Below are 144,179 nucleotides of genomic sequence, written 5' to 3'. Positions count from 1 at the left end.
TCTCCAAACGTGACATGGTGTCCGCTAATGATTGGAGCTAATTTTCCATTTGAAAAGCCAAATGGCGTGCCTTCCCTTCCGAGCCCTGCCGTTCGCCCAAACAGTGGTTTACCTCCACATATGGGGTATCAGCGTACTCAGGACAAACTGGACAACAACATTTGTGGTCCAATTTCTCCTAATACCCTTGGCAAAATAAGAAATTCCATGCTAAAAATCATTTTTGAGGAAAGAAATGTTATTTTTTATTTTCATGGCTCTGCGTTATAAACTTCTGTTAAACACCTGGGGGTTTAAAGTGCTCAATTTGCATCTAGATAAGTTCCTTGGGAGGTCTAGTTTCCAAAATGGGGTCACTTGTGGGGGAGCTCCAATGTTTAGGCACACAGGGGCTCTCCAAACGCGACATGGTGTCCGCTAACGATGGAGATAATTTTTCATTCAAAAAGTCAAATGGCGCTCCTTCCCTTCCGAGCCTTACCATGTGCCCAAACAGTGGTTTACCCCCACATGTGAGGTATCAGTGTACTCAGGAGAAATTGCCCAACAAATTTTAGGATCCATTTTAACCTGTTGCCCATGTGAAAATGAAAAAAATGAGGCTAAAATAATTTTTTTGTGAAAAAAAGTACTTTTTCATTTTTACGGATCAATTTGTGAAGCACATGGGGGTTCAAAGTGCTCACTATGCATCTAGATAAGTTCCTTGGGGTGTCTAGTTTCCAAAATGGGGTCACTTGTGGGGGAGATCCAATTTTTAGGCACACGGGGGCTCTCCAAACGTGACATGGTGTCCGCTAAAGAGTGGAGCCAATTTTTCATTCAAAAAGTCAAATGGCGCTCCTTCCCTTCCAAGCCCTGCCGTGCGCCCAAACAGTGGTTTACCCCTACATATGAGGTATCAGCGTACTCAGGACAAATTGGAAAACAACTTTCGTGGTTCAGTTTCTCTTTTTACCATTGTGAAATCAAAAAAATTGTTGCTAAAAGATAATTTTTGTGACTAAAAAGTTAAATGTTCATTTTTTCCTTCCATGTTGCTTCTGCTGCTGTGAAGCACCTGAAGGGTTAATAAACTTCTTGAATGTGGTTTTGTGCACCATGAGGGGTGCAGTTTTTAGAATCATGTCACTTTTGGGTATTTTCAGCCATATAGACCCCGAAAACTGACTTCAAATGTGAGGTGGTCCCTAAAAAAATGGTTTTGTAAATTTCGTTGTAAAAATGAGAAATCGCTGGTCAAATTTTAACCCTTATAACTTCCTAGCAAAAAAAAATTTTGTTCCCAAAATTGTGCTGATGTAAAGTATACATGTGGGAAATGTTATTTATTAACTATTTTGTGTCACATAACTTTCTGGTTTAACAGAATAAAAATTCAAATTGTGAAAATTGCGAAATTTTCAAAATTTTCGCCAAATTTCCGCTTTTATCACAAATAAACGCATAATTTATTGACCTAAATTTACCACTAACATGAAGCCCAATATGTCACGAAAAAACAATCTCAGAACCGCTAGGATCCGTTGAAGCGTTCCTGAGTTATTACCTCATAAAGGGACACTGGTCAGAATTGCAAAAAACGGCCAGGTCATTAAGGTCAAAATAGGCTGGGTCATGAAGGGGTTAATATTTCTTCCAGCGCTAGACAGCTTTAAAGCCGGTAATTCAATTACCGGCTTTTGCTTTCTCCTTCCTAAACCCGACATGATATGAGACCTGGTTTACATACAGTAAACCATCTCATATCACCATTTTTTTGCATATTCCACACTACTAATGTTAGTAGTGTGTCTATGCAAAATTTGGCCGTTCTAGCTAGTAAATTAAGGGGTTAAATGGCGGAAAAAATTGGCGTGGGCTCCCGCACAATTTTCTCTGCCAGAGTAGTAAATCCAGTGACTGAGGGCAGATATTAATAGCCTGGAGAGGGTCCATGGTTATTGGCCCCCCCTGGCTAAAAACATCTGCCCCCAGCCACCCCAGAAAAGGCACATCTGGAAGATGCGCCTATTCTGGCACTTGGCCACTCTCTTCCCATTCCCGTGTAGTGGTGGGATATGGGGTAATGAAGGGTTAATGCCACCTTGCTATTGTAAGGTGACATTAAGCCAGATTAATAATGGAGAGGCGTCAATTATAACACCTATCCATTATTAATCCAATACTAGTAAAGGGTTTAAAAAATACACAAACACATTATTAAAAATTATTTTAATGAAATAAAAACAAAGGTTGTTTTAATATTTTATTGAACGCCCAATCCAATCACTGAAGACCCTCGTTCTGTAACAAAAAAAACATAATAAACCAACAATATCCTTACCTTCCGCAGATCTGTAAAGTCCAACGATGTAAATCCATCTGAAGGGGTTAAAATATTTTGCAGCCACGAGCTTTGCTAATGCAACGTTGCTCATGTCTGCAAAACCCCGGAGAATGTAGGTAAAGTAGGTCATTGACCTATATTTACCTGCATTTGCGGTGAGGCGCCCTCTGCTGGCTGTTCCTAGATCGTGGGAACTTTCCTAGAAAGCTCCCTGGCTCGAGTTCATATGAGGACAACCAGCAGAGGGCGCCCTCTTATGTTTTCGAGCCAGGTAACTTTCTAGGAAAGTTCCCACGATCTAGGAACAACCAGCAGAGGGCGCAGAGTTTTTGGTGCGGTTTTGATGAAGTTTTTGGTACGGTTTTGATGCAGTTCTTGGTGCAGTTTTGGTTAAGGGTGCAGAAACGCTGCAGTTCGGCACAAAAGAAGTTTTGTGGAAAAAAAGCTGTGTTTCGGTGCGCCTTTTTCCGCAGCATGTGCACAACAAGTCTGCAGCTCCCATAGACTTACATTGATTGTGCACTACACTGTGGATTTGATGCAATCAAATCCGCAACGTGTGCACACAGCCTTAGCATTTAGTGAACCTAGCAAAAAGCCAAGCAAAAAATAAGTGTTGGATTGCACTTGTTTTGCAATTTCATCGCACTTTTAATTTTTTTTCACATTTTCTGTTACACGACATGGTAAAACCAATGATGTCGTTCAAAAGTAGAACTTGTCCCGCAAAAGACAAGCCCTCACATGGCCATATTGATGGAAAAATTATGGCTCTGGAAAGAAGGGGAGCGATAAACAAAAAAAACCTCTGATGATATATCCATCTTTAGTTCTGATGATATATAGCGCATCTTTAGTTTACTATATACCAGTTTATTTAACCTCCATTGCTTACTCTCATACACATTCAGAAAAAAATTGAATTAATTTTAAATATGTGTGCAGCAATCAGCAATAGCTTGGATGATTTTATGAACTATTTTTATTTGGATCCACCTCTGGGATATGTACCCATTAATCATTCATTTCTTCTGTACACAGTCTATGAATGGATCTTTCTAACCAGAGGCAAAAATAGAATGCCAAATGTGCTGGGAAACTTTATTTTTCTCCATTCATAAATCTTTGCTGAAGGACACAAAGTAGATAAATTAAACTAAACAGCAAAGTCTAGAGGAGATTTATGACCCAAGAAAACTTTTCCTATATATAATTGGGAACATTTATATAAAAAAGTGTCATTTACCAACATGTTGTCAGCAAATAGTATTCTTATCAAATATGTGTCTAAAGGCCATACAAAACCTCAAGGTGTAGGATCTTTCAAAGGCTTGCTTTGGTTCATAAACCTACTATTTGGCCATCCCTAAACAGTGTTCACAAGCCAAAACAGTGGCAGTGGACCCAGACATACATGAAGACTAATTTTCAAACAGTCTTGTTTACTGATGAGTGTCGAGCAACCCTGGATGGTCCAGATGGATGGAGTAGTGGATGGTTGGTGGATGGCCGCCATGTCCCAACAAGGCTGCGACGTCAGCAAGGAGGTGGAGGAGTCATGTTTAGGGCCGGAATCATGGAGAAACAGCTGATAGGGCCCTTTAAGGTTCCTGAAGGTGTGAAAATGACCTCTGCAAAGTATATAGAGTTTCTGACTGACAACTTTCTTCCATGGTCTAAAAAGCAGAAATGTGCCTTCAGGAGCAAAATCATCTTCATGCATGACCATGCACCATCTCATGCTGCAAAGAATACCTCTGAGTCATTGGCTGCTATGGGCATAAAAGGAGATAAACCCATCTATGAGGGTGGGAAGCAGTTCACATCCAAACAGCAGCTCTGGGATGCTATTCTGACTTCACGCAAAGAAATACAAGCAGAAACTCTCCAAAAACTCACAAGTTCAATGGATGCAAGAATTGTGAAGGGGATATCAAAGAAGGGTTCCTATGTTAACATGTAACTTGGCCTGTTAGGATGTTTTGGAGTTAAATAGCTGTTTTGTTCAGTGAATGTGACCTCCTAATGCTGCAAATTCCACAAATGAGCATTTTCAGTTCTTTAAAACATATAAAATGTTTAGAAATTCTACTGTGCATAATAATTTGGAACAGTGCATTTTGAGCTTTTATTCTTTTGGAGATTATATTGTTATCACTGGGAGGTTTCTTCAATAAAATTCGATGTATACTCTAATGGGTGATGACTTTTATTAGACTGACTGTCATTTGCACCGACAATTTAGGAAAACCTGAGAAAAACATCATTTGCATAATAAATTGGAACATGGTGTATTTATTGCTCACTTAATTTAAAAAAAATCGTAAGAAAATTGTCCATCTAAAAATCCATAAAAAGTTTTAGCAAAACATTTATAGAAAGTGCCGCAGGAAAAACATTAACAAAGAGCAACAAAAAATGAAACTGTTATATTTTGGAGCTTACATATAGGTTGGAACATTCGCATGCTGCAAATTGCCACGTATGTTGGCCGCGTCTCGCCAATGCAAGTCTATGGGTGCGAGAAAAAAATCGCACACAATAGGGATCATCAATGTGACTTGCGAGAAATACGCAAGCAAGCATTGGCCAGGTGACAAGAAATTGCCTCAGACATTATTCAGGAAGCTTTGGCATACTAATTACCCTGACAAGCTCAAGGAAATGCCACCATCACGCCTCAACGGAGCCCAGCAAGATGGCAAGACACATTATTGTTGAGCTTTTGATCGTTCTGGTGCAGGAGAGACCAGAAATTTGGGATGCACGTGACACACTGTATTCAGACCATGCTCGCAAGGATGCAGCACGGAAGCCGATCTGCAGTCAAATGTTTCCAACTTATGAAGAAAGTACACCTGAGGTGCAGCAGGAAATGAGTACCGTCTTTTCAGATGTATAAGACGACTCCCAACTTTTCCATATAAAATATGGAGTTTGGGATATACTCGCCGTATAAGACGGGGGTCATCTTATATGCCGGGTGTCGTCTTATACGGCATGTGCGGTCCGGATGGTTCCCAGGGTCTGGAGGAGAGGAGACTCTTTCAGGCCCGTGGATTCATATTCATGTAAAAAAAAAGAATAAAAATAAAAAATATGGATATACTTACCTGAATATGGATCTCAGGGCCTGAAGGAGAGTCTCCTCTCCTCCAGACCCTGGGAACCATCCTGGACCGCTCCCTGCACACGCCGTACCCGGCGTATAAGACGACCCCTGACTTTTGAGAAGATTTTTAGAGGTTAAAAAGTCATCTTAGACTCCGGAAAATACAATAAGTACAATCATAACATTAATTTTTTTAAATGAAGGAACAAATGAACCTAACATCATCATATGTGTTGTTGTGGTTAATATCCTGCCTGTTTGACACTTTACACTTGTCAAGTAGCATGCCAAATTAGCTTGTAACCTACACTTGCCTATGCAAACACTGTGTTCCAAATGTAAAACATTTCTTATGTTACTTTGCAGTAGACGGAGGCACAGCTGCCATGACCAGTTCCGGCATGAGCGGCAGCATCGGGCCAGGAGTGGGGCAGAGGGCACAAAGAAGCAAAAATATCTTTATTATGATCGATGAAAGAAAACAAGTTATCCGCACAACTGCAACTTCCAGACCAATACACCTTACGCCATGCACAGCCGCATGCTTGTAACGCCCAAGAAACGGGTGCTTATTCCAGAAAACAGCATACAAAGTCCCAATACAGAAAAAACATGAAAAGCACTCACCGTTGTTAAAAAATCCAATCCTTTATTGAGACATACAAATTTTCAGCAGGGGAGAATGTGAGCAATGAACGGACGATGGACGTTTCGCGCTACTGCGCTTTCATCAACAAGCCACCAACCACCACAACCAGCATGGCCTTCTGCAGGACAGGAGGCAACTCAAGAAGAGGATGACCGTGGGCACAGTAGCAGCCCTATACTCCCACTTGAAACGTCACCACAGCCTTCTGTAATCCCACGCCGTGGTTGGCACAGGATGGAGCTTGCTACCACTAGTATAAAACGCCAAGAGGACACTGGGGTATTGGACTACCTGTCCTGCATTGCCAATGTTGATGGTGAGGAGGCCTATGCACACAGTCTTGCGCTATCTGCACACAATTCCCCGTGAAGTGAGGCTGCGGGCTAAAGGTGCACTCCAAATAGTTATTTATGCATGCACCTCACCCAATAATCCATCTCCGGTCTTGGCATACCATGAAAGATGACAACTGTCGAGACAAAACCAACTCCAAATGCCTGGAATACCCGAGGAGCCAGCAAGATTAGTAGTGAACCCCCTACCACACGGAGTCCTTCACCAAAACCACATGAAGGCCCAACACAACAATGGCCACAACATGGGCATTTTATGGCTATAGCTGCACCTCACCAGTATGGCCACTTGACCATACCAAGTGTAGGAGAGTGGACTGTTGTGAATTCTGTTGTCGGGCTCGCTCCTGTGGTCATGAATGGTACTTCGGCTGGTTCTGTCCATGGACTTCCTCTGGTGGGTGTTTCTGAGTTTCCTTCCACAGGTGACGAGGTTAATTCGTTAGCCGGCTGCTCTATTTAACTCCACTTAGATCTTTGCTCCATGCCACCTGTCAATGTTCCAGTATTGGTCTAGTTCACTCCTGGATCGTTCTTGTGACCTGTCTTCCCAGCAGAAGCTAAGTTCGAGCTTGTATTTCTTTGGTTTGCTATTTTTCTGTCCAGCTTGCTATTTTTATTGTTGTCTTGCTTGCTGGAAGCTCTGGGACGCAGAGGGAGCGCCTCCGCACCGTGAGTCGGTGTGGGGGGTCTTTTTTGCACCCTCTGTGTGGTCTTTTTGTAGGTTTTTGTGCTGACCGCAAAGTAACCTTTCCTATCCTCGGTCTGTTCAGTAAGTCGGGCCTCACTTTGCTAAATCTATTTCATCTCTGTGTTTGTATTTTCATCTTTACTCACAGTCATTATATGTGGGGGGCTGCCTTTTCCTTTGGGGAATTTCTCTGAGGCAAGGTAGGCTTTATTTTTCTATCTTCAGGGCTAGCTAGTTCCTTAGGCTGTGCCGAGTTGCATAGGGAGCGTTAGGCGCAATCCACGGCTATTTCTAGTGTGTTTGATAGGATTAGGGATTGCGGTCAGCAGAGTTCCCACGTCCCAGAGCTCGTCCTTTATTATCAGTAACTTTCAGGTCATTCCGTGTGCTCTTAACCACCAGGTCCATTATTGTCCTGACCACCAGGTCATAACAGTGGACACTACATGGGTATGGTCGACATGGCCAATCTGGGGGGTATACACAAATGGGCCCTGCCAATACCCAGGATTATGTCAATCCCTACCTAAGTACTCAGTACCATCATGTTACACAGCAGGTTTCTTCCTTGCTCAGTCATACAACCTCAGCCACCACTCAGGGTCACAGTCAATTAGCCACACAAAGTAGCCAAAGCACTCAGGCTGCCCTCCCGCCATCTCCTCCTCCTGAAAACCAGAATTTGTGAATGTAAGTGAAATCAGTTTAATTTTTGTCTAGTTTCAAACTTGTTGGAAGCCCTGTAATAGTGGTCCTATATTCCATATGATGCTAATATGGTTGTTCGTTTTTCAAAACATTTTCTAAGTAAACTAACTTAATTCAATATGTGTGTTTTGTTGTGTTTACACTATATAGATGATGTGTTTCATATCAGTATTTTTATGTTATTAGCCAAACACATCACACACTTCAAACATTAACATAATTTTACACACAAAACCAAAATATATCATAACATAGACACTGCATTGTCTTGCCATGGAGTATATCCCTCCAGTGAAACAAAATAATTAGTAAACACATCCCGCACTTAAGTCCAGAGGGCTGACGACGTGGATGATGTACATGTGTAGTAGCATGACATTATTACCATCCACAACAACATCACCATTATTTGCAGTACAGTCATGAATTCTGGTGAATTTGTGAAATATGACACAGGCTTTTACAACCTCATTCACATTCCCTTCACTCAGTTGAATGGCTGACTGCAGAACTCGGCATTTGGCACAGAGAATGCCAAACGCACACTCAACCAGGCGTCGTGCACGGGATAGGCAGAAAATAAAGATTCTGCGCCGGTGGTCGAGTTCTACGTGGATAGGGCCTCATGAAGTTCCGGGTTAATTGAAAGGCCTCATACGCAACCATCACCATAAGGCACCGATTCCAGAGTAGACCCTGGTAGCTGACTTGTGGGGGGGAGGTCCAACTCATTATTGCGCAGCCGCTGGTCCATTATAGAAGATTTGAAGACTCTGGAGTCTCCAGTTCTTCCATAGGTCCCAATATCTAGAATGATAAACCAGTAGGTGCTGTCAACGAGGGCCAATAGCACTACAGAAAAATATTCTTTGTAATTATAATTTTGGGAGCCTGAGTTTGGCAGCTTATGTACACGGATGTGCTTCCCATCTAGGGATAAAATGCAGTTTGGAAACTGGCACATCTCCTCAAAGCCATGGGCTATCCGTAGCCAGTTTTGTTTTTTGGGCTCAGGCATTACTGATTGATGCAGTCGGGACCAAATTTTGCCTATTAAGAACTCAAGATGCAGTGCTGCATAGTACAGCTCAGTGGATAGGAATCTAGAAGAAACAAAAAAAGATAAAAAATTAGAATCGGATATATCCATGCATCGTCGTACGAGTTTAGGACACAATAAAATTTAGGGAGAGTGCAAAGTACGCCCAGGCTCAACAAGTGACATCAGTATACAATGCCTAGGGAACATATTTCAAATACAAACAGCAGGGAATGTGAGAGGCCAAATGTTTGATAAAAAATATTATATCAAAAGGGACCAAACCATTTACACAAAAGGAAGGGAACAGTGCATATAGCAAATAACCACATAAAATACTTACGCAACATGGAGGTTTTTTACATGCCGTAAAGTAAGTAAAAGCCGCTCCTCAGCCGAAATAGACTTGCGCATCACGGTGTCCTTGTAGGTGATCCCAGGGCGCACAGTCTCCAGAAGAATGTCAAATGTGGGCATGCTCATCAAACAATACTGGTAGAACTTGTCAGGATGGCTGAGTAGTGAAGCATACAGACAATCACTGGGTAAGGCTCCCCAAAACGCTGGGACAAAACCCAGTGTAAAAGAATCCGCTCAGTAGTGTTGAAGTTAAGGCGATATGACATGTTGCATACAAAGCAGCAATAGCAAAACACCAGCAAGGACTGTAATGCAGAGCTAGGAGGAGAGGGGCACTGGCTGATTATTTTCTAATGAAGTTCAGGCCATGGATCCATAATTTGCTCATTTTGCACGTGTGCGACAAAATCCCACCATACGGATGCCATACAGATACTTAGATGCGAGGAAATCGCATCATCGCATTGAAAACGGATTACATACAAATCACCATATGAAGAACATTTGTGCTATTCTCAGCCATCAAAATTGGACCTTTTTTTGGGGTATTTTTTTTTTATATATGTTGAGTGTGACTCCGGCCTACTTGTCAGACTCTCTTGATGCATCTTAATGCCTCTTAGGCACACACTTTTCAATGAACCAGGAGCGATTGACAGCAACATGTATCCTCATGAAAAACGGTGTTAAAATCACCAGTCTTGATGAATCAGAGCCCTAGTCTTATGGAGTAAAATTTGAAGTAGAATGATAGCCTAGTAAAACTTAAATATTTTTGATCAAAAAAGGAAAATGCAGAAAATGATGGCTAGATCCTCCACTCCACACCTACTGCACTATGATGTACTTCATATATACCAATTTAAACATGGTTGCACCATTGTTTGTCTAATGTTTCTATAAGGGGATGAACATACAGCCCATGTTCCTCCTTGAAAAAATTGTAACATTGTATTGTGTAATGTGAATGGTGATATGCATTAATAATGTTGGCATTGTGTGTTGCCTGACAGTAGGAAGAGTTAGAGTTAATGATTAGGACTAGCCAAGGCTGGGAGGGCTAAGATGAAGGGACAGAGACAGTTTCCTGTCAGAACATCAGCTAGAGCACACTGCGGGTAGAAAGCCAACCTAACGCCTGATCAATGAGCACTGCTGCATGTCGTGGGTGTCCCTAATGTTAGAGAAGAACATGAAAGGGGATAGCAAGATCGTATTGGAAGGAAGGAGAGAAATGACAGAAGAACAGAATGCTTGATCGGAGATGGGTCCTGAGACATGACGCCTAGCAGTGCAGTACATCCCAGAGGTAACGGACCTAGGCAAGACAGAGTATGTGAGATGAACAGAGTTCCTTGCCATACTGGCAATATAGTTCTTTAGAGGGGAAAGAATTTGTAGAACCTCAGGTTGAGAATAGGACTCGTGCTAACTGGACTGTAGTACTGAGCTGGGTTGTGGTGAAGTAGAGAGGAATGGCGAAGATAAAGAACAAATAAGTAAAGAGGAATGGAATTGAAACTGCATGGAAAATACTCCAAATTGTGAAGGAAACATTCATGAAGTATTGTACCCTCTATCTACTGTATATAATCCCCACCAAGTTATCATTTAGTAAAAAGTTTATTTTTGACTGGTGGTCTTCATGGAGCGGTCAACCATCTGGTTCTGGCCAAACAAAGTCATTGGTAACATGTGGCCGGCAAGGGTGTAGCACCATAATTGCACAAGTCCACTCCACACACCCAGCCAGGACTCCCACCTTCATGTAATGTGCCGAGACATGTTCCTCACCCAGGGCTACTGACCCACGCCACTTTACATTTCCACCTTTTCTTTACAATGTTGAGTTCATAGAATTGATACAGTGGGGCAAAAAAGTATTTAGTCAGTCAGCAATAGTGCAAGTTCCACCACTTAAAAAGATGAGAGGCGTCAGTAATTTACATCATAGGTAGACCTCAACTATGGGAGACAAACTGAGAAAAAAAAAATCCAGAAAATCACATTGTCTGTTTTTTAACATTTTATTTGCATATTATGGTGGAAAATAAGTATTTGGTCAGAAACAAAATTTCATCTCAATACTTTTTAATATATCCTTTGTTGGCAATGACAGAGGTCAAACATTTTCTGTAAGTCTTCACAAGGTTGCCACACACTGTTGTTGGTATGTTGGCCCATTCCTCCATGCAGATCTCCTCTAGAGCAGTGATGTTTTTGGCTTTTCGCTTGGCAACACGGACTTTCAACTCACTCCAAAGGTTTTCTATAGGGTTGAGATCTGGAGACTGGCTAGGCCACTCCAGGACCTTGAAATGCTTCTTACGAAGCCACTCCTTCGTTGCCCTGGCGGTGTGCTTTGGATCATTGTCATGTTGAAAGACCCAGCCACTTTTAATCTTCAATGCCCTTGCTGATGGAAGGAGGTTTGCACTCAAAATCTCACGATACATGGCCCCATTCATTCTTTCATGTACCCGGATCAGTCGTCCTGGCCCCTTTGCAGAGCAACAGCCCCAAAGCATGATGTTTCCACCACCATGCTTTACAGTAGGTATGGTGTTTGATGGATGCAACTCAGTATTCTTTTTCCTCCAAAGACGACAAGTTGTGTTTCTACCGAACAGTTCCAGTTTGGTTTCATCAGACCATAGGACATTCTCCCAAAACTCCTCTGGATCATCCAAATGCTCTCTAGCAAACTTCAGACGGGCCCGGACATGTACTGGCTTAAGCAATGGGACACGTCTGGCACTGCAGGATCTGAGTCCATGGTGGTGTAGTGTGTTACTTATGGTAGGCCTTGTTACATTGGTCCCAGCTCTCTGCAGTTCATTGACTAGGTCCCCCCGCGTGGTTCTGGGATTTTTGCTCACCGTTCTTGTGATCATTCTGACCCCACGGGGTGGGATTTTGCGTGGAGCCCCAGATCGTGGGAGATTATCAGTGGTCTTGTATGTCTTCCATTTTCTAATTATTGCTCCCACTGTTGATTTCTTCACTCCAAGCTGGTTGGCTATTGCAGATTCAGTCTTCCCAGCCTGGTGCAGGGCTAAAATTTTGTTTCTGGTGTCCTTTGACAGCTCTTTGGTCTTCACCATAGTGGAGTTTGGAGTCAGACTGTTTGAGGGTGTGCACAGGTGTCTTTTTATACTGATAACAAGTTTAAACAGGTGCCATTACTACAGGTAATGAGTGGAGGAAAGAGGAGACTCTTAAAGAAGAAGTTACAGGTCTGTGAGAGCCAGAAATCTTGATTGTTTGTTTCTGACCAAATACTTATTTTCCACCATAATATGCAAATAAAATGTTAAAAAAACAGACAATGTGATTTTCTGGATTTTTTTTCTCAGTTTGTCTCCCATAGTTGAGGTCTACCTATGATGTAAATTACAGACACCTCTCATCTTTTTAAGTGGTGGAACTTGCACTATTGCTGACTGACTAAATACTTTTTTGCCCCACTGTATATTCAATATCTAATCCTAAAGGCAGATCTTCCGATGTTACAGGGCAGCTCATGTCTAACCTACAGAGATTGTTTGGTACAATAACTCACAAATTATTATTTTCCTCTACAAGAAATTGTCTTTCCACTGGTTCCTCTTGAGCAGCTGTTTTCGGATGATAAACTAACCTGTGCATTCCATGTGGGTGGTAGTGGGTGGAATGAATTATTAAAGCAAGTATATCATACATAAACAGTTTGTTCCCATACAGCTCACAGTTTGAATTAGTGAATAAATTACTGGGGTTTTCTTTTAAACAATATAAATTGTGGAGCATTTTACAGATTATTAGATTCATGAAAGGTGAATAAATGCACAAGATATACAGGCGGACATTATTTGTCTGATTGGTTAATAGGAAATGAGTTTGCTGCCTTTTGTTGCTGGAAAATATAATGTTTCTTAAAATCACGTGCACATGAAGATGGTCTGGAATTCACTGAAAAATCCAGATGTTAAATGCAGATATCGATGGAGATTTTGCAGCAGATTTAACTTTTTTTTTGTGAGATTCATAATCCTAAAATATACAAATGCATTACACTTTATATTTTTTTTGCAGATTTTCAATGCGAAATCTGCATGCCAAATCCATCACTTCTTCACAGCTGATCCACTGTATATGAAAATGGCCTAACAATCATGAGGCCTGAATCAGTGGGTAAAATGAAATTGTACTGAAATATTGAATATTTTGTAGAAAATGTTTCTTTATTATTTATTATTATAGCGCCATTTATATATTTCAATGTAGGTGAAGATTTGAAAGAGATTATAAGAATAACGAATATGCATATGAAAGAGTTGAATATTACTCTTCCAAATAATTGTACGGATTGGCTACAATGCATGATTTGTACTATAGAAAATAGTTTGGATTGCATACAATACTTGTAGATAAGCAGAATATTTAGAGGGAACCTGTCAGCCGGATTGTGCTGAGTAACCTACAGACAGTGTCAGGTTGGCGCCATTATACTGATTAAAATGGTACCTTGGTTGATAAAATCCGTCTTATGGTTGTTGTTCAATCTTTATTTTCAGTTTTGAGTTCATGATATGCTCGTACTCTGGGGCGGAGCGGTGGGGGTCTTCACGTGGTGCTCTGTTTAGCTATTTATAATAAAGGCTGCTGACAGATCACTGATCCCTCACTGACCTGCCCAGTAGTTTTTATAATGAATATCTGTACATACTGATTAAAAAAACAAAAACCTTCTGCAAACAGATGCCAGCTGTGGCACCTGCGCTGCAGCATAATCACATGGTTAGTGTCCTAATAATCACTGTTTTCATGTTATTGATCAAGTACAAAAAAATTTATTTGAAAATGGCGCCCTCCGCTCCTGCACAGTAGCAGCTACTAGTGTGTATAGAGATCCGATAGCTGCTATTGAGCAGGCGGCGGGACCATCTCGCTGGAGAAGAAAAAAAAATTATTTCCTCCTCCAAGATGGCGCCCCCCGCACCTTTGCAGTAGCAGCTATAGGATCTCTATACACACTGATAGCTGCTACGACGCATGCACCATTTTCAAATACATTTTTTTTCTATCTATCCAAATAACATCAACCACATTTATTGTTGGGACACTAAACATGCGATAATGCTGCAGCGCAGGTGCCACGGCCGACACCTGCCTGCAGAAGGTTTTTTTCCTTCAATATGTAAAGATATTCATTATGCAAACTAGGGGGCAGGTCACTGAGGGATCAGTGACCTGTCAGCAGTCTTCATTATGAATACCTAATCAGAGCACCACATAAAGAACCCCCGCAGCTCGGCCCCGGAGCACAAGCATATCATTAACTTAAAACTGAAAAAGAAGATTAAACAACAACCACAAGACGGATTTCATTAAAGTATCATTTTCATCAGTATAACTGTACCAACCTGACACTGTGTGAAGGCTACTGTTCACATTCTTGCTGACAGGTTCCCTTTAAAGACTATATTGCATAGACATTTGAAGTTAAAGTATACTAATAATGCTGGAACCTGACCCTAAAGCCAGAGTCACACTAGACTGTAATACAGATGAGTACTATGCGATAAAAAAATCGCATAGCACTCGGTCCAATGTTAATCTATGGGGCAGTTGCTTTCATCCTTTGTTTTCTCTGCCGTATTATACGTGCGAGGGAAATCGCAGCATGCTGTGATTTTCACTGTATATCGGCCGAGAAACGTCAATGAAAGTCTATTGGTGCGAGAATAACTCGCACACCACATGGACCATCAGTGTGACTTGCGAGAAATACGCTCCGGTGTCCTATAGAAAAGCCGGCAATTCAGTGCGGTGTACAGTAAAATCACACTGACAGGTTAAGAATAGAATAGATAAAATAAATGTGTACACATGGAATAGGTAGATATATATATGTCAGTGAGACACATATATGTATATATATATATATATCTATATATATCTATATATAAATATATAGATATATATAGATATATATATCTATATATATACTATATAATTGTCTGTCTGTCTGTCACGGAAATCCCAAGTCGCTGTTTGGTCATGGCCAGCTGGCCGCAACCAATCAGCGACAGGCACAGTCCGGCCGCTAAACTGCCGCTTCCTACTCCCCTGCACTCAGTGCCCCCTCCATACTCCCCCCCAGTAAGCGCCCGCCACCCACATAGTGTTATAGCAGTCCATTACACCGACTGCGTTACACCGCGGTGTAACGCAGTCTGTTATTGCTGCTATTAACACTGTGTGACGAACTTTCCTGCTCCTTTCGACGCTCAGGGCCATGCATTGCAGTCTTGCGAGATGATGACGTAGCGCTCTTGCGAGACCGCTACGTTTGTCATGATCTGGTAATTCAGTACCACAATGGACATAGGAGTCAGAGCACATACAGTGACCTGACAATAACCCAAAAACATAGAACGAGCTCTGAGACGTGGAAACTCTGCTGACCGCAATCCCTAATCCTCTCCAACACAACTAGAGGCAACCGTGGATTGCGCCTAACGCTCCCTATGCAACTCGGCACAGCCTGAGAAACTAGCTAGCCTGAAGATAGAAAATAAGCCTACCTTGCCTCAGAGAAATACCCCAAAGGGAAAGGCAGCCCCCACATATAATGACTGTGAGTTAAGATGAAAAGACAAACGTAGAGATGAAATAGATTTAGCAAAGTGAGGCCCGACTTTCTGAACAGAGCGAGGATAGGAAAGGTAACTTTGCGGTCAACACAAAACCCTACAAACAACCACGCAAAGGGGGCAAAAAGACCCTCCGTACCGAACTAACGGCACGGAGGTACACCCTCTGCGTCCCAGAGCTTCCAGCAAGCACGAGAAAACAAATAAGCAAGCTGGACAGAAAAAAACAGCAAACAAAAAGCAAAAGCGGAACTTAGCTATGCAGAGCAGCAGGCCACAGGAACGATCCAGGAGGAAACAGGTCCAATACTAGAACATTGACTGGAATCCAGGATCAAAGCACTAGGTGGAGTTAAATAGAGCAGCACCTAACGACTTCACCACATCACCTGAGGAAGGAAACTCAGAAGCCGCAGTACCACTTTCCTCCACCAACGGAAGCTCACAGAGAGAATCTGCCGAAGTACCACTTGTGACCACAGGAGGGAGCTCTGCCACAGAATTCACAACATACCTTATCATCTCGCGAGACCGCAATGCATTCTTGGGACCAGAGCGTCTCGAGGAGCATCGCTGAATGCCTCGCCTGGATCCGGGGGCCACCGGAGGGTGAGTATATAACTTTTTTATTTTAATTTTTTTTTTTTAATGGGGATGTGGTGCCCACGCTGCTATATAGTACTTGGGCTGTGTTGTATACTGCATGGCTGCTACATACTATGAGGGCAGTGTTATATACTACGTGGGCTGTGCTATATATTACGTGGGCTGTGTTATATACTACCTGGGCTGTGTTATATACTACGTGGGCAGTGTTATATACTGCAAGGGCTGTGTTATATACTGCGTGGGCTGTGTTATATACTGCGTGGGCTGTGTTATATAATGCGTGGACTGTGTTATATACTGTGTGGGCTGTGTTATATAGTGCGCGGGCTGTGTTATATAGTGCGTGGGCTGTGTTATATACTACAAGGACAGTGTTATATACTGCGCGGGCAGTGTTATATACTACGTGGGCATTGTTATATACTGCATGAGCTGTGTTATATACTACGTGCCTGTATTATATACTTTGTGGGCTGTGTTATATACTACGTGGCTGTGCTATATACTATGTGGTTGTGCTATATACTGCGTGGCTGTGCTATATACTACATGGACTGTGCTATATACTACGTGGCTGTGCTATATACTACGTGGGCTGTGTTATATACTACGTGGCTGTGTTATATACTACGTGGCTCCTATATACTACATGGCTGTGCTATATACTACGTGGCTGTCTGTGTTACGTGGGCTGTATTATATACTATGTTGCTGTTATATACATACATAAATACATATTATAGAATACCCGATGCGTTAGAATCGGGCCACCATCTAGTATACATATATATATTTAAAATACGATTAGGAGGGTGCTCACTGTTCAAAAAGAGGTGCTCAGGAGAAAAAATGTGTTCAATGCAAAATAAGTAAACTCCGGCACACTAAAGTTGCTGTGATAGTTAATATTGTTTTATTCCAAGAAAAATACGATGGTGGGTTTCCACAAAAGAAAATTCTGCAGATTCTATGATAGATATATATTATAATTTCTCAATGTTTCAGCGTATTAGCCTTTTTCAAGAGACATCTGTCTTTCTGCAATACACATAGGTAAATAATCATAGATAAATAAACATAAGAATACATAATAAATGTATTGTAGAGCTAGATAGCAGAAAAAATGGTAATTCAATTGTCGGCTTTTGCTAAATCATTACCGAACCCGACAGGATATGAGACATAGTTTAAACACAGTAAACCATTTCATATTTGTTAGATTTTTAGATGTACCTCACTAATAATGTTAGAAGTGTTTGTGTGTAAAATATGGGAGCTGTAGGGGTTAAATTAAAGGGTTAATTCACAGAAAAACTGGCGTGGGCTCCCGCACAATTTTATCCGCCAGAGAGGGAAAGCCAGTGACTGAGGGCAGATATTAATAGCCTAGAGAGGGACCATGGTTATTGCCCCCCCAGCTAAAAACATCTGCCCCCCAGCTATTTTGTAAAATGCGCCTACTCTGGCACTTAGCCTCTCTTTTCCCACTGCCCTGTGGCATTGGCATATGGGGTAATAAGGAATTAATGCCACTTTGCTATTGTAAGGTGACATTAAGCCTGGTTAATAATGTAGAGGTGTCAATAAGGCACCTATTCATTACACTGGTCTACAAAAAAAAAAACAATTTTCTGGCATGGACTTTAAGAGCAGCTTTAGACTAATTTGAGAGTGCTGAATCTTATAATTTCTCTATCACATCACATATTTGCGTGATAGATATATAGCCCATTTTCATGAATTCCTTGATAAATATAACTAGTGAATGAAAAGTGCCGGTTTATCCGGTTCACTAAGGTAAATTTAGTTTTCATTTAGTCTCCCAATAAGTGTGAGAATATCTTTGTTTTCTTTGAACATGCATAATTCCCATTTGTTATGATAACACCCTTGTTTTCTGTGCTACTGGGACAGTAGAGCTACAGCAGAGCATTGGGTGAAAACTGAATGGCTTCAGCAACAGAGTTTGGCATCTGGCGATAAGAATGTCATCCATGATCCTCTAGTGGATAGGAAGGACATTGTCTCTCCTCCCTTAAGGTACCTTCACACTCAGCGACGCTGCAGCGATACCGACAACGATGTCGATCGCTGCAGCGTCGCTGTTTGGTCGCTGGAGAGCTGTCACACAGACAGCTCTCCAGCGACCAACGATCCCGAGGTGCCCGGGTAACCAGGGTAAACATCCCCGGCGCTCAGCTTCTCTGCACTCCTCCTGTACTGGCTGTGAGCGTCGGTCAGCCGGAAAGCAGAGCGGTGACGTCACCGCTCTGCTTTCCGGCCGCTGTGCTCACAGCCAGTACAGGAGGAGTGCAGAGAAGCTGAGCGCCAGGGACAGACAGCGGTAGGTAAGTATGTAGTGTTTGTTTTTTTTACTTTTACGCTGGTAACCAGGGTAAACATCGGGTTACTAAGCGCGGCCCTGCGCTTAGTAACCCCATGTTTACCCTGGTTACCAGTGAAGACATCGCTGGATCGGTGTCACACACGCCAATTCAGCGATGTCTGCAGGGAGTCCAGCGACGAAATAAAGTTCTGGACTTTCCTCAGCGACCAACGATCTCCCAGCAGGGGCCTGATCGTTGGTCGCTGTCACACAGAACGATATCCTTAACGATATCGTTGCTACATCACAAAAAGCAACGATATCGTTTACGATATCGTTATGTGTGAAGGTACCTTTACACATAAACTTGGATTGATGAAGCAGTTCTTCAAAGTTCTCAATCACAGTGGAGAATTCTTTAACTGTATATGTTCAACTTTTCCTGGTCTTAGTGAAGAGAAGAAAAAGGCTGGAATATTTGATGGACTTCAAATAAGAAGACTTATGAGAGACCCAAATTTTATCACATCAATGATTGAGACAGAAGAAAGAGCTTGGAATGCATTCTGTAATGTAGTGCAGAACTTTCTAGGGAATAAGAAAGCAGACAACTATGAAGAGATTGTGGAAGAGCTACTAATGAGTCTGTGAAATCTTGGATGTAGAATGAGTATCAAGATTCACTATTTACACAGCCATTTGGACTTTTTTCCAGAGAACCTTGGGGATTTGAGCGAGGAACAAGGGGAGCGTTTTCATCAGGACATTAAAACAATGGAGAACGGTATCAAGGCCGGTGGGACTCACATATGATGGCTGACTACTGCTGGAGCTTGATGAGAGACAACCCAGAAGCTGTACATCACAGATCAGCCAAGAAAAGAAAGTTCAAATAACTGCCATTTGTCATTCATCTATGTGCAATATATATGTGTTTTTATACTTTGTAGTTTAATTCGGTAAGTATATTTGATTTGCTGTACATAGACTTTGTAATCTTTGTTACTCCTTCATTAAAAATATGCAAAATGTAGTACCGAAAATCAAGTGTTTTTATCATAAAACATTAGATAGGAGTAATTTATCAAAGATTGAAAATATCTCGAAATCCTGATGTGATAGCCAAAAAGGGAGTTCATATTCGTAATCAGCAGCCAAAATTGACTTGAAATATGTTTTAAAACCTTTTGCCAGATAAATTGTGTTGACCAGTGTTATTAACCCCTTTACCCCCAAGGGTGGTTTGCATGTTATGGACCGGGCCAATTTTTACAATTCGGACCACTGTCCCTTTATGAGGTTATAACTCTGGAACGCTTCAAGGGATCCCGGTGATTCTGACATTGTTTTCTCGTGACATATTGTACTTCATGATAGTGGTAAAATTTATTTTATATTACCTGCGTTTATTTGTGAAAAAAAATGGAAATTTGGCGAAAATTTCGCAATTTTCCAACTTTGAATTTTTATGCAATTAAATCACAGAGAGGTGTCAAACAAAATACTTAATAAGTAACATTTTGCACATGTCTACTTTACATTAGCACAATTTTGGAACCAACATTTTTTTTTGTTAGGGAGTTATAAGGGTTAAAAGTTGACCAGCAATTTCTCATTGTCCTGCCTGGTAATGGATCTTCGTACACAATGCAGAAATTTATCAAAGCTCTGTTCAGACATCTTCGTGTATTCAAAAAACTTTTTCACAAAGCTCGGTGTACAATGAGTGGTAGGCTCCACGGCTCTCTCAGACTTCAACAATGGGGTGTTGCCAATAGCGATGAAGTCTTCTCCGTCTTTCTCTTCTCCTTTCTTCCTCACAAGCCACAGCAACAGCCAATTTCAATGATAAATCCAGATTCAAATTGAAGGTCTCCACGCTAAGATCCATATTGCAGCAGGATACAGCATCAAAAGAAGATTTCATCTGTGCAGGGTCTATATTTAGAAATCCCATAAGCCATGCCCTTTGGGAAAGACCGTCTGCATGCTCATAAACAATGAAAATGCATGAAAAAACGCATACAAATGCATTCACACACAGCGTTTTTTTGATAAACGCTGCGTTAACATGCGTTTGCATGCGTTTTGGCATGCAGATTATACGATGCACACATAAACGCTAATGTGAACCTAGTCTTATCAGGAAAGAAGCTGCAGAAAAAAAAGCATGTTTTCCTTGCATTTTTGTGTTGCGGTTTTGGCGTGCTAGATTTGTCTATGTGCATGCTGATAAAGTTTAATGTTGGAAAAAAAAGTTGTATTCATTAGAATCAAGTTTTGGCACAAAAAACGCAGCAAAACCTGATACCTGCATTTTTGGTGCGTTTTTTTAGCATTTTTTTTCACCATCCATTCATTACAATAGGTGAAAACCGCTGAAAGATGTCACGTGCTCCACTGTGCAAAAAAAACATGCAAAGCACAAAATTTTGATGACAAAAGACAAGTTGTGTGCGTGAGATTTCTGAAATCTCATAGGCTTTGCTAGTACTGTAAAATGCAGCTGAAAATTTGCATAAAAAAACACTTCAAAAACGCCCAGTGTGAACTTGGCTTAAAATTTTCCTCCACAGTGGCATTTTGATCGCTACGACGGCACGATCCGTGACGTTCCAGCATCGCTCCATTATCGCTCCAGCGTCGTAGACTGCGGTCACACTTTGCAATGTACGACGCTGGAGCGATAATTTCATGACGTATGTGCGATGTAGAAGCCGTTGGTTACTATGCGCACATCGTATACAATATCGTGCACACCTTTGTTACACCATGCGATCATGCCGCCACAGCGGGACACTAGACGACGAAAGAAAGTTTCAAATGATCTGCTACGACGTACGATTCTCAGCGGGGTCCCTGATCGCAGGAGCATGTCAGACACTGCGAGATCGTAACTATATCGCTGGAACGTCACGAATCGTGCCGTCCTAGCGATCAAAATGCCACTGTGTGACGGTACCCTTAGATCTGCAGTCAGAGGCCTCTCACCAAGCCAAATCAGATCTCCTGCTTTGCACTGAGGAGGGGCATGTACTCCAAAACATATGTCTGCAAATAGACTTTCTGGTTTTGCTCATTAAAGGGTTGATATTGAATTTTAGGATTGCTGCATCAAATGGGTAGTACTAGAGTTCAAGTTCTCTTCATCTCAGAAGAGGCTATTTACATGATAGGAGATGAGGGTTGGTGCTGATAAGTTTCTCCGCACAGGGGAGAAGGAGTACCTGATGCAGTCACAGACATTCTGCTACATGTTCTCCTGAAATGATAATTGCACTTTAAGCCTATTTATTAGTAAGAGACGTTTCTGCTGCCTTCTCTGCTGAACAGAATTCTAAAGAGTCAAGTGCAAGTGCAGGTATAGCAGATGTGCAACATGTGCAGTTACACATGGGTGCAGTAGATTAGAGAACCCACTTTTATATACTTTGAGAAGTAACTCTTACTAATATTTATATGCACTGCACTTGATTTGATATAACTTTTTGACATTTTTGACTGCAAACTTTGCAATTTTGGCATAATTGCAATATATATTTTCTGATATACTCCTCAATCATGTTATGTATATAAAAAAGTGTGTATTGGCCTACCTCCCCTGTTTTTAATTGGACGTTTTGTTTTTTATCATGTCTTGTCTTTTTTTATTTTAGTATGTTATGTTTGGTGTCTCTAATAAAAGGTTGACAATATTTGATTGCCTCTGAATTGCTATGTTTTTAGCCCTTTGAGTTGAATAGGACGCGACCGAGCCGCCCTACTCCTATGCTAAAATGCATGGACGCATGTAAGTGGGGCTGGATTTAGCGGTCAGCGCGAATGACAGTTAGTGTGGCTATTTTTGGAGGATTGATGGATGGTGTCATATATGGGCGGCGTCGGGCTAACAATCAATGTCAGTGGCGCAGGAGCAATGTAGAGATCCCTAGACATGTGGTTCAGCGTTGCAAGTATGACGTCTGACTAGTGTCAGGGTCTTAGGTATATGGCGCCTGTGCAGTCTCCCCTTGATTTGAGGTGGTACACAGTAAAATGGCGGCCGGGCGCCTGCGCAGTCCCTCCCTTGTATGAGATGATACATAGGAAAATGGCGGCCGTGCACATGCGCAGTCGCATTCCGGGCACTTATACCTCCAGTGCCTGGGAACGGAGCACGCGTTGTGAGATAATGCTGAGGGGCCACGCAGCAATGGCGGCAGAGGGTGTACACAGTTAATGTGGGGCTCCAAACTCGAGGTGGTACACAGTAAAATGGCGGCCGAGCGCCTGCGTGGTCTCTCCTTTGTGTGAGACGATACATAGGAAAATGGCGGCCGTGCGCATGCGCAGTCGCATTCCGGGCACTTTTACCTCTAGTGCCTGTAACGGCGCACGCGCTGTGAGATAATACTGAGGGGCCACGCAGCAATGGCGGCAGAGAGTGCACACAGGTAACGTGGGGCTCCATATGCTATTACATTGATGGGACGATATGAACAGCGGTGTGTATGTATGGTTTATAGCCCCTATATTTTTTATCCTAAAGGAGGGGACTATTTAAGGGGGGTGTTTTTGGCCGGTGTACTCCCTGCACCTACAACCGGGCACAGGATTCATCTCTGATGTGACTTAAACACACGGAAGTCTAATTTGCCATATGCCTCCTGAGGAACCACATCATGGGGGGGAAACGCGTAGAGGCGAAACCTGACCGCAGATAAGTGGATCGGGTTTTTTAATTTTATTATTTGTAAATTCCACCAATCATAGACGTTTTATTGACATATATTGAACATGAGTGCTTTTTTGGGATACTAAGTTTCGGCTTCAACACTGAGGCTAGTGTATCTTTGCTTATCTGTATTTCCTCAGATGGTGGGGGTGTTATGTTCATCAGTCACCCTGTTTGAAGCATTTTAGAACTTTGAAGAAATACCCTGTATATTTCAGCTATTGGTGTTGGGTATATTATTTTTGTAAGATTATTAGAATAAAAATACCTTTACTCATGTACATATCGTCTTTGCAACAAGATACTTAATATAGTGTTGTTTATATCAGCTTGTGTGTTGTTGTGTGCATTTTTTAGTTAGAAGGGTTCAGAGTTACGGGTCACCGTTTTAGTCCCTCAGGCACCCCCTGTGTATAGGACCCACCTACTTTTGTAGGGACACAGTGAGGGTCAACAGGGGCAGCCGCTGAGGAGCGGGGGCGCCATTTGCGTTCAAGAGGGTGCCAACCTCCGCTGACAGGCAGGGTCTCTTGGTTAGGGACTCCTTAGGGCGTACTAGCCTTAGCTATCAGCGGAGTATTATAGGTTGTAGGGCTCTGTACGGTCAGACCAGCCCGGCTGGGCTTGTACGTTAGTGATTTACTACCTGGTATTTGGTGTGTGTGTAATGTCGGTATGTTTCATCAGACATCATCACATTAAGGGACTTGCAGGGCATTTAGGGCCAGTCAACGAGGAGCGGGGGCGCCATAGTGCGTCCAAGAGGGTGCCAACCTCCGCAGATAGGCAGGGAGCATATGCTAGGGATACATAGGATTTTTTATCCCATTTTTTGCTCCCTTCACCTTTGCCCTTCTCTCACCAAACCGGGCTTTTATAAACCCACTCCTATCATAAGGAGTTGGGGTGTCGTGCTTGTTTTAATCCAATGGTTTTGAAATAAAGTTATTGTTTAGATTAGTTGGTTTTGGTTTTTTCTATTGATACTAATTCTGGTTTATCAGAAACTGTACTTTTTTCAGATTTTCTTTGGTATTATGGCTGGTTTTCTATCAGGGCCTATCTGTTCTGAAACATGGGTGAGTGAGGCGGATCGGGTGTTTTCAGTTGACGCAGGCTACACAGGCACCGACTCTAACCCATCTATATATTCGACTTTTAAGGAGCTTACTGGTTGTTATAAAAAATATTTAAAATCCCTTTGGGAAACAAAGGCATTAGAGAATTACATTAAGAACAACATTGTACCAAAGGGTCTGCGAGTAAATATCTCCCCGTCTCCAAGAGTGAGTAACCCGTGCCTTCTGAAAGCCTGGCGGGACGAGTCTGTGGCCTCGTCGGTCAGGTTTATGAAATTATTGTTGGAGGAGGAAAAGAAGATCTTAGACACCACATCGAAACAACTAAATGAACTGATAGAGAAAACGTTACAGTTCAAATCCAATCCCGACTTTAACAAGAAAGAGAGCACCTTACAAATTTCGATAGAACGTTATCGGAATCAACTGAAAAATCGTAAACACACACAGTTTATGCGAGACTCGGAAGAGTTTAAGTCTGATAAAGCGTATAATTTTTTAGGTGGTGTGGATACTGTTTCTGAGATTTCTTCCTCCGAGGCAGAATATTCTGATACAGAAGGGTCAGGGGGTTACTGGAGACAAAGAGGGAGAGGTGGTTTTTCATCTTACAGGGGGAAGAAAAAATGGCAGAGACAAAGAGGTTTTGTGGGAGGTCATCTAGGTGGCAGAGGTCACAATCAGAACTTTATGGGTCAAACGAATGGAGCCAGTGGCTTCGGGGCACCCACAAGACCTACAGTCTCATTGCCACCATCCTCTATGTCATCTACCTCTGCACTCTCTTCCACCTCCTCTTTTTTAGAGCAGAGACCCTCGGGGGGATACGATCTGAGAAAACGAATGTAAGAACTCTATATGATGAAAACCAGATTATAAATCTCAGTACCCATGTTTTGTCACCTGGAGAGGTCAGTGTGCTAAAAAAGGGGCTTACGTTTGTCCCTACTACATGGTTTAGTACTTTTTCATGGGTCAAGGACTTGAATCTTTATTGTCGTAAATTAAAATGGAAGAAGTTTTTTTCTTTACATAATAAACAGCAATGTTTGGAACTTGGTATATCAGAGGAAGATTTGGAGGGACTCAATGCCTTGACGGACCTCCTAGAGGAAAATGAGAGGGGGAGAGGTTCGGGTCCACAGACTGACCTGAAATTAAAAAGTAATAGAATGCCCCCTCCGGGAGACTACACAAATATCGACGTTTTTCTGCAAGTGGTCGAGGATGACCTCAAAAGAATTGGTCGGAGAAACACGAATGCACCGCCCAACTTGAGTGATGAGGAATGGGAGGCATTGGATAGGTTGGAGAAGAATGACCAAATCATAGTTAAACCATCTGATAAAGGAGGCAATTTGGTCATCCTTGACCACCAGAGATATGTCGGTATGTGTAAACTAATCCTTAATGATAGAGAGACCTATGGTATACTTGAGAATGACCCCACTGAGAGGTTCATTGGGTTGCTGAAAACGATTCTGGATACCGGTTTAGATGAAAGACTGATTTCCTATAATGAGTACAGGTTCTTGATCCCGCGTACCCCGATGATTCCGACCTTCTATGCTCTCCCCAAAGTCCATAAAGGTCTTTCCCCTCTTAAAGGACGCCCCATAGTCTCGGGTGTTGGTTCACTAAGTCAGAATGCTGGTATATATATAGATAACATCTTACGTCTGTTTGTAATATCATTACCCTCATATGTGCGAGACACGTCGGACCTACTCCAGAAGATAGATGGTATTGTGGTGGAACAGGGAACTATTCTAGGCTCAATAGACGTGGAGGCGTTATACAGTAGCATTCCCCATATTATGGGTCTGAAGGCACTGGAATACTATTTGAGGACTAGGGCCACTTTCTTTGAGAAACATAACAAATTTGTAGTAAAGTTGATGGAGTTTGTGTTAACCCACAACTATTTCCTGTTTGACGGTAAGTACTTCCACCAGCTCAGGGGGACCGCGATGGGTTGCTCTTGTGCGCCCTCGTATGCAAATCTCCTCCTGGGCTGGTGGGAGGAAACCGTGGTGTTCTCTGGAGTGGAGGAGTGGTGGACCAACAAGATATCGGCTTGGTACCGTTATATAGACGACGTGTTCGACATATGGAGGGGTACGGAAACGGAATTCAGCAGTTTTGTACAAGGGCTAAATAACAACGGCTTTGGTCTCAGATTCACGTCGGAAAGTGACAGATGTGAACTAGCTTTTTTGGACGTGAAAATCACTGTTAATACCAATGGGATGCTAGATACGAGACTACTTCGAAAGCCAACAGCCACGAATGCCCTTCTCAGGTGGGAGAGTCATCATCCGGCTCCCCTTAAGAGGGGCGTTCCTCGTGGCCAATACCTGAGAACAAGGAGAAACTGCTGCAGCCCTGCTACTTTCAGGGCACAAGCGTATGATCTGAGGGAGAGGTTTCGGGATTGGGGCTATCCGGATGAGGTGTTGGATCCGGCTTTTAGAAATGCTCTGGGTAGGGAGAGAGGAGCTCTCCTACAGACCAATAAGAAACCAGAGCTCGATAACATCACGAGGATCATTGGAACCTATGATAATCAGTCCGACCGGGTTTTTAATATCCTCAAAAAACATTGGAGCATTCTACAGCTGGATGAAACTCTGGCAGGTTTCATCCCGGATAGACCCCAGATCACCTACCGTAGGGGAAGATCCCTAAAAGATCGACTTGTACATAGCCACTACAAAAGACCTAAACGTGAAGGTACTTGGTTGGATAGACGTATTAATGGCACGTTTAGGTGTGGCAATTGTTCCTTTTGTGACTTTGTAGCACCAGGCAAAAATTTTACCAGTGCATCGAGTGGAAGACTTTTCTTTTGCAGGGACTTTGCCAACTGTAAGACCATTGGTGTAGTCTATATGGCCACATGCACATGTCCTAAAAACTATATTGGAAAGACGAAAAGAGAACTTAGAAGGAGGATTGGGGAGCATTTAGGGGACATAAAGAATGCTAGAGACACCCCGATAGCACGACATGTATGGGAGACACATCAGGGTGACAGCAGGGTTCTCTCCTTCTGTGTCCTAGAAGTGGTAAAACAAAATGGAAAGAGAGGTGACTGGGATAGGGTCATTCTTCAAAAAGAAACCCAGTGGATTTTTAGGATGGGGTCAGTGGTCCCTGGAGGACTGAATGAGCGGTTAACCTATGGTTGCTTTGTGTGAATTGTTTACGTCGATTTTGTTTTTTGCTCCCGTTTCTTCCCTGGTATTAACTTCACAGCACTGCAGGCCTACTAGATGGTGTGCAGTAAATTTGTTTAAACATTAGGGGGTGTTTTGCTTATCCATCATTTATGTGCACCCCAATTTATCGATATATTAGTGATGTAGGATTAGTTTGTTGTGGGTGTAGATGTACGCTGTCTGAATCACGTACCATTACGTATGGACCGTGTTTTCCCGATTTTGGAGATTAAATTCTGCGATAACAAATCTGTGTAGAAGCATATTTATCCTGCATTATGTCTGCCCAATCTTAGAGAATATGCCCTGTGGCACCAATTCCATATAGGAGCCCATGTATAGTATATCATAGAGTACCATGTTTTGGAGATATTAATGGGACTTTGTCAGGCACTTACAGTTACGTCTATTTTTTCAAATATGGACGTAGGGGTCTGATATTATTAGAGGTTAACATCGCCCCGTGATGGAGTCCGACCTTATAGGTCTGGGCTAGTGGGGCTGGCGATTGCCTCTGAATTGCTATGTTTTTAGCCCTTTGAGTTGAATAGGACGCGACCTACTCCTATGCTAAAATGCATGGACGCATGTAAGTGGGGCTGGATTTAGCGGTCAGCGCGAATGACAGTTAGTGTGGCTATTTTTGGAGGATTGATGGATGGTGTCATATATGGGCGGCGTGGGGCTAACAATCAATGTCAGTGGAGCAGGAGCAATGTAGAGATCCCTAGACATGTGGTTCAGCATTGCAAGTATGACGTCTGACTAGTGTCAGGGTCTTAGGTATATGGCGCCTGTGCAGTCTCCCCTTGATTTGAGGTGGTACACAGTAAAATGGCGGCCGGGCGCCTGCGCAGTCCCTCCCTTGTATGAGATGATATATAGGAAAATGGCGGCCGTGCACATGCGCAGTCGCATTCCAGGCACTTATACCTCCAGTGCCTGGGAACGGAGCACGCGTTGTGAGATAATGCTGAGGGGCCACGCAGCAATGGCGGCAGAGGATGTACACAGTTAATGTGGGGCTCCAAACTCGAGGTGGTACACAGTAAAATGGCGGCCGAGCGCCTGCGTGGTCTCTCCTTTGTGTGAGACGATACATAGGAAAATGGCGGCCGTGCGCATGCGCAGTCGCATTCCGGGCACTTTTACCTCTAGTGCCTGGTAACGGCGCACGCGCTGTGAGATAATACTGAGGGGCCACGCAGCAATGGCGGCAGAGAGTGCACACAGGTAACGTGGGGCTCCATATGCTATTACATTGATGGGACGATATGAACAGCGGTGTGTATGTATGGTTTATAGCCCCTAAATTTTTTATCCTAAAGGAGGGGACTATTTAAGGGGGGTGTTTTTGGCCGGTGTACTCCCTGCACCTACAACCGGGCACAGGATTCATCTCTGATGTGACTTAAACACACGGAAGTCTAATTTGCCATATGCCTCCTGAGGAACCACATCATGGGGGGGAAACGCGTAGAGGCGAAACCTGACCGCAGATAAGTGGATCGGGTTTTTTAATTTTATTATTTGTAAATTCCACCAATCATAGACGTTTTATTGACATATATTGAACATGAGTGCTTTTTTGGGATACTAAGTTTCGGCTTCAACACTGAGGCTAGTGTATCTTTGCTTATCTGTATTTCCTCAGATGGTGGGGGTGTTATGTTCATCAGTCACCCTGTTTGAAGCATTTTAGAACTTTGAAGAAATACCCTGTATATTTCAGCTATTGGTGTTGGGTATATTATTTTTGTAAGATTATTAGAATAAAAATACCTTTACTCATGTACATATCGTCTTTGCAACAAGATACTTAATATAGTGTTGTTTATATCAGCTTGTGTGTTGTTGTGTGCATTTTTTAGTTAGAAGGGTTCAGAGTTACGGGTCACCGTTTTAGTCCCTCAGGCACCCCCTGTGTATAGGACCCACCTACTTTTGTAGGGACACAGTGAGGGTCAACAGGGGCAGCCGCCGAGGAGCGGGGGCGCCATTTGCGTTCAAGAGGGTGCCAACCTCCGCTGACAGGCAGGGTCTCTTGGTTAGGGACTCCTTAGGGCGTACTAGCCTTAGCTATCAGCGGAGTATTATAGGTTGTAGGGCTCTGTACGGTCAGACCAGCCCGGCTGGGCTTGTACGTTAGTGATTTACTACCTGGTATTTGGTGTGTGTGTAATGTCGGTATGTTTCATCAGACATCATCACATTAAGGGACTTGCAGGGCATTTAGGGCCAGTCAACGAGGAGCGGGGGCGCCATATTGCGTCCAAGAGGGTGCCAACCTCCGCAGATAGGCAGGGAGCATATGCTAGGGATACATAGGATTTTTTATCCCATTTTTTGCTCCCTTCACCTTTGCCCTTCTCTCACCAAACCGGGCTTTTATAAACCCACTCCTATCATAAGGAGTTGGGGTGTCGTGCTTGTTTTAATCCAATGGTTTTGAAATAAAGTTATTGTTTAGATTAGTTGGTTTTGGTTTTTTTGTATTGATACTAATTCTGGTTTATCAGAAACTGTACTTTTTTCAATATTTGATTTATACTATCCATATATTTATCTTTACTTACCCTATTTATTTTGTTGTTCATGTGTTTTTTTTATTTTATTTGATTTATAATTTTTGTCCACATAAACCCTATATAGTATGTTATAGATTTATATTAGGTTATCAAAACTTCTTATATTTTGGTTTAAAGATTGGATGGAGATGTCTCTGAACAGCAATTTTCATGTCTTGCCACAGATTCTCAAGGGGATTTAGATCTGGACTGTGAGTGGGCCATTCAAACACATAAATATGCTTTGATATGCTAAATCTCATTGAGAATCTGTGGCAAGACTTGATAATTGCTATAGATAGAAAAGTTGGCACTCAGATGGAATGAAATTTTGTCATTTTTTGAACAGCAATCCAAAACTATAGAAGTTTCGGTATATGCAATGAGTGGTAAAGATCTATGGGTATGACATAGATCTCACAGAGTGTTTGCTTTCAGAGTTTATTGTAACTGAAAGGTGGCAGTGTGAGACATGACTGACAACCCGCTCCCCTTTTATTTAAAATAAGCTCTGGAATCAGATTCTTAACAGCTCATTTACAGGTATCAAGGTCGCAGGTATCAAGTTATCATTTTCTTCAACTTTCCATGGCCTACATAGTCAAATAGATGGCTTAGGCTGGAGTCACACTCAGCGTAGGGAAATACGGTCCGTATTTTACATGCGTAATACGCAGAAATGTTCCCAAAATAGTGATCCGTATGTCATCCGTAGGCATGGTGTGGCAGCGTATTTTATGCATGTTTACCTCCGTATGTAATCCGTATGCCATCCGTAATGCGGTTTTTTTTTATGCAAACTCACAAATTGGACATGTTAACGGTTTTGAGGCCTGAAAATAATTTAAATAATCAGCCTAATCCTATTTAGGGCCTCAACAACAGATGAAACACTCCCATATGGCCATTTTGTTGCAGTGCTTGGGTAGGTGTTGTGGTGTTACTTGTGCAACATGTCTGACCTCCTGCAATTCACACCAACTCAGCGGGTGTTATTTAATTGGGTCTTGTCACGCCACTTTGGCCAGCGATACCCCGTGATAGTTGATCCGCGAAGGAGGAGAATAAGAATGTGGGTGCATCCACTTTTGCAGCAACGCTCCACTAAAGGGCATTTTCACAGGCTCTATTCAGCTCTGCAGACACATCCTGGAAAATTCTTCAACTACTGTCAGATGACAATATCCACCTTTGATATGTTGTTGGAGATCGTACGTCCAGGAATCACGTATCAGGATATCAGGATGCGGAAATGCATATCCGCAGAGGAGCGTCTTCTCCTTACCTTACGGTATGTAATCACCATCCTCACATACTGTATGTTGATGATATATATATTTTTTAATTTTTACAACCTAGCATATTCTTTTAATTAGATTACTAGGTATTTTGTCAATCCTATAAAAATATGTAGTAAATGTGAAATGTTGTTATCCAGTGTAAATTTATGAAGGTACACTGTTCTCCTTGCTTTTTTTTCTACTCTTATTACTTTGTTTTACTATGGTTTTGTCTAAGCATTTTAACGTATATATATTTTTTGGGTTTTGTGCTTTCAGATTCCTGTCAACTGGCTTATCTTATGCAGGATTATATCTTGAATTTCTCATAGGGCGGTCAACAATTTCAGGCATTGTACATAACATATGTGTTGAAATCTGTGACAGACTGCATGAACTTGTGATGCTGGAGCCCAAAATGGATGATTGGCTCACAATAGCCCGTGGTTTTTCACACTATTGTCAATTTCCACACTGTATTGGAGCCCTGGATGGGAAACATATCAGGGTGCGTAAGCCACCGAACTCGGGCACCCAATTCTATAATTATAAGCAGTTTTTTCTCTGTAGTTCTGTTAGCTGTAGTTGACAGTAACTACAGGTTTATAATTGTAGATATTGGGGCCTATGAGCAAACTGGAGACTCTAGAGTCTTCAATGCGTCCATTATGGGTCGGCAGCTACGTGAAAACCAGTTTGACCTCTCACCACCATAACAACTCCCAGGCTCCAATGCCGAACCAGTGCCATATGTACTTGTGGCAGATGAGACCTTCCAATTGACCAGGCATGTCATGAGGCCTTATCCCCGGCGCAACCTAGATCACAGACGGCATGTATTTAATGTCAGACTTTCACGGACAAGGCGACTGGTGGAGTGCGCCTTTGGCATTATGGCATCAAAATGGCATGTCCTCCAGTCTGCCATTCAGCTGAGTGAGGCAAATGTTAATGAAGTACAGTAATAAAAGCTTGTGTTGTTCTACACAACTTCACAAGAATTCATGAGTGCTCCTCAACTGACAGTGGTGAAGGCATATCGCCTAATGTGGGTAGGCCTACAACACAAGTCCTTCCTCTGCGGCGTCCCCTTTCTGGCATAAAAGTTAGGGATATATTTACAAATTATTTTGTGTCAACTCATGGAGCTACTCCCTGGCAAGATAATGCTGTTTTTATGTTGTAATGTTTTAATATATATCTATATATGTTTTGCAAAGTTAAAAACTTAAAAAAAAACATTACTTAACTATGTGTAGTAACTTTGAGTATGGCCCTCATGAGGTTGAAAAAAGGCCTTGGCTCATAACCCCACCCAATATGGCCATGTCGTCCAAAACCAGGTTGGGACCAGCCTCCAGCACTGGGTGTGGACAAGTGGCCATGTTGGGAAGGTTGATGGAATGTCTGATTATGGTAATGTGATGGCCTTGGTTGGTTTTAGGTGGGAAGGGGTAGAGGTGTAGGCACACGTGGAGGGGGTGCTTCAAATACTTGCTGATCATGCACCTGGTGAGATGATGGAATGCGCAGGAGGTTACGTGATGAGAGCTGCCACCTCTCAATGATCTCAAACAATTCATATGTATCATTTGGGGGGGTGCATGAATCAATAAGTATTTGAATACACCCTCTCACACGTAGCCTTGCCTCACGGGGTATGGGACGGAGGTACCGGGCCAGGCTCCTCGCAAAGACCTCCTCACCATCATCTTGTGCAGCCCTGGCCAAATAATTTAAGACCCCAGTGTCCACATTCCTGCGACTTTCTTGCAGCTCTCTCCTCTTGCGGCCATGGCGGGAAATGACAGCAGGCTGTGGGGATGTCTTCAGAGGAACAGTAGGGCTGCTACTGTTTCCTGCTTCCTCCTGGCTTCCTGGATGTGGTGCTGCTGTGGGTGGTGGTACACTTTCATGTCCAGTTGTTGTCGGATCTTGAGTTGCAGCTGATGATGCAGGAGGGATGTCACTGGAAGGATGTGAAGATGGGCCAACCACTTCTCCCCCTTCCCCAACTGGATCTATGATAGCCTCCGAGTACGAGCCGGTCTCCCTCTCAGTGAGGTTGGACTGTGTTCTGTTAGTAAAGTATGAGAATAAGTAATTTAAATTTTAACTTTGACCGTAAAAAAATATATGTGTAATGTGTTTTAATGTTTTTACTTACAGTCTCAGATCCATACTGGGATCCAAAGAGGAGAGTCAGTCGTAATAAATATATTTGCGCTTTTTGGCAGGCGCTGCGGACCCACTCCTGGCCCTCTGCTGTCTTTCTCTCCTATACTGGTCGCATATGCTGCGCCATCGACTCATAACATCTTCCACTGCAATGAATGGATAAGGTCATTGTGCACAGTGGTAACACAAGGCGACAGTGATTTTACAGATTTTAATGTCTGAGTGGGAGTGATGGCTTCTGTAGCAGTGTGTTAGCGTGCTGCTGGACTGGGCAGCTTGGTGGATGTTGCAGGTTGCAGGGGTGCTGTACTAGGCAGAGTGGTGAATGCTGCATGTTGCAGGGATGCTGCACTCAGCGGAGTGCTGCAGGGGTGCTGCACCAGGAGCATAATGTAGCTGTGAACTTGGGGAACAGCCGTAATGTCCAGCGTTGTTGGTGGAGGATAATTTGGTGCTGGTGCCTTTGCCCACTGATGTTGTACTTGGCTTTGTTGCTTTGTCGGAAAATAAATGTTCTCCTGCTGCTAATATCAGGTTTGCGGATGGTAGCTTCGGGACTGCTGCTGTGCCTGGCTGTAAGCAGCCTGGCAGGCCGGTATGACGTTCAGCTGGAGTTAAGGTGTAAGGTTTTCAGACACGCCCCGCTCTAATGTGGGAAAAAAATTTTTGCACCGGTCTCTGAAGGTCGGCTTCCAGGCGGTCAAGGCATCTGTGGACATCCTGGAAAAGTGTGTTCACCTGAGTGAACCCACTGTCCAGTCTATCTCCAATCACCTTCATCCCATCCTGGAAGATCGAGCTTAAGTGAATAAACTCGGGCATGACTGACCTCTCCAAGGCCCTCTGTCACTAGTGAGATGTCCCAACAAAAGCAGTGGCAGAGGACTGGGCCTGTTCCTCATCCTGAGAAGCCTGCTCAGTTGCTGCATCGCTGGTGGATGATTGAGTGTGTTCTGTGGCTGTTTGATGAGAGGCCGCTCCAACTGAGGACGATCCAGGCTCTGTAGTGCTGCTCCAGGTTCTGTGTGGAAAATAAATGAAAAACATTTTAGCAAGCCAACATATCCTATAGAACTAAATAATTCAGATGTTGTATAATTGAATACAACACTAAGATACTCACGTTCGATGAGCAATCTCAGGCCTCACGAAATCCAGCATGTGACGGTGTTTGTATTTTGATATCTTTGGAGCAGCACCACTTCGAACCTGAATCTCCTCTCTCATATCTTTATTTAAGCAATCCTTCATCGAACGCCAATGGACTTTTACTCTCTTCACTGTGAAGGGGGGGGAATAAAAATAAATTGTAAAACAATGCACCTACATTAACCGGTTCACCGCCACATCAGACCAAATTGCAATACTTACGAAAATCCTTTCTGACTTGTGTGGTGGTATGCTCCCAATTAGTCATGAGCGATCGGGCAACTTCTTCCCAGAGTCGTCGAATCACTACCGAGTCAGAATGTTGACTATCACGGGTTTCCCACAACGCTACTTGCTCTTCCACAAGATGAATTAGTTGATCATTGTCAATGATGGTATTGGCTTCCTCACGTTGTGGAACCTAGACATCAAAGAAACACCAAAAATTAAGTCATAGTTTTAAAGATGAAACACTTAAGCCAAAAACAATCAAGACTACTTACACACCGTCTTTCCAACTCAGGAACGCAGGCTCGACGACTCTGGGAAGAATCATCACTCAACTGCTCCGGCTGTTCAGCACTGGAAGTGTCCTGTATAGAAAATACATGATTTAGAAATGATTTATTGACAGTCCATACATACCAATCAGCATAGCAAATATAGTCACTTCATCTGTGTCTTGTCCACTCTTGGCAGTGTTCAGGTCTTCACATGTTGGAATAGAAGGCTGCAGGAGAGACAGAGTACACACTGCTTAACAATGCAAACACGAAGAGACAGAGTACAGACTGCAGTGAAAGAGACAGACAGACATTTTCATAGCTTCTACACTCACATCCAGAGTCTTCAGATAAAATCCAGAGTCTTGGTAGCACATCCAGAGTGTTGTGATGCCTTCAAGAGTCTTGAAAGTACTGGAATTAGTGTCCACACCCCCTTTTTATACAGCTTGGTTTTTGGAGTGGCTGAAACCAGTTCCTGGACATGTTCAGTCTGAAGTATGCATGCGCATTGAACGCATGCATTCGCATATCCATGCTTTCCCATAGACAGTAATGCGTTGTTTATACGCACTCACCCGCATTTGTATGCCTGCGCATATTTGACACCTCAAAAAATGCAACATGTTGCATTCGCCAGACACTGCGAAACGACGCACAGGGACACATCTGCATACAAACTGATGCTAGCGCATGTCCCTGCGTGCATAATGTTAAAGATAGGTACGCAAGACGCCTGCGGACAGTACGCAGGCCTACGCTGCGCAAAAAAACACTAATGTGAAACCGGCCTTAGGATGGGTGATCCTGCTGACAGATTCCCTTCAACCCTATACATCAAGCTTGCAGAAAGCAGATTATGAAACTGTAAACTGAATGAACTGTTTCAAATAACATCTTATCCAACAAAATGAAAAATCTCAGGCTTGAAAAATTGTAAGAATGACCTTTTCATGTAACAAAATCTAAAAAACAAAGACGCTAATTGATTCAAATACAGTTATATAACTTTAATCTTCCCTGATCTTCCATGAAATCCTCAGAATGAAGTAAAATCCTCAGAATGAAGTAAACTTTCTTGGACGCTGTGATCACCAGCACATGCAGAACTATTTGTCCCAAAGCCGATTTCTTAATCCGATCAAAGCTCCGCACTCCTCAGTGGTTTCCATGAGACGAGTACAGATAGAAGAGCTCTAGGGACAGCTGGAGTTTAGTCACTGGGCCTCCTTATCAGATTGCTTGATCATGGCCACTGCTGCCATCCTACTGTACCACTGCTCCGCTTTCATCTGGTACTTTTTCCTCACTTACTCTCTTTTAACAGTCAGCGCAACAGAACGGCCGGATGGAGTTTTCTTATATGGTGGGCAATGGAAATACTTAACAGTACTTAATGTGGTAAGTGTTATGTTTCATTAACAGTCTTTAACTGCAAGCATGCAAGCTAATAATGCTTCCGTTTAAGGCTAGATCATAAATACTTTTTTTGTCAAGTTTTATTGCAGTTTTTAAAATGTCATTATTAGGAAAAACTAAAAGAATATTTAGTGAATAGTCAGCATATGCGCTGCCAGACTGTCCTATACTATCTTTTTTGCCAAAACACAGGAGTCATACATGCCGCTTCTCTACCCTATAACCCTTAATACTTCTCTTGTAAGGCTGCGTTCACATACAGCCATCACGCTGTGGCTGAAAACTGCAACAGTCCTGTGTCGCTGCAGTCTTTCCACTGTTTTCCGACACAATAACTTTGTTCTGCAAGGTTAGAGTGCATAATTAATTCTTAAACACCTGCAATTTCATAGGACCATTTTGATCAGCTGGATGGTTTTGTTGGTGAAGAAGAGAAGAATTGTTTCCATGCAAGTTTAATGATTGTATACCGAAACAAATCAAAGTATGTAGCTGTACAGGGTTTGTTACATTTTTTAACATCATTGTGACTGATGCATATGAAAGCAGCCTGAATGGAGTGATTTCCATAAAAGTATATTCGGAAATGACTAATAAATACCATCTACTATATAATTGTCTAAGGGTCACTTCCGTCTTTCGGTCTGTCCTTCTATTTTTCCTTCTTTCTGTCACGGATATTCATTGGTTGCGGCCTCTGTCTATCATGGAAATCCAAGTCGCTGATTGGTCGTGGCAAAATGCCCACGACCATTGCCATGGCCAATCAGCAACGGGCGCAGTCCGGCGGCAACATGGCCGCTCTTTCCTACCCGCAGTCAGTGCCCGCTCCGTTCTCCCCTCCAGTCAGCGCTCACACAGGGTTAATGGCAGCGCTAATGTACCGCGTTATGCCGCGGTGTAACGCACTCCATTAACGCTGCTATTAACCCTGTGTGACCAACTTTTTTACTGTTGATGCTGCCTATGCAGCCTTAATAGTAAAAAGATCTAATGTTAAAAATAATAAAAAAAATAAAAAATCATCATATACTCACATTCCGGCACCTTTCCCGCTCCTCGCGATGCAGGTTCCGGTGGCAAGGATGGTATGCGACAAGGACCTGCCATGACGTCACAGTCATGTGACCGCGACGTCATCACAGGTCCTGCGAGAAAGACCTGCCATAACGTCACGGTCATGTGACCACGACGTCATCACAGGTCCTGCACCCATACCAACCCTGGGACCGGAAGCTGCCGCGTGCACCGCACACAGGGCCAGGACTTCAACAGAGGGTGAGTATATGTTTATTTTTTATTTTAAGTCTGTATATTACATGGCTCTGTGCTGTATACTCCGTCGCTGTGCAATATAATACGTGGCTGGGCAATATACTACGTGACTGGGCAATATACTACGTGGCTGGGCAATATACTACATGGCTGGGCAATATAGTACATGGCTGGGCAATATACTACGTGGCTGGGCAATATACAGTACTATGTAACTGGGCAATATACTACGTGGCTGGGCAATATACTATGTGACTGGGCAATATAATATGTGACTGGGCAATATACTACGTGGCTGGGCAATATACTACGTGGCTGGGCAATATACTACGTGGCTGGGCAATATACTATGTGGCTGGGTAATATACTACATGGACATTCATATTCTAGAATACCCAATGCGTTAGAATCGGGCCATCATCTAGTCCTCACATAATAATGTAGCAGAGGTATTTCTTGTTTAAGAAGTATGAGCTCTAGCGTATAGTTATAAACATACAGAGATCAGTATTAAAATGGATATATATGGATATATAAGTAGTCATGGCCAAAAGTGTTGGCACCCTTGAAATTGTTCCAGAAAATGGAATATTTCTCCCAGAAAATTATTGCAATTACACATGGTTGTTATACATATGTTTATTTTCTTTGTGTGAATTGGAACAATACAAAAAAGAGAAAAAAAGTGCAAATTAGACATAATTTCACACAAAACCCCAAAATGGGCTGACCAAAGTTGATGGCACTCTCAGCTTAAAATTTGGATGCACGGCCTTTGTATTAAATAACTGCAATCGATCATTTGCTATATGCATTAACAAATTTCTTACACCTCTCAAAAGGAATTTTGGATTGCTTTTCTTTTGAAAATTGCTGCATGTTTCTCATATTTGAAGGGTGCCTTCTCCCAACAACAATTATAAGATCTCTTCACAGGTGTTCAATGTGATTAAAATCTGGACTCGTTGCTGGCCACTTCAGAAAGCTCTAGCACTTTGTTTCCTTTCATTTCTGAATATTTCTTTAAGTATGTTTTGAGTCATTATCCTGCTGGAAAACCCATGACCTAGGATGCAAACCCAGCAATCTAACACTGGACCCAAGACTGCAAACCAAAAACCTTTGGTAATCTTCAGATTTTATGATGTCTTGAACACAGTGAAGGCACCCAGTGGCAGAGGCAGCAAAACAACCCCAAAAATATCTTTGAACTTCCACCATATTTAACTGTAGGTACTGTGTTATTTTCTTTGTAAGCCTCATTCCATTTTCGGTAAACAGAAGAATGATGCTCTTTACCAAACAGCACTCTCTTGGTCTTATCAGTCCACAAGATGCTTTTCCTGATGTATTTTGGCTTACTTGTGTTCATTTTGGCAAACTGCAGTATAGCTTTATGTCTCTGGATAAACAGTGGGGTCCTCCTGGGTCTCCTGCCATAGCGTTTCATTTTATTCAAATGTCAATGGTTAGTTTGCACTGACATTGAAACACTCTGAGCCTGCAGAACAGCTTGAATTTCTTTGGAACTTGATTGGGACTGCTTATTCACCATCCGTGCTATACTGACCTTTCAACAATTGTTCCCTGCCGTCCACATCTAGGAAGATTAGCTACAATACCTTGTGTTGCAAACTTTTTGATTATGTTAAGCACAGTGGATGTAGGAACATCAAGATTTCTGGAGGTGGACTTGTAACTTTGAGATTGCTGATATTGTCCAACAATTTTGGTTCTCAAGTCTTCAGACAGTTCTCTTCTCCTCTTTCTATTCTCCATGCTTAGTGTGGCACACACAGATGCACAAATCAAAGATTGTGTCAACTTGTCCCAGTTTTATCTGGTTTCAGGTGTCATTTTCATGTTGACCGCACCTGTTACTTGCTACAGGTGAGTTTGAATGAGGCTTACATTCTTGAAACAAAGTTATTCACCCACAATTTTGGAAAGATGCCAACAATTTTCTTATTGCCATTTTGGGGTTTTTGCATGAAATTATGCCCACTTTGCCTTTTTTCTCTGTTTTCCTGTGTTGTTCCAATACACACGAAGTAAATAAACGTGTGCAAAACAAAAACATGTGCATTTGCAATCATTTTCTGTAACAATTTCAAGGGTGCCAACACTTTCATCCATGACTGTATAACTATACATAGATATGTACAGTGGAAACTAGAAGTTTACATGCTCTATTTAAATAGCACATATGCATGTTTTTCTCAATATCTGAAATGAAATCAGCATAAACCTTTCTTGTTTTAGGATTACCATAATTATTATTTGCCAAATGCCAGAATAATGAAAGAGCGAATGTTTTAAGGCATTTTTATTACGTACTGCAAAGTCAAAAGTTTACATACACTAAGATTACTATGCTTTTAAACAATTCTGGACTGCCTATATGATGAAGTCATGTGTTTGGAAGCTTCTGATATTTTTTTTTGCAACATCTAGAGACACACCTGTGAATGTATTTTAATTCACACCTGAAACACACTGCTTCTTTGTGTAGCATCATGAGTAGAGTTGAGCGAAACGGATCGGTCATTTTCAGAAGTCGCCGACTTTTGGCAAAGTCGGGTTTCATGAAACCTGACCTTATCCCTGTGTGGGGTCGGCCATGAGGTCGGCGATCTTCTTATCGGGTATCGGAATTCCGATACCAAGTTCCGATATTTTTGCGATATCGGGAATCAGTATCGGGATCCATATTCATGTGTAAAATAAAGAATAAAAATAAAAAATATTGATATACTCACCCTCGGACGCGCCCTGGTTCTAACCAGCAGTCTCCCCTCCTAAGAATGAGCGAGTGAAGGACCTGAGGTGACGTCGTGGCTTGTGATTGGTCGCGTGAGCGGTCACATGAGCGGTCACGCGACCAATCACAAGCCGCGACGTCATCGAAGGTCCTTCACTTGCTAATTCTTAGGAAGGAAGGCTGCCGGTTAGAACCAGGGCACGTCCGAGGGTGAGTATATCCCTATTTTAAAGAATAAAAATAAAATATATTGATATACTCACCCTCGGACGCGCCCTGGTTCTAACCGGCAGTCTCCCCTCCTAAGAATGAGCGAGTGAAGGACCTGCGGTGACGTCGCGGCTTGTGATTAGTCACGTGAGCGGTCACATGAGCGGTCACGCGACCAATCACAAGCCGCGACGTCATCGAAGGTCCTTCACTTGCTCATTCTTAGGAAGGAAGGCTGCCGGCTAGAACCAGGGCGCATCCGAGGGTGAGTATATCCCTATTTTTTATTTTTATTCTTTATTTTACACATTAATATGGATCCCAGGGCCTGAAGGAGAGTTTCCTCTCCTTCAGACCCTGGGAACCATTAGTATCCCTTTGCACTGCATTGGGTTTCGTGTTTCGGCCGACCCCGACCCCAACTTTTCTATAGGATCGGCCGATTTCACTCGACCCGACTTTTGAGAGTCGGGTTTCGTGAAACCCGACTCGACCCTATAAAAATAAAAGCCGCTCAACCCTAATCATGAGTAAGTGTCAAGAAATCAGCCAAGGTAACTTCAAATCTCAGAGAGACAGAAGGGTCTGGGAGTATAAACTCATGATAACCTTTGACACACTCAGTGCAGGAATGAATGTGTCACATGGATTTATGTCTTTTTGCATGAATTAAGGATTTTGCTCCTCAGACCTTGTAGGGGCATCACAACACAGAATCAGACCCTAATCTGAGGACAATAAAACTTTCACACTCCTTATCTATGAACTGTTCCAATATTTATGGACACAACTGTTTATTCCTCCCCCATAATGATAGTTCTGCTTCACGTCAATTGTCTTATCTATTGCATTATATCTCTGCTATGTTGTGTATAAATATGTGATTCTTCAGATTTTGTATTAGTGTATGCCTGATGAAGAGACCTGACTAGTCTCGAAAGTTTGCAATGTGTTACCATCTTTTCAGTTAGCCATTAGTATCAACCACTGAGGACTCTCAGTCCTAAATATTTTTCTAGGCAAAGATGAAAATGTCGGTGGAAGGATATCCCAAATGTTTGACCCAAGTCATTCGGTACCACATACTAATGAAATGTATGAAAACTTTTGACTTTTGCAGTAATAAAAATGTCTTAAAACATTCTTTCTCTCTCATTATTCTGGAAAATGTTAACAAATATGCTAATCCGAATTGACTTAAAAAGGGAAAGGTTTATTTTGATTTCATATCCGATATTGAGAAAATCATACATATGTGTCTTTTTATATAGTTTATGTAAATTTCAGGTTTCAACTATATTTACCTCCTGAGCAATTGTCTAATTGTCTGTGAGAAAATCCAGTGTACATCACCAAATTACATTGACATAATTTCTTATCTGCCATGTACAGCATGTCCAATGCACAATATACTAATCTTAGTATCTCTCTGTAGTTTGAAAACTTATACTGGTAGGTGAGTCCAATGTTGCTATCCTGGGTTTATTTGTAGTGACATAGTATTCTGATTCAGGTATGGGTCCAATATTGTGAGAGCATTTCAGACAATTGTGTCTCTATGAAGTCTGCAAGTTTCCGAGACAATGCTGATTGATAATGTCCCTGGGAGCTTCAGAAGTCCACGTAGATCAAGATTCCATCTTGATCCTTTTCTTTCTCAGGAATAAGTTGCTACTCCACCTAGGCTCCTAATTTAGCTACAGTGGGGGAAATAAGTATTTGATTCCTTGCTGATTTTCTAAGTTTGCTCACTGACAAAGACATGAACAGTCTATAATTTTAAGGGTAGGTTAATTTTAACATTGAGAGATAGAATATCAAAAATAAAATCCAGAAAATCACATTGTATAAATTATATAAATGTATTTGCATGTTGCAGTGAGAAATAAGTATTTGATCCCATAATAACCATTAAGCGTTCTGGCTCCTACAGACCAGTTAGACACTCCCAATCAACTCATTACCTGCATTAAAAACAGCTATCTTACATAGTCACATTTATACAAGACTCCTGTCCACAGACTCAATTAATCAGTCATACTCTAACCTCTACACCATGGGCAAGACCAAACAGCTTTATAAGAATGTTAGGGACAAGATCTTGGACCTGCACAAAGCTGGAATGGGCTACAAAACCATAAGTAAGACGCTGGGTGAGAAGGAGACAACTGTTGGTGCAATAGTAAGAAAATGGAAGAAATATAAAATGAATGTCAATCGACATCGATTTGGGGCATCATGCAAAATCTCACCTTGTGGGGTATCCTTGATCATGAGGAAGGAGAGAGATCAGCCTAAAAATACATGGGGGAACTTGTTAATCTCAAGGCAGCTGGGAGCACAGTCACCAAGAAAACCATTGGTAACAAATTACGCCGTAAAGGTTTAAAATCCTGCAGTGCCCGCAAGGTCCCCCTGCTCAAGAAGGCACATGTGCAGGTCCGTCTGAAGTTTGCCAATGAACACCTGGATGGTTCTGTGAGTGTTTAGGAGAAGGTGCTGTGGTCAGAGGAGACCAAAATTGAGGTCTTTGGCATTAACTCAATTTGCCGTGTTTGGAGGAAAAGAACTGCTGCCTATGACCCAAAAAAACCCATCCCCACTGTCAAGCATGGTGGTGGAAATATTATGTTTTGGGTGTGTTTCTCTGCTAAGGGCACAGGGCTACTTCACCGCATCTGTGAGAGAATGGATGGAGACATGTACCGTAAAATCCTCAGTGACAACCTCCTTCCCTCTACCAGGACATTAAAAATGGGTCGCGGCTGAGTCTTCCAGCAAGTTAATGACCCAAAACAGACAGCCAAGGCAACAGAGGAATGTCTGAAAAATAATCACATTAAGGTCATGGAGTGGCCTAACCAGTCTCCAGACCTTAATCCCATAGAAAACTTATCGAGGGAGTTGAAGCTCCGAGTTGCCAAGCGACACCCTCAAAAATCTTAATGATTTAGACATGAGCTGCAAAGAGGAGTGGACCAAAATTCTTCCTGACATGCGTGCAACCATGGGTCCCCCATGCTGCCTGACTAGGTCGTATACCCTTTCACACTTATGTTGATTTAGACTGATCTCCTATGTTTATTTGTGGTTGCTGCTATTAATACTATACTGGAGGCGCTTGCCCTATTTATTTTAATTACAAGCAATATATTTTGAGGCAACTTGTATGCTCATGTTGAATTGACTCTTTATTTCCATTTGTGTCTGCTACAATTAAGACTATATTGAGGCGTTTGCCCAGTTAACTGTAATGTATGTGTAATATGACGTGTGGCAGACCCTAAATAAGCACTATGCACTTTACTTTATGGAATCAGTTTGACCACATTTAATTGCATTTCTTATAACAAACAGTTACCCATATGCATGGAATCACATATAGCCTTGTTTTCCGATAGTCAATATATTATAGTATCCCTCTGGGAACATGCTTATAGGAGGGTTGTAGGCTAAGACAAGCCACCTTGAACAAAGGGACCTATACATTGGAGAACTATGTGCATCTATATGAGCCTTCAGTTTATATGTGGTATTTAGCTATATGGATGGTAATCTATGGAGATATTGTCAAGATATATGGGGGTGTACTACCCAGCTGGGCAGTTGTATTGTGCACTAGTATCTTCATTTTTTATTTGCTTGTACTTTTTTACTAAATTGTTAATAAAGTGATTGAAAAATTTTTATATTGGCATTTGCTCCCTGTTTTCTCTGTTTAGTTTGAACATTTAGACAAGCCTGTGAACTACTGAGAGACTATAGCCTGATCAGATGAGAAGAACACTGAACTCTTTGGATGCCATAATATGCTCAAAAGGCACTGCATATCACCCCAGAAACAAAATACCAATAGTGAAATTTGGAGGTGGGAACATCATGGTGTGAGGCTGTTTTTGAGCATTTTGCACTGGCAAACTTCCTATACGGTAAATGCAGGAAGGATGACTGGACAAATATACCGAGACATTCTTGATAAAAATCTGCTGTAATCTACGAGGATGATAAAAATGAAACAAGGGTGGACATTTCAGCAAGACAATGATCACAAACACACAGCCAAGGAAACTCTCAATTGGTTTGAGAGAAAGAAAATGAAGCTGCTAGAATGGCCCATAAAAACACTTGACCTGAATATAATAGAAAATTAATTTAAGGAACTAAAGCTCAGAGTTCATAGAAGGAGGCCACGGAACTTTCAGGATTTGAAGTGTGTTTGTGTGGAAGAATGGGCCAAAATCCCACCTGAGCAATGCATACAGCTAGTTTCTCCATAAAGGAGGTGTTTTGCAGCTGACATCACCAATAAACGCTTTTGTTTTGAAGTACCGTATATACTCGAGTATAAGCCGAGATTTTCAGCCCAAAATTTTGGGCTGAAAGTGCCCCTCTCGGCTTATACTCGAGTCAAGGTGGGTGGCAGGGTCGGCGGGTGAGGGGGTGAGGGCGCTGAGGTATACTTACCTAGTCCCAGCGATCCTCGCGCTGTCCCTGCCGTCCCACGGTCTTCTGTGCTGCAGCTTCTTCCCCTCTTCAGCAGTCACGTGGGACCGCTCATTACAGAAATGAATAAGCGGCTCCACCTCCCATAGGGGTGGAGCCGCCTATTCATTCCTCTAATCAGCGGTGCCGGTGACCGCTGATAGAGAAAGAAGCTGCGGCACCGAAGACCAGGCAGAGGGACAGCACGAGGATCGCCAGGACTAGATAAGTATAGCATATTCACCTGTCCTCGTTCCAGCCGCCGAGCGGGCACAGTGAACGGTGCAGGGCACCGTATATGGCACATCTATGGGGCACAGTGAACGGTGCAGAGCACCGTATATGGCACATCTATGGGGCACAGTGAACGGTGCAGAGCACCGTATATGGCACATCTATGGGGCACAGTGAACGGTGCGGAGCACCGTATATGGCACATCTATGGGGCACAGTGAACGGTGCAGAGCACCGTATATGGCACATCTATGGGGCACAATGAACGGTGCAGAGCACCGTATATGGCACAGCTATGGGGAAATATGAACGGTGCAGAGCACTGTATGGCACAGCTATGGGGAAATAATGATCTATTTTTATTTTTGAAATTCACCGGTAAATGCTGCATTTCCACCCTAGGCTTATACTCGAGTCAATAAGTTTTCCCAGTTTTTTGTGGCAAAATTAGGGGGGTCGGCTTATACTCGGGTCGGCTTATACTCGAGTATATACGGTATTTAATTACATTTCTATTATCATGCTCATTAAATTTTACCTTTGTAATTTCTTATTATTTCACATAACATAATTTATGGGAGCGTTGGGGACACAAAGCACAATAGGGTGTGGATTGGATGGGTTGTTACGACACCTGGTGAGAATTTCATGTCAATAGCACCTTTAGAAATATGTTTACTTAGAAACCTGATGACATATTTAATAATTACTTCACCCACTGCTGGTGAACCTATCTAGGCTTGCACAAAATCATTCTTCCTATAGAGCGTTAATCCATCAAGTTACCATAACTTGAGCCAATGGCCATTAAATAAATAAAGCCTTGAGTCCAAAAGCCCCCTTATAAAGTAATAAAGCAGCAAATTCCTCATTATAAAGTAATAATGTCCCAAATTCCCCCTTATAACGAATTAATTGCCCAAGTGCCCATCCAGTATCCTCCTTAAAAGTAATAATGTCTCTTAAATACCACCATAACTAGTAGTAATACTTGTCCTGCATTGTCATAGCCGATTTGAGCTTTTCTGGTGACTAAGGTAAAAATGAAAATGACATCTCCCCTCTGAAAACAATTATTAGTAAAATGCATAACAATAAAATCTTAAATTGTCTTTCTGTAACTTAAATATAATACAAGGAAATAAAGCAGCGATTAAACGTCATACTAAAAATATTTTAGATAAACAAAAAGGAATGGACAACAGCGCAATACTTAAAAATATATATATTGCTTTATTACAAATTTTAATCATACAGAATTAATATAATAGAAATGTGAACAATTATAAAATACAAAGGATAGTGACACCTTAGTTCCACGTCAAAGCAAGTTGGTAGTATAGAGATCTATATGTACGCCTACTGTGGGTCAGAAGACAAATATACAGGCAGTGGCTTTATATGTATATAGTGTTATGGTCAAACCAAGGATTACCCTGAAGGGAAATTGTTATAAATAAGGTTGTATAATATGCATAGTACTGAGATTATACAGTGGTCCAAACAGACCTACTAAACATGAACAGTCCTATAATTAATAAGGGATGGCATACAATAATATAAGGTAGTAATCTAAATACAGGTAAAAAATCCATGTGAGAACCGGGCAGAGTATAGACACTAACATTGGTATACAGAAAGGCTCATAATGCTAAGGCATAGGTAGACAAAGGGAACCAACCTGCAGTAGATGTGGGAGACGCAGACTCCAACGCGTGTTTTGCAATGTGCTTCTTTGTCTCCATATTGTACTTCATAATATTGGTAAAATTTCTTCAATATAACTTGTGTTTATTTAAAAAAAAAACGGAAATTTGGCAAAAATTTAGAAAATTTTGCAATTTTCAAACTTTTAATTTTTGTACCCTTAAATCAGAGAGCGGTGTCACACAAAACAGTTAATAAGTAACATTTCCCTACTTTACATCAGCACAATTTTGTAAACATTAATTTTTTTGTTAGGATGTTATAAGGGTTAAAATTTGACCAGCAATTTCTCATTTTTCAAACAAAATTTACAAATCCATTTTTTTTTATGGACCACCTCACATTTGAAGTGACTTTGGGGAGTCAATATAACAGAAAGTACTCAAAAGTGACACCATTCTCAAAACTGCACCCCTCAAGGTGCGCAAAACCACATTCAAGAAGTTTATTAACCATTCAAGTGCTTCACGAAAACTAAAGCAATGTGGAAGGAAAAAATGAACATTTTACTTTTTCCCCAAAAAATTTTCTTTGGAGACAATTTTTTAAATTTTTACAAGGGTATCAGGAGAAAATGGATGACAAAATTTGTTGTGCAATTTCTCCTGAGTACGACAATACCCTGTGTGTGAGGGAAAGCCACTGTTTGGGCGCATTGCAGGGCTCAGAAGGAAGGGAGCACCGTTTGACTTTTGAACGCAAAATTGGGTAGAATCAATGGTGGCGCCATGTCACGTTTGGAGACCCCCTGATGTACCTAATCAATGGAAGCCCCCAATTCTAACTCCAACCCTAACCCCAACACACCCCTAACACTAATCCCAATGCTAACCGTAATACCAACCATAACCACAACCCTAACATAACATAGTTTTTAAGGTTGAAGGAAGACTTTAAGTCCATCTAGTTCAACTACTCGTCCAACAAAAAACAAGCCCTATTATGGCCATATTGAAAAATAAAAAAGTTATGGCTCTGGGAAGAAGGGGAGCGAAAAACGAAAATGAAAGAACGGAAAATCGCCCAGGGTTGGATGGGTGAAGCGTGATCATCATACTGTGAACCGATTTGTGACATATACACAGTACAAATAAATGAAGGTTTCTGCCAGACAAATTCATCAGATTAAAAGAGCAGCTGCTAAAATACCATTATCAAGCAGCAAACAGGTATTTGAAGCTGCTGGGATCTCTGGAGTCCCACAAACTTCCAGGTGTAGGATCCTCCAACTTTCAGTTGTGCATAAACTCTACAACCCACACAAGTGGCTCGGGTAGTGCAGCTTTTCCAGGATGGCACGGTTTGCTGTGTCGGTCAGCGTAGTGTCCAGAGGCTGGAGGCGCTACCAGGAGACAGGCCAGTGTACCAGGACACATGGAGGGGGCCGTAGGAGGGCAACAATTCAGCAGCAGGACCTCTACCATTACCACAACCTTTGTGCAAGGAGGAACAGGAGGAGCACTGCCAGAGCCCTGCAAAATGACCTCCAGCAGGCCACAAATGTGCATGTGTCTACACAAACGGTTAGAAACTGACTCCATGAGAATTGTCTGAGTGCCCGACATCCACAGATGGAGGTTGTGCTCACAGCCCAACACCATGCAGGACACTTGGCATTTTCCACAGAACACCAGGATTGGCAGACTCGCCACTGGCGCCCTGTGCTCTTCACAGATGAAAGCAGGTTCACACTTAGCACATGTGACAGATGTGATAGAGTCTGGAGATGCCATGGAGAGCGTTCTGCTGCCTGCAACATCCTCCAGCATGTCCAGTTTGGCAGTGAGTCAGGAATGGTGTGAGGAGGCCTTTCTTTGGAGAGCCGCACAGCCCTCCATGTGCTCGCCAGAGGTAGCCTGATTGCCAGTAGGTACCAGGATGAGATCCTTAGACCCATTGTGAGACCATATGCAGGTGCAGTGGGCCCTGGATTCCTTCTGATGCATGACAATGCATCAACCTCATGTGGCTGAAGTGTGTCAGCAGTTGCTGCATGATGAAGGCATTGATGCTATGGACTGGCCCTCCCATTCCCCAGCACTGAATCCAATCGAGCACATCTGGGACATCATGTCTCGTTCCTTCCACCAACGCCACATTGCACCACAGACTGTCCAGGAGTTTACTGATGCCTTAATCCAGGTCTGGGAGGAGATCCCCAGGATAACATCCACCACCTCATCAGGACAATGCCCAGGCACTGAAGGGTGGTCATACAGGCACGTGAAGGCCACACACACTACTGAGCATCATTTCCTTGTCTTGAGGCATTTCAACTTAAGTTGGATCAGCCTGCAATTTGATTTTCCACTATGATTTTGAGCATCATTCCAACTCCAGACCTCTATGTGATATTAGTTGTGATTTGCATTCATCATTTTTAGGTTTTATTGTTCTCAACACATTCCACTATGTAATGAATCAAGAGAATGCCAAGAGTGTGCAAAGCAGTCATCAAAGCAAAAGGTGGTTACTTTGAAGAACCTAGAATATAAGATATATTTTCAGTTGTTTCACACTTTTTTGTTAAGTATATAATTCCACATGTGTTAATTCATAGTTTTGATGCCTTCAATGTGAATGTACAATTCTCATAGTCATGAAAATACAGAAAAAACTTTAAATGAGAAGGTGTGTCCAAACTTTTGGTCTGTACTGTATATATATATATATATCTATGTGTGTGTGTCACTGATGTATATATATATATATATATATATATATATATATATATATATACACATAGATTCTATATGCATATATCTATTCTAACCTGTCAGAGTGATTATACTGTAAGCCACAGATTATTTACCGGCTTTTAATATATCTATCTAATATATATATATATATATATATATATATATATATATAATATTGTGTGTGTGTTTTATAGAATATTTCGTTTGAAAACGACACGTAAACAACAGAACTACTCCATGTAAAAGCTCATGTTAAAATTGCATTGCAATCAGATAGCAATCGCTCTGCATTCTGATGTAAATCTGATGCTAGGTGTGAAAAATTGGATTGTTCTCGCATAGAAAATGCAGTACACTCGCATGCACTTGCATTACACTCCTCCGACTCTCCTGCATCAAAATTGGACTTATTTTAAAATTGCTAGTGTGACTCCAGCCTAAGCGCAATATTCAGAGAAGAATGCAGGTGCTGACCCTTTCACTGTCATTATTTGTACTCTAAATGAGTATGTTTTGATGTCAATGAAGCCAAAGGCAAGCAAATAGACTGGTGAAAAGTAGATGTTTTGGAAGCCACGTATTTTCAGTTTTATAGCAATGAAGACAAATCTCCTTTGAGTTTCATAACTTTCCATGCTGGACAAAATGATGAAAACAAGAAAGTTTAGTTACTCTTTTAGGCCTCTTTCACACTTCCATCGGTATGGGGCCGTCGCAAACCGTCGGCCAGACGTACTGACGGACGTTGTGCAAAATAGTGTACAATGTGGGCAGTGGATGCAGTTTTCAGACGCATCCGCTGCCCATTATGAGTTCCGGGGAGGAAGGGGCGGACACATCGCACAAAAAAAGGTTACATTGAACTTTTTTTGTGACGTCGGTCCGCCAATTACAGATGCATCCAGTGCACAACGCGATGCGTCGGTAATACAAAAAACACATTCTGCAAGCAACTTTGCAGGATGCGTTTTTTTCACAGAACGATGCATTGCGACGTTCACATTCCGACAGAAGTGTGAAAGAGGCCTAAGACTAATTTAAAAGAAAAAACAATGGTGTTAATAGCAGCAGGCTAATAAAATGAATTTCTGAACCTGGAAGTCACACTGATGTTTTAATTTGTGGTTTGTTTGTAGCAATAGAAAAACAATTCTTGTAATGTTTGGGTTCCAATGGAACCTTCGTCAGACAATCAGATTGCCACAAAATATCATATAAAGAAGTAAGCCGCACTGAGTAAAAACACAGTATAACACCAGGGGCAATGTACTGTGGCAACAATTGTGTTTTGGGATTTTTATAATTAAACCATGAGATGAATGCTTTACGAGTCCATTGAAAGGTTTTCTTGAATGGGATTGAAATATTGAAATATGGACTTGCTGCAGCACTAGAAACAACTACAAAATACAAGACCTGCAGTTTGTTAAAAAGTAATTTATCATCAAAAAATGATCTATTGTCTTCAAAATCATCATGTTTTTTTTTAATTATTTTCAGGAATGCTATTTTTAGAGATGATCAAACGTGCTCGGTGATACTTGTTTATCACTCCAGTATCACTAGACTTAGATGTACTCATTACTCAGCAAGTAATGGGCGATGCTCTATATAAAACTAGAATCCTTGCCTCGCATTTTTGGCACCTGCTACCCAGCCAATGAGCATGCAGGGATTTCCTGTGAGTCACTGTAATGCCCTAGCCATCTTGGTTGTGGCATTACTGTGATTGGCTGTCCATGTGATGTCATTGGGGTTTTAAAGGAACAGGCACCGCCTGGCTCGGCTCTTTGACACCATTGCATAGCTCTGTGACACTTTGTTTTGGAGAGAGTTCTTGTCTAGGCCTGTATGCACAGTGTAACAAATCAAGGCCTGTAGTGTTGATACTGGTGATGAAGCTGAGCCTTCATACTAATAGCCTTTCTGAGGGCAAAATGTTTGCTTTGCTGTTTGAATCACCTACAATCTGCATTTAGCCTAGGGATTGAGAGAGAGTCGCAGGAGCAGAGAGTGGCAGAATTTTTTTTTTTGTTGGGGGGGGGTGAAGAAAATGCAATACATTTTGAACCATAGAGTATTACGTGATTTGTGTTACTTTTTTGTATTATATAACACTCCAAAAATAATAAAACAAATTCCCTGGGTTAAATTGCTTACCCATACACTATTCTGTGTTGTGGATTCATTTTTTTTATATAAAACACTCCAAAAAATATATAAATTTTGCAGGATAAAATTTTTCACTCACACAGTATTACATGGTCTGGGGTACATTTATCTGATCTATAAAACGGAAAAATAGCGTTAGAATTTTTTGCAAGTTTACATTTTTTTTCAGCCACACAGTTTCACTTGTTCAGTGGTACATTTCTGTGATATCTAACGCTGTAAAAAAGCGTTAAAAAAATAGCTGGATTACAGTTCTCATCCATACACTATTTTATGGTCTTGGGGACATTTCCTGTGATCTATAAAACTTTTAAAAAAGGGTTAAAAAATGTGCAGTCTCAAACTTCTTAGCCATACAGTTTCAAGTTTTCTGTGGTACATTTCTGTGATTTCTAGCACTCCAAAAAAGTGTTTCATAATTTTGCTGGGTTAAATTTTTTACACATACAGTGTTACATGATTTGTACATTTCTGTGGCATATAACGCTACCAAAAAGAGTTTCAACATTTTTCTGGATTAATTTGATTGTCATCCACACATTTTTGCATTCTGTCTGTTACATTACAGTGTTATTAAACTCCCCAAAACCGCTTTAGTGCTGTAGATGACCAATTTGTTTATTTTATTAAAAATAAACTTGGTTTCAAGAGACCTTGCAATTACAAAATGCATAAGGCATTATAGGGAAGTGGAAGTGCTGATGATGGTGCAGGCAGATGCTGAGGACATGGGACAGGTGTAACTACGCCTGTCGCTGGAGCACAAGAAACATGCCCTTCCACAATACATAGGTTTGCAAACAGACACGGTACACCACTCCTTAAGCCAGAACAGTCCGAAGAGGTGATTGGTTGGATAGCAAATAATGCTTCCAGCAGGCTTAGCAGCACTACCCAGTCTTCCACATAGTCCAGTCTTGGCAGCTTACTGTCTGGATCACTTAATGCTCACCCTGATCCTCCTTCCTCTCATCATGTTGAGTCAAAGGATACTAGTGGTCCCACACGAGGACACTACTTATAGAACTTTACAACAACATTTCTTAATTAGGGCCTCTCAGCCTGCATGCTCCAAGAGGGATAGAAGGACATGCTGTTTAGTGATGCACAAAAGATAGAGGAGCCACGGCCACCAGAAGATGACTGTGGGGAACAGCAAATTTTTTGTTAAGGAGGAAGATGATGATAAGATTCAGGTGCCGCTAAGTCTTGTTGTAGTTAAGTCATGAAGTCAGAAGGACCAGGGTGCGGTGGTGGAAGACGAGGTAGTGGATGATGAAGTCACAGACCCATCCTGGGAAGGTGGCATGCAGAGCGAGGCCAGCAGTGCTGAGGGGGAGAAATCGGCAGCACTGAATCAGACAGGAAGAGGCAGTGGGGTGACCACATGGAGAAGGCTGGCAACTGTTCAACAGTGCACCGACACTCCTGAATTTCTCCATTAAAGAGTTACGTGTTCCCCAGTCTGGGACTTTTTTAAAGAGAATTCTGAGACAAACAAAAGGGCAGTTTGCAATCTGTGCCATGCCAAGATCAGAAGGCCTGACCTCTAAGAACCTAACCACCACCCGCATCATCAGGCACATGTCATCTAAGCATCCAGCTTGGTGGGTTGAACGTCTGTGACCACGATTGATGCTATCGGGTGACACCACTGCCTCTTCCCCTGTGCTAGGTGCTTTCCAATTCCATGTCCAAAACACATGGCCCACATGCTGGCAAAGCTTTGTGAGCAGAATAGGCCAGTGGTTGAGTACAAGCTCCAACACGCCCATCAGTATTCTAGTCATAACAACTGAAGAGTGGGCATAAATGTCTAACATTTGTGCGGTTCTCCAAGACTTTGAGGACTCTGCAAAGATTGAGCGGTGATGACCATAGTCAGCGAAACTATCCCTCTTCTGTGCTCACTTAAACAGTCACTGCTCACATTTAAACATGAAGCTTTGAATTCAGATCAGGTGGGGATGGAGTAAGTCATAACAAAGGACATTTTAGCCAGCCCATCCTCATTTCATCTCCTCAGCGTGGATTGGATAACCATGAGGAGGTGGACAGGAGGGGGGAGAGGATGAACAGGAGCTGGTGGCTAGCTGAACCGAGGCTAGTAGCCGCACAACCTTTGACCCATCTCTACTACATGGATGGTCTGAGGATGGGAATGAGGAGGAAGAGAGGGGGGAGGAGGAGATAGAGAGTCATCATCATGGTGGAGACATGGAAGTGTTTGCTGTATGGAGCTTGGCACATATGGCCAACTTTACTTTTTTGTACCACTGCCTTTCCCGTGACCCTCACGTTTCATTCATCTTCGCCAAAAAAAGAGTGCTGGTTGTCCTTCCTGATAGACGCATGCTACAAGGAGAACTTTGCATCTCTTTTTCCTGAGGTGGAGATGTCATCTAAAATGGTGCTATACTAGAAGACCATTGTGGAAAATATGTTGAAAAAAATCCCATCAGACAACGCTAGCGGCAGGGTGCAAGCTTCCTTGCCCAACCAAGGAGGAGAGGTCAGGGAGGCACACAGCAGAGGCAGGGTACACTGTCAAAGGCATGGGACAATTTTATGACACCAGAAGAGCATCCAGGACCTGATGTCCAGGTATTTTTGACAAGGAGGAAAAAGTTTTAATAGATGGGCAAGCAATGCCTGGCATACTCCCTACTTCCTCTGCGACTGAACTATTGTGTCAAAGCTGGACAGCTGGTATGAACTGTCTCTCTATGACTTGGAGGTGTTGTGCTGCCCTGCTGTAGCGTCTTCTCTGAGCAGGTTTTTATTGCCAACAGGGGGGTTAATAATAGACAGGTGCTTTTGCCTATCAACTGAGAATGCTGACAGGCTCACTCTCATAAAAAGGAAAGCCTGGATTTGCCTACACTTTTCTACACCACCAGATGACAGCAGCTCATAAAGTGTTTTTAATATTCAATGTTTGAATGAGGCCCACCAGTTTTTGCCTTTCAGGGGTCTATGGATGACCCCCCTTCTAATTTTTGTCTGGCTTTGCACTTTCTGGAAAGCCTTTAAGATTGTGTAAGTGCATCAATTACACTTTCAAAATACCGTATTTACATTCTAAATTTTTTATGTACTCAATAAGTCATCCATACAGTTTATCAAAGTTATTATTGCATTACAGTGATAAGTTAAGCATCACAAAAAACGTTGAAAAAGATTTCTTGATTAGATTGCTCATCAATGGAGTACTACACACTTTCTGTCACATATTCGTGGTATATAACAGTCTAAAAAAGTTAAAAAATTTGGCAGGGCTACATTTCTTACCCATACACTATTCTGTGGTCTGGTATACATTTTTGTCATATATAACACTCTAAAAAAGTGATAACAAATTTGTTGGGTTAAATTTTGCAGCCATAAAGTATTACATGGTCTTGGGTACATTTCTATGATATATAACACTCCCAAAAAGTGTTAACATTTTTTAGTGGGGTAAATTTTTCACCAAAACACTCCATGTTCTGGGGTAATTTTTTTATGATATTCAAAACTCCAAAAAAGCGTCAAATATTTTTTTCACATTCAAAATTTTTTTTTAATACACAGCAAAATACAATCATATATATCAACAGATTCATATGAACACACCATATGGCATATTAGCTACTGAAATAGAGAATTGTTTAGTTACATGAAAACAAACAACTCCACACGATATCAACAGTAGTTTGCAAAAGACAATTGAAAACCTGTTAAACTAAATAACAAGAAGGAGAAAAGAAAAGAGAAGAAATATTTATAGGGACCATGAGAACAAATCACTCAGGGATTCCATCCGGTGAACTCTAGCTACCTCCCCAAATCATTCCTCTAGCGAAGGTGGGTCTAAAGACTTCCAGTCTTTTGGAATTACCACCTTAGTGGCCTAAAGAAGGTGCCTCAATAACATTTTTTTTTAAAGCATTCTAATTTCTTAGGCATTGGAAACATAAATAATTGGATTGCTTATAGACTTTTAGGGATTAGACACCCTTGTCATTTCTTAAATTGCTTTAAGAACACCCTCCCAGAAGGCCACCAAGGACGGGCACGCCCACCATATATGCGACATCAAACCCACATGAGCTCCATATCGCCAGCACAAGTTGGATACTCCCAGGAACTATTTATGTAAAACTGAAGGAACCTGATACCATCTAGATACTATTTTATAACGAGTTTCCTAAGCTTTAGTGGCTATATTAGATTTGAGAGAGATGGAAACATGTATACCATTGTTCTCTTGTAAAGTATTGATGGACCTCCCTTTCCCACGCCTTACAAAAAGGGTGAAGCGTATCCGGATCACATCCAATAGAAACTTATATATATCGGATATTGTGTGTACAGGGTTAGTGGAAGCCATGTATATCTGCTAAGGATGCAGGCCTGTCATCATCACCATAGGTGTATTTGAGGGGCAGTGGCCTTTCTGTATGAGATTCATTTTGTGTTGTGGAGTTGCAGCGATCAGGCTTGCAGAAGGCTGATGTCCTGCCCAGTGTAGCAATAGTTAAAGAGGGTTGAGAGTGTTGTTGAAATGGTAAAATGTACACAGCATTTAAAGGAATAGTAACCACATTGGTGAAAGTATTTAAAGTATTTAGGAGCACCTCAGGTCTTTCACCTGAATGTGGTGATGTGCCCATGGACCATCTTGATGGGGAAGCAGGACGAGTCTCATCCGGGATCTGCATCCACTGCTGCACTCCCCTTTCTCCTGAGGTGAGCAAGCTTGATCCATCAGTAGATGTATAGGGGGAAGTTGTGGGGATGGGAGCATGAGGAAACTCCAGATGTAGGGTGCTTTGGCCCAGCTAGATGTTTCACCCAGCATAGAAGTGGGGGTCGCCAACGACTGTGTGTTCCCCTGATATTGGCCCAGAGTTATACGATTAAGGGAATCATCTCAGCCATATCCAGCCACGCCCCCCACATTAAATATTTTTAGTGGGTTAAATTTCTCACTCATACACTGTACCGTCATCTGAGACAAATTTAATTGTTATGTAACCCTCAAAAAAACTTGTTCCAAATTTATTCATATTATATTGCAAAACGTAGACTATTCCGTGTTCTAGAGTACATTGCATTTGTATATAACACTCAAAAAACTCATTTAAAAATGCATCAGAATTATACTGCTCTTCCAAAGGGTACCATATTATGTCTTCTTGGTTGCATTTTGGGGGAATCTGACATCCAAAAAATTGTGCAAAATTTTGTCGGTATTATATTGCTCACACATAGAGTAATACATGTTCTTGGGTACATGTTGGTGGTTGAACCCTCCAAAAATTGTTCCCAAATGTATCTGTATTATATTGCTCACCCATACACTATTACGTGTTCTTGGATCAATTTTGTTGCCCATATAACCCTCAAGAAACTTGTTTAACCCGTTTCTGCCTTCCAACGTACTATCCCGTTCATGTGCCCTGGGCCCGTCTGACTATGGATGGGATAGCACATCATGAGCGATCAGCCGCGCTCACGGGGGAACGGGATTGATCGTGGCCGGGTGTCAGCTGATTCTCACAGCTGACACTCAGCACTAAGTGCCAGCCAGCGGACCGCTCTCAGCACTTTAACACCAGGAATACTGCCATCAAACATTATTCTGGCTGTCAGCCCCTCTGCCTTTGGATTGGAGACCCTGCGGCATGCTGCAGGGTCCCAATCGCTGCCAAGGAGACCCGATGTCATCATGACGACTTCCGGGTCTCCAGACCTGAGAGACTTCCTGTCATGTGCAGTGATGACCAGGAAGTCTCTCAGGTAAGTGTAATAGAAGCTGCAGTGCTGACAGCTTCTATAGCATGCAGATCTGCATGCTATAGAAGCTATCAGCCTGCACAAAAAAATGTTTTAAAATAATTGTAAATCTCAATTTACGATCTTAATTCCAGCCAATTTTGCATTGAAAAGTCAAACGGCGCTCCTTCTCTTCCGAGCTCCTCCATGTGCCCAAACAGTGGCTTACCTGATATATGGGGTATCTGCGTACTCCGGACAAATTGTGCAACAACTTTTGGGATCCAATTTCTCCTGTTACCCTTGGTAAAATAAAACAAATTGGATCTGAAGTAAATTCTATGTGAAAAAAAGTTAAATGTTCATTTTTTTAAACATTCCAAAAATTCCTGTGAAGCACCGGAAGGGTTAATAAACTTATTGAATCTGGTTTTGAGCACCTTGAGGGGTACAGTTTTTAGAATGGTGTCACTTTTGGGTCTTTTCTATTATAAAGACCACTCAAAGTGACTTCAAATGTGATGTGGTCCAGATTTTAAAAAAATGGTGTTGTAAAAATGAGAAATCGCTGGTCAACTTTTAACCTTTATAACTTCCTAACAAAAAAAAATTTGGTTCCACAATTGTGCTGATGTAAAGTAGACATGTGGGAAATGTTACTTAAGTATTTTGTGTGACAAATCTCTCTGATTTAAGGGCATGAAAATTCAAAGTTGGATAATTGCGAAATTTTCCAAATTTTCACCAAATTTCCATTTTTTTTCACAAATAAATGCAAGTCATATCAAAGAAATTTTACCACTACCGTGAAGTACAATATGTCATGAGAAAACATTGTCAGAATCACCAGGATCCATGGAAGCGATCCAGAGTTATCACCTCATAAAGGGACAGTGGTCAGAATTGTAAAAATTGACCTGTTCATTAACGTGCAAACCACCTTTGGGGCTAAAGAGATTAAAAATGTATTGGTATTATATTGCTCATCTATAGTCTTTTAGTAAAAAAGTAATTGACATATTCTTCGTTAGATTTCAGTGGTACGCTTAAAAATGTATCGGTATTATATTGCTCATCCATAGACTTTTAGTAAAAAAGTAAAAAAAAGTGTTTTACATAAACTTTGGTAGATTTCAGTGGTATATAAGCCTCAAAAAACTAGTTCAAAATGTTATCTGTACTATATTGCTCACCTATAGACTATTCCATGGTCTGGAGCACATTTCGTTGGTATATAACCCTCAAAAGTGCATAGCCTTTATGAGTCTAGGAGCACCAATATATGACAATTTGAGCAGAATGTGTAGGAGGCCATCCTTTATATCTAATGCAGGATGTGTCTGATTCCCTAATTTTTGGCAGTTCTTGCTTCCTTCATAAATGAAACTAAAATTTCCTATTTTTTTAAATAAAAAACAATTTTGGTATACTTAAATGATATATATATATATATATATATATATATATATATATATATTAAAACCTTTTAAAATTTGGCCTTATATACAAGTCATTGTAAAGGAAAAAATTATTCTGAACATTTTTTTCCCTGTAAAATGCAATTTCTCGTTGGTTTGGAATGATTTATCGTCAGTCATTAAAGTGGAGTAAAAGCGTGACCCCATTGTCCTCAGCAGCGATCTGGGAGTCAGATGTTTCCAGGGGTCTTCTCCATGCTCTTCTCCTTCCATTCAGCATTTTTCCCATCCACTTGAACATTTTCATTGCCCCCCAGATCTCCTTGTAGGGTCTGCTGGAAAAAAGCTTGGCTTTTCCATTGATTCGCAATATACTCGTTACTCGAAACGAACATTCTAGAATTAAGAATTACTTAGTTTGAGCAATGAGCACCCGAGCATTTTAGTGCTTGCTCATCTCACCTTTTTTTTTCCATATCACAATCTGAAATACAATTTTAAAATAGAAACCTCATAGGATCCGCTGAGAATAGGCCATCAATATTTGATTCTTAGGATTCAACATCTTGATCCTCTGCTCATCATGTTAACCAATGTGAACACAGACACACTGGCTCATTTACATGGTACTGCGGCTCTGTCCCACTCATTTGTTAAATTGATAGCTGTCTAATACATATATTTTTTTACATAAAATCATGTAAATGTTTAGAAGGAAATTAAAATAGATACAATTTTATAAATTTTTCTGTAAAAGTTCATCATTTCTTTATAGGTACTGCAGACTTTATTCTACGCTGTGACTTTTCTGACGGATCTGCTCTTTCCAGTAAGAGGGATTAAGTTTGTGAAGCATATTACCTATTGCAGAGACCTTCTCTTCTCGGTTCTGGCTTTTCCGGCAGCAACTGTAAGTGTCAATCATATAAAATGCATAGTGATCCCCTCATGGTATTAACATCAGTGTCAATCATAATGTAGCTAGCAGTACTTCTTTATTGATACGTTGATGTGCCATTGAGAGTCTCTTGTTCAAGTGCCAAAACTTATAGGGTAACATTTTATAAAAGTTTTTATATATTAAAGAACCTGCATGATGTTTCTCATCAGTGAGGGTCCAAGCACCAGTCAAAACATCACTGTGACGTCCGTAGCACTTGTGTGAGCAGTGTGCACAGAACACTATATGGGCTCAACAGTAAGACTATGGGTCCGCACAACTACTCTCACAGAACTGTGTACGCACATATTGACTTACAAATGACCCTGTACATCTCTCTGTGCAAGCAGTTCATGAAGGAGTTATAGACTTCAGAGTGGTGTTTTGACCCATCACTCTTAGGTCCCTCAGAAACACTATACAGTGTCTATAAGAAATAAAACTTGTATCAAATGACAGCTACAGTTTAAGGGGAATCTGTCGGTAGGCTCAACCCTCCTAATCCATCGATATGGGCATGCATGTCATAGAAAGTTCAATTAAATGATATTTTGATACCTATGATCCGATGTTTTATTCCAGTAAAATCCACATTTTTTTAAAATATGTAAATAAGCTGTTAAAATCTCCCCGATAACTTGCCTGCAGAGTTAATTTTAATTGAAAGGTGGCATTACCAGTGACACGCAGATCAGGAGAGCAGAGAGCAGACATTAATTGTCTCACATTGGTATCTCCCCCTTTCATTTAAAATAATCTCAGGAGGGAGATTCTCTCGGAGATCAGTGTACGGCCCATAGATCTGAACGTCTCATTTACATATAAAGAAAAACGTGAATTTCTCTAGTGTAAGACATCAGATTGCAAATATCAAGATATCAGTTTATTGAGCTTCCTACTGACAGATTCCATATTAAAGATAAGAATTACTGCACTATGGGCATACAAACATGCATACACCAGCGCACATATTCTACTGCAACTATATAACTTACTTACGTGATATGCGATATTGTTTCACAGTTTTTTTTAAAACATGACTGGGAGGCATGAGATATGCTGTACAGGGAAATCACTTGCGAAAAAGTGAATTGGCCTGCCTTAAAAAGCAATAAAGTTGTATTGGCAAGTAAGACCTGGTTAGTGTACTTCATAGTAGATGGTGACCTAGCAAGTGACCTGGGCCTGATAGAGCACTGTAATGTAGGAGGTAGACCTGTGAGTGGGCTGCTGCTTGACCGATGACGTCTGAATTGCATCATCAGCTGACATAGGGCTGTGGGATTTACTCGGCTTGGGAAGGCAACCGAAGAGGGGTAAAAGGGCTGTACTCAAACCAGAATGAACGTTTTACTCTTTTTATTTATTTTACTCACTTATATAGCACCACTACACAAGACTTTACAAACATCATCACTGTCCCATTGGTGATCATAAACTAAATTCCCAATCAGTAGAGTGTGGGAGGAAACCAGAGGACTCAGAGGAAACACTGGTACACACAAGGAGAAGATACAAACTTATTGCAGATGTTGTCTTTGGTAGGATAGGAACCCAAAACCCCAGAGCTGCAAAGCAACAGTACTAACCACTGAGCTGCCATAGTCTTGTCATGAAGAAGGGTTAAAGATTGCCCCGTAGACTTGAGATGAAGCCTAGTAGTACAGAATGTACATGGATAGAAATAGGAGGAAAATGGTCTGAGCATCTTGTGGAGTGATTGTCTATGGAATGTAGCTGTGATGGAATGTGTGGTGGATAGAAATCTTGGAGATTAAATCCTTGAGAAAGAGAATAATGACAAAGAGATGAAACGCAAAACAGTTCTCTGTGCAGTTGAAACAACACTCATGTAGACAAAACCGTTGGAAATGTAGATACAGTGACACATGGGGAGGTGAGCCTTCGAGAGTGACGGTTGAAGAGACAAAGCACTAAATAAAGGGTTTGTGTGAATGACTGACTCCTGATATTTGGCAGGAACTGGAATCATGAAGTGAGACTATGTGAAACAGCACAATATTAGTGTGGCCTCTGCAAAGGAAATAGAGGTCAAAGCAAGAGAAATGCATTTATTGTTCTGTGAATATTCAGTTCTTTTTTGTTTCGGAACATTCAAGGATTATCCCTTGTTTGAGCACTGAAACCATTTCACATATTGTGCCTACCACTGTATAGTGGCAGTAATCGATAGGCATGGAGTTCTACTGTGTTTGCTGCTTTGTTTAGTAAAGTTAAACTATCTGAAGTTACAGTATTTGTCCCCCAACTGACTTCTTTATTTGAAGTCAATCTCTACAAAACCAAACTTTACAAGTGCCCAGTTAATTATTATTAACTAAAAGGAATGCAAATAATTTGGTTTAATTCTGGAATATGATTAATGTGAACCATGTCAACCCAGTGGTCAGCGTACCTGTGTACAGAAGACACATGCTGCATGGAGGTACTGTATATGGCATATCACACCCCAAACGTTTTGATAACAATGAATACTAGAGAACTAAAATTTGGCCACATTCATCTTTAATAAAGGTTTTATCAAAACCACATTCTTAGTGAATTAATTTCTTCATAAGATATTTCACCAAAATGTAATCTCCAAAATTCAAAACGTTCAGTCAAAGACCCAAACCAACAGATTAACTAATGAATATAAAGTTGGGAGGGATGGGAGACATAGATCCATTCTTCAGGACAGATAAGCTGATAAACCCCTATCCCCATTACACATCTTTTAATACAGTAACAGTACATTACATGTGACTTGCTTAACTCAATGACCTACTGTTATCAAGGCAGATGCAACTGTGCCCCTGCAAAAGAAGCTTAAGGCTACTTTCACACTTCCATTTTTTTTAATCCGTCACAATGTGTCGGCGCGACGTATAGACGGAGAAAAATAGTGAGAAACGGATGCAACGCATCCAGTATTTCGACGGATCCGCTAGACGGTTCCATCAAAAAACTGGATCCGTTTGTTAAGGACCGGCGGAACGCACCAAGTATAGATGATATGAAACTAGGTGCGTTCGCAGTCCGAGGTCCACCGTGCAGGTAAAGACCCTGCTGCTAGTAAGACGGACTATATGGCGGTACTAAGTATACACACATGGGTTAACTTCACCCTGCGTGAAGGAAGCGATCCTGTTGCGTCACAGGACCGCAGTACCGCACATAGAGCGCGAGCAAGAAGTCAGCGAACTCAACGCCTACTCAGGATTGAAGTCCGATTAGACACTTGCTGGCACAACACCGCAACTGGGTGTGTAAGGAAACTAATAAATAGAATATAAAGGCACGAGAGTGCGTGCGGTGCCACACTGACGGACACCACTAACCACCCAGGCTTGGGTAAGGAAAGCGCAGAGGAAGCGCACGGCGCCGTACTGGCGGACACAGCAACTGGACGCTGTGATGTGTGTTACGTGCAGATGGCTAGTCGGGCGCTAGATAGCTACCATCATCCGCGAGCAGTCAACAACACTAGGGAGAGATACTTAGGAGCTTTCATCTATCGACATACATCCATCTACACACACACATTATCAAGACAATACTAGCGCATGGCCGTGCAGTCATGCGCAGTTTATATAGTTGCAGCACAGGAAGCTGCTACAGAAGTTTTGCCCTTTCAGGACCTGCCAGGAGGACCAATGGGATGTGCTGCAGTACCTGAGCATGTGACCCTCGATCTCCAACGGGAGATCTTGCCCTGGGCATGCTCAGTGTGTGCAAATAAGGACTTAGTCCCAGAGAAGCTCGCTCGCCGCAGATCAGTGCAGGGTACAACAGGAGAGCCAGAAAAGGCAGCAGTAACCCTCTGCACAGAATCAGTCCCAGCGAGACGCTGGGAGCGACGCCTCCGCTGAGCAGAGCCCACTGCGGCCGAAGCAGAATGGGAGACCACAGCAGACACGGATCGAGATTCCCCCTGTGCAGCAGAGGAAACTCGACTCCTAACATTACCCCCGCTCCTAGGGCCCCCCCCTCCTTGGGCCTCGCTACTTTCGAAGGCAGCAATAAGCTGCGGAGCCCGAATGTGCTCAGCAGGCTCCCAGGACCTATCCTCAGGACCGTAACCCTTCCAGTCCACCCAAAAAAATTTTTTGCCACGTACCACCTTCCACCCCAAGATAGCGTTCACCTCGAAATCGTCCGTAGACGAACCCGATGTCCCGGCAGATGACTCAGAAAACCGGGACATGTATACGGGCTTAAGGAGGGACACATGAAAGGTGTCGGTGATACCAAGGCGTGGAGGAAGGGCAAGACGGTAGACCACAGGATTAACCTGTTCGAGGACCTTGAAGGGACCCAAGTAGCGAGGAGCAAATTTAGTGGACTCAACTCGCAGCCTGATGTTACGGGCGGAGAGCCACACCAAGTCGCCAGGAGCAAAGGTCGGGGCGGGGCGCCGATGAGCATCGGCGGAGGACCTCATTCTCTCTTTAGAGGCCCGAATGGCATCCTGAGTGCGGTCCCAAATATCCCGTGCCTCCACAGCCCAGTCTGCCACCCTGGAGTCTGCGGAAGACACGGGCATAGGCACAGGTACCCGTGGATGCTGACCATAGTTGAGGAGGAATGGAGTTTGTCCAGTGGAGTCGGCTACGGCGTTTTTCAGCGCAAACTCTGCCCATGATAGCAAGGATGCCCAGTCATCCTGCCTGGCTGAAACAAAATGTCGCAGGTATGTGACCAAGGTCTGGTTGGCCCTCTCTTCCAACCCATTCGTCTCGGGATGATAAGCGGAAGAGAGATTCAACTCAATTCTGAGAAGACGACACAGCTCTCTCCAGAACCGAGACGCAAACTGGGGACCCCGGTCACTGACAATTTTGTCAGGCATACCATGTAGGCGGAAGATGTGCTTAATGAACAACGCAGCAAAGGCCCGTGCAGAAGGTAACCGTGGTAGCGGCACCAAATGCACCATTTTCGAGAAATGATCGGTGATGACCCAAATGATGGTACAGCCGCGAGACTTGGACAAACCCATGATAAAGTCCATCCCGACCATCTCCCAGGGCCTATCTGCCACCGGCAAGGGATAGAGCAACCCAGCTGGCCTTTGACGCGGAGATTTATTTTTGGCGCAGGAGACACACGCCAGAATATAATCCCTGACATCCCGGACCATATGCGGCCACCAGTACGTCCTCGCCAGTAGCTCAGATGTCCTCTTTGTCCCAAAGTGTCCACCCACCCTGGACGAATGAGCCCAAGAGAGAACCTCCGGTCGCAAATTAATGGGCACAAAAGTCTTGCCCAGAGGCACAGACTCCAGCGAAACCGGCGCTACGGTTCTCAGGCTCTCAGAAGGGACAATAAGCTGAGGCTCCTCTTCCTCCTCTTCAGTTGACATAAGGGAGCGAGAGAGAGAGTCAGCATGAATATTCTTCTCCCCGGCGAGAAAATGAAGAGAAAAGTGGAACCGGGAAAAGAACAAGGACCATCTGCTTGGCGAGAATTTAGCCGCTGGGCTGTTTGTAAGTAGACCAAATTTTTGTGGTCCGTGTAAACCTGGAAGGGAAACCGCGCACCTTCCAGAAGATGTCTCCACTCTGAAAAGGCCAACTTCATTGCTAGCAGCTCCCTATCCCCGATGGAGTAGTTTCTCTCCGCTGGCGAGAAGGTCTTAGAGAAGAAGAAGCATGGATGCTTCCGACCTTGAGCATCCTTCTGATAGAGGACTGCTCCAGCACCAACGGATCAGGCATCCACCTCCATTAGGAACGGCTTATCCACATCGGGACGATGTAAGATGGGAGCGCTAGCAAAGTGGGACTTAATAGAAGTGAAGGCCTTGGAGACCTCTTCCGACCACAGTTTAGGATTTGCTCCCTTCTTGGTGAGGGCTACCAAGGGAGCTACCAGAGTTGAGAAGTGGGGAATGAACTGGCGGTAATAGTTAATGAACCCCATAAAGCGCTGCACCGCTTTAAGAGAATGGGGCTCTTGCCAGTCCATCACAGCCTGTAGTTTGGCAGGATCCATAGCCAATCCCTGGGCGGAGATGACATAGCCCAGGAACGGTAAAGACTCCTGCTCAAACATACACTTCTCCAACTTAGCGTAAAGAGAGTTGCCCGTAGGAGGTCGAAGACTCTGCCAACATCTCTCCGGTGGGAGTCAATATCTGGAGAAAAGATGAGAATATCATCCAGATAGACTACAACTGAGGTGGAAAGCATATCCCGGAAGATGTCGTTGACAAAGTCTTGAAAAACGGCTGGGGCATTACAGAGCCCGAAGGGCATCACCAGATACTCATAGTGCCCATCTCTGGTGTTAAACGCCATTTTCCATTCGTCCCCCTCACGGATGCGAATCAGGTTGTAAGCACCCCGCAGATCTAATTTAGTAAACACTCTAGCTCCCCGAAGCCTATCGAAGAGCTCGGATATCAAGGGCAAAGGATACTTGTTCTTAACGGTGATAGCATTAAGACCCCTGTAGTCTATGCATGGACGTAGTTCCCCATTCTTCTTCTGCACGAAGAAGAACCCTGCCCCAGCAGGTGACACTGACTTCCTGATAAACCCTCTTGCCAGATTCTCTTGAATGTACTGAGACATGGCCTCCGTCTCCGGGAGAGATAATGGATAAACTCCACCCCGGGGAGGCTCCGCACCAGGCAAGAGATCGATAGGACAGTCATAGGGGCGATGGGGCGGAAGGGTCTCCGTCGCCTTTTTGGAGAACACGTCTGCGTAAGACCAATATTGCTTGGGGAGAGAGGATAGATCTGCGGGTACCTCAGTAGTAGCAACCTGAACGCACTCTCGGTGACACCTACCCCCACATGATTCACCCCATCCCAGAATTCTGCCTGAGGACCACTCAATGTGAGGAGAGTGGTACCGTAGCCAAGGTATCCCCAACAGGACCTCATCAATACCCTCAGGAATGATGAGCAGAGAAATAATCTCCTGATGGGACATGGACAGAGTAAAAGGGATGGTCTGATGTGTTATCTGTGCGGGGAGTGTCGACCCATTCACCACTCGTGCCGTTACTGGTTGAGGTAGCATAACCAGGGGTATTGCGTGACATTGGGCGAAGGCAGAAGACATAAAATTGCCCTCCGCCCCAGAATCCACGCAGAGGTCTACCGAGTGGGAGGATGAGCCAAAGGTAATTGTCGCCTTAAAGGACAATTTGGAGGCAAACGTCGCAGTGTCTAGTGCACCTCCACCTATTACCACTAGACGCTGACGTTTCCTCGACCGCTGATGACATCTGGTGGCAAGATGTCCTGACTGTTGGCATACATGGCAACCCTGGAGTGCATGAGCGGTCTGGGACTTAGATCCCGCTCGTGACACCACCTTAGGTTCATGGAACTCAGGAGCCTGGACTGGAGATTCCAAAGGTTTGGCGAAGGTGGGAGCCAGCCGAAACCCCTGCCTACACTGGGCTCGCTCTAACCTCCGCTTGTGAAAACGGAGGTCAATGCGAGTAGATACTGTTATTAACTCTTCCAGTGTGGCGGGAATCTCCCTAGTGGCCAGAGCATCCTTAACGTGGTCAGCTAGCCCCCTCCAAAATATAGGGATAAGGGCTTTATCCGACCACTCCAGCTCAGATGCTAGAGTGCGAAAGTGGACGGCAAAAAGGCTGACCAAGGACGAGCCCTGAGTCAGTGCCAACAGTTGGAGCGCCGTATCATGGGTGACACGAGGTCCTAGGAAGACCTGTTTCAGAGTGCTCAGGAATAACGGAGCACTCTGCACCACATGATCGCCACGCTCCCACAGCGGCGTAGCCCACTGCAACGCCCTGTCCAACAATAAGGAAATTATAAAGCCCACCTTAGCCCGCTCTGTAGGGAAACGAGAGGCCAGAAGCTCGAGATGTATTGAGCACTGACTCATGAAACCCCTACAGGACTTACTGTCACCAGAAAATTTCTCTGGTAGCGGGAGGCGAGATAGCGTCGGTGCAGAGGCGTCAGTGGACAAGGTAGCTGCAGCCACACTTGCAGCCTGAACAGCGACAGCAGTAACATCCACAGCTGAGGTTGAACGCTCTAGAGCCGCCAACCCTCCCTCCAGCTGCTGGATGTACCGCTGTAGACGCTGATCGTCCGTCATTACTAGCCAGACCTTGGCGCTAGTATTATGTTAAGGACCGGCGGAACGCACCAAGTATAGATGATATGAAACTAGGTGCGTTCGCAGTCCGAGGTCCACCGTGCAGGTAAAGACCCTGCTGCTAGTAAGACGGACTATATGGCGGTACTAAGTATACACACATGGGTTAACTTCACCCTGCGTGAAGGAAGCGATCCTGTTGCGTCACAGGACCGCAGTACCGCACATAGAGCGCGAGCAAGAAGTCAGCGAACTCAACCCCTACTCAGGATTGAAGTCCGATTAGACACTTGCTGGCACAACACCGCAACTGGGTGTGTAAGGAAACTAATAAATAGAATATAAAGGCACGAGAGTGCGTGCGGTGCCGCACTGACGGACACCACTAACCACCCAGGCTTGGGTAAGGAAAGCGCAGAGGAAGCGCACGGCGCCGTACTGGCGGACACAGCAACTGGGCGCTGTGATGTGTGTTACGTGCAGATGGCTAGTCGGGCGCTAGATAGCTACCATCATCCGGGAGCAGTCAACAACACTAGGGAGGGATACTTAGGAGCTTTCATCCATCGACATACATCCATCTACACACACACATTATCAAGACAATACTAGCGCATGGCCGTGCGGTCATGCGCAGTTTATATAGTTGCAGCACAGGAAGCTGCTACAGAAGTTTTGCCCTTTCAGGACCTGCCAGGAGGACCAATGGGATGTGCTGCAGTACCTGAGCATGTGACCCTCGATCTCCAACGGGAGATCTTGCCCTGGGCATGCTCAGTGTGTGCAAATAAGGACTTAGTCCCAGAGAAGCTCGCTCGCTGCAGATCAGTGCAGGGTACAACAGGAGAGCCAGAAAAGGCAGCAGTAACCCTCTGCACAGAATCAGTCCCAGCGAGACGCTGGGAGCGACGCCTCCGCTGAGCAGAGCCCACTGCGGCCGAAGCAGAATGGGAGACCGCAGCAGACACGGATCGAGATTCCCCCTGTGCAGCAGAGGAAACTCGACTCCTAACACCGTTGCATCCGTTTTGTCTTTTTTTACCATCCGTTTCATCCGTTTTTTTGACGGATCCGTTTTCCTAAAAATGGGAGTCTCCCAAATGTGATTGGCTACTGGAAAATAGGGAAAACAATATATTGACTGTCTGGCTGTCGTCAGGCTGGCAGGAGTCTTGCTGGCACATTTGGGGGTGACGCCCCAGGCCAGGTTTATATAGATTTGGGGCCTGTCTGGCCAATTGGCTACAAATTCCTGATTCTGAGCATGCTCAGTGTAAAAAACGGATTCCAGTGCTGGATTCCGTCATACGTGTCACGACGGATCCTGCATCCATAGGCTTCCATTCTAGTCAATGACGTATGCCGCAGGATCCGTCACGACACGTTTTCCTGACGCAGACAAAAAACGTTACATTTAACTTGTTTTCCAGACGACGGTCCGTCAAAACACAATGGATCCGTCGCACGACGGATCCGTCGCACGACGGATGTGACATGTAGCCATCCGTCGCGATCCGTCGCTAATACAAGTCTATGAGAAAAAAACGGATCCAGTGGGCACATTTGCAGGATCCATTTTTTTCCCAAAACGACACATTGCAACGGATCTGAAAAGATGGAAGTGTGAAAGAGGTCCAAACAGAGACTCAATCACCTGTTGTCTTAAACCAAACCACCCAACATGCAAGTGGAAAACACGTACCCTTTTGGAAGAAAAATCTCCTCACAAAACTGTCCTGAGGATATAGCAGGGATTCACTTGTGTGTCCAGTAATGCCATGTTGAACCCTCATTATCCGGGATTCTTTCATGACATCTAGATAGTGAAAACTGTACAAACCATGCCCTAGCACCAGCAAATATAGTGGATTAAAACAAATACTGTAGCTATTTAGTAGAGATGAGGGAATATTTCATTGTTTGGTTCGGATTACGATCACTGAATTTGCAATATTCGCTTAACATAACCGAACGCCATTCATGTCAATGGAAGGCAAAAACTAACGCATTCACAACACCTTATAACAGCCCAAAATGCTGCCAAAACACATCAAATGAGGGACAGACACCAGGAAAGTGACCTCAATTCACCCACAGTACAAACTTTAGCATGGCACTACAGCAATCAGCCAGGCATGAGGTGTCAGGGTCTGGGATATCATGTACAGCTTTCAATTGAACGTTACAGTAAGATGAGGTGGGTGAGGGATCGGTGTAGGCCTCCTGTGTTTGGAGCCCTGATACGAAAGCTCAACCTGCTTTCATACTCAGCCACACTCAGGTGGCACAAATATCATATAAATCTCATAGACTACTGTTGTCAGAAGAATCTAAGGATAGTAACATGGGTAGTTGACTCCAAAGAAGTGGAGGCCTGATGGTCTTGGAAGCCTACTGCTACAAGCAACATGTATGAAGGAGACTCAACCAGGAGTCTACACATTTAAAAAATTAGTGACAGACACCAACCAAATGTCATCAATTGCAATAGAGTAGAACTAGTATAGCGGAGACAGACACCTCTTCCACTACAGCCAACCCAGCAGATGGAGACTGTAATGGGCAAGGTTGTGCAATCACTGTTCCGTATCCCTCTGAAAGCCTAGAAGGGGAGTAATTAGGTGGCCTACCAAATCAGACAAGTGGTAGCAGGTGAAAACTGTAACCCAAGGAGGGACAAAGAGGAGGCACCATGTGCTGACCTACAGAAGGTGGCAGCTGACTCCCTACAGTGGGTAAACTGCTACGGCCCAAAAGAGAGATGAAAAATGTAGGCAGGCACTGTAGGGACTCTGGAACCACGGGTGCAGATGGGACTGGCTGATGAACAGAAAAGCACTGGCAGGTGTGAGCTGGACTGGGTGTTAGACAGATGGGCGCTTTTCAGGTGTGATCTAGACCGGCTGATGGAGAGAAAAGCACAGACAGGTATGAGCAGATGGGCACAGACAAGTAAGAACAGATGGGTACAAGGTAGACATGCAGGTGAGTGGAACTGGGGAACCTGACAACTAGCAAGCACGCAAGGCAAACTAACAATGTAGCTCAGGCACCTCCATATTGGAGGAGAAGCCTTAAATAGAAGGTGTCATTCAACTATAGGCTGGGAATACCTTAGGTTGATGCGGGCGGTCCCTTTAAGAGGGAGGGAGCATGCGTGTGCACCCTCTAACTATAGTTCCCAGTCCTACAACTGAACATTGGAGGACACCGACACATAGGGGGTGAGATGAAGAGGTGATGTATGAGTGGGAGACACTGAATGTCCTGTCTGTTAGGTATGAGGAGATCCAACAAAGGGCCAAGTCTGTAATGTCAACAGATCAGAAAGTCTGTAGAAAGAGGGATTTGTCCACTGTGTCAAAGACAGATGACAGGTCCAGGAGAAGCAGGAGGACAACTTCGTGTCGCTTTCATTTGGTGGTTAGTAGGTAGTTGGTAACTTTAGTCATGGCAATTTCAGTGGAATGGTGCGGTCTGAAGCCAGATTGAAAGCCGTCTAAGAGGAAACAACAGGAGAGGGCAGTGGGAGCAACATGAGATAACAGTTCAAAATGGACCTGCTGTTCCAGTAGTTTGGTGGCATAGGGAAGAAATGATATGGGGTGATAGGTAGACACAGGGGATGGGTCAAGGGTGAGTTTTTTGATGATGGGTGTGATCGATGTATGTTTCAATCAGGATGGAAGACACCAGTTGTTAGTGACAGGTTAAAGAGGTAGATTAGGCTTGTAATGAAGATTGTGGTAAAGTTTGGTGGGATGTTACTGTGTCAAGTTCACAGGTGGTGAGGCAATGTATTCAGCTGAGATGAGAGGAGAGGGAGGGGGAGCTAGTGGACACAGGAAAGAATTGAATGTACTGAATAGCTGTTTAGGGTTGTGAGACAGGTATGATATCAGGGATGAGAAGTTGGTTTGTTTTGCTGCAGGGAGAAATTGCGCTGCATTTGTACAACTCTTGTTACTGGAAGGGCAACTGCGCTCCCTTTCTTTGGCAACCATACAGAGGTACAAATTGTAGATAAGGGCCAAAAAACATGTGCTCCAGTTGATGGCAAGCACTGCATCAAGTGAGCTCTGCTCCTCTTCCTCCACCTTAACATCTCACACAGTACAGTTCTCAGTGGTGAAACCGAATTACCCTCTTTTTCCCCCATATCACAACTCTCCAAGTGCCCAACTGACTGTTGGGAACCACAGATGGCTGAGTCTGCAGATCTCTTCACACATTGTATGCCATGGGCATAGGGAATGTACTGTAAAGATTCATAGAGTCAAGAGGAGGAAATCATTTGCACCGATGGCCAAATTTTTTCTCACTTTGATCCATAGCCAGACCAAGTTTGGTCTGTACATAAACCAAACCCTCGTGAACAGACGTTAACTCCGTTGGGTGAAGATGATCCATTCGTGAAGAGACTCAGATACTTGAGGTGCCTGCAGACTGTACTGTGCTGTCAAGGCAGGAAGAGGAGGAGGGTTACTCTCAGAGCGAGGAGTCGGAGAACAGAGAGGATGACACTGAGGTAGAAGATTACAATTGGTGTAAACCCAGAAGCATGCAGCTGAGGAGCTCAGCAGAAGAGGAGGAGGAAGACGAGGAGGTTACATAGACACAGAGTTATGCAACCATGACAGCCAATGAATCCTGAGCCCCAACTCTGGCAGTGGATAGCAGCGATCGCAGTTCTGCAGCTGCCTATCTTGGTTTTTTTTTCAGACCGACAAAAATCTAAAATATCACGTTAGCTGTCAACTTTTTTTAAAAAAGACATAGTAGAGTAAAATTAAAAAAGAAATAATTTGAGTACTACGTGCATGAACTGGCACATGCGTTAATCTGGGAATGTCACTGTGCCAAAATGCAGACTAGCAGGCATCACCAACCACCGTCCACTCCATCAACTGCGTCTTCTGATTCTTCCTCCTCCCTCACTGTGGCAAGTGTTGTCACACAGGTCTCTGGCCGAAGAACCTCCACTTGTTTACACCTACACTTGGGGTGACTGAGAGCCTGTCAGCTGATACAGAATTGGACATGCCTGCTGTTTTTGACTGATCTTACATAAAAAAGCACACCCCATCTTGGTCAGTCCACCAAAACATTTCCGCCTGCACCTCTCTCACAGTCCAGTAGCTTGTCATATTCACCCTACTCCACCCTGTGTCAGCACAGTAGCAAACCCTCGTTTGTGCAGTTGTGATCACGTAAAAGATTTTTTCCTCCTATAACAGCTTGAACTTCACCATCTTCAATCTAGTAATAATAATAACCTTTATTTATATATTGCAAACACATTCTGCATAGCTTTACAAGTCAGCAGTTGATATAAAACTGTCAAAAGTTACCAAGTGTAAGATAATCAAAAAATGAAAGCAAAAATAATAGCAACCCTGCTCTTCAGAACTTACAATCTACAATGAGGTGGGGTGACACAAATTACAGGTGCTTATTTAAAATTATGGTACAACCATCTTGAAGAAATGGGGGTAGATAAAGGCTGCATGAGCACTTTTGATACGGTTGAGTTTGATAGTGATTTATGTTCAGAGAAGTAGAGAATAAGCTATATATATAAAAATGACTTTGATTAGGGAACGTGATATATAAAAATGACTTTGATTAGGGAACGTGATAGGCCACCCCAAACAGATGTGTTTTTAGGGAGCATCTAAAAATGTCTAAGTTATAAGTTACACACCTAATTTCATGTAGTACAAAGGGTAAGAGGTGAGTCATCTAGGTAGGAGATTTAACTGAGCCGGACAAAGTCCAGATTAGGGGTGTTACCATCTGTGTGTGTATCAGAGTTTGAAAGTTGTGAGAGGCCATGAGAATTGGTTAGAGATTGAAGCTGGGATGCAGTTGGAGAGGTGGAGCTGTTGAAGTCTCCCAGGATACGGGTTGTCGATTCTGAGGACATGAAGTGTTGCAGCAACGCATAAAAGTGGTCAAGAAAGTGGATGGGTGAGCCGGGGGGCCCGTATATGACTGCTAATCGTGAGCGAGAGGGAATGGAACACCCTGATGGTGTGAACCTCAAAAGAAGAATGGCATCCAAACGGCCTGCATTTATTTATTAGGTTATAAACAGTATTGTTATTGGCAGCGAGGAGTGTAGGGTTATTGTGGAGTTAGGAGTGATCGTATGGCATATACACATATTCCATGTGTTCTAATCTGGACGTGGATAAGCTGTACGCTCACTATTACTTTTCTGAGGGCAAATTATTTTTGAACAGCCTGCAGCCTCCTCAGATGATTTGTCACCCAATCGTGTCATTGTCTAGATGACAGGGGCCAGATGACAGCTATTCGCTACGAAGATCACAGCGCTTGTTTCTGTATGACTCATGGTCTGTGATCTCTGTGATTATTGCATGGCCACTCCAATCTGTTGGCCATGGAACTGCAGCCTTTCCACCTTATGGATAAGAAAGCTGATGATGGCTGTCGCAGTCCCCCTAGTACCAGGTGCCCAGTCAACATTACTTCTCTAAGAAAGATGTGCCTGCGCTACAGCAACAAGTTGCAGAAAACATCACCCGTTCCCTGAAAAATTCTATTTCTGCCAGGGTGCATTTCAATAATGACACCTGGACGGGCAAGCATGGACAGGGGAGTTACAGTGGGGATAAAAAGTATTTAGTTAGCCACTAATTTTGCAAAATTTCTGCCTCTCACAGACCTGTAACTTCTTCTTTAAGAGTCTCCTCTGTAATCCACTCATTTCCTGTAGTAATGGCACCTGTTTGAACTTGTTATCTGTATAAAAGACACCTGTCCACATCCTCAAGCAAAAAAAGAGAACAGAATGGACTATGAAACAGGCCCGCACAACCATAGAATATAGAAAGATAACAAAATGTTTATTGAACACCACAGCAGGACATGTAAAAACAATTAAAATGTAACAATAGTGTACAAAACACCCCTATTCAAGTACCACATATCTGCACAAAAAGATATAAAGACAATATGAAACATAATGTATTGGGTCAGCATGAATATGTGTCACCTTATATAGGTGGAATAGTACCCCCTAGCTGAGAGGGAATCACATCCAATATGCTTAGAGCGCACAAATAAGAAGGCATAAGCGCAAAAACCATAAGCTCCCTTATGGAAAAGCTAGAGCATAATAAACCCTGCCAAAAGGATACCTATACCGGGTTCACTAGATGGTCTTTAACCCCTTAATTCCCAGTGACGGGATAGTACGTCATAGGCGATCGGTCGCGCTCACGGGGGGAGTGCGGCCGATTGCGGCCGGGTGTCAGCTGCCTATCGCAGCTGACATCCGGCACTATATGCCAGGAGCGGTCACGGACCGCTTCCGGCACATTAACCCCCGGCACACCGTGATCAAAGATGACCGCGGTGTGCCGGCGGTGCAGGGAAGCATCGCGCAGGGAGGGGGCTCCCTGCGGGCTTCCCTGAGACGATCGGTACACGGTGATGTACTCACCGTGTACCGAGCGTCTTCTCCCTGCAGTCCCCAGATCCAAAATGGCCACGGGGCTGCATCCGGGTCCTGCAGGGAGCACTTCCGGGTCAGGAGCAGGCTGCAGCTGCAGCTCTAATCCTGCCCGGCTGTTTGTCAGATCACCGATCTGACAGAGTGCTGTGCACACTGTCAGATCAGTGATCTGTGATGTCCCCCCCTGGGGCAAAGTGAAAGAGTAAAATAAAAAATTTCCACACGTGTAAAAAAAAAAAAAAAATCCTAAATAAAGAAGAAAAAAAAAATATTATTCCCGTAAATACATTTCTTTATCTAAAAAAAAAACAAAACAAAACAATAAAAGTACACATATTTAGTATCGCCGCGTCCGTAACGACCGAACCTATAAAACTGTCCTACTAGTTAACCCCTTCAGTGAACACCGTAAGAAAAAAAAAAAAAAACGAGCCAAAAAACGACGCTTTATTATCATACCGCCGAACAAAAAGTGGAATAACACGCGATCAAAAAGACGGAAGTAAATAACCATGGTACCGCTGAAAACGACATCTTGTCCCGCAAAAAACGAGCCACCATATAGCATCATAACCAAAAAAATAAAAAAGTTATAGTCCTCAGAATAAAGCAATGCCAAAATAATTATTTTTTCTATAAAATAGTTTTTATCGTATAAAAGCGCCAAAACATAAAAAAATGATATAAATGAGATATCGCTGTAATCGTACTGAACCGAAGAATAAAACTGCTTTATCAATTTTACCAAACGTAGAACGGTATAAACGCCTCCCCCAAAAGAATTTCATGAATAGCTGGTTTTTGGTCATTCTGCCTCACAAAAAAATCGGAATAAAAAGCGATCAAAAACTGTCACGTGTCTGAAAATGTTACCAATAAAAACGTCATCTCGTCCCGCAAAAATCAAGACCTCACATGACTCTGTGGACCAAAATAAGGAAAAATTATAGGTCTCAAAATGTGGAGACGCAAAAACTTTTTTGCTATAAAAAGCGTCTTTTAGTGTGTGACGGCTGCCAATCATAAAAATCCAATATAAAAAACGCTATAAAAGTAAATCAAACCCCCCTTCATCACCCCCTTAGTTAGGCTAGGTTCACATTGCGTTAATGGGTTAACGCTAACGGACAGCGTTGCACAGCGAAAATGTCGCAATTATCGCCGTGCAACGGGTCCGTTAGCGCACCCATTGACAGCAATGTGATTTTCGGGTATAGTGCATCGCTAGAGCGTGCCATTTTCGGCTCGCGCTAGCAAGGTGCCGTTCTTTTGTGGCGTGCCTCGGACGCTAGTGCTAAACGGATTGCCCTAACGCAATGTGAACCTAGCCTTAGGGAAAAATAATAAAATTTTAAAAAATGCATTTATTTCCATTTTCCCATTAGGGTTAGGACTAGGGTTAGGGCTAGGGTTAGGGTTAGGGCTAGGGTTAGGGTTTGGATTACATTTACGGTTGGGATTAGAATTAGGGGTGTGTCAGGGTTAGGTGTGTGGTTAGGGTTACCGTTGGGATTAGGGTTAGGGGTGCATTTGGATTAGGGTTTTAGGTAGAATTGGGGAGTTTCCACTGTTCAGGCACATCAGGGGCTCTCCAAACGCGACATGGCGTCCGATCTCAATTCCAGCCAATTCTGCATTGAAAAAGTAAAACAGTGCTCCTTCACTTCCGAGCTCTCCCGTGCGCCCAAACAGGGGTTTACCCCAACATATGGGGTATCAGCTTACTCGAGACAAATTGGACAACAACTTTTTGGGTCCAAGTTCTCTTGTTATCCTTGGGAAAATAAAAATTTGGGGGGCTAAAAATCATTTTTGTGGGAAAAAAAAGGATTTTTTATTTTCACGGCTCTGCGTTATAAACTGTAGTGAAACACTTGGGGGTTCAAAGTTTTCACAACACATCTAAATAAGTTCCTTGGGAGTTCTAGTTTCCAATATGAGGTCACTTGTGGGGGGTTTGTACTGTTTGGGTACATCAGGGGCTCTGCAAATGCAACGTGACGCCTGCAGACCAATCCATCTAAGTCTGCATTCCAAATGGCGCTCCTTCCCTTCCGAGCTCTGCCATGCACCCAAACAGTGGTTCCCCCCCACATATGGGGTATCAGCGTACTCAGGACAAATTGGACAACAACTTTTGGGGTCCAATTTATTCTGTTACCTTTGTAAAAATACAAAGCTGGGGGCTAAAAAATCATTTTTGTGAAAAAAAAAAAGAATTTTTATTTTCACGGCTCTGCGTTATAAACTGTAGTGAAACACTTAGGGGTTCAAAGTTCTCACAACACATCTAGATAAGTTCCTTGGGAGGTCTAGTTTCTAATATGGGGTCACTTGTGGGGGGTTTGTACTGTTTGGGTACATCAGGGGCTCTGCAAATGCAACGTGACGCCTGCAGACCAATCCATTTAAGTCTGCATTCCAAATGGCGCTCCTTCCCTTCCGAGCTCTGCCATGCGCCCAAACAGTGGTTCCCCCCCCACATATTGGGTATCAGCGTACTCAGGACAAATTGGACAACAACTTTTGGGGTCCAATTTATTCTGTTACCCTTGTGAAAATACAAAACTGGGGGCTAAAAAACAATTTTTGCGAAAAAAAAAATTATTTTCACGGCTCTGCGTTATAAACTGTAGTGAAACACTTGGGGGTTCAAAGCTCTGAAAACACATCTAGATAAGTTCCTTAGGGGGTCTTGTTTCCAAAATGGTGTCACTTGTGGGGGGTTTTAATGTTTAGGCACATCAGGGGCTCTCCAAACCAACATGGCGTCCCATCTTAATTCCAGTCAATTTTGCATTGAAAAGTCAAATGGCGCTCCTTCCCTTCCGAGCTCTGCTATGCGCCCAAAGAGTGGTTTACCCCCACATATGGAGTATCATCACACTCAGGACAAATTGCACAACAACTTTTGTTGTCTAATTTCTTCTCTTTCCCTTGGGAAAATAAAAAATTGGGGGCGAAAAGATCATTTTTGTGAAAAAATATGATTTTTTTATTTTTACGGCTCTGCATTATAAACTTCTGTGAAGCACTTGTTGGGTCAAAGTGCTCACCACACATCTAGATAAGTTCCTTAAGGGGTCTACTTTCCAAAATGGTGTCACTTGTGGGGGTTTCAATGTTTAGGCACATCAGGGGCTCTCCAAACGCAACATGGCATCCCATCTCAATTCCAGTCAATTTTGCATTGAAAAGTAAAATGGCGCTCCTTCCCTTCCGAGCTCTGACATACGCCAAAACAATGGTTTACACCCATATATGGGGTATCAGCGTACTCAGGACAAATTGGACAAAAATTTTTGAGGTCCAATTTCTTCTCTTACTCTTGGGAGAATAAAAAATTGGGGGCGAAAAGATCATTTTTGTGAAAAAATATGATTTTTTATTTTTACGGCTCTGCATTATAAACTGCTGTGAAGCACTTGGTGGGTCAAAGTGGTCACCACACATCTAGATAAGTTCCTTAGGGTGTCTACTTTCCAAAATGGTGTCACTTGTGGTGGGTTTCAATGTTTAGGCACATGAGGGGCTCTCCAAACGCAACATGGCGTCCCATCTCAATTCCTGTCAATTTTGTATTGAAAAGTCAAATAGCGCTCCTTTCCTTCTGAGCTCTGCCATGCGCTCAAACAGTGGTTTACCCCCACATATGGGATATCAGTGTACTCAGGACAGATTTTACAACAACTTTTGACATCCATTTTATCCTGTTACCCTTGGTAAAATAAAACAAATTGGAGCTGAAATAAATTTTGTGTGAAAAAAAGTTAAATATTCAATTTTATTTAAACATTCCAAAAATTCCTGTGAAACCCCTGAAGGGTTAATAAACTTCTTGAATGTGGTTTTGAGCACCTTGAGGGGTGCAGTTTTTAGAATGGTGTCACACTTGGGTATTTTCTATCATATAGACCCCTCAAAATGACTTCAAATGAGATGTGGTCCCTAAACAAAATGGTGTTGTAAAAATGAGAAATTGCTGGTCAACTTTTAACCCTTATAACTCCCAAACAAAAAAAAATTTTGGTTCCAAAATTGTGCTGATGTAAAGTAGACATGTGGGAAATGTTACTTATTAAGTATTTTGCGTGACATATCTCTGTGATTTAAGGGCATAAAAATTTAAAGTTGGAAAATTGCAAAATTTTCAAAATGTTCGCCAAATTTCCATTTTTTTCATAAATAAACACAAGTTATATCGAATAAATTTTACCACTACCATGAAGTACAATATGTCATGAGAAAACAATGTCAGAATCGCCAAGATCCGTTAAAGCGTTCCAGAGTTATAACCTCATAAAGGGACAGTGGTCAGAATTGTAAAAATTGGCCCGGTCATTAACGTGCAAACCACCCTCGGGGCTTAAGGGGTTAAATAAAGTGCCAAGCAGATAACAAGGGTAAAGACCTATGTATATAGAGTGGGGGCAATATAATGCCCTGCATACTCATCTGAAGCGGGGAGAAAAAGCAAGCTGGAACCCAAAGATAAATCGACTACACAGAGCCATGCAGATGCCAATGCCTAAGTATAACCGGCATAAGGCAAGGTAGGGTGTGTGGAGAAAGCCCCACGCGTATCGCCGCCGCAGTGGCTTCGTCAGGGGGAGTGGGTGCTGTAGTCAATAACTCACGTTTAAATATGAAGCCCAATCATCCGGAGTGTGTGCAGCAGTGTCGTCCAAGGAATTGGGGGCGGACACCGGAAGGCGCTCGCTGGCAGGGAATGAGGAGAGGCAGGGTGGAAGTGACAAGTGATCTCCATGGAGATGGGCGGCGCATGCGCAGACGCGGCTCAAATAATGAGCCGCGCTGTACATGCGTCCAGGGGGGGCGATAGAGAGCATGAACAATAGGAGCGCGGAAAGTAAAAGACACATGTCAGAATGGCATGCAGCAGAGCTAACAGGCGCAAATGGTGTATACGAACCTGCATGGAGGGAATGTACATAGTTAGTATAAAAATGCAGCAAAAACAAATAAAATATATATATATATATATATATATATATATATATATATATATATATATATGCCATCACAGCCGTTGAATAAAGCACACATGACTAATCTATATACAGCAATAGAAAGTGTATACCGATAGGTATAGAAATATAAAACGGAGCAAACACAAGAAAAAAAAAAAGAGAAAGTGGCCCGCATTCAAATGTCAGATAGAGAAACTGTCCTAATTACATGCTTCAGCACACATACATAGTGGGGTGACATAAAAAGTAAAAGTCCAATAGTCATATGCCAAGGTCCTCAGACCCAAATGACATCCATGATGAAATCCCACTGATGTGAGTCTGTAAGTCCAAGAATGCAGACGGAAAGTATTCAAGATGATCTACATCCATCGGGCGAAAAGTCATCCTTCCTTGATGCTCCATTGGATTCTACACGTAACACCTTCCATCAGTATCCAATAATCGTGTCCTAAATTATTTTCTGGAATCTTCACATGTTATGGCTGTCCAAAAATCCAAGCTCCCACCAGGTCATGCACAGGAGAATAAGCACCCAACATTCGACTTATAAGAACAAAAGCGAGTGGATCCAATCCAAATACGAGGCTAGAGAGAATGAAAAAAGTCCTTTGATAGGACATACTACCTTCAGCGATCAGGCGTGGCGATGGGCGCGAAATGCGCACCAGCCGATGCTAATACCTTTCTTGGCTGGTGGGAAGAGAAATTTGTCTACCCTCTACCTTCATTCGCTGCCCACGTGCACGCCTGGTTACGCTTTATAGACGACATATTAATTCTTTGGAAGGGTACGAGGGAGGAGTGTGATGAATTCTGTAATATCCTGAACTCCAGCCCCTTTAACATCTTCCTCACTTACTCCCTTTCTGCCAGTGAAACCACCTTTCTGGACTTGAAGATTTTTCCTTACCTACTGCTACAGGCAACACACATGAAGGAGACCCAACATTACAAAAATGTATTTGCACACCCCAACAAAGTGACATCAATTTCACCACAGTAGAAATAGTCTAAAAGGGACTGACAGGTCTTCCACTACACCCAATCCAGCAAATGGACACCCAACCAAGAGAGTTCACATTTTCAAAAAAATTGTGTCAGACACTAATAAAGTGGCATTAATTTTACCACACTAGAAATATTATAATAGGGACCTAAAGTTCTTCCACTATACCCAACCCAGCAGATAGACACCCAAGCAGGATTGTTCACATTTCCACAAGGTAGTGTTAAGATCTCCAGCAGCAGCAGCAGCAACAGCAGGCACATAAGCCCCACTAAAGATATGAGAGACTGCAATTATGCTAGAACAATGCAGCACACTAAAAAAGACAACATCCAGTAACAGACATTGTCAGTTCTCTTTGGAAACTTTAGTGGTTTACTAGTGCTTTCAGAAACATTAACACCTACCCAATATACACCTCTAACACCAAACCTAATCCCCTGTCCTCCATGACCTCAGTTTTTCCCAGTCATGTTGCTCAGATAGTGTGCTAGGAACACACTATTAGCAACTAAAAATAGATTTTTACTGTGCACAAACTCTGCACACAGCTGAATTTCAGCAGCACAAAATTAGAAGATGAAATATGGCGTGATGAATCACATTACTCACAGAAGAAAGAATTGTTTGTGTGGATGAGGCCTGTACGACAAAGAAGATCTGCTCCAAAAAAATTCAAAATGAGATGTCCCCTACTGTATGACATTAGAAACAGATTATTTTTTTGTTTTTTTTTTGTTTGGATGGGGCCTTTTTTAACATCAAAATAGTTTGTAGCATCTAGTCAATGTTAAAAAAGGCCTCATCCAAACCAAAAAAACTTAAAAAGTCTGTTTCAAATGTCATACCATAGGGGACAGCAACATACTGTATAAACATCTGTACATTACATACTATGTATATGCACAACTCTACATCATACACTATATTAGGACAGCATTATACTATATACTATATTATGTTGCACACATCATATAGGAGTCACACATATATATAACATAGGAGAAACCACGGCTGCTAAATATATCACATTGAGACTCCTGTATATACATTATATAAGTGATACTGTGTCTGCTGTATATATATTATATAGGTGGTACTGCAACTATACACAGCAGAAGTAGTATCATATTCATAAAGTATATACAGCATTTGCAGTATCACATGTATAAGGTATATTGACAGTTGTGTTTACATTATATAGGTGATATTGTGACTGGTGTGTATAGTTACAGTATCACCTATGTAACATATATACAGCAGTATCACCTATATGTTGTATTTATAGCAGTCACAGTATCCCCTATATAATGTTTATAGACTGCAGTATATACAGTATATACAGCAGAGTCGCAGTATCACTTATGTATTGTATATTCAGCAGTCATATACATTATACAGATGGTACTGCAAGTGCTGTGTATACATGAAGCAAAGTTTCCATATTGGCACTCATCCAGGTCCCTGAGATGGGGGAGAATAAAGAGCTGAGGTGGGTCCATCATTGGGCGTGCAGAAGAGCGGATCCCTGGCTGGCACAGTGCGTACTGTTATGAAAGACAATTCAGAATCACAATGGACATGGAGGTCAGAGCACATACAGTGAACTGACAATAACCCAAAATAATAGAACGAGCTCTGAGACGTGGGAACTCTGCAGACCGCAATCCCTAAGCCTATCAAACCACACTAAAGGTAGCCGTGGAGCGCTCCTGACCAGAACCTAGGCGCCTCGTCACAGCCTGAGAAACTAGCTAATCCTGAAGATAGAAAAATAAGCCTACCTTGCCTCAGAGAAATTCCCCAAAGGAAAAGGCAGCCCCCCACATATAATGACTGTGAGTAAGATGAAAACACAAACATAGAGATGAAACAGATTTAGCAAAGTGAGGCCCGACTAGCTGAACAGAACGAGGATAGGGAAGATAACTTTGCGGTCAGCACAAAAACCTATAAAAAACCACGCAGAGGGGACAAAAAGACCCTCCGCACCGACTAACGGTACGGAGGTGGTCCCTCTGCGTCTCAGAGCTTCCAGCAGGCGAGAAAAACCAATAAAGCAAGCTGGACAGAAAAATAGCAACAAAATAACATAAGCAAAACTTAGCTTTGCAGAGCAGCAGGCCACAGGAATGATCCAGGGAAAAAACAAGTCCCACACTGAAACATTGACAGGAACCCTAGATCAAAGCATCAGGTGGAGTTAAGTAGAGAAGAAGCTAACGAGCTCACCAGATCACCTGAGGGAGGAAACTCAGAAGCTGCAGTACCACTTTCCTCCACAAACGGAAGATCCCAGAGAGAATCAGCCGAAGTACCACTTGTGACCACAGGAGTGAACGCTGCCACAGAATTCACAACAGTACCCCCCCTTGAGGAGGGGTCACCGAACCCTCACCAGAGCCCCCAGGCCGACCAGGATGAGCCACATGAAAGGCACGAACAAGATCGGGAGCATGGACATCAGAGGCAAAAACCCAGGAATTATCCTCCTGAGCATAACCCTTCCATTTAACCAGATACTGGAGTTTCCATCTTGAAACACGAGAATCCAAAATCTTCTCCACAATATACTCCAATTCCCCCTCCACCAAAACCGGGGCAGGAGGCTCAACAGATGGAACCATAGGTGCCACGTATCTCCGCAACAATGACCTATGGAATACGTTATGTATGGAAAAAGAATCTGGAAGGGTCAGACGAAAAGACACAGGATTAAGAACCTCAGAAATCCTATACGGACCAATAAAACGAGGTTTAAACTTAGGAGAGGAAACCTTCATAGGAATATGACGAGAAGATAACCAAACCAGATCCCCAACACGAAGTCGGGGACCCACACGGCGTCTGCGATTAGCGAAAAGTTGAGCCTTCTCCTGGGACAAGGTCAAATTGTCCACTACCTGAGTCCAAATCTGCTGCAACCTGTCCACCACAGTATCCACACCAGGACAGTCCGAAGACTCAACCTGTCCAGAAGAGAAACGAGGATGGAACCCAGAATTGCAGAAAAATGGTGAAACCAAGGTAGCCGAGCTGGCCCGATTATTAAGGGCGAACTCAGCCAAAGGCAAAAAGGACACCCAGTCATCCTGATCAGCAGAAACAAAGCACCTCAGATATGTTTCCAAGGTCTGATTGGTTCGCTCGGTCTGGCCATTAGTCTGAGGATGGAAAGCCGAGGAAAAAGACAAGTCAATGCCCATCCTACCACAAAAGGCTCGCCAAAACCTCGAAACAAACTGGGAACCTCTGTCAGAAACAATATTCTCTGGAATGCCATGCAAACGAACCACATGCTGGAAGAACAAAGGCACCAAATCAGAGGAGGAAGGCAATTTAGACAAGGGTACCAGATGGACCATGTTAGAAAAGCGATCACAGACCACCCAAATGACTGACATCTTTTGAGAAACGGGAAGGTCAGAAATAAAATCCATAGAGATATGTGTCCAAGGCCTCTTCGGGACCGGCAAGGGCAAAAGCAACCCACTGGCACGAGAACAGCAGGGCTTAGCCCGAGCACAAATCCCACAGGACTGCACAAAAGTACGCACATCCCGCGACAGAGAGGGCCACCAAAAGGATCTAGCCACTAACTCTCTGGTACCAAAGATTCCAGGATGACCAGCCAACACCGAACAATGAAGTTCAGAGATAACTCTATTCGTCCACCTATCAGGGACAAACAGTTTCTCCGCTGGGCAACGATCAGGTTTATTAGCCTGAAATTTTTGCAGCACCCGCCGCAAATCAGGGGAGATGGCAGACACAATTACTCCTTCCTTGAGGATACCCGCCGGCTCAGATAAACCCGGAGAGTCGGGTACAAAACTCCTAGACAGAGCATCCGCCTTCACATTTTTAGAGCCCGGAAGGTACAAAATCACAAAGTCAAAACGGGCAAAAAACAACGACCAACGAGCTTGTCTAGGATTCAAGCGCTTGGCAGACTCGAGATAAGTCAAGTTCTTATGATCAGTCAATACCAACACGCGATGCTTAGCTCCTTCAAGCCAATGACGCCACTCCTCGAATGCCCACTTCATGGCCAGCAACTCTCGGTTGCCCACATCATAATTACACTCAGCAGGCGAAAACTTTCTGGAAAAGAAAGCGCATGGTTTCATCACTGAGCAACCAGAACCTCTCTGCGACAAAACAGCCCCTGCTCCAATCTCAGAAGCATCAACCTCGACCTGGAACGGAAGAGAAACATCTGGTTGACACAACACAGGGGCAGAAGCAAAACGACGCTTCAACTCTTGAAAAGCTTCCACAGCAGCAGAAGACCAATTGACCACATCAGCACCCTTCTTGGTCAAATCGGTCAATGGTTTAGCAATACTAGAAAAATTGCAGATGAAGCGACGATAAAAATTAGCAAAGCCCAGGAACTTTTTCAGACTTTTCAGAGATGTCGGCTGAGTCCAATCATGGATGGCTTGGACCTTAACAGGATCCATCTCGATAGTAGAAGGGGAAAAGATGAACCCCAAAAATGAAACCTTCTGCACACCAAAGAGACACTTTGATCCCTTCACAAACAAAGAATTAGCACGCAGGACCTGAAAAACCGTTCTGACCTGCTTCACATGAGACTCCCAATCATCCGAGAAGATCAAAATGTCATCCAAGTACACAATCAGGAATTTATCCAGGTACTCTCGGAAGATGTCATGCATAAAGGACTGAAACACTGATGGAGCATTGGCAAGTCCGAACGGCATCACGAGATACTCAAAATGACCCTCGGGCGTATTAAATGCAGTTTTCCATTCATCACCTTGCTTAATTCGCACCAGATTATACGCACCACGAAGATCTATCTTTGTGAACCAACTAGCCCCCTTAATCCGAGCAAACAAATCAGATAACAATGGCAAGGGGTACTGAAATTTAACCGTGATCTTATTAAGAAGGCGGTAATCTATACAAGGTCTCAGCGAACCATCCTTCTTGGCTACAAAAAAGAACCCTGCTCCTAATGGCGATGATGACGGGCGAATATGCCCCTTCTCCAGGGATTCCTTCACATAACTGCGCATAGCGGTGTGCTCAGGCTCGGACAAATTAAACAATCGACCTTTTGGGAATTTACTACCAGGAATCAAATTGATAGCACAATCACAATCCCTATGCGGAGGTAGGGTATTGGACTTGGGCTCATCAAATACATCCCGGTAATCAGACAAGAACTCTGGGACCTCAGAAGGAGTGGATGACGAAATTGACAGAAATGGAACATCACCATGTACCCCCTGACAACCCCAGCTGGACACCGACATGGATTTCCAATCTAATACTGGATTATGGGCTTGTAGCCATGGCAACCCCAACACGACCACATCATGCAGATTATGCAACACCAGAAAGCGAATAACCTCCTGATGTGCAGGAGCCATGCACATGGTCAGCTGGGTCCAGTATTGAGGCTTATTCTTGGCCAAAGGCGTAGCATCAATTCCTCTCAATGGAATAGGACACTGCAAGGGCTCCAAGAAAAACCCACAACGCTTAGCATATTCCAAGTCCATCAAATTCAGGGCAGCGCCTGAATCCACAAATGTCATGACAGAATATGATGACAAAGAGCAGATCAAGGTAACGGACAGAAGAAATTTTGACTGTACAGTACCAATGGTGGCAGACCTAGCGAACCGCTTAGTGCGCTTAGGACAATCAGAGATAGCATGAGTGGAATCACCACAGTAGAAACACAGACCATTCAGACGTCTATGTTCTTGCCGTTCAACTCTGGTCAAGGTCCTATCACACTGCATAGGCTCAGGTTTAAGCTCAGGTAATACCGCCAAATGGTGCACAGGTTTACGCTCACGCAAGCGTCGACCGATCTGAATGGCCAAAGACATAGACTCATTCAAACCAGCAAGCATAGGAAATCCCACCATGACATCCTTAAGGGCTTCAGAGAGACCCTTTCTGAATATTGCTGCCAGCGCAGATTCATTCCATTGAGTGAGCACTGACCACTTTCTAAATTTCTGACAATATACCTCTATCTCATCCTGAGCCTGACAAAGAGCCAGCAAATTTTTTTCTGCCTGATCCACTGAATTAGGCTCATCGTACAGCAACCCAAGCGCCAGGAAAAACGCATCGATATTACTCAATGCAGGATCTCCTGACGCAAGAGAAAACGCCCAGTCCTGAGGGTCGCCGCGCAAAAAAGAAATGACGATCCTAACCTGTTGAATTGGGTCACCAGAAGAGCGAGTTTTCAAAGCCAGAAATAGTTTACAATTATTTTTGAAACTCAGAAATTTAGTTCTATCTCCAAAAAACAAATCTGGAATAGGAATTCTCGGTTCAAGCAAAGAATTCTGGACCACAAAATCTTGAATATTTTGAACTCTTGCCGTGAGCTGATCCACACATGAAGACAGACCTTTAATGTCCATTGCTACACCTGTGTCCTGAACCACCCAAATGTCTAGGGGAAAAAAAAGACAAAACACAGTGCAAAGAAAAAAAAATGGTCTCAGAACTTCTTTTTTCCCTCTATTGAGAATCATTAGCACTTTTGGCTTCCTGTACTGTTATGAAAGACAATTCAGAATCACAATGGACAAGGAGGTCAGAGCACATACAGTGAACTGACAATAACCCAAAATAATAGAACGAGCTCTGAGACGTGGGAACTCTGCAGACCGCAATCCCTAAGCCTATTAAACCACACTAAAGGTAGCCGTGGAGCGCTCCTGACCAGAACCTAGGCGCCTCGTCACAGCCTGAGAAACTAGCTAATCCTGAAGATAGAAAAATAAGCCTACCTTGCCTCAGAGAAATTCCCCAAAGGAAAAGGCAGCCCCCCACATATAATGACTGTGAGTAAGATGAAAACACAAACATAGAGATGAAACAGATTTAGCAAAGTGAGGCCCGACTAGCTGAACAGAACGAGGATAGGGAAGATAACTTTGCGGTCAGCACAAAAACCTATAAAAAACCACGCAGAGGGGACAAAAAGACCCTCCGCACCGACTAACGGTACGGAGGTGGTCCCTCTGCGTCTCAGAGCTTCCAGCAGGCGAGAAAAACCAATAAAGCAAGCTGGACAGAAAAATAGCAACAAAATAACATAAGCAAAACTTAGCATTGCAGAGCAGCAGGCCACAGGAATGATCCAGGGAAAAAACAAGTCCCACACTGAAACATTGACAGGAAGCCTAGATCAAAGCATCAGGTGGAGTTAAGTAGAGAAGAAGCTAACGAGCTCACCAGATCACCTGAGGGAGGAAACTCAGAAGCTGCAGTACCACTTTCCTCCACAAACGGAAGATCCCAGAGAGAATCAGCCGAAGTACCACTTCTGACCACAGGAGTGAACTCTGCCACAGAATTCACAACAGCGTACAGCAGGAAACAAAAAAAAAGGTGCTCTGACGCTGATACTGGCCAGCGTCAGACAAAAGAGTCCTACGTGCACCGCAGTGGCCCCTTCAAACTTGTGACTGAAGGCCCTGTGTGCATGCACTCTCATGCTTGCACACACTGACAGGCTGCAACTGTGCGCATGCACGTACGTGCTGAGAAGGGCCGCCACGGCGAGCCTGTACTGACAAGGGCAACAGCGGACCTTGTCAGCGTGTGCAAGCGAGAAAGCGCGTGCACACAGAGCCTTTAGAAAGACGTTTTAAAGGGCTGGCTCCCCACTTTTTATTACAGAGCTGCCAGCCCATCGGGCATCTGCCTGCCTTGGCAGATTAGCAATCCGGGCCTAAGAGCAGCCTCTCTGTGCTGTTAGTGTCAAAATGGCGCTAAAACATGATGTTTACTATTTATATGGAGAGGGGCATGCGATTTCAGCAGCCAATGACACAAGCCTGTGCCCTGATTGGCTAGCATCAATGTGTACACATAAAGTTAGGGAAAAAAATTACTCTTTAGATGAACACCGCGCCTCTGAGCTTTGAAAACCCCCTTCCCTCATTAAACACGTGCCAAATGCTCATGATACACCACCATTATCATTGCTAAAGTGCTGACAATACTTTTGTGGCAACGCAAATATTTTCCTGCACTTTTACCAAATGCTACCGATTTTTTTCTCAATTTTATTAAATTTCGCTTGTGTTTCTGATCACGAATCCAAATGTGCCATATTCGTGACGAATTTATGTTTGGCGACCGTTTTCCAAAAAAATTCGCTCATCACTACTGGAGACCACTGCGTTATGGTAAGTGACATATATACTGAATTATACTGTAAGAAAAACACTCACTATTCCTCTTACATTACAGTTTGTGTTTCTGTCCTTTTGGGCTTTGTATTCCTATGACAGACAGTTGGTTTACCCGGAGGGTCTGGATAAAGTCATTCCTCAATGGCTTAATCATGCTGTGGTAAGTAACAAGTCTACATTTTTTACCGTTCCCACCACATAAAACTGAAAATGTAATTCATACAAAGTCATATGTAGAATAACATAACCGGGGGCAGTTGGTTTTGGTGCTCACTCCACTCTACTAATGAAGATTAAATTTTGCAAACAATCTATCCTAACTTTTAAAACTGTATAGTGATGTTCTGTGCCTGGAAGAATTAGAAAGTAGCAGAAGATATGATCACCTGTAAACATAACAGACTAGGGGTAGGTTTCCACGGTCAGTAAACGCTTCGGGTTTGATGCTGCGTTCATCCGCAGCCTCAAACCTGCAGCGGCCAGATGTTACAGCATAGTGGATGGGATTTGAAGAAACCCCATCTCCATTATGCGTGCAGGTACGCCTCCGGCATTCCTGGTGAGATGGACATGTGGAGCTTCTTTTGAGACCTCAGCATGTTAATTTATCTTGGGGAGATGCTCAGTCTCTGCAAGATAAATTTCCCATCCAATGTATTGGGCGTAGTGATTCCGCACGGTTCAGTGAACAAATGTGCTGCATCCAAAGCGCTGCCGATTCCTGACTGTGGAAACATACCCTAACACAACTGGCCTTACCCTAGATAGGAGGCAGCCGTGAAGCTGATCAATTAAGTGATTGCCCAGTGATTTATTTCTAGTAAGGGTATGTGCACACGATCAGGAATGGCTCAGTATTTGTTCAGGATTTGACACAGGTGAAATCTGCGCCAAATCTGCATCTGAGGTCACTGGCAGGTCACCTGCGTTTTTGATACATTCATACATGCGTTTTTCATGTGTTTTTTCCACATGCACTTTTTCATTGCATGAGTTTCTTTTTGTCACTTGAAATAAAGTTAATTGAAAGTTGGCTTCTGGGAAGGAAAAAAAAAGTGATTTCCTGTTTGCAGATATATTGGGGTATATGCACACGGTCAGTAAACCCTGCGGGTTGGACGCTGCGAATATCCGCAGCAACCAACCTGCAGCGTCCAGCTGTTACAGCATAGTGGATGGGATTTCAAGAAATCCCATCTCCACTATGGGTGCAACGGCGCCCGCTGCTCACCCGCGGAGACGGACATGTGGCGTGTCTTTCCAGACTGCAGCATATCAATTTATGTAGCGGAGACGCTCAGTCTCTCGCTGCGCACATTACCCATACACTTTCATTGACATTGACATGCTAGTGACTGGAAAGACGCTCTGCGGCAGGGAAGCCGGAGGCGTCTCATCATGCATAGTGGAGATGGGATTTCTTGAAATCCCATCTACTGTGCTGTAACATCCAGCCACTGCATGTTGGACACTGCGGATGTACGCAGCGTCCAACCCGCAGCGTTTACTGACCATGGGAACATACCCTAATAGCACCATTCTTGTCAATGGATTGTGCCTGGTATTACAGCTCATCTCCAATCATGTGAGTGAGGTTGGGCTGCTATTCCACACACAACATGTGTGCACAGTGTCGGACTGGGATGCCAAGGGCCGACCAGTAATCTCCTCCAGGGCCCCACTTTTCAACTACATGCAAATGTGACATTACTCATCACAAATGTATATAACAATGAACTTAGAAGATTGGTAAATGAATAAAATGCTGCCTTTGTCTGTACATAGTGTGCCAAGAACTGCTCATACAAGACGGTGGTGGCTCACTTATGCACAGGGGCTCATCGGAGGATTCTCCTGTTATTCTGTGGGCCATTTCAAGCCTGTGTGTGCAGGTGTTGCTGGTTCTGGAACAAATTCTGGGTAGCCCCTTTATATGATTGTATAATGTTTTACAGTTGTTTTATATGATAAAATGGCCATATTATGCCAAAAATATAGTAAATGTTTTAGGTAGGTATGACAATAAATGCTGCAAAGTAACAATTCTTTCTAACCAGTGTTGAGCGGTCACTGGTACTGCTCATTAAAGTAATGAATATGCGGCTCCACCCCTATGGGAGTGGAGTCGCGTCCATATTCATTGCTTTAATGAGCAGTACCACGTGACCGCTCAACAGTGGAAGAAGCTGCCGGCACCCAGAGACCATCTGTCAGTGAGAAGCAGGGACCGCACCGGGAGTGGTTGAGTATGATGTGACAGCTGCCGCCACCCCCTCCCCCACCAAAATCTCGGCTTATACTCGAGTATACACGTTAAGTATTTTTCAATTTTACATGCTACATTTATTATGCTCTGAGGTCTGAAGACACTCCAGAACACAGGGTCATAAGAGACATTAAATTCCAACAATCACATTTTCTGGTAAAAACCTCTGGATTTCTGCCTAATCTGCTCATCTCTAATGCAGACACATTCTTTAAAACACAAAGTATCTTAATATTCTTTAACTTTTTTCACCTTATTGTTAATATGGTCTAAAATACTATTATTTAGAAGACGTAATCCCACAATGTCTCAGGAAATAATGAATTAAGCAATTATGGCTTAGTGGCTCTATATTTATAGAGGCACCTAATGTATGTATTAAAGGAAACCTGTCCTCTGATATATGCTGACCAAACCATGGGCCACATGTATTAGCCATTGATTGTACGATCACAGCGTTTCACAGAAAAACTAACATTTAATAGACGCCAGGGTCTGATTCACAGAGGTGACTATTCATACAGGCGGGTTCCCGGCATGACTGACAAGCCATAAGCTATATGTGCACATATGCTTGTCAGTCACTGTCAGTGGGCAGAGTTCCACCTTTATGACTAGTCACCAGTGCGTATCTCGGTCACTGGTGGCCATTAAAAGTATGTTTTTCTTTGAGACGCTGCAACGTTTCAGAGACAAATATTTCAAGGATACTACAGTCAGTGGCTGTCTCACGGTTTGGGCAGCATGTATCAGCTGACAGGCTCCCTTTAATTTCTTTATTCCTCATTCTTTGTATAATTTGCTATTTTCAGTATACTTTTCACATTTTTTACTTATCTGGCACTATGCACTTTACTTAGAATGGGATTTAGGTGAATCAATGAACCGGTGAAACTACTTATTGTTTGTTTTGTGATTGTGATTGTTTTGTACATACGATACATAAAATTGTATATGTGGACCACTTACCCTTTAGGACTATCTTGTTTGGAGTATTCCCTTTCCATTTTTTTTAATTGTTTTTAATAAATATGCAAAATAAAATGTTTTTCGATGTTTCATGGTAGAGGGTGTGGCTGCTTTTTCTAGGATGAAGAAAATAGAGATACACTGAGGCCCAAACTTATGCTTTCTAATAAGTGTACTCAACCCAGTGCTGGATTAACAGCTACACTGCTCAGTACTGCTGTATAATGTCTTCCACGATGTTGCTGCTTCTGAACATGTGCTAAAGAGAAACAGGAGAATAGGAATTCTTGATATACTTGTGTGCATTCCAAGGAAGACGTCACAGCCGCTTGTCTCCATCCACTAGCTCAGAGACAACTGAAAATTAGATATAGAGCGTGCTGAGTAAAAAATTTGTGAAAAACGCAAGATACAAGTCCTATACTGGCCAGAAATAGTTATTCCTCATGTACATACATCTCCTGGGCTTTTCCAGCAAAGAAAACAAACAAACAAAAAATTACCTAAACAATAACATGATGGCAACAAAGTGTCAATTCTTCTGATGTAAAATAAATATGAACTTGTTTGTTTTTCAGCACTCAGCTGTGTTTCCTATTGCAGTCTTAGAAATTGTAACATCTCCACATCACTATCCTCCAAGGAGAAAGGGACTCATCCTCTTGGGGATTTGTTCAATATCATACATAAGCTGGTAAGTAAACAGGAACGGCTTGTGGGAATAGCAATAAATGGATATAGCGATAATAAGATATGATGTTGTGCATATAGGTTTTATACCAAAAACTTCACTTGCAGTAAGCTATGGTAATTGGAACAAATTATTCTACAGAGTCTGTAGGCTTTCAATATCTTGCACCTGTTGTAGAATCAAACCACATAAAAGCCTCCATAACTTATAGCATAAATTTAGCTTTGGATATTTTAACTGATAACACTGAGCTAATTCACAACTACAGTCGTGGCCAAAAGTATTGACACCCCTGCAATTCTGTCAGATAATACTCAGTTTCTTCCTGAAAATGATTGCAAGCACAAATTCTTTGGTATTATTATCTTCATTTAATTTGTCTTAAATGAAAAAATACAAAAGAGAATGAAGAAAAAAGCAAAACATTGATCATTTCACACAAAACTCCAAAAATGGGCCAGACAAAAGTATTGGCACCCTCAGCCTAATATTTGGTTGCACAACCTTTAGCCAAAATAACTGCGACCAACCGCTTCCGGTAACCATCAATGAGTTTCTTACAATGCTCTGCTGGAATTTTAGACCATTCTTCTTTGGCAAACTGCTCCAGGTCCCTGATATTTGAAGGGTGCCTTCTCCAAACTGCCATTTTTAGATCTATCCACAGGTGTTTTATGGGATTCAGGTCTGGACTCATTGCTGGCCACCTTAGAGTCTCCAGTGCTTTCTCTCAACCATTTTCTAGTGCTTTTTGAAGTGTGTTTTAGGTCATTGTCCTGCTGGAAGACCCATGACCTCTGAGAGAGACCCAGCTTTCTCACACTGGGCCCTACATTATGCTGCAAAGGGCAGGGCAGCTTGAACTTGTTTGGATGTTAGTCGAGGTTCTTAATTTAACATCTGCACAATCTTGCATTGAAATCTCTTGTCAATTTTTCTTTTCCGTCCACATCTAGGGAGGTTAGCCACAGTGCCATGGGCTTTAAACTTCTTGATGACACTGCACACGGTAGACACAGGAACATTCAGGTCTTTGGAGATGGACCTGTAGCCTTGAGATTGCTCATGCTTCCTCACCATTTGGTTTCTCAAGTCCTCAGACAGTTCTTTGGTCTTCTTTCCTTTCTCCATGCTCAATGTGGTACACACAAGGACACAGAACAGAGGTTGAGTCAACTTTAATCCATGTCAACTGGCTGCAAGTGTGATTTAGTTATTGCCAACACCTGTTAGGTGCCACAGGTAAGTTACAGGTGCTGTTAATGACACAAATTAGAGAAGCATCACATGATTTTTCGAACAGTGCCAATACTTTTGTCCTCCCCCTTTTTTATGTTTGGTGTGGAATTATATCCACTTTGGCTTTAGGACAATTCTTTTTGTGTTTTTTCATTTAAGACAAATTAAATGAAGATAATAATAACAAAGAATTTGTGTTTGCAATCATTTTCAGGAAGAAACTGACCTATACGGATGCTAATACTCAACAACTGCAAAAGAGCAACATGTAAGGTTGTACCCTACAGTATATAATACAAGCAATGTTATTGAGTCAATCTGGCATGTTATGTAATTCATTGGTGTCACACAGACTAACATTTCTCCTATTCTGATATTTATGTACCATCAGGTTTACATTCTTGGTCAATTGTTTTACCTTTGTAAATAGCTCCCTCAGGTATCATCAGTTTAGCAAGGTTTATTTTACTTCAAGAAACAGTTGCATTGAGAATTTCTATTCATGTTATGCACTTTCACATCACTGCTATGTCTATGATGTAAAATAGGCTGCTGTACTAAACACATAGGCTATGTGCACACATAAGAAAAGAGGGGCAAATTTTCTGCACAAAATCCGCAGCCCCTGGCAGAATCCACAGCCACGGATGTACCACGGTTTTTATGCGGATTTTGTGCGGTTTTTATGCGGAATTGCTGCGGATTTTGTGCGGATTTTCTGCGGTTTTTGCCATTACGGAATTTTAACATGGAGGGGTGCAGAAACGCTGCAGATCCGCACAAAAGAAGTGACATGCACTTCTTTGAAATCCGCAGCAATTCCGCACTGATTTTTCCGCACCGTATGCACAGCTTTTTTTCCCCATTAACTAACTTTGTACTGTACATCTGCAGCGCTTCTGCTCGGCAAAATCCGCTGCGGATCCACATCAAATCCGCATCGTGTGCACATACCCTTACAATAGAGACATGAGTTTGGGTGAATTACCATATTTTGCAGAATTTAAGACACACTGGACCATAAGGCGCACCCCAAATATTTTGGGAGGAAAACAGAATTTTTCTTATAAATAAAATGATGGTGCATCTTCTAGTCCACTTTTACGGTAGCTTACCGACGCGCGCAGCTGCGGTGAAGCGGGGTCGCTGCTGAAGGAAGCAGGTGGTAGCAGAAGTGGGACAATGCTGCGGGCCGCCGCGGGCTTGGAGGGGGGCTTTCAGAAAATGTCAGCGGAGTCCCCGCACTTCCCATTGCTTTCAAATCTAGAAATGTTGCTAGTTTATTTTTTATTTATTTTTATTTATATATTTTACTCACTCATCTGGCGCCATTAATTCCACAGCGCTTTACAGACATTATTATTGCTGTTTCCATTGGGGCTCACAGTCTAGATCCCCTATCAGTATGTCTTTGGAGAGTGTGAGGAAACAATTAACAACATACAACCTGAATGAAGTCAATATTTGGTGTGACCACATGTTGGCCTCAAAACAGCATCAATTCTTTTAGATAAATGTGCACAGTTTTGGAAGGAACTCTGTCTACAGAAGAATTTCTTCAAAATCTTGGAGAACTAACCACTTATTTTCTGTGTATATAGATTTATACAAATCCATCTGTTCCTTCATTTCATCTCAGACGGAGTTGATGAAGATGAGATCAGGGATCTGTGTGGCCATCTCATCACTTACTGGACTCTTTCTTCTTTATTCTGAAGATCTTTTTAGTGCCATAATCTAAACTAGTTTTTGATATGCTTGCATTAAAATTTCCCTTCTGTTCCCTAAGTACATTATCTAACAGTTATTTATTTTTTTTCTGTGTGCTGTCGCTTCGTTTGCGTATTCCAGTGTAAGATTCCCAAGCAAGGTAGTTGTGGGCAAGCTTCGGTCCCCACTCGCTTTGGCATTCTACAGAGATGGGGTGTCTCAGTCCTGAGGTGCTACTGTGTGGTGACCAGAAAAATGCCCACAGGAAAATTGCCCACATGAAAATTGCCCACATGAAAAATGCCCACATGAAAAATGCCCACAGGAAAATTGCCCACACAGAAAATTCCCCACACGGAAAATTCCCCACACGGAAAATTCCCCACACAGAAATTTGCCCACATGGAAAATTACCCACATGAAAAATTGCCAATTGCAGCATCACTAACTTTCAGATCTATGATATTTCAGGTGCAAGGGGTTCACATGATATGTGAAAATTGCCCACAGACATGAATACCCACAGGAAAACAGTAGAGAGTTATAAGTGAGATGCTCTGCAGAACAGAGAATAGCATAGAGCTATAGGCTAAATGCTCTGCAGGACAGGGGGATAGTATGCAGGTATAGGTGAGATGCTCTGCAGGGCAAGAGAATAATATAGAATTATAGGTGAGATGCTCTGCAGGGCAGGAGAATAATATAGAATTATAGGTGAGATGCTCTGCAGGGCAGGAGAATAATATAGAATTATAGGTGAGATGCTCTGCAGGGCAGGAGAATAATATAGAATTATAGGTGAGATGCACTGCAGGACAGGAGAATAATATAGAATTATAGGTGAGATGCTCTGCAGGACAAGAGAATAATATAGAATTATAGGTGAGATGCTCTGAAGGGCAGGAGAATAATATAGAATTATAGGTGAGATGCTCTGCAGGGCAGGAGAATAATATAGAATTATAGGTGAGATGCACTGCAGGACAGGAGAATAATATAGAATTATAGGTGAGATGCTCTGCAGGGCAGGAGAATAATATAGAATTATAGGTGAGATGCTCTGCAGGGCAGGAGAATAATATAGAATTATAGGTGAGATGCTCTGCAGGGCAAGAGAATAATATAGAATTATAGGTGAGATGCTCTGCAGGGCAGGAGAATAATATAGAATTATAGGTGAGATGCTCTGTGGGGCAGGAGAATAATATAGAATTATAGGTGAGATGCTCTGCAGCACAGAAGAATGTCGGCAAAAATTGCCCACACAGAAAAGTACCGACAAGTTTATTAAGAACAGTTTATTAAGGAGGTCTAATAACAACAATAACTTCAATTTATTAAGCAATCATTGTACACCGCGATACATGCTTCCGGCGCGTTGGCTGTGAGCTGACATGAGAGGTGTAGCTACAGGGAGCGGTGCATGAAATGGCGCACACTCCGATGTCAGCTGCCGGGGTGTGCGGTGGCTACAAAAGACACTGGGCGACGTGGGAGCAGAGGAAAGGTGAGTAGAATGTTATTGTTTTTAATTATGCATTAGGGTCAGAACGGGGACACATACACTAGGATTGGGGACCATGTAAACCAGGATAGGGACATATATACCAGAAAGGGGGCATAAATACCAGGATGGAGATCATGTGGACCATACATACTAGGATGGGGACCATATATACCAGCATTAGGACATATATACCAGGATGCAGACATATTCACCAGGATGATGGGCATATATACCAGTATGGGGGACATTACTACCCCTCCGTCAGGAACAATGGATCTGACAGGCGCAGCACTTCTACTTTCATTTCTCACCAGATTTTCAGGAAACCCCCTCCCTCTAGATAGTCTCCTGGCTCTAGCTGCTGTGTGAAACCTGATACCACAGTTGGTCTGCAGAGCTTCAGGAAGGAAGGTATAGCTGTGCTGGCTTCTCAGGCTCATTGTTCCCGAACACATCACACTTTATAAGATTGGTATGTAATGTTTTTAGTCATTACTATTGTTTATTTAGCTTGTTTTATGAATGGATAGAGGAAGGTTTGTGGATATTTCATATAAATAAGGCAGATTTTCTTACAAATGAATGGCTATTTGGTGGGAGTTTTGAAATTTGTGTATATCAAAGTTATTACTTTTATGTTGAGTAAATGGGTTTGTTTGGCACCTGATAATGTGTAGTCTCTTTTATTACACCCCTATGAAGGTCTATGATCACTTTTAGATCACTGAAATTGAGAAAATTTGATATTCTAGGCATTTTTCTAGCCTGCGCTTGACAGGCACATTGTTCCATTAATGAAGGGGAAGGGGGCAATTCATACGTATTTATAGAATTTAGAACACTACAGGGGCCCATACATCTGACCAACGTGTGTGTGTGGGGGGGAAGGTCCAAATTTTGCACTGGGGCCCATCGGACTCCACTGCAAAAGCATATCATACATTCTCGGCAAGAACACAAAGTGGTACAAGTGACAGAATCTCACCTTTCTGCTGTGCCTTCTGGGCTTCCAGGACCAACTATCTCTGCCAGCAGCAGTGATACTTTTGTGAGCACTGATAGCAGTGATGGCTCCTCTGGATCACACTGCTGCTGGTTCTGCATGTGCTGCTGTTTTGGGCTGCTGGGAGGAGTAAGGCAGAATCAGTGAGAGATGAGAGCAGACTAGATCTATCTATTGCTGATAATGACAGACTGCTGCAAACCACAGATCATTTTTGCAGGTTTGCACTAGGTCAACTGTAAATCACAAGTTGATCACATATTATGTGAACATCCTCACCTTGCACCTGAAATATCATAGATCTGAAACTTTGTGATGCTGCAATTGGCAATTTTCCATGTGGGTAATTTTCCATGTGGGGAAATTTCTGTGTGGGCAAATTTCTGTGTGGGCAATTTTCCGTGTGGGCAATTTTCCGTGTGGGCAATTTTCCGTGTGGGCAATTTTCCGTGTGTGGAATTTTCCATGTGGGGAATTTTCTGTGTGGGCAATTTTCCTGTGGGCATTTTTCATGTGGGCAATTTTCCTGTGGGCATTTTTCAGGGAACCCTTGAAAGACACTTCCCCCTCACAGGCTAAGGAGCGGAACTGCACTCTGTAAGTGTCTGGAGTTACAGCATAATGTTCCAAGATGGTGTCTTTAATATTCGCATAATCGCAGTTCCACTGAGGGTCCATAGCTCCATAGGCTTCAGCAGCTCCAACCTCTAAAAGCCCCACTAGATGTCTGACTCGCTCCCTTTCCAGGACTTCCATTAATCAACATTGATGTTCAAAGTCCTGAAAGAAGCCCTCAATGTCACCTGCAGCCTCGCTAAATGGCTTAAAGTCCTTACGGGACAGCCTTGGAAATTCCCTCATGGTGGGTGCTGTGGTTACAGTCTGTCTGGAGCTTCTAGCTGCTTCCACCATGTGCTGTTTCTCCTTAGCTGTGCAAATGGCCTCCCTTTTATTTTCTATGGTGGCCTCATGCCCAAGCAATGCCATCTCCTCCTCGTACCACACAACCCGACTTTTTTGCGTATTTACCTGAAGCTCCTGTGTTTCCTCCCTTTGCTGTGGGAATCCTCCTTCAGTGCCATCTTGCAGGCAAGCTCCTTCCAAAGCCTTAATTAGTTGGTCCTTGGTCAGTCCTTTGTAGCAGACTCCTAATTGACGGGCCTCTGTTTGTAGGCTCCCCACAGTCCAGTCCACAGCCCTGAGGTTCCAGTTCCAGACATTGATGGGCCGCTCACCTCCATTCCCTCTGCTCTGATCCCACTGCTGCCACCAGTTTGTGACAGGATATGCGACAGAGCAGGAAGAGACACCAGGCCAATAAACAATCCAACAAGATTTATTGGAACATGGAACTGGGACAACACAAATGAAAGTAATTCTGCAGTGTCCACAATGAGTCCATAATGAATCCACACAAAGGGAGCAGATTCGGTGGTGCCACCTATTGTTCTGTGTCCTGGGATCCACCCTTCCATGGGGGAGGGCTCCCCCCACTGGTTGTTGACTCAAGCCTTATTATATGGCAGTCCAGGGACATGGGCTGGGGAGGGGCATGCTGTTACAACCTTCAGCAGACCTCCTGCAGTCATAGCAACCCATCTGTCACCTGCAGTCACGTCATGAGTGCTGTCATGGTAATAAGTATTTGATCACCTACCAACAAGCAAGAATTTTGACTCTCACAGACCTGTTGGTTTTTCTTTAAAAACCCCCTCTACTCTCCACTCATTACCTCTATTAATTGCACCTGTTTGAACTTGTTAACTGTATAAAAGAGACCCGTCCACACACTCATTCAATCACACTCCAACCTCTCCACCATGGCCAAGACAAAAAAGCTGTCTAAGGACGCCAGGGACAAAATTCTAGACCTGCACAAGGCTGTGATGGGTTACAGGACAATAGACAAGAAACTTGTGAGAAGGAAACAACTGTTGACACAATTATTAGAAAGTGGAAGAAACACAAGATTGCTGTCAATCTTTCTCAGTCTGGGGTTCCATGCAAGATCTCACCTCATGGGGTAAGGATGATTCTAGGAAAAGTTTAGGAATCAGCCCGACACTACACAGAGTACCTGGCCAATGACCGGAAGAGAGCTGGGACCAAAGTCTCAAACATTACTGTTAGTAACATACTACGTCGTCATAGATTAAAATCCTGAGGGCACGAACATCCCCCTGCTCACGCCAGCACTAGAGATGGGGGAACCCGAACAATAAAGTTCGAAGTCGGTATCGAACACCTACTAGTCGGGAATGGACCCCGAACACAAAGTTCACCAGGAAGTTTGTGTTACTGTTTAAATTCATCACCCCAAACACCGGGTGTTTCTCACGCTGTTATCTGCATGACAGCATGAGAAACACCTGCGGCTCTGATCAGCATTAAGATCATTACTACCGATCAGTGCGCTGTGGTTCCCACGCTGTCAGATGATAGCATGAGCCTGCAGCTGTGACCGGAGGTGAAAAGTTTACCTTTGATCATAGGCGTCGGCTGATGGGACTACTACTCCCATCAGCCTACTCCTGCTGTCACTGATAACAGCGAGAGCAGGTGCCGCTGATGGGTGTATTCAGGCACCTTTCCTCTAAGTAAATAAAATTTAAAAAATGACGTGGGTTCCCCTGTAGTTTTGATAACCAGGCTGGTTATCAAGAATAGAGGAGTCCCACTCCATTTTTTCTTAAATAATTTAAATAAATAATTTTAAAAAATGGCTTGCGGTCTCACAAGCTGGGAGCTGGCATTCTTAGGCTGGTAAGGGGCCATGAATATTGACTCCTCCAAGGCTAAAAATAGCAGGCCTCAGCCACCCCAGAAAAGGCTTTGGATAAGGGGCAATAATCATGGCCCCTTACCAGCCTAAGAATACCAGCCCACAGTTGTCAGTTATGCCTGGCTGGTTATCAAAAACACAAGGGAACACACGTCTTTTGTTAAATTTATAGCGCAGACGAAGGCTGATGAATACACTCATCAGTGGCGCCTGCTCTCACTGTTATCTGCTACAGCAGTCATAGGCTGATGGGAGTAGTAGTCCCTGTGACTGTAGGTAAACTTTTTACCTCCGGTGACAGGTGCGGGCTTACGCTGTCATCTGACAGCATGGGAATTGCAGCTCTCTGACCGGCAGTATTAATCTTACCACTGATCAGAGCCAGTTTTTACCTGACTGTCATGCACATGACAGCATGACAAACACTGGATGTTCGGGCCCCCCCATTCATGTGAATGTGGTCCAGGTTTGGGTTTGGTTTAAATTACTTTTCTGGCACCCGAATCAAACTTTTTTTTAACTGTTTGGTTGGATCTGAACATCCAGGGGTTCACCTATCACCCGTCAGCATATGTCCAGGCCCTTTTGAAGCTTGCCAGCGACCATCTGGATGATCCAGTGGAAGAATGGGAGAAGGTCATGTCGTCAGAGGAGATGAAAATAAAACTTTTTGGTATCCACTCCATTCTCCTTGTTTAGAGGAAGAGGAAGGATGAGTACAACCCCAAGAACACCATCCAAACCGTGAAAGCACGATGTGGGAAACATCATACTTTGGGAGTGCTTTTCTGCAAAGCTGACTTGACGACTGCACTGTTTTGAAGGGATGATGGATGGGGTCATGTACAGCAAGATTGTGGCCAACAACCTCCTTCCCTCAGTAAGAGTATTGAAGATGGGTCGTGGCTGGGTATTCCAGCAGGAGAATGACCCAAAACACACAACCAGGGCAACTAAGGAGTGGCTCTCTAAGAAGCATTTCAAGGCTCTGGGGTGGCCTAGCCAGTCTCCAAACCTGAATCCAATAGAAAATCTTTGGAGGGAGCTGAACCTCAATGTTGCCTAGTGACAGCCCCAAAACTTTAAAGATCTGGAGAAGATCTGTTTGGAGGAGTGAGACAAAATCTCTGCTGCAGTGTGTGCAAGAACGACAGGAAACGTCTGACCTCTGTAATTGCAAACATAGGTTTGTGTCAAATACTTATTTCATGCAATAAAATGCAAATTTATTATGTAAAAATCACAAAATATGATCTTATGGATTTTATTTTTAAGATTTTGTCTCTTACAGTTGAATTGTATGTAGAATGAAAATTACAGACCATGCTTTGTAGGTGAGAAAACTTGCAATATTGGCAATGTGTCAAATACCGTACTTATTTTCCCCACTGTATGTTTACAGCCCATAATTCACATATGAGCACATCAATTTGCATGTTATCTCTAAATTTATGATAATTATGGTCATAATAGTATTAGTCTTTCCCCACTGTAGGTGGATATATACATAGATGTCTTACTGTAGTGTTACATTTAAACAGCTTTTACATTTTAATTTCTTCACATAGTTAATTGTATTAGTTTTTTGTGTCTTTTAGGGTAATATGGATTTACTTCGCTGATGGAAACTGGGTTTATCCTTTTCTTGGATTGCTTTCTCCCTTTGGATTTTTGATATTTTTATTAAGCAGTCACATATTGACTGCCTTTGTCTATATTGTTGGGGAAACGCTTAACTATGCAGTGTGGGGTAAGTTTTTATTTTTCTTTATTTTGAAAAGAGACAAAATCAATACTATCATCATTTCAAGAAATATATTGATCAAGTGTGCCAAATTATTCACCATTGTTTAATATTAAACTGTAAACTTGCAAAAATAGACTGCAACAAGTATCCTTATGGATTGTCCAAAAAGGAGTTGTTAGGTCATGCATGGCTTTTATTCATGACAGCTTTGATTTCTTTTTGGAAGCCTAGTTATTTGAAGTCTAGAAAAGCTTAATATTTAGAACTGAGAGTCCTCAGTGGTTGATATCTTTTAATGGCTCACTGAAAAGATGGTAACAAATTGCAAGATTTCAAGACTTCTCAGGTCCCTTCATCAGGCGTACAAATGCTGAAGAATCACATATTTATGTACAATACAGCCCAGAAATAATGCCATAGATAAGACAGGTGACGTGAAGCAGAACTACCATTATGTGAGAGTGATAAACAGTTACGTCCATATATATTGGAACAGTTCATAGATCTAGACCATCTAATGTGGTGTACCTAATTATTTGTACTAAATGTTCAACTGGGAGTCTTTATGTAGGGGAGACAGGGCAAAAACTGAGAACAAGGATGAACTCTCATCGCCACACAATAAGAGAAAAAAGAATAGATATACCTGTGGCAAAACATTTTTGTATCCCAGATCACAGCATCATGGACATGAGATTACTTGTATTAAAGGGTCATTTCAAATCTCAGCGAGACAGAACAGTCTGGGAATATAAACTGATGACGACATTTGACCCACTCAGTGCAGGAATGAATGTGTCGCATGGATTTATGTCTTTTTACATCAATTAAGGAATTTGCTCCTCAGACCTTGTGGAGGCAACACAGCACAGAACAAGACCCCAGTCAGAGGACAATGAAACATTCACACCCCTCATCTATGAACTGTTCCAATGTTTATGGACATAACTGTTTATCACTCTCACACAATGGTAGTTCTCCTTCACGTCACCTGTCTTATCTATGGCATTATTTCTGGGCTGTGTTGTGCATAAATATGTGATTCTTCAGAATTTGTATTAGTCCAGGCCTGATGAAGGGACCTGAGAAGTCTCGAAAGCTTGCAAGTTGTTACCATCTTTTCAGTTAGCCATTAAAAGGTATCAACCACTGAGGACTCTCAATTCTAAATATTTTTCTATCTAACACGGTACCAAGATATATATCTTTCCTATAGAAAAGCTTATTCATTTCCAATTCTTCTGAACTGTTTTACTGCAAAAAAAAAGTATGTGTAGTTTGAGATAAACTATAACACAATACTTATTAATAAACTTAACTAGGTTGTTTGTAATTGGTGAACTTAGTCTTTCTTTATCCAAAACAGCTAAATAGTATAACCATATTTACCTCCATAGGGTACTATGTGCTCCTGCTAAAAGATAATGCCTATGTTTAAGCACTATATGCCATATTACTCTTGTATTAATGCTCCTCTAACTGCATGGCGCTGTAGATATGTAAAAAATTACAAATAGGCTACATTATAAAAATATAAATATAATATGATTTAGAACATACTGTAGTATATAACATACTATAGAAAGCATGTACAATAAATATGACTGGTTCATAGCAGAGGTTGACCCTGCTCAAGAGGGTCTACAATCTGCAGGGAAGCAGGAAAAAACAATAAGTGAGGATAATAGTCTTTTGTTGTAGTTGTGTCCCTGTCAGGCTTATTGTAGGATTTTCTGAATAGGTGGGTTTTCAGTTGGTTTTGGAGGTGGAAAAAGTGTGTTCAGTTGGTTTAGTGAGTTGAAGAGCATGGGGATGCAGGATGGCACTAACTACGGTATGTGAAGAGCAGAAAAGAGGAGAGCAAAGACCTTCTGAGCTTCGGCAAATAGACGTGGGGACATAGCGGAAGATTAGATCAGGGATATATGACGGGGCATGTTACGTTAAGCATTTTAAGTCATTAAGAGAATTTTGCACTGAATTATCTGGGCAATGGGCAGCTAGTTAAGGGATTGGCGAACAAGTTGAGGTTGATTAATCAGGCTGCAGAGTTTAGTGTTGATTTGAAGGGTGAAAGACTTAAATAGAAAGAAGAAAGTTGCAATAGTCTAGTCAGGAAATTACTTCATGATTCAATGCTGAGGAAAGAGCAAATTCATGAAATATTTTTTAAATCATGGTGACAGGAAATGGTAAGCATTTGGAAGTGTGATCTTAAAGACAATGTCATCTGCATATCCATGCTATGAATAAGAGTGCAAGATGGTCTAAATTTGTATTGTATGGATACTAATGTATATAATATAGAGTACTGTATACCAATAAAGAAGTTAATACATTTGAATTTTTGGGCCTGGAATGCCGATCTTTTGAAATATTATACATGCTTGGGATCAGCACTCACCTAAACTAGTATTTAGGGTAAAACAAATCTCTTTAGACAAGCCTGTTACCTCACTTCAATCATCTAACATTTTGCTGTTCCATCATTAATTTTTCCTCAGACTTTGGCTTTTCCTACTTACCCGTCTCCACGTCCTCCATGCACCCGATATCACTTGCTGTCTGTACTATTTGTTAGGTATCCTGTGAATTGATTCATATCAGGCAGATGAGGAAAGGTGGTAGTCTTACACGTATATCCCGTTGTTTGTTTTTTAAATGTTTTTATATTTTTGGGTGTCTTTTGTGTCTTATTTATGTGATTTGTACTAAAGATTTTTTATGTGGTGATCCCAATGCATTTGCATACTTTGTCGTTTTAATATTTGCAGTAGGAACAGAGAAAAAAAAAAGAAATCATACTGACCGATAAAAGCTTTTTTTCCTCTAAGGCTGCATCCCCATGGTTAGTATTAGGCAGCGCTTTGGACGCAGCACATTTCAACTCCGTCCAAAGCGCTGTCGGCTTTTGAACGCAGGTGATTCCACATGTGTTCATTGAACCGTGCGGAATCACTGCTTCCAATACATTGGACAGGTGATATTTACGCTCCGTCTCTGCAAGATAAATAGACATGCTGCAGTCTGGAGAGCTGCGCCGCATGTTCATCTCCGCAGGAAAGCCAGAAGCAACTCAGCACGCATAGTGGACATGGAATTTTTGTTGAAATCCCATCCACTATGCTGTAACATCTGGCCGCTGTGGGTTGGATGCTGTGGATGTACACAGCATCCAGCCCGCAGTGTTTACTGACCGTGGGAACATACCCTAACACTGATCATTACTGCAGCCAATGATTGCCTGCAGAAGTTATATGCTCATTCCTGCAGAGACCTGCAGGGGACCCATGCAGTTTTAGAGGAGGAACAATGACTTTGGTAAGGTGGGAATGATTTTATTTTTTGAAAATCAGTTACATGGTGATTTAAAAAAGTTGAGGGTTGAAAATCCTGTTAATGGATTTCCCATTTAAAATTGGTTTTCCAAAGAAAACTGCCTAAAAGTCTATTTGAGAACTGAAAAAAATGAATGATTTCAGCACGTCTAATATTTTACACAGTATTGTGTTCCTTGAAGACTTCTAATATGCGTATACATATCACACTGAGACATGATATTTCTGCCATGCATCAAACATCATACATCTGTGCCCATTTCTTACAAATAATAGTAGCAGTGGATTATGCTTACCCTGACACTCCATCATTTAATTAGAGTGGAGTTGGAAAGTTACTAAATTTATACTACAGATTTGTATTAATAAAACCCTTTTTTTCTCATTTCATCTAAGCAGGTGAAGTACAAAACAAGAAAATGAAAATCTGACCCTTCCATACAAGTCAAAGCCTCCAAGGGAGAGAAGAAAAAGGACGTGTTAACATATCCCTTTTCTCTGATGCTTAGTTCAGTAGCAATCAGTCATAACTGACAGCATGTGAAATTGGCCCCTTAAAGAACAAAGAAACAGTCAAAGCATAAGCCCAGTCCATGAAATCCATGAAAAAAGCTATAATTTGTGCTTCGTGAACTCATTATTCTCATTTACAAATGTTCTTAACTACGAAGACTTTCTTATGTGACGCTAGTCATTTGTCCCAGGACCTATTACCTTCACATAGAGAGTCATGTATAGATCACTAGTCATGTGTAGACTATATGCAAAACCTGTGAGGTGCTACAGCCATCTTTTTTTAATAAAATTACAGCAAATTGATCAATTTGTGAATATATCCATTATGACCCAGCTGATATCCAGTTGAGGCTAAATGGTTGCCACTTGACTCTTTTAGTACTGAATTTAAAAAATCACTCCCATTAATTTTTTCCCTCTAAACCTGTGTAAATGTTATTGTAGTGTCAGTGTGCTAATATACTCACCGGTCGCCATATCCAGCGCCTTTCTGCTCCGCTTCTGAGTCACATGATGACAATACAGACTCACCAGATCACACTGCGCTCTGTGCGACCTGAAGTGGCTTCACACTCAGCGCACTGAGAACCAGATAGGGTGAATTGTCATCACATGGTTCTAAAAAGGAACAGAACGGTGCTAGATTCCAGAGAAGGAGATTGATGAGTATATTAGCACACTGACACTACAATAACATTTACACAGATTCAAGTGAAAAACAAGTTAATGGGAGTGCTTCTTTAAGTAGAGAATAGTTCATTTCATTCACAAGTATAGTACAGACCAAAAGTTTTGATACACCTTCTCATTTAAAGATTTTTCTGTATTTTCATGACTATGAAAATTGTAAATTCACACTGAAGGCATCAAAACTATGAATTAACACATGTGGAATTATATACTTAACAAAAAAGTGTGAAACAACTGAAAATACGTTATATTCTAGGTTCTTCAAAGTAGCCATCTTTTGCTTTGATGACCGCTTTGCACACTCTTGGCATTCTCTTGATGAGCTTCACCGATATCGGTGTCACCAGTGTTTTTGATCAGTGTGCCATCCGTGTTTTTCCAGTATGGATACTGGAAATGAAATTACAAAGCCCCTCCCATACTTTCCATGTTAAACATGGACGGCATACGTACGGCACACGTACAGCACACGTACGACACATGGACGGCATGTTTACACAGACCCATAAAGTTGTATTGGCCCTTGCCATCTGTGCTGCTGGGAATACACAGACATGAGTGCAGCACTGTAGGTTAAATAGGGCACACATGGCATTCATGAAAAACATGATACCCAGCTGTGTGAAGGGGGCTGTACAGTCAAATAATAGAAAACGTTAGGAGAATTGCCGTCTTTTTCTACATCCTACCTCACAAACAGCAGAATAAAAAGCGATTTAAAAAAAAAGTCTTACATGTCACCCCAAACTACTCTGCTAAATCCTCTCTGGCTCCGTGGCCGATGGTTCGGGGGCCCTGATAGTTATTATTCACTTTGCAGCGATACAATAAGGTGCTGCCACAAGATGACTGCAGCCCAGTGCTGAGACTGGCGGAGACCCCCGGAGCATCAGTGCTGGAGCCGCGGGGGATTTATCTTTTCAGCTAATTATTTTTACATCCCTGTAGACACTGTTCAAACAACTATTTTTGCTGCAGGTTGATCTAAAGTGTTGGCAGGAAATATTCTGCTTTTTTCAGCCTTTTCACTTCTATTTTTGTGTCAAGTTCTTTTGAATAGGGAAAAAAAACACTGCAGTAATGCTGAAAGACGACGGCAACAGATTTATAAAAGAAAAGTGTCTCCTGGCCGGTGTCTGTGTCTGGCTGCTTTACTGGGACAGCGCAGAATAGTATAGTAGACTGCCCTATTCCACACAATATTATATTAAACCCCATTCACACTGCGCTTCTGCAGTGTGTCCAGGGGCTCTGCCTGAATCCCCCTAAAATAGGATGCACATAAATCCCCGACAGGGCCACAGACTGCACTGACACCAACAGAGGTCAAATTAAATTGTTTTTTTTTTCTGAAATTGACCGTCTGATTTATTTTCTTAGGGCAGGTGCACACGATCAGTAATCAACAGCTCTTTGGACGCAGCACACGTCCGCTCCATCCAAAGCGTACTGCCGTCTATTGAATGCAGGTGATTCCGCATTTGTTCACTGAACCGTGTGGATTCACCGCATCCAGTACATTGTGAAGGAGAGATTTATCTTGTGGTGACTCGCGTCTCCGCAAGATAAATAGACATGCTGAGGTCTGGAAAGATGCGCTGCTTGTCCGTCTCCACCGGTGATCCACGTGCGTAAGTGGACGCATAGTGGGCATCCCATCCACTGTGCAGTAACATCTGGATGCTGCACAAGTACGGAGCTTCCAACCTACAGTGATTACTGACCGTGTGCACATACGCTCAAAGTCTATTTGTGTTTTTTCCTCTAAAAGTGTCCACTTTTCTGTGGCTGTTGGGACAGATTGACACGTTCAGAAAAGAAAAACAACCATCACATGTGGAATTGATTTGATCTCCACTCCTGTCATTGCAATCTATGGCTCTATACAGGATTCAGGCAGAACCCACCGGGCGCAGTAAAGAAAGGCAGTGTGAACAGGCCTTAATGTAAAACACAGGCATTAGATATAAACTGCTGATCCCTATTATGGTGACACTACAATTACAGAACTATATATGCAGCACATATACACAGATAAACACTACACTTGTACACACATCATATATACTTTATACATATAGAAACATACACTATCTACTATATAAAGCTGAATGTGTGTGTGTGTATGTGTGTGTGTGTGTGTGTATGTGTGTATGTCCGGGATTGGCATCTGTACCGTCGCAGCTACAGCCACAAAATTTTGCAGTCACACGTCTGGACCCCGAGAGCATCATAGGCTATGTTGTGAGGCGAAATTTTAACCCCGCGCGTTCCAATTCACCAAACAATTTTGCCCCTATCTACATAATGGGGAAAAAAGTGAAAGGAAAAGTGTTGGAGGCGTCGCAGCTACAGAAACAAAATTTTGCACAGTCACACGTCTGGACCCTGAGAGCGTCATAGGCTACATTGTGAGGTGAAATTTTAACTCCGCGCTTTCCAATTCACCAAACCATTTTTCCCCTATCTACATAATGGGGAAAAAGTGAAATGAAAAGTGTTGGAGGCGTCGCAGCTACAGCCACAAAATTTTGCACAGTCACACGTCTGGACCCTGAGAGCGTCATAGGCTACATAATGGGGAAAGGTGAAAGGAAAAGTGTAGGAGGCAAATCGACAGCTGCCAGATGTGAACAAGGGGGACGTAAAGAATGAGAGCGATGGCGCCAAAGAGTATATACCGATCAGTTGCTAAGGTGGGGCCCCGACATGAGATACTCACCACATATGGGAATATGAACACACACACAAAATGCGCCACACACTACCACGTGCTTAAACACATATACCACCCTCAGCACACATTTCACCACATACACCAACCTCGCCACATAAAAGTCGAAACACAAAAGTCGCCGCTCAAAACTCACCACGCGCAAAACTCGCCACATGCAAAAACTAGGCTCACGCAAAACTCGCCACAAGTGCAAAACTCACCTCATGGAAAACTCGCCACACGCAAAACTTGCACACGCGGAAAAATTGCCACATGCACAAAATTTGCAACACATGCAAAAGTTGCCTCACACAAAACTTGCACATACTCAAAAGGCACCAGACATAAAACTCACCACGCGCACAACTCGCTATGCGCAAAACTTGCTGCACACAACTTGCTACACTAACCTGTCACATGCAACTCGACACACAAAAAGTTGCTACACGCATGTTGCCACACAAAACTCATCTCACAAAAGTCGCTACATGCATGTCGCCACACACAACTCAACACACACAACTTGACAAACGAAACTCGCCCTAAAACACACACAAGTCTGGTATTAGCCTTCAAAAATAAAAATCTGATTAATAAGCAGACAAACTACAAGAGCAACAAATGTACCATATAGGAAATACGGCAGCTGTCAGTCACATGACCTGTCTATTATGTCTATGTGTGAGCTAATATACAGTTAGGGCCAGAAATATTTGGACAGTGACACAAGTTTTGTTATTTTAGCTGTTTACAAAAACATGTTCAGAAATACAATTATATATATATAATATGGGCTGAAAGTGCACACTCCCAGCTGCAATATGATAGTTTCCACATCCAAATCGGAGAAAGGGTTTAGGAATCATAGCTCTGTAATGCATAGCGTCCTCTTTTTCAAGGGACCAAAAGTAATTGGACAATGGACTCTAAGGGCTGCAATTAACTCTGAAGGCGTCTCCCTCGTTAACCTGTAATCAATGAAGTAGTTAAAAGGTCAGGGGTGGATTCCAGGTGTGTGGTTTTGCATTTGGAAGCTGTTGCTGTGAGCAGACAACATGCGGTCAAAGGAACTCTCAATTGAGGTGAAGCAGAACATCCTGAGGCTGAAAAAAAAGAAAAAATCCATTAGAGAGATAGCAGACATGCTTGGAGTAGCAAAATCAACAGTTGGGTACATTCTGAGAAAAAAGGAATTGACTGGTGAGCTTGGGAACTCAAAAAGGCCTGGGCGTCCACGGATAACAACAGTGGTGGATGATCGCCGCATACTTAATTTGGTGAAGAAGAACCCATTCACAACATCAACTGAAGTCCAGAACACTCTCAGTGAAGTAGGTGTATCTGTCTCTAAGTCAACAGTAAAGAGAAGACTCCATGACAGTAAATACAAAGGGTTCACATCTAGATGCAAACCATTCATCAATACCAAAAATAGACAGGCCAGAGTTAAATTTGCAGAAAAACACCTCAAGAAGCCAGCTCAGTTCTGGAAAAGTATTCTATGGACAGATGAGACAAAGATCAACCTGTACCAGAATGATGGGAAGAAAAAAGTTTGGAGAAGAAAGGGAACGGCACATGATCCAAGGCACACCACATCCTCTGTAAAACATGGTGGAGGCAACGTGATGGCATGGGCATGCATGGCTTTCAATGGCACTGGGTCACTTGTGTTTATTGATGACATAAGAGCAGACAAGAGTAGCCGGATGAATTCTGAAGTGTACCGGGATTTACTTTCAGCCCAGATTCAGCCAAATGCTGCAAAGTTGATTGGACGGCGCTTCATAGTACAGATGGACAATGACCCCAAGCATACATCCAAAGCTACCCAGGAGTTCATGAGTGCCAAAAAGTGGAAAATTCTGCAATGGCCAAGTCAATCTCCAGATCTAAACCCAATTGAGCATGCATTTCACTTGCTCAAATCCAGACTTAAGACGGAAAGACCCACAAACAAGCAAGACCTGAAGGCTGCGGCTGTAAAGGCCTGGCAAAGCATTAAGAAGGAGGAAACCCAGCGTTTGGTGATGTCCATGGGTTCCAGACTTAAGGCAGTGATTGCCTCCAAAGGATTTGCAACAAAATATTGAAAATAAAAATATTTTGTTTGGGTTATGTTTATTTGTCCAATTACTTTTGACCTCCTAAAATGTGGAGTGTTTGTAAAGAAATGTGTACAATTCCTACATTTTCTATCAGATATTTTTGTTCAACCCTTCAAATTAAACGTTACAATCTGCACTTGAATTCTGTTGTAGAGGTTTCATTTCAAATCCAATGTGGTGGCATGCAGAGCCCAACTCGCGAAAATTGTGTCACTGTCCAAATATTTCTGGCCCTAACTGTATACTGCCAGGGGGAGGGCTTCCTGTTGGCTGGGGATCAGGCTGCCAATTTATCTTACAAATACTGAGGTAAAAATACTGAGCAAATAACGTGTGAACGAGGTCTAATACAGGAGATCACACAGGTATATACTATATACAGGGGAGATGACACACAGATATATACTATATACAGGAGAGATGACACACAGGTATATACTATATAGAGGAGATGACATACAGGTACATACTATATACAGGAGGAGATGACATACAGGTATATACTATATACAGGAGGAGATGACACACAGGTATATACTATATACAGGAGCAGATTACCTACAGGTATATACTATATACAGGAGGAGATGACATACAGGTATATGCTATATATAGAAGATGACATACAGGTATATACTATATACAGGAGGAGATGACACACAGATATATACTATATACAGGGGAGATGACACACAGGTATATGCTATATACAGGAGGAGATGACATACAGGTATATACTATATATAGAAGGAGATGACATACAGGTATATACTATATACAGTGGGGCAAAAAAGTATTTAGTCAGTCAGCAATAGTGCAAGTTCCACCACTTAAAAAGATGAGAGGCGTCTGTAATTTACATCATAGGTAGACCTCAACTATGGGAGACAAACTGAGAAAAAAAAATCCAGAAAATCACATTGTCTGTTTTTTTAACATTTTATTTGCATATTATGGTGGAAACTAAGTATTTGGTCAGAAACAAAATTTCATCTCAATACTTTGTAATATATCCTTTGTTGGCAATGACAGAGGTCAAACGTTTTCTGTAAGTCTTCACAAGGTTGCCACACACTGTTATTGGTATGTTGGCCCATTCCTCCATGCAGATTTCCTCTAGAGCAGTGATGTTTTTGGCTTTTCGCTTGGCAACACGGACTTTCAACTCCCTCCAAAGGTTTTCTATAGGGTTGAGATCTGGAGACTGGCTAGGCCACTCCAGGACCTTGAAATGCTTCTTACGAAGCCACTCCTTCGTTGCCCTGGCGGTGTGCTTTGGATCATTGTCATGTTGAAAGACCCAGCCACGTTTTATCTTCAATGCCCTTGCTGATGGAAGGAGGTTTGCACTCAAAATCTCACGATACATGGCCCCATTCATTCTTTCATGTACCCGGATCAGTCGTCCTGGCCCCTTTGCAGAGAAACAGCCCCAATGCATGATGTTTCCACCACCATGCTTTACAGTAGGTATGGTATTTGATGGATGCAACTCAGTATTCGTTTTCCTCCAAACACGACAAGTTGTGTTTCTACCAAACAGTTCCAGTTTGGTTTCATCAGACCATAGGACATTCTCCCAAAACTCCTCTGGATCATCCAAATGCTTTCTAGCAAACTTCAGACGGGCCCGGACATGTACTGGCTTAAGCAGTGGGACACGTCTGGCACTGCAGGATCTGAGTCCATGGTGGCGTAGTGTGTTACTTATGGTAGGCCTTGTTACATTGGTCCCAGCTCTCTGCAGTTCATTCACTAGGTCCCCCCGCGTGGTTCTGGGATTTTTGCTCACCGTTCTTGTGATCATTCTGACCCCACGGGGTGGGATTTTGCGTGGAGCCCCAGATCGAGGGAGATTATCAGTGGTCTTGTATGTCTTCCATTTTCTAATTATTGCTCCCACTGTTGATTTCTTCACTCCAAGCTGGTTGGCTATTGCAGATTCAGTCTTCCCAGCCTGGTGCAGGGCTACAATTTTGTTTCTGGTGTCCTTTGACAGCTCTTTGGTCTTCACCATAGTGGAGTTTGGAGTCAGACTGTTTGAGGGTGTGCACAGGTGTCTTTTTATACTGATGACAAGTTTAAACAGGTGCCATTACTACAGGTAATGAGTGGAGGAAAGAGGAGACTCTTAAAGAAGAAGTTACAGGTCTGTGAGAGCCAGAAATCTTGATTGTTTGTTTCTGACCAAATACTTATTTTCCCCCTTAATATGCAAATAAAATGATAAAAAAACAGACAATGTGATTTTCTGGATTTTTTTTCTTAGTTTGTCTCCCATAGTTGAGGTCTACCTATGATGTAAATTACAGACACCTCTCATCTTTTTAAGTGGTGGAACTTGCACTATTGCTGACTGACTAAATACTTTTTTGCCCCACTGTATAGGAGATGACATACAGGTATATACTATATATAGGAGGAGATGACATACAGGTATATACTATATACAGGGGAGATGACACACAGCAGGTATATACTATACACAGAGGAGATGACATATAGGTATATACTATATACAGGGGAGATGACATATAGGTATGACATATAGGCCCGGAAGAAGCCAGGGCGAAACGCGCGTCGGGGCGCTGGGATTGTGACGTGGGAGGACGCACCGTTCAGAAGCTTATACTGGTAATTATCTGGGACCCCTTCTACTTTGTAACATATACTACTATTCTTAGGAACAGGTGGATTTATGTATGCAGCCAGAAGGGTGTTTTAAACTGCCACTATCGTGATTTCCTAGCATTGGGACGCCTGGGTGCACCTATATCTATGAGGATAGTACTGACAGTTTTTTCAGGTTGGATATTTTTTGCTTTGGTATTCTCAGCTTGTGCTCCTCGCCGCTCTCCCATGGGGTATGACCAGAAAGATATCTAGTAGCTTTTTATATGTTTTGTTTATTTATTTGTATTTTGTTTGTAAATAATAAATTGGTTTATTTATATGTTTATGTATGGTTGGCTTCTTGATAGATGACAGGGATATACTGCCATCTTGTGGTATACATATATACAGGAGGAGATGACATACAGGTATATACTATTTACAGGAGGAGATGACATACAGGTATATACTATATATAGTAGGAGATGACATACAGGTATATACTATATACAGGGGAGATGACACACAGCAGGTATATACTATATAAAGGAGAGATGACATACAGGTATATACTATATACAGGAGATGACATACAGGTGTATACTATATATAAGGGAGATGACAAACATGTATATACTGAGGTGAAAATGAGAGGTGTGAGGTGAAAATGAAAAGGTGTGAGTGCAAAATAAGAGGAGTGAGGGAAAATAGTGTAGTGATCGGAAAATGACAGATGTGAGGTCGAAATGACAAGTTTTAGGCGGGAATGAGAGGAGTGAGGGAGAAAATGAGAGGTGTGAGGGAGAAAATGAGAGATGTGAGGGGGAAAATTAAAGATGTGATTGGGAAAATGAGAGGCGTGATGGGAAAATAAGAGAAGTGACGTGCTATAACTAACCACAGATATTTACTATGCCCAGGCAACGCCGGGCTCTTCAGCTAGTATACTTATATATCACAAAATCCAAAATATAATGAAAACCTTTAAAGGGAACCTGTCACCCCCCGAGGCGTTTGAAACTAAAAGAGCCACCTTGTGAGGCGTCTGCAGCAGGGGGGGAAAGGCCTGCCTCCAGGACTGAAGACAGGTATTTCGGACAAATTACAAAACGGATTATTTCTGCATTTACAGCACCAATAACTAAAAGATCCACCTTGTCAGAATGCAGCATTACTGCTGCACAAGGTGGCTCTTTTAGTTTCAAACGCCTGGGGGGGGGAGGGGTGGGGGGGGGCAGGTTCCCTTTAAACCATAATTCAAAAACACAATTCCCCATATGCATAGGGGAGAAAAAGGCATACAAGGAAAGTAAAATTGAATACAACTTTATTGAAACACACCGTAGATAACAATTAGTATGACCATAAAACTGCAAAACATATACAGTATACAGACACATACAGTGTGTAAAAGCACATATATAAAATATATACACACAAAACATTCAGTTTATATACAGTATATACAGTATGCTTGCATACATATACACTTTATACATATATTTACACAATATACTGCACACATGCAGTATACAATTATAATACACACAGACACATATACTATATGCTGTATGTAAAGGCATATATTTAAATATACACGCACATGCACCACAACTATACACAATCATACTATATACTGTATATATGCATACACAAACTATATACACAAATACACACACTGTATACTGCACACACAGATACACATATATGTGTACTTACCAGGTTTTGCGGCTTCACTTGCGCAGATCCAAGCACAGAGGTTTAGGAGCAGCCATGATGAGGAGGAGATGACACAGACACACAGGGCTGCAGACATCTTCCTGCCCGGGCTCTGACCTGTGACCTCTGCTGTACTGTGAGACGGACCCTCCCCCTCACTCTCAACTTAACCTGACACTGCAGGCAGAGAGAGGGGGTGGAGGGGGGTTTGGGAGAGACTATCAAGGACTGCAGAGGATGCACAGCATTATTGGAATGCTGTACATCATCTGTGCACTTCATAAAGGGGCTGCAGATGCAGGGGGCCCCCTTTGTGGGTGGGTGCCCTAGGCAGCTGCCTTGTCTGTCTGCCCCAAATGCTGGCCCTGACTATATAAAAAGACACATTTGCTTGTTTTTCTCAATATCTGACATGAAATCAGAATAAACCTTTCCCCTTTTAGGTCAATTAGGATTACCATAATTATTAATATTTGCCAAATGCTGGAAGAATGAGAGAGAGAGAATGTTTTAAGGCATTTTTATTACTTACTGCAAAGTCAAACATTACATAAATTTCATTAGTATTTGATACAATTTTGTTTCGTCAGACCACAGGACATGTCTCCAAAAAGTAAGTTCTTTGTTCCTGTGTGCATTTGCAAACAATAATCTGGCTTTTTTATGTTTCTTTTGGAGTAATGGCTTCTTCCTGGCAGAGTGGCCTTTCAGCCCATGTTGATACAGTACTCATTTCACTGTGGATGTTGACACAATCTTAAGGGTATGTGCACACGCTGCAGATCTTGCTGCGGATCCGCAGCTGCGGGTCCGCAGTGGTTTCCCATGCGTTTACAGTATAATGTAAACCTATGGGAAATGAAATCTGCAGTGCACATGCTGCGGAAAAAAACGCGCGGAAATGCAACGGTTTAAATTCCGCAGCATGTCAATTCTTTGTGCGGATTCCGCTGCGGGTTTACACCTGCTCCAAACTGCAGGTGTAAACCCGCAGCAGAATCTGCAATAGAAACCGCAATAAATCCGCAGGAAAAACCGCAGCGGTTTTGCACTGCGGATTTATCAAATCCGCTGCGGAAAAATCTGCAGCCCTCACAGATACGTGTGCACATACCCTAACAGCTTACTCCATTATCTTCACAAGGTCTTTTGCTTTTGTCCTTGGGTTGATATGACCATGTTGGACCAAAGCACGTTCATCTCTGGGACACAGAACCCGTCTCCTTCCTAAGCGGTATGATGGCTGGATATTCTCATCTTTTTTGTACTTGCGTATAATTGTTTGTACAGATTAATGAGGCACGTTCAGGTATCCTGAAATTGTACCCAAGGATGAGGCAGACTTGTGCAAGTATACAATTCTCTTGCTGATATCTTGGCTGATTTATTTAATCTTTCCCATGATGCTATTCAAATAAGCAGCATGTTTCAGGTGTACATTAAAATACATTCACAGATGTGTCTCTAATTAACTGAGATGTTGCCAAAAAACCTATCAGAAAGCTTCCAAACACATGACATCATCATATGGGCAGTCCAAAACTTTTGACTTTGCAGTAAGTAATAAAAATGCCTTAAATCATTCTCTCTCTCTCATTATTGTGGCATTTGGCAAATATTAATAATTATGGTAATCCTAATTGACCTAAAATGGGAAAGGTTTATTCTAATTTCATGATAGATATTGAGAAAAACATGCATATGTGTATTTTATATAATGTATGTAAAACTTCTGGTTTCAGCTGTAAGTACAATTTAATTAAAAAAAAAGCCAAGAAGTCAGCGCTGTCTTTGATCAGCACACAATACAAAAAGTGCATATGCACATATTAATTTCTAACTGTACTTTAAACTGAGACATTTAGCAAACAATTGATCAATTTTTTGAGCCACCCCGCCCTGTCACGGCATTCTCAAATGTGGCAGTCCTACTCTACGTTTTTTATATACGCTGTGCCATTACGGCCTCCTAAATGTATTAAAAGCAAGACCATATTAAATGCAAACGTACCTGGAGCATTTCTGAAACACTCCCATGGTGCTAAATGTTTCAGTTTAAAGTACAGTTAGTAATCAATATGTGCATATGCACTTTATGTATTGCTTGCTAACCATAGGTAGCGCTGGCTTCTTGTTTTTTTTTTTTATACAATTCAATTACTCCTATCATCCCATGCCCCTGGGCAATTCCACTAGATCTGGATCAAGAGTTGTCTCACAGGACTTGTTTGTGTTTATAGACAGAACCCATAAATTTAATACTAATTAATTTTTTGGTTTTATTTTCAACAATGGTAGATCTTTGATATAAGTTCCTGCTACCATGGGCACAAAGAAGTACTGCAGGTGAGGGCAGGATGTGTTAATGGAGCAGACAATAATAATGCTTGCCATTGGATACACTCATGCACAATGAGGGAGGCCTAGCAGTGGTAGTGAAACATAGTGTAGACCTCTTCGAGAAGCAGAAACAAATCCTAAGATTTGGGATTGTTCAGTTGAGTCTAGAATGGCTGGAAACTATGTAATAGTTAACACAGGGAAAAACGAGAAGTTTTTCACATTACCCACTTTCCAAGATTTGTGGGGCAACAAACATACAATGGGAAAAGTAAAGGCAGCATGTTCTTGAACTACATAAAAGAAGCTGCCCAAACATTTACCTAATCTTTGACATACTTTCTTGCTTTGCTTTATTGTCTAAACGACAACTCACAGACATCCTGGTCTACCTGCCCAGGAATTCACTCTGTACCTCATACTAAATAATAATATAATTTTAAATAGTATAAATCAGAAGGCAGAGATTAGTCCATTAAAAAGGCAGAATTGTCAGTGCAAGGCTTAGTATTGGGCTACTGTGGGGGCAGACATAGCATTGGTGCAAGAAGGTTCACTTCTACCTCCAAAGCAGATGGAATTGTGCACTGTGATGACTATTGGGCTGCAAATGACCCATATATTGTTCTTGCACAGAGACCCTTTCCTGTCTGTGTCAGCAAGTGAACTACTGTTTTTTCCACTATTAGAGATATCACTAGGATACTGTCAAGAAATCAGTAGGATACACCAGTTTTCTGCTCAGTGGGCCGAGTGAACGGGAACACCACTGTGCGGGAAAGAAGACAAAGAGCTTCTGGCCCTTCATACTTTGGATGCATGGGCTTCTTAGAGGTTGAACCACCACTGATCATACTGTTATGTCATATTGTAAAGTTATATTAGCATATTTTATGAAAATGTATAACTTCTTAATAACAAGATATATGAACATTTCTACTGGATGAAGTGAAATGAAGAACTCAAGCTTTGATTTCTAAAGCAGCTAGATATGTAATGACTTTAGTTTGCCAAATTATGTCTAATGAGCATTGACATCTCCTGACCCGTACAAGGGAGATACAGCCTTGAAACTGGCTGCGATGCATTAATGACCATTGACTTTGTTCTTCATAGAAATCTCGTAATTGCCTGAGTTTAGTCCGGGAATGAAATGGCTGTCTACACACATTATTACCAATATTTCCTATTGACATTTTTATTTCCTGGTGATTTTTGCAAACATCACTCTAATTACTTGATGATGACACATTTCTTAAGAGTGTTCCATTACCACTATTAATATAGAGGAGAAAACATTGTGTCTCTTAGTTCATACAGTGGGACCTCTTTGGTCAATAATATAAGCATAAAAATTCCATTACAGTGTAACTAACAAGAAATCATGCGCCTATTTTGAACTTTTAATGTCATTGATTTTTTTACAAGCATGTACAGTGTGTATTTTTAGCGATGAGTCGTACATGTTGCATAAAATAGAATTCATTTCTGAATGAATTTCCCACCCACAGACAGCAAGCTTCTGGATGGGAAACTGCTTGCATAGATTAATTAATGCACATAGCAAAAAGAATGGGAAAACATTCTAAATAAAAGCCCAGCAGGCAGGTAACTTATAATTATCTTTTCTCCTTGTGAAAGGTATACAATACAATACAAAAAGAGGATTAACAACATTAGATCTTGTTTCATAATATGCAGGTGTTAAGGAAAACAGTTTATGGATATAATGTAGGCAATGATTTGGGTAAAGGTACCGTCACATTTAGCGACGCTGCAGCGATATAGACAACGATACCGATCGCTGCAGCATCGCTGTTTGGTCGCTGGAGAGCTGTCACACAGACCGCTCTCCAGCGACCAACGATGCCATAGTCCCCGGGTAACCAGGGTAAACATCGGGTTACTATACGCAGGGCCGCGCTTAGTAACCCGATGTTTACCCTGGCTACCATTGTAAAAGTTAAAAAAAACCACTACATACTTACATTCCTGTCACGTCCCTCGCCTTCAGCTTATCTGCACTGTGTAAGCGCCAGCCAGAAAGCACAGCGGTGACGTCACCGCTGTGCTCCGCTTTACGACCGGCCGGCGCTGACACTGGGGGTTGCAGGGAAGCTGACGCTGGGGAACGTGACAGGAATGTAAGTTTGTAGTGTTTTTTTTTTTACTTTTACAATGGTAACCAGGGTAAACATCGGATTACTAAGCGCGGCCCTGCGCTTAGTAACCCGATGTTTACCCTGGTTACCAGTGAAGACATCGCTGGATCGGCGTCACACACACCGATTCAGCGATGTCAGCGGGTGATCCAGCAACGAAATAAAGTTCTGGACTTTCAGTAACGACCAGCGATGTCACAGCAGGATCCTGATCGCTGCTGCGTGTCAAACACAACGATATCGCCATCCAGGGTTACGTGGTTTGCATGTTAATGACCGGGCCAATTTTTACAATTCTGACCACTGTCCATTTATGAGGTTATAACTCTGAAACGCTTCAACGGATCCCAGTGATTCTGACATTGTTTTCTCCTGACATATTGTACTTCATGATAGTGGTAAAATTTCTTTGATATTACCTGCGTTTATTTGTGAAAAAAATGGAAATTTGGCAAAAATTTTGAAAATTTCACAATTTTCCAAATTCGAATTTTTATGCAATTAAATCACAGAGATATGTCACACAAAATACTTAATAAGTAACATTTCCCACATGTCTACTTTACATCAGCACAATTTTGGAACAAAATGTTTTTTTGTTAGGGAGTTATAAGGGTTAAAAGTTGACCAGCAATTTCTCATTTTTACAACACCATTTTTTTTAGGGACCACATCTCATTTGAAGTCATTTTGAGGGGTCTATATGATAGAAAATACCCAAGTGTGAAACCATTCTAAAAACTGCACCCCTCAAGGTGCTCAAAACCATATTCAAGAAGTTTATTAACCCTTCTGGTGCTTCACAGGAATTTTTGGAATGTTTAAATAAAAATGAACATTTAACTTTTTTTCACAAAAAATTTACTTCAGCTCCAATTTGTTTTATTTTACCAAGGGTAACAGGAGAAAATGGACCCCAAAAGTTGTTGTACAATTTGTCCTGAGTACAATGATACCCCATATATGGGGGTAAACCACTGTTTGGGCGCATGACAGAGCTCAGAAGTGAAGGAGCGCCATTTGACTTTTCAATGCAAAATTGACAGGCATTGAGATTGAGATGGGACGCCATGTTGTGTTTGGAGAGCCACTGATGTGCCTAAACATTGAAACCCCCCACAAGTGACACCATTTTGGAAAGTAGATCCCCTAAGGAACTTATCTAGAGGTGTGGTGAGCACTTTGACCCACCAAGTGCTTCACAGAAGTTTATAATGCAGAACCGTAAAAATAAAAAATCATATTTTTTCACAAAAATTATCTTTTCGCCCCCAATTTTTTATTTTCCAAAGGGTAAGAGAAGAAATTGAACCCCAAAATTTGTTGTACAATTTGACCTGAGTACGCTGATACCCCATATGTGGGGGCAAACCACTGTTTGGGCGCATGGGAGACCTCAGAAGGGAAGGAGCGCCGTTTGACTTTTCAATGCAAAATTGACAGGCATTGAGATGGGATGCCATGTTGGGTTTGGAGAGCCACTGATGTGCCTAAACATTGAAACCCCCCACAGGTGACACCATTTTGGAAAGTAGATCCCCTAAGGAACTTATCTAGAGGTGTGGTGAGCACTTTGACCCACCAAGTGCTTCACAGAAGTTTATAATGCAGAACCGTAAAAATAAAAAATCATATTTTTCACAAAAAGTTGTGCTCTAATTTGTCCTGAGTGCGCTGATACCCCATATGTGGGGGGAACCACCGTTTGGATGCATGGGAGGGCTCGGAAGGGAAGGAGTGCCATTTGGAATGCAGACTTAGATGGAATGGTCTGCAGGCGTCACATTGCGCTTGCAGAGCCCCTAATGTACTTAAACAGTAGAAACCCCCCACAAGTGACCCCATATTGGAAACTAGACCCCCCAAGGAACTTATCTAGATGTGTTGTGAGAACTTTGAGCCCCCAAGTGTTTCACTACAGTTTATAACGCAGAGCCGTGAAAATGAAAAATCTTTTTTTCCCACAAAAATTATTTTTAGCCCCCAGTTTTGTATTTTCCCAAGGGTAACAGGAGAAATTGGACCCCAAAAGTTGTTGTCCTATTTGTCCTGAGTACGCTGATACCCCATATGTTGGGGTAAACCCCTGTTTGGGCACACGGGAGAGCTCGGAAGGGAAGGAGCACTGATTTACTTTTTCAACGCAGAATTGGCTGGAATTGAGATCGGATGCCATGTCGCGTTTGGAGGGCCCCTGATGTGCCTAAACAGTGGAAACCCCCCAAATTATAACTGAAACCCTAATCCAAACACACCCCTAACCCTAATCCCAACAGTAACCCTAACCACACCTCTAACCCTGAAACACCCTTAACCCTATAACCCTAATCCCAACCCTATTCCCAACCGTAAATGTAATCTAAACCCTAACCGTAACTTTAGCCCCAACCATAACCCTAACTTTAGCCCCAACCCTAACCCTAACCCTAGCCCTAACCCTAACCCTAGCCCTAACCCTAGCCCTAACCCTAACCCTAATCCTAACTCTAACCCTAGCCCTAACCCTAACCCTAGCCCTAGCCCTAACCCTAGCCCTAATGGGAAAATGGAAATAAATACATTTTTTTAATTTTTCCCTAACTGAGGGGGTGATGAAGGGGGGTTTGATTTACTTTTATAGTGGGTTTTTTAGCGGATTTTTATGATTGGCAGCCGTCACACACTGAAAGACGCTTTTTATTGCAAAAAATATTTTTTGCGTTACCACATTTTGAGAGCTATAATTTTTCCATATTTTGGTCCACAGAGTCATGTGAGGTCTTGTTTTTTGCGGGACGAGTTGACGGTTTTATTGGTAACTTTTGGGCACGTGACATTTTTTGATTGCTTTTTATTCCGATTTTTGTGAGGCAGAATGACCAAAAACCTGCTATTCATGAATTTCTTTTGGGGGAGGCGTTTATACTGTTCCGCATTTGGTAAAGTTGATAAAGCAGTTTTATTCTTCGGGTCAGTACAATTACAGCGATACCTCATTTATATCATTTTTTTTATGTTTTGGCGCTTTTATACGATAAAAACTATTTTATAGAAAAAATAATTATTTTTGCATCGCTTTATTCTCAGGACTATAACTTTTTTATTTTTTTGCTGATGATGCTGTATGGCGGCTCGTTTTTTGCGGGACAAGATGACATTTTCAGTGGTACCATGGTTATTTATATCCATCTTTTTGATCACGTGTTATTCCACTTTTTGTTCGGGGGTATGATAATAAAGCGTTGTTTTTTGCCTCGTTTTTTTTTTCTTACGGTGTTTACTGAAGGGGTTAACTAGTGGGCCAGTTTTATAGGTTGGGTCGTTACGGACGCGGCGATACTAAATATGTGTACTTTTATTGTTTTTTTTATTTAGATAAAGAAATGTATTTATGGGAATAATATATATATTTTTTTTCATTATTTAGGAATTTTTTTTTTTTTTTACACATTTGGAAATTTTTTTTTTTACTTTTTTAATTTGTCACAGGGGGGAAACATCACAGATCATTGATCTGACAGTTTGCACAGCACTCTGTCAAATCACCGATCTGTCTGAGAGCAGTGCAGGCTTACCAAGCGCCTGCTCTGAGCAGGCACTTGGTAAGCCACCTCCCTCCCTGCATGACCCGGATGCCGTGGCCATCTTGGATCCGGGCCTGCTACAGGGAGGGAGGTAGGGAGACCCTTGCAGCAACGCGATCACCTCGCGTTGCTGCGGGGGTCTCAGGGAAGCCTGCAGGGAGCCCCCTCCCTGCGCGATGCTTCCCTGTACCGCCGGCACACCGCGATCATGTTTGATCGCGGTGTGCCGGGGGTTAATGTGCCGGGGGCGGTCCGTGACCACTCCTGGCACATAGTGCCAGATGTCAGCTGCGATAGGCAGCTGACACCCAGCCGCGATCAGTCGCGCTCCCCCCGTGAGCGCGGCCTATCGCGTATGACTTACTATCCCATTGGTGGTCATACGGGCCCACCCCACCTCGACGGGATAGTACGTCAGATGTCAGAAAGGGGTTAAAGGGAACCTGTCAGAAGGATTGTGCTGAGTAACCTACAGACAGTGTCTGGTTGTTGTTTAATCTTTATTTTCAGTTTTCAGTTAATGATATGCTCGTGCTCCAGGGCGGCCTGTGAGGTGGTCTTCATGTGGTGCTTTGATTAGGTATTCATAATAATGGTTCAGACTGGTAACAGATCCCTCACTGACCTGCCCCCTATTTTACATAATGAATATTATATATATTTAAAAAAAAACCTTCAGCAGGCAGGCATCGGCGGTGGCACCTGCGCTGCAGCATGATCACATCTATAATGTGCATTTAATTATTATTTTTTTGATGGTGTACATTAATTCCTAAAAAAAATGGATAGATGCTACTACGTGGTCACGGCCGGCGCCATCTTAGTGGAGACATAATTTTTTTTCTCTAGCAAGATGGCACCACCAGCGCCAGCGCAGTAGAAGCTATCGGTGATCCGGTATATGCTACCACACAGGTGTTGGCGGCGCGGTATTGTAGGAGGCAATTATATAGTAAGTACCAATTTTTTTTTTAAAACACAGTCCTTTTCCCCCAAATTTGATAGAAAAATTAAGGTGTGTCTTATAATCCGAATTGTAGCTGCGATGGAGCCGGGTCTCAGAGTTTCTGCTGCATGAAGCTTCTGGTGGCAGCAGAGGCAGGAGTCGGATGATGGCTGCGGGCCCCAGGCTGGTACAACGAGGTGTTCCACTGACATTGTGTCACAGCCTGGAGTCTTACACTCTCCATACTCCGGGGAAAATGGCCGGCAGAGGCGGCGCATGCGCAAATTGAGATCTCTGTACCGAGATCTTGGCTCCCGCTGCATCCAATGACCATTTTCCTGGAGTCCACCAAATTAGAAAATATGGAAGGCGCGAGGCTCCGGGCTGTAACAAAATGTCGGCAGAGCCCCCTGCACAACTGAACACCTTGTCGTACCAGCCTGGGGTCCACAGCCATGTTCAAACTACAGATGTCATTTCTGTTAGATAGCAGTCAACTGACTGCTATCTCTCCTGCCTCAACTACATACATGAGTGCTCATTTTGGGCGAGTGGGGAAAGCCGCTGCTGGATAACTATGGTGGTGGCTTATCTCTTGGGGAAATAAATGCTGTTAATGATGCTTTGTTTCAGGGAAGGGGCAGAGGCTGCAGCAGTGACCACTGCCTCTGCTGTTATGACCTGGTGGTTAGGAGCACCCGGCACGACCTGATAGTTAAACTCACACAGGACAAGCTCTGGGATGTGGGAGCTCTGCTGACCGCAGGCCCTAATCCTATCACAACAACTAGAAATAGCCGTTGAGCGTTCCTGACTCTCCCTAGACGCCTCTTCACAGCCTAAGAGCTAGCTAGCTCTAGAGATAGAAAATAAAGCCTACCTTGCCTCAGAGAAATTCCCCAAAGGAAAAGGCAGCCCCCCACATATATTGACTGTGAGTAAAGATGAAAGTCACAAACGCAGAAATGAAACAGGTTTCAGCAAAGGGAGGCCAGACTTACTAAACAGACAGAGGATAGGAAAGGTATCTTTGCGGTCAGCACAAAAAACTACAAAAGACCACGCAGAGTGTGCAAAAAGACCTCCGCACCGACTAACGGTGCGGAGATGCCACTCTGCATCCCAGAGCTTCCAGCTAGCAAGACAAAATCATGATAGCAAGCTGTACAAGGAAACAATGAACAAATAATAACTATCAGGAACTTAGCTTCTGCTGGAGAAGACAGGTCACCAGAAAGATCCAAGAGCGAACTGAACCAATGCAGGAACATTGACAGCTGGCATGGAGTAACGATCTGAGTGGAGTTAAATAGAGCAGCCAACCAAAGGATAAACCACGTTACCTGTGTAAGGAACCTCAGAAGCAGCAGCTTCACTCACAGCCACCAGAGGGAGTCCATGGACAGAACTCGCCGAAGTACCATTCACGACCACAGGAGGGAGTTCGACAACAGAATTCACAACACTCTGCCCCCTTATGATACTTAATTTCAGGGAGGGAGCAGGGACATCAGCAGTGTCTCTTTGGTTCAGTATCCCAGAATAGCAGTTATAGTGTTGCTAGGGAACGGTAGGGTAGGGTAGCAGCGTCGGTCACCCCTGACCGAGTACCATAGGTGGTGTCACAAACTTTTATTATTTCACAAACCCCTTTAAAGACTGTCCCTTTTACTTGGGCGCCCAGGGCCACGGACCGGGTCACCGCCGCCATGACACATCCCTTTAAGTACCGGACCCGGTACCGAGTACCTCATGGCCCTGGCGGGCATTCCATGTTCTCCTTATGGTCATCCATGTGTAATCCGTTTGCAATGCGATGATGCAATTTCCTTGCCTCTATGTATCTGTATGACATCCGTATGGCATCCGTATGTCATGCGTATGGCCTTAATTTTGTCGCTGACTTGCAAAATGGACATAAAATGGATAAATGGCCTGAAATGAATAAAAACCTAATTAATGACCCTATTTATTGGCTCCACAACAAGTTCCCTCCACCAATCTTTGCATTAGAGTCCGTGCTTGTGTTTTGGTATTGCTGCTTTGTGTCAAACATGTCAGACAGGCTCAACTGAGCAGGTTCCTTTCCACTGGGTTTTGTCCCAATTTTTTTGGGATCCTTCCCAGTGATTGTGGATCCGAGGAGGCAGAGAAGAATGGGGGTCCATCCGCTTTTGAGGTGACGGCTCATTAAAGGGCATTTCCACCGTCTGTATGCTTCTCAACGCAGCTATCCTGAAAAGTTCTACCGGTATTGTCGGATGAGCATGCCAACATTTGACATTCTTCTCGAGGCTGTGCGCCTGGTATCACCTTCAAGGACACCAAGATGCGTAAATGTATTTCCTCAGAGGAGCGCCTTCTACTTACATTACGGTATGTATTCATTCTCTTTTTGCCTTTTTTTGCTTTTTGGGAGGTTAAATACTCTGTTCCCTTGCGTTTGTTATCTTTAGTGGGGTTTTTGGCCTTTTCTAAGCTTAAATTGCTTTGGAGTGTGTCCTGGCGACGCGGTATCCTGGCAGACAAGCAGTGGATACCGCGTCGCCAGGACACACTCGTATCACAGCTCCTCTCAGGCCACCCACGTTATTCCAGACCCTGTCTCAGTCAGATCCTGTGAGCCTGCATCTATTAACCTCCTGAATTAAAAGCACTGGCAGATTTTCACTGCCTCACCATCCACCGCTCCAGTTGGCAGCACGTTACTGAAGAAGGCCAACAAAGGCCGAAACGTTTCTTTTTTTGCTAATAAATCCTTAGAGATTTACCATAAGTTAAGTGCCGGATTTATTTTATATTGATATACGGTGTGGGATCCTACCCAGGCATCCTCACAGGGTAGTGCATACGGTGCTTTTTCTTGCTATTGTATTGTCATCCTGGCTTTCAGGCATGTGTAGGTGGTTGTCGCTAGACATCTCCCATCTTTCTAGGTACAAGAACACCTGACTCGGATTATTTTATTCAGTGCCTGAATCAATCAAAATTTGCATGACACCTCTGGCCCGCAGCCTGACCTCACGGGGAATTGTGCGCAGATACCGTGCAAGACTGAGCATAAGCCTCCTCACCATCATCATTGACAGAGCGTGATAGATAATCCAAAACACCAGTGTCTACTTGGCGCCTGTTGCTGGCTGTTGAAAGCTCCCTCCTGCGTCGGCCACAGCGTGGGATAGCCGCAGCCTGAGGTGAAGTATACAGGGGTAGCGTAGGACTACTACTATGTCCACGATCATCTTCTTCTTGATTGATCTTATGTCCTGCAGAAAGTTGTGCTGGTGGTGGTGGTTGGTTTGTTGATGTTGCTGCAGAAGAAGGTCCAGCCACCTCTCTCTTCAACATCCACAACAGGGTCCAAGTTGACCTCAGAGTCAGATGCTGTTTCTCGCTCCGTAAGGTTTGAGTCAGTTCTGTTTATTAGTGCCAAGTTAAAAAAGAAACAAAGATCTGGGACCTTTAAGGCCATGGGGAAAATGTGGGCTCACACATGCACTTACGAATGTAGATCCATAATGGGAGCAAGGAAATTCAATCTGTCATAATAGATATAATTTCACTTTGTAGTGACCTCTGCACCACTCCTGCTCCGCTGCTGCCACTCAAGGCAATACTAGTCACGACAGCTGCGCCACCGTCTAGTGACATCACACACTGCAAAGTAACACAATACATTTTTAAAAATTGAGCACCGTGTTTGCATTTCAAAATATAGGTTATACTGTAAAGTGGCATGCTACTTGGCAAGTGTAAAGGGAGAAACAGATCAGAAATTACAGAGAATATCAGGCTTGACATTATCTTAATTTGTTGCTGCCTTATTAGAAAATCAAAATTGTGTTTTTTTCTTTTACTTACTAATTTCCTGCTGTACATCACTTGGGCTTTCCTTATAATTTGGGAACATCTGCTAAAGCTCCCTGATAATGAATGAGGCAATTTCCTGTCACCTGGAACATGGTTGCGTATTTCTCGCAAGATACACTGATGGTCCGTGTGGTGTCCGATTTTTTTCTCGCACCCATAGACTTGCATTGGCGATATATGCGTACAATCGCAGCATGTGCGATTTCACTCGCACGCTGAACATGCCCGAGACAAAAACTGTGATGGGAGCTGCCCCATAGATTAACAGTGGTTCGAGTGCTATGCAATGTTTTCTCGCACAGCACTTGTCCATATTCTACACTAGAGTGACCCCGGTCTAATTAAGATTATTGCCCCAGCTAAATTGTCATACAAGATTACCTCTACCCAGATTGCGCCAGTCGCACAACTGCTAGACATAGGCTATTTTTAAACCAATAGAAAATTATGATTTCTTTTCAATTGGTTTGCTGACACACTCTAAATGCAGAGTAATGATGATTATTGCCCCTGCTAAATTGTCACGTAAGAGTATCTGTACCCGGATTGCACCAGTCACACAAATGCTAGATAACGATGCGCTATTTTTAAAACCAATAGGAAATTATGATTTTTTTTTCTGTCATCTTGCTGACACACTCCAAATGCGGAGTAATGAAGATTATTTCCCCTGCTAAATTGTCACGTAAGAGTATCTGTACCTGGATTGCGCCAGTCGCACAACTGCTATACAAATATTAGGTATTTTAAGTGGAAAATAGCAGAGAGCTGCAGCATGTACTTCCAATAATGAAAACACCCAGATGCCTGCCTTTCAAACCCTCCTAATAAATCTCTCCCTACTAAATCACCACCTAACAACTAATCTTGACAATCTTCAGCTCTTAAAAGAGTTGTTTGAAGTAAATAATGCTCACTATAACCTCCTATCACTGTTCCTACGCTCCTTTCGCTGTCCCTATGCTAAAATTATGCTCTCCCTATGCTGTTTCCGGCTGCAATCTGCACAAGATGGGGCCAGCAGCCTTTAAATAGTCCCTATGATGCTGGAAGACCAGCGAATCACAGTAATGCCACATCAAAGGTGGTGCCGGCCTTAGTGTGATTGGTAAGCCAGCCCAGCATGTTCATTGGTTGCAAAGAAAAGGACCAAACATGCTGGGTGAGTCACTCGAATATACCAAATAATACGCCGATGTCGGTTACCCTCGCTTTGATGTGGGCTCTGGCGGTGAGCCAACATCTTTTCCTGCACATGTCAGCTAACAACCGCTGGAGGAATGGCGATCCACATGCGGCTGTTAACCCTATAAATGCTGCTGTGAAACTCCTGACAGCGGCATTTAACACACACTTCCGGCAAACACGCTGGAAATCCCATCCATCGGCTCCCATGACACATGACCGTCAATAGGTTGGCATGACAACCAGAGGTCTCCAGCACACCTCTATGGTTATCACTGCCGGATTGCTAAGAGCGCCGCCTGGTGGTCGGCGCTCATAGCAAGTCAGCAATTCGCAATTCTGCTACATACAAGCGATCTAATCATCGCCTGTATGTAGCAGAGGTGATCAGGTTATGGCAGCTTCTAGTCTCCCATGTAGACTATTGAAACATGCCAAAAGTAAAAAAAAAAGTTTTTAAAAATATTAAAAAAATAAATAAATAAAAGTTCAAATCACCCCCCTTTCACCCCTTTCAAAATAAAACAATTAAAAAATACACATATCTGCCATCGCCGCATTCAGAATTGCGTTACATTGCGTTAGTGCTGCTTACTAACGCGATATAAATCTAGCCTAAATGGTGTACCGAGAAAAAAAATCAAAATGCCGATACTAAGTTTTTTTGATCGCCGAAACATTGAATTAAAATACAATAACGGGTGATCAAAAGATCATATCTGCATCAAAGTGGTATCTTTAAAAATGGCAGCTCGGCACACAAAAAATAAGCCCTCACTGAACCCGAGATCCTGAAAAATGGAGATGCTATGGGAAATTGCGCAATTTTTATTTTTATTTTTTTTCTCAAACTTTGGATTTTTTTTCTCACCGCTTAGATAAAAATGAACCTAGACATGTATGGTGTCTATGAACTTGTAACGACCTCGATAATCATAATGGCAGGTCTGTTTTAGCATCTAGTGAACACAGTAAGAAAGCAAAACAAAAAACTAGAATTGCACTTTTTTGAAATTTCACTGCACTTGGATGTTTTTTCTGTTTTCCAGTACACAATATGTTTAAAGCAATAGTATCATTCAAAAGTACAACTTGTCCCACAAAAAACGAAGCCCTCACATGGTCACATTGACAGAAAATTTAAAAAGTTATGGCTCTGAGAAGAAGGGGAGCAAAAAACCAAAACAGTAAAACGAAAATACCTCCTGTCATGAAAGGGTTAAAATGCTTCAACAGATCCCAATGATTCTGAGACTGTTTTTTCATGACATATTGTACTTCATGATAGTGGTAAAATTTCTTTGGTTTGATTTGTGCTTATTTGTGAAAAAAAACAGACATTTGGCAAAAATTCTGCAATTTTTCAACTTTGAATTTTCATGTTTTTTAAATCATAGAGATATTTCACACAAAATGCTTAATAATTAACATTTCCCACATGTCTACTTTACATCAGCACAATTTTGGGAGCAAAATGTATTTTTGTTAGGAAGTTATAAGGGTAAAAAGTTCACCAGCGATTTCTCATTTTGCAACTAAATATAAACCGTATATACTCGAGTATAAGCCGAGATTTTCAGCCCAAATTTTTGGGCTGAAAGTGCCCCTCTCGGCTTATACTCGAGTCAAGGTGGGTGGCAGGGTCGGCGGGTGAGGGGGTGAGGGCGCTGAGGCATACTTACCTGCTTCCAGCGATCCTGGCGCTCCCTGCCGTCCCACGGTCTTCGGTGCTGCAGTACTACCTCTATCAGCGGTCACGTGGGACCGCTCATTAGAGAAATGAATAAGCGGCTCCACCTCCCATAGGGGTGGAGCCACCTATTCATTTCTCTAATCAGCGGTAACGATGACCGCTGATAGAGAAAGAAGCTGCGGCACCGAAGACAGCTGTCCGGGAGAAGGAGCCGGACGCCAGGACCAGGTAAGTATCGCATAGTCACCTGTCCACGTTCCAGCCGCCGGGCGCCGCTCCATCTTCCCGGCGTCTCTGCGATCTGACTGTTCAGGTAAGAGGGCGCGATGACGCATATAGTGTGCGCGGTGCCCTCTGCCTGATCAGTCAGAGCAGAGAGACGCCGGGACCGGACACCGGGAGCTGCAAGCAAGAGAAGTGAGTATGTGTTTTTTTTTTTTTTTACTGCAGCAGCAGCAGCAGCAGCGACAATGGCACAGCTTTCTATGGGGCAATATGAACGGTGCAAGAGCACTATATGGGGCAGAGCTATAGGGCAATAATGAATGGTGCAGAGCACTATATGGGGCACAGCTATAGGGCAATAATGAAGGTGCAGAGCACTATATGGGGCACAGCTATAGGGCAATAATGAACGGTGCAGAGCACTATATGGGGCAGAGCTATAGGGCAATAATGAATGGTGCAGAGAACTATATGGGGCACAGCTATAGGGCAATAATGAAGGTGCAGAGCACTATATGGGGCACAGCTATAGGGCAATAATGAACGGTACAGAGCACTATATGGGGCACAGCTATAGGGCAATAATGAACGGTACAGAGCACTATATGGGGCAGAGCTATAGGGCAATAATGAACGGTGCAAGAGCACTATATGGGGCAGAGCTATAGGGCAATAATGAACGGCGCAGAGCACTATATGGGGCAGAGCTATAGGGCAATAATGAACGGTGCAGAGCACTATATGGGGCAGAGCTATAGGGCAATAATGAACGGTGCAGAGCACTATATGGGGCACAGCTATAGGGCAATAATGAACGGTGCAGAGCACTATATGGGGCACAGCTATAGGGCAATAATGAACGGCGCAGAGCACTATATGGGGCAGAGCTATAGGGCAATAATGAACGGTGCAAGAGCACTATATGGGGCACAGCTATAGGGCAATAATGAACGGCGCAGAGCACTATATGGGGCAGAGCTATAGGGCAATAATGAACGGCACAGAGCACTATATGGGGCGGCAATAATGGACGGCGCAGAGCACTATATGGGGCAGAGCTATAGGGCAATAATGAACGTGCAAGAGCACTATATGGGGCAGAGCTATAGGGCAATAATGAACGGCACAGAGCACTATATGGGGCAGAGCTATAGGGCAATAATGAATGGCGCAGAGCACTATATGGGGCAGAGCTATAGGGCAATAATGAACGGCACAGAGCACTATATGGGGCAGAGCTATAGGGGCAATAATGAACGGTGCAAGAGCACTATATTGGGCAGAGCTATAGGGCAATAATGAATGGCGCAGAGCACTATATGGGGCAGAGCTATAGGGCAATAATGAACAGTGCAAGAGCACTATATTGGGCAGAGCTATAGGGCAATAATGAACGGCACAGAGCACTATATGGGGCAGAGCTATAGGGCAATAATGAACGGCGCAGAGCACTATATGGGGCAGAGCTATAGGGCAATAATGAACGGCACAGAGCACTATATGGGGCAGAGCTATAGGGCAATAATGAACGGTGCAAGAGCACTATATGGGGCAGAGCTATAGGGCAATAATGAACGGCGCAGAGCACTATATGGGGCAGAGCTATAGGGCAATAATGAACGGTGCAGAGCACTGTATGGGGCACAGCTATAGGGCAATAATGAACGGTGCAGAGCACTATATGGGGCACAGCTATAGGGCAATAATGAACGGCGCAGAGCACTATATGGCACAGCTATGGGGAAATAATGAACGGCGCAGAGCACTATATGGGGCACAGCTATAGGGCAATAATGAACGGCGCAGAGCACTATATGGCACAGCTATGGGGAAATAATGATCTATTTTTATTATTGAAATTCACCGGTAAATGCTGCATTTCCACCCTAGGCTTATACTCGAGTCAATAAGTTTTCCCAGTTTTTTGTGGCAAAATTAGGGGGGTCGGCTTATACTCGGGTCAGCTTATACTCGAGTATATACGGTAAATCCATTTTTTAAGGAACCATTTCACATTTGAAGTTTCTTTAGGGGTCTATATGGTAGAAAATACCCAAAAGCGACACCATTCTAAAAACTGCACCCCTCAAGGTGCTCAAAACCACATTCAAGAAGTTTATTAAACCTTCAGGTGCTTCACAGGTTTTTTTGGAATGTGGGAAAAAAATGAACATTTAACTTTTATCACAAATTTTTTTACTTCAGATCCATTTTTTTTTATTTTGACAAGGATAGCAGGAAAAAATGGATGCCAAAATTTGTTTGTAGTTTCTCCTGAGCATGCATGCAATAATGAACGGCGCAGAGCACTATATGGGGCAGAGCTATAGGGCAATAATGAACGGTGCAGAGCACTATATGGGGCAGAGCTATAGGGCAATAATGAACGGTGCAGAGCACTATATGGGGCACAGCTATAGGGCAATAATGAACGGTGCAGAGCACTATATGGGGCACAGCTATAGGGCAATAATGAACGGCGCAGAGCACTATATGGGGCAGAGCTATAGGGCAATAATGAACGGTGCAAGAGCACTATATGGGGCACAGCTATAGGGCAATAATGAACGGCGCAGAGCACTATATGGGGCAGAGCTATAGGGCAATAATGAACGGCACAGAGCACTATATGGGGCGGCAATAATGGACGGCGCAGAGCACTATATGGGGCAGAGCTATAGGGCAATAATGAACGTGCAAGAGCACTATATGGGGCAGAGCTATAGGGCAATAATGAACGGCACAGAGCACTATATGGGGCAGAGCTATAGGGCAATAATGAATGGCGCAGAGCACTATATGGGGCAGAGCTATAGGGCAATAATGAACGGCACAGAGCACTATATGGGGCAGAGCTATAGGGCAATAATGAACGGTGCAAGAGCACTATATTGGGCAGAGCTATAGGGCAATAATGAATGGCGCAGAGCACTATATGGGGCAGAGCTATAGGGCAATAATGAACAGTGCAAGAGCACTATATTGGGCAGAGCTATAGGGCAATAATGAACGGCACAGAGCACTATATGGGGCAGAGCTATAGGGCAATAATGAACGGCGCAGAGCACTATATGGGGCAGAGCTATAGGGCAATAATGAACGGCACAGAGCACTATATGGGGCAGAGCTATAGGGCAATAATGAACGGTGCAAGAGCACTATATGGGGCAGAGCTATAGGGCAATAATGAACGGCGCAGAGCACTATATGGGGCAGAGCTATAGGGCAATAATGAACGGTGCAGAGCACTATATGGGGCACAGCTATAGGGCAATAATGAACGGCGCAGAGCACTATATGGCACAGCTATGGGGAAATAATGAACGGCGCAGAGCACTATATGGGGCAGAGCTTTCTATAGGGCAATAATGAATGGCATAGAGCACTATATGGGGCAGAGCTATAGGGCAATAATGAACGGTGCAGAGCACTATATGGGGCACAGCTATAGGGCAATAATGAACGGCGCAGAGCACTATATGGGGCACAGCTATAGGGCAATAATGAACGGTGCAGAGCACTATATGGGGCACAGCTATAGGGCAATAATGAACGGCGCAGAGCACTATATGGGGCACAGCTATAGGGCAATAATGAACGGCGCAGAGCACTATATGGCACAGCTATGGGGAAATAATGATCTATTTTTATTATTGAAATTCACCGGTAAATGCTGCATTTCCACCCTAGGCTTATACTCGAGTCAATAAGTTTTCCCAGTTTTTTGTGGCAAAATTAGGGGGGTCGGCTTATACTCGGGTCAGCTTATACTCGAGTATATACGGTAAATCCATTTTTTAAGGAACCATTTCACATTTGAAGTTTCTTTAGGGGTCTATATGGTAGAAAATACCCAAAAGCGACACCATTCTAAAAACTGCACCCCTCAAGGTGCTCAAAACCACATTCAAGAAGTTTATTAAACCTTCAGGTGCTTCACAGGTTTTTTTGGAATGTGGGAAAAAAATGAACATTTAACTTTTATCACAAATTTTTTTACTTCAGATCCATTTTTTTTTATTTTGACAAGGATAGCAGGAAAAAATGGATGCCAAAATTTGTTTGTAGTTTCTCCTGAGCATGCTGATACCCCATGTGAGGGAGAAAACCACTGTTTGGGTGCACATTAGAGCTTGGAAGGGAAGGAACGCCATTTGACTATTAAATACAAAATTTGCTGGAACAATTGGTGGATATCCATGTCACGTTTAAAGAGCTTCTGATGTGCCTAAGCAGTGAAAATCCCCCACAAGTGACACCATTTTAGAAACTAAACCCCTCAGGGAACTGATCTACATGTGTGGTGAGTAGTGATGAGCGAATATACTCGTTACTCGAGATTTCCCGAGCACGCTCGGGTATCCTCTGAGTATCTATTAGTGCTCGGAGATTTAGTTTTTATTGCCACAGCTGAATGCTTTACGTCTGTTAGCCAGCATACGTACATGAAGGGATTCCCTAGCAACCAGGCAACCCCCACATGTACTTTTGCTGGCTAACAGACGTAAAACATTCAGCTGTGGCAATAAAAACTAAATTTCTGAGCACTAAAAAATACTCGGAGGACACCCAAGCATGCTCAGGAAATCTCGAGTAACGAGTATATTCGCTCATCACTAGTGGTGAGCACTTTGAACCCTTAGGTGCTTCACAGAAGTTTATAACGTTGAGCCATAAAAATAAAAAAAAATCTAATTTTAGCCACAAATATGTTTTTAGCGCAAAATATTGCATTTTCATAAGGGTAACAGGAGAAATTACACCATACAATTTGTTGTCCAATTTTTCCTGAGTATGCCGATACCCATATGAGGGGAAAAAAAACACTGTTTGGGAGCAGAGCAGAGCTCAGAAGGGAAGGCGAGCCATTTGACTTTTTTGAATGTAAAATTTCCTGGAGTCCTTAGGCCTCTTCACACTTCCATCTTTGCTGTCGGTCACAATGCGTCGTTTGTGCAAAAAACGCATCCGGCAAAGTTGCCCGTGCACTGGATGCGTCGTGTTTTGGTGGACCGTCGTATCGAAAAAACGTTCAAGGGAACTTTTTTTGTATGTCGCATCCTGCAATTCCTACCGCGCATGCGCAGCCGGAACTCCGCCCCCTCCTCCCCGGGACTTAACAATGGCCAGTGGATGCGTTGAAAAACTGCATCCGCTGCCCACGTTGTGCCAAATGTTCACAACGTCTGTTGGTAAGTCGCGCCGACGCATTGTGACGGCCCCGTACCGATGGAAGTGTGAAAGAAGCCTTAGCGGACGTCATGTCCCATTTGGAGAGCCCCTGATGTGCCTAAACAATGGAAGCTCCCCACAAGTGACCTCATTTTAGAAACTAGATCCCGCAAGGAATTTATTTAGATGCGTGGCTAGCACCTTGAACCCCCAGGTGCTTCTCAAAAGTTTATAATGTTGAGCCGTGAAAATAAAAAAAATCACATTTTCCCCACAAAAATGTTATTTTGGCCGCAGATTTTGCATTTTCATTAGAGTAACAGGAAAAATTGCACCGTACAATTTGTTGTGAAATTTCTACTGAGTATGCTGATACTAGTGTTGAGCCACCTCCCTAGTGTTCGGGTTCGGTTCGTCGAACTGGGAGGTATTCGACGAAGGTTCGTCGAACGTTCGACGGACACCATCGAACCCCATTGAAACCAATGGCAGGCAAACACAAACACATACAAACACATAGAAAACACATAGAAAACACCTTAAAAGGTGTCCAAAAGCTGACAAACTGCTCAGAAGACACAACAAACACATGGAAAAGTCACAACTACATATAGTCATGCGAAAAGAAAAGAGGTGGAGGAGTAAAAGGAGGAAGAGACACAGATATAGGCATGTCATGCCCTTCTAAAATCAAGAAACGCTGGAGTAAAAATCTAAAATCACTCTACCAACACCCAGACGTCTTGACAAAAAAAAATAAAAAAATAAATATCTTTAGGTAGAATGGCGGCGGGTCCATTCAGAACACTTTCCTTAGAAAACATAGTGGTACCCCCGTTGGGAGTTGTGCCAAAAAATGAACCCAATACATTCAGACTAATCCACCATTTGTCATATCCAAGGGGCAGGTCAGTAAACGACAACATTGACGCGGAACCAAGTACAGTACTATGTACTGTACCTCCTTTGACGAGGCAATCAGGCGGGGGCGTTCCGGTTACTACCTGTGCCTCCAAATAGTGTCCTCCCATTGGGCTGCTTCTGTGAATGAGCATACTACATAGATCGCTGTTTGTCCATGGGGTGCTCCATATCCTGCTCACTATTTGAGGCATTTAGTTGCTTCCTCGAATGTGTCGTCATGGACGTTTGTAAGGCGGCACATATTATCCATTACCTTGACAACTTCTTATGCCTGGGCCCAAAAGATTCGCCACAGTGTGAAAACACGCGGTAGTCCACCTGTGAGAAGGAGAAAGCTGGAGGGAGAGTGGACACCCCAGAGCCGAGGGGTAAGATTGAGAAAGAAAGAAGGCGGTGTAGCTTGCTTCATGGGTGGGGTACTCTGCTGAGTAGCAGAAATTGCTATTAGGCCCAAAAGGATTTCCTGAGCCTGATGCGTTAAAAAATAGTACTTAGGTAAACAAGCAGTGTAGCTTGCTTCATGGGTGAAGTACGCTGCTGAGTAGCACGAAATTCTACTAGGCCCAAAAGGATTTCCTGGGCTAGATGCCGTTACAAAATAGTACTTAGGTAAACATGCGGTGTAGCTTGCTTCATGGATGAGGTACGCTGCTGGGTAGCACTAAATTCTACTAGGCCCAAAAGGATTTCCTGGGCTAGATGCCGTTACAAAATAGTAGTTAGATAAACAGGCGGTGTAGCTTGCTTCATGGGTGGGGTACGCTGCTGAGTAGCACTAAATTCTACTAGGGCCAAAAGGTTTTCCTGGGCTAGATGCCGTTACAAAATAGTACTTAGGTAAACAGGCAGTGTAGCTTGCTTCATGGGTGGGGTACGCTGCTGAGTAGCACTAAATTCTACTAGGCCCAAAAGGATATCCTGAACAAAAAAAGAGAAAAGAGAACCACTCTACAACACTGCACACCACAATAGGTAATCAAATATATCAAAAAGGCAAACTTTATTGAAGCATGAGTAAAAACATTTAAAAACAGTGAAAAACACCAAATATCCCCACAATGATCCACAGAAATAATAGCAGCCAGAAAGGGGCATGTGCCCTGTACATAATGCAGAGAAGGTGTATCACATGACCTAAGCAATGTACAAAAAATGGTAAGTCAATATAATGAGCATACCCTGGATGCAATGCAAAAAAAAGTAGCCCTATATGGCAGCGCCTCCCAGGTGTGCACAGACTGCCACGAGCAGACAATCTATAGCTAATAGGCATAAAGATAAGGGCAAGAAAACAGACCCTGTCCAGAAGTATATATAAAGGTGACACACGCTTGTAGGTACCTGTATGTCAGTAACTTATATAGCCACCTATATAGGACAGCGCCGAAATGGAGTCCAAACACATAAGTGTAGATGATCTTAGTGCTCTACATATGGAGCTGCAGTAACCATATACCCAAGATATACGTAAAAGGTCCTAGGTCCAGCCATATGGAGCAAAAAGAGCAACACCGCCAGAAAGACAGAAAGTGGGGAGGCGAGGATCAGAATGGGGACAGACCCCACGCCTATCGCCGTTACAAATTACATTTTTACCACTAAAATGCTGTTTTAGCTCCATGTTTTTAATTTTTCTAAAGGCTAATAGGAAACTTTTACAACAAATCGAGGTCCATTTTTTCATGACTGTGTCAATACCCAACATGTAATCTGGAAATATTTTTTAGACACAGTGCAAAGCTCAGAAGGCAAGGAACGCCAGATTTTTACTGTTATGGATTGCAGGTGCCATGACCCACTGTGAGAGCCCATAAGGTGCCAGAACAGCAGAACCCCCCATACGTGAACCTATTTTACGAACTACACCTAACAATGAATTCATCTAGCGGTGCAGTGATCATATTGACACTACGGGTGTGTCACAGAATTTTATACCATTGGGCAGTGAAGAAAAAATAACTACATTTTTACCAACAAAATTTTGTTTTAGCCTGAGATTTTACATTTTCACTCCAGAAGTGGGTAAACATGGCACCAAAATTTGTCCCACAATTTCTACTGAATGTGGCAATACCCCATATGTTTCTATACAATACTACTTAGCCATACGGAGAGACTTGGGAGGAACAGATCACTATTTGCCTCCTGGAGCGCAGATTTCCCTAGAACAGTTTAAGAACTCCACATACAGAGCCCCTAGATGCTAGAAGAGCAGAATCCCCCCTCAAGTGACCTCATTTTGGAAACTATACCCCTTGGGGAATTTATCTACAGGTGTAATGATGATTTTGACTCTTTGGGTATTTTCCATAAACAAGCAGCAATGAATATTGCCGAGTTAAAATTGCAAACTGTCGTTTTTTTGACCGGTACAGTGTAGTGAACAGTACGCTGTAGTGACCAGTATGCTGTAGTCACCAGTACGTTATGCCCAGCCCGTGCTTCAGGAGGCATCCCCCCAAAAGTTAGATAGGCTCTCATTGTTTCAGAAATGCCAAACGTGGACGCAATATGTGGATTAGATATACTGTGGAGCTGAATTTCTTTTGGCGGGTGAGGAGCCATTTCACTTTTCTAGAGCCTTTGTGCTACTAGTAACGTTGAAGCCCCTTATTTTTTCACTAACAGATTACAGACCTGAGTGAGGGCTTGCTTTTTTATGGATTGAGTTGAAGCTTTTATTGGGAACCTTTTACATAACGTTTATGGATCACATTTACAGGGTCTCCGTCTAAATCTCTGAGTGATGTGATTCAGATAAAACCCCCAAGATATCTTTTCACTATAATGAGGCAGCAGAGTTACTCTGGACTACGTCTGGCCTGTGTTCAGCTTTTCAGAATTGCACAAAACTGTGGCCGATGGCACTTTTATGCAATCCTAAAAAGACGGACAACACCAGATCACAGGTCAGACGGCTTCCACAGTGCCTCCATCTGCCTCATTATAGGGAATCTTCTGCCAGAGGTTCCGTTTGAATCACGTATTTCAGAGATTTAGGAGGAAACCCCGATGCAAGCACTGAGCGCAGAGCGCAGGATAAATGTGTGCTGAGCAATACTGCTATCTTTGGGAGGCAGAATGAAAAAATCAACAGCATGTGAAGAATTGGTTTTATTTATTTTTTATGCCGTTCCTTGTACGGTATAAGTGATTAGGCCAACTTTATTCTTCGGGTTGGCGCAATTACAGCGATACCAGATTTATATCAGGTTTTTATGTTTAGCTGCTATCACACACTTGAATATGCTTTTTATTGCGCATCACCACATTTTGAGAGCTATAATTTTTTCCCTATTTTGGCCCACAGAGTCATGTGAGGGCTTGTTTTTTGCTGGAGAAGTTGACGTTTTTATTGGTACCATTTTTGGGCACATGACATTTTTTGATAGCTTTCTATTTAGATTTTTGGGAGGTAGAATGAACAAAAAACAGCAATTCAGGAATTTCTTTTGAGGGGGGAGTTATGCTGTTCCGTGTGTGGTAAGATTGATAAGGCAGTTTTATTCTTCAGGACAGTACAATTACAGCGATACCTCATTTATATTGTTTTTTATGTTTTGGACGCTTATTTTGCATCTCTTTATTCTAAGAGCTATACATTTTTTATTTTTCTGCTGATGGAGCTGTATTGTGGTTTGTTTTTTTGAGGGACAAGATGAGTTTTCAGCAGCACCATGTTTATATTCGTCTTTTTGATCACATTTTATTCCACTTTTTGTTTGGCGGTATGATGCTAAAGCAATGTTTTTGTACCTTGTTTATTTTTTTAGGGTGTGCACTAACGACAATAAGTAGTGGGACAGTTTTATAGGTCGGGTCGTTGCGGATACGGCGGTACCAAATATTTGTACTTTTATTGTTTATATTTTTTTTCATACAAAAAATTATTTACATTTTTTTTCCTTTTTTTTACTTTGTCCCACTGTGGGACTATCAGTTTTTGCAGGCTGATCGCTTCTACAGCATGGGCATGCTGCAAACTGTATACTGTCAGCTCTGCACTGAGAAAGTTGTTGATCACGCACTGCGCATGATCAGCAAGATTCCTAGGTCTGGTGACCCGTATGTCATCATGACAACATTGGGTCACGCTGCAGGGTCTTCGATCCAG

General features: G+C 42.8%; 1 protein-coding gene across 4 annotated transcripts; it reads left to right on the top strand.

Moving 5' to 3' along the window:
• Positions 1 to 36,642: 36,642 nt before the first annotated feature.
• ADTRP (androgen dependent TFPI regulating protein) lies at positions 36,643 to 108,441 on the top strand. 4 transcript variants are annotated; one of them, XM_069728929.1, is made up of 7 exons: positions 36,643 to 36,906; positions 60,418 to 60,552; positions 90,430 to 90,531; positions 94,185 to 94,300; positions 95,751 to 95,804; positions 104,137 to 104,288; positions 108,023 to 108,441. In XM_069728929.1, exons 1-7 carry the CDS (start codon positions 36,754 to 36,756, stop codon positions 108,052 to 108,054), a joined length of 744 nt encoding a protein of 247 aa, XP_069585030.1. In that variant the 5' UTR covers positions 36,643 to 36,753; the 3' UTR covers positions 108,055 to 108,441. The 4 variants fall into 4 exon arrangements, with proteins under 4 accessions (XP_069585030.1, XP_069585029.1, XP_069585032.1 ...); XM_069728928.1 differs by having other exon boundaries at positions 108,020 to 108,181; XM_069728931.1 differs by lacking the exon at positions 95,751 to 95,804.
• The last annotated feature ends 35,738 nt before the right edge of the window (positions 108,442 to 144,179 follow it).

The sequence above is a fragment of the Ranitomeya imitator genome, chromosome 6, assembly GCF_032444005.1.
Source record: "Ranitomeya imitator isolate aRanImi1 chromosome 6, aRanImi1.pri, whole genome shotgun sequence".
In the NCBI taxonomy this organism is placed as follows: Eukaryota; Metazoa; Chordata; class Amphibia; order Anura; family Dendrobatidae; genus Ranitomeya; species Ranitomeya imitator.
Note: the sequence above shows the minus strand (reverse complement) of the source record. Positions and strands in the feature narration are given on the sequence as shown.

Excerpts from the sequence above, each read along its gene's own strand:
- ADTRP (XM_069728928.1), top strand. The coding sequence starts at position 36,754 with ATGGCCACTGCTGCCATCCTACTGTACCACTGCTCCGCTTTCATCTGG. Across the intron at positions 60,553-90,429 it reads TGGCTTTTCCGGCAGCAACT|TTTGTGTTTCTGTCCTTTTG; the intron begins GTAAGTGTCAAT and ends CTTACATTACAG. Across the intron at positions 94,301-95,750 it reads TCAATATCATACATAAGCTG|GAAGAAACTGACCTATACGG; the intron begins GTAAGTAAACAG and ends AATCATTTTCAG.